At 34.8% G+C, this 116,833-nt stretch overlaps 17 protein-coding genes across 33 annotated transcripts; 10 read left to right on the forward strand and 7 right to left on the reverse strand.

Annotated features, from left to right (window-relative positions):
- Window positions 1-3,059: 3,059 nt before the first annotated feature.
- Window positions 3,060-5,627, forward strand: LOC114721545 (vacuolar protein sorting-associated protein 2 homolog 1-like). 2 transcript variants are annotated; one of them, XM_028907382.1, is made up of 6 exons: window positions 3,060-3,236; window positions 3,426-3,501; window positions 3,753-3,883; window positions 4,221-4,325; window positions 4,888-5,148; window positions 5,295-5,627. In XM_028907382.1, exons 2-6 carry the CDS (start codon window positions 3,465-3,467, stop codon window positions 5,433-5,435), a joined length of 675 nt encoding a protein of 224 aa, XP_028763215.1. In that variant the 5' UTR covers window positions 3,060-3,236; window positions 3,426-3,464; the 3' UTR covers window positions 5,436-5,627. The 2 variants fall into 2 exon arrangements, with proteins under 2 accessions (XP_028763215.1, XP_028763214.1); XM_028907381.1 differs by lacking the exon at window positions 3,426-3,501 and having other exon boundaries at window positions 3,062-3,236.
- Window positions 5,628-5,722: 95 nt separating this feature from the next.
- On the reverse strand, window positions 5,723-6,405 carry LOC114721547 (RING-H2 finger protein ATL11-like). Its single transcript, XM_028907383.1, has one exon. The coding sequence runs from the start codon at window positions 6,268-6,270 to the stop codon at window positions 5,773-5,775; it is 498 nt and encodes a 165-aa protein (XP_028763216.1). The 5' UTR covers window positions 6,271-6,405; the 3' UTR covers window positions 5,723-5,772.
- A 1,641-nt stretch (window positions 6,406-8,046) lies between these two features.
- On the reverse strand, window positions 8,047-16,512 carry LOC114721543 (uncharacterized). 6 transcript variants are annotated; one of them, XM_028907376.1, is made up of 10 exons: window positions 16,309-16,510; window positions 16,148-16,187; window positions 15,815-15,974; window positions 13,983-14,157; window positions 13,435-13,478; window positions 11,037-12,014; window positions 10,403-10,561; window positions 9,152-9,406; window positions 8,999-9,055; window positions 8,047-8,508 (listed from the first exon to the last, which is right to left on the reverse strand). In XM_028907376.1, exons 3-10 carry the CDS (start codon window positions 15,941-15,943, stop codon window positions 8,344-8,346), a joined length of 1,962 nt encoding a protein of 653 aa, XP_028763209.1. In that variant the 5' UTR covers window positions 15,944-15,974; window positions 16,148-16,187; window positions 16,309-16,510; the 3' UTR covers window positions 8,047-8,343. The 6 variants fall into 6 exon arrangements, with proteins under 6 accessions (XP_028763209.1, XP_028763210.1, XP_028763211.1 ...); XM_028907377.1 differs by lacking the exon at window positions 16,148-16,187 and having other exon boundaries at window positions 11,037-12,002; XM_028907378.1 differs by lacking the exon at window positions 16,148-16,187 and having other exon boundaries at window positions 10,403-10,540.
- Window positions 16,513-17,389: 877 nt separating this feature from the next.
- LOC114721549 (40S ribosomal protein S3-2-like) lies at window positions 17,390-19,717 on the reverse strand. Of its 9 annotated transcripts, none has more exons than XR_003738092.1 (5): window positions 19,529-19,707; window positions 19,281-19,373; window positions 18,396-18,520; window positions 18,034-18,249; window positions 17,390-17,902 (listed from the first exon to the last, which is right to left on the reverse strand). XR_003738092.1 is itself a non-coding variant. In XM_028907388.1 (5 exons), exons 1-4 carry the CDS (start codon window positions 19,556-19,558, stop codon window positions 18,132-18,134), a joined length of 336 nt encoding a protein of 111 aa, XP_028763221.1. In that variant the 5' UTR covers window positions 19,559-19,717; the 3' UTR covers window positions 17,390-17,902; window positions 18,034-18,131. The 9 variants fall into 9 exon arrangements, 4 of the variants coding, with proteins under 4 accessions (XP_028763221.1, XP_028763222.1, XP_028763220.1 ...); XR_003738089.1 differs by having other exon boundaries at window positions 18,368-18,520; window positions 19,529-19,702; XR_003738090.1 differs by having other exon boundaries at window positions 18,368-18,450; window positions 19,267-19,373; window positions 19,529-19,701.
- A 4,382-nt stretch (window positions 19,718-24,099) lies between these two features.
- Window positions 24,100-38,136, forward strand: LOC114721542 (uncharacterized). 3 transcript variants are annotated; one of them, XM_028907371.1, is made up of 17 exons: window positions 24,100-24,709; window positions 25,747-26,119; window positions 26,217-26,291; window positions 26,445-26,507; window positions 27,297-27,473; window positions 27,980-28,609; window positions 28,702-29,454; window positions 30,059-30,340; window positions 31,034-31,189; window positions 32,371-32,750; window positions 33,263-33,740; window positions 33,905-34,234; window positions 34,966-35,740; window positions 35,845-35,903; window positions 36,836-37,315; window positions 37,535-37,573; window positions 37,708-38,136. In XM_028907371.1, exons 1-17 carry the CDS (start codon window positions 24,348-24,350, stop codon window positions 37,891-37,893), a joined length of 5,598 nt encoding a protein of 1,865 aa, XP_028763204.1. In that variant the 5' UTR covers window positions 24,100-24,347; the 3' UTR covers window positions 37,894-38,136. The 3 variants fall into 3 exon arrangements, with proteins under 3 accessions (XP_028763204.1, XP_028763206.1, XP_028763205.1); XM_028907373.1 differs by lacking the exon at window positions 24,100-24,709 and having other exon boundaries at window positions 25,827-25,911; window positions 25,992-26,119; window positions 26,217-26,301; XM_028907372.1 differs by lacking the exon at window positions 24,100-24,709 and having other exon boundaries at window positions 25,827-25,911; window positions 25,992-26,119.
- A 1,768-nt stretch (window positions 38,137-39,904) lies between these two features.
- LOC114721544 (transcription initiation factor TFIID subunit 12b) lies at window positions 39,905-47,161 on the forward strand. Its single transcript, XM_028907380.1, is given in 10 exon segments — window positions 39,905-40,697; window positions 40,700-40,914; window positions 41,430-41,651; window positions 42,294-42,872; window positions 42,966-43,040; window positions 43,783-43,861; window positions 45,410-45,474; window positions 45,794-45,829; window positions 45,925-46,161; window positions 46,897-47,161. Coding segments are annotated over 9 exon segments (1,917 nt in total). The 5' UTR covers window positions 39,905-40,234; the 3' UTR covers window positions 46,108-46,161; window positions 46,897-47,161.
- A 1,808-nt stretch (window positions 47,162-48,969) lies between these two features.
- Window positions 48,970-50,762, forward strand: LOC114721548 (extensin). Its single transcript, XM_028907384.1, has one exon. It carries the CDS (start codon window positions 49,643-49,645, stop codon window positions 50,135-50,137), a length of 495 nt encoding a protein of 164 aa, XP_028763217.1. The 5' UTR covers window positions 48,970-49,642; the 3' UTR covers window positions 50,138-50,762.
- Window positions 50,763-54,667: 3,905 nt separating this feature from the next.
- Window positions 54,668-56,818, reverse strand: LOC114721515 (growth-regulating factor 5-like). The gene is made up of 4 exons (XM_028907340.1): window positions 56,231-56,818; window positions 55,659-56,136; window positions 55,223-55,572; window positions 54,668-55,007 (listed from the first exon to the last, which is right to left on the reverse strand). Exons 1-4 carry the CDS (start codon window positions 56,412-56,414, stop codon window positions 55,000-55,002), a joined length of 1,020 nt encoding a protein of 339 aa, XP_028763173.1. The 5' UTR covers window positions 56,415-56,818; the 3' UTR covers window positions 54,668-54,999.
- Window positions 56,819-62,041: 5,223 nt separating this feature from the next.
- On the forward strand, window positions 62,042-62,960 carry LOC114721516 (auxin-binding protein ABP19a-like). The gene has a single exon (XM_028907341.1). It carries the CDS (start codon window positions 62,097-62,099, stop codon window positions 62,724-62,726), a length of 630 nt encoding a protein of 209 aa, XP_028763174.1. The 5' UTR covers window positions 62,042-62,096; the 3' UTR covers window positions 62,727-62,960.
- Window positions 62,961-65,408: 2,448 nt separating this feature from the next.
- On the forward strand, window positions 65,409-68,102 carry LOC114721513 (nodulation-signaling pathway 1 protein). The gene has a single exon (XM_028907338.1). It carries the CDS (start codon window positions 65,875-65,877, stop codon window positions 67,558-67,560), a length of 1,686 nt encoding a protein of 561 aa, XP_028763171.1. The 5' UTR covers window positions 65,409-65,874; the 3' UTR covers window positions 67,561-68,102.
- Window positions 68,103-69,092: 990 nt separating this feature from the next.
- Window positions 69,093-73,086, reverse strand: LOC114721514 (E3 ubiquitin-protein ligase SPL2). Its single transcript, XM_028907339.1, has 6 exons — window positions 72,599-73,086; window positions 71,690-71,791; window positions 70,834-71,004; window positions 70,531-70,652; window positions 69,989-70,108; window positions 69,093-69,689 (listed from the first exon to the last, which is right to left on the reverse strand). Exons 1-6 carry the CDS (start codon window positions 72,959-72,961, stop codon window positions 69,401-69,403), a joined length of 1,167 nt encoding a protein of 388 aa, XP_028763172.1. The 5' UTR covers window positions 72,962-73,086; the 3' UTR covers window positions 69,093-69,400.
- Window positions 73,087-76,546: 3,460 nt separating this feature from the next.
- LOC114721530 (monoacylglycerol lipase ABHD6) lies at window positions 76,547-77,938 on the reverse strand. The gene is made up of 4 exons (XM_028907355.1): window positions 77,387-77,938; window positions 77,174-77,266; window positions 76,783-76,934; window positions 76,547-76,661 (listed from the first exon to the last, which is right to left on the reverse strand). Exons 1-4 carry the CDS (start codon window positions 77,936-77,938, stop codon window positions 76,547-76,549), a joined length of 912 nt encoding a protein of 303 aa, XP_028763188.1.
- A 2,484-nt stretch (window positions 77,939-80,422) lies between these two features.
- On the forward strand, window positions 80,423-81,110 carry LOC114721537 (uncharacterized). The gene has a single exon (XM_028907362.1). It carries the CDS (start codon window positions 80,527-80,529, stop codon window positions 80,887-80,889), a length of 363 nt encoding a protein of 120 aa, XP_028763195.1. The 5' UTR covers window positions 80,423-80,526; the 3' UTR covers window positions 80,890-81,110.
- A 1,459-nt stretch (window positions 81,111-82,569) lies between these two features.
- LOC114721517 (probable GTP diphosphokinase RSH3, chloroplastic) lies at window positions 82,570-86,911 on the reverse strand. The gene is made up of 6 exons (XM_028907342.1): window positions 85,676-86,911; window positions 85,405-85,590; window positions 84,354-84,814; window positions 83,782-83,940; window positions 83,344-83,695; window positions 82,570-83,079 (listed from the first exon to the last, which is right to left on the reverse strand). Exons 1-6 carry the CDS (start codon window positions 86,375-86,377, stop codon window positions 82,762-82,764), a joined length of 2,178 nt encoding a protein of 725 aa, XP_028763175.1. The 5' UTR covers window positions 86,378-86,911; the 3' UTR covers window positions 82,570-82,761.
- Window positions 86,912-90,383: 3,472 nt separating this feature from the next.
- Window positions 90,384-91,454, forward strand: LOC114721540 (uncharacterized). Its single transcript, XM_028907368.1, has 2 exons — window positions 90,384-90,517; window positions 90,640-91,454. The coding sequence occupies exon 2, from the start codon at window positions 90,657-90,659 to the stop codon at window positions 91,251-91,253; it is 597 nt and encodes a 198-aa protein (XP_028763201.1). The 5' UTR covers window positions 90,384-90,517; window positions 90,640-90,656; the 3' UTR covers window positions 91,254-91,454.
- A 1,768-nt stretch (window positions 91,455-93,222) lies between these two features.
- Window positions 93,223-94,843, forward strand: LOC114721531 (uncharacterized). The gene is made up of 6 exons (XM_028907356.1): window positions 93,223-93,742; window positions 93,837-93,998; window positions 94,089-94,238; window positions 94,350-94,493; window positions 94,591-94,739; window positions 94,811-94,843. The coding sequence occupies exons 1-6, from the start codon at window positions 93,223-93,225 to the stop codon at window positions 94,841-94,843; spliced, it is 1,158 nt and encodes a 385-aa protein (XP_028763189.1).
- Window positions 94,844-94,859: 16 nt separating this feature from the next.
- On the forward strand, window positions 94,860-96,237 carry LOC114721504 (uncharacterized). The gene is made up of 2 exons (XM_028907316.1): window positions 94,860-94,937; window positions 95,495-96,237. The coding sequence occupies exons 1-2, from the start codon at window positions 94,878-94,880 to the stop codon at window positions 96,137-96,139; spliced, it is 705 nt and encodes a 234-aa protein (XP_028763149.1). The 5' UTR covers window positions 94,860-94,877; the 3' UTR covers window positions 96,140-96,237.
- Window positions 96,238-116,833: the final 20,596 nt, after the last annotated feature.

Consider the following 116,833-nt stretch of genomic DNA (forward strand, 5'->3'; position numbering starts at 1 on the left):
AACGGTTTTGATTATTCTGATGATATGTCTCTGTACATCTCGGCCTGCCTTTCCGTTTTAGATTTCTTAGAGGAAAAGAATAACCCACAATGAACAATCATTGAGACTTGGTACCTTGCCTTTGCTCTTACTTTATACTACCTTCAAGAGTTTATTTGATTTTTATTTTGGTCATAAATATAAAGTCATAATTCACTATGTCTCTTATATTTATTTATTTTTTTAAGGAATCTTTGTAATAATGATTGTTCTAGCTAATATACTTGATTAGTAAGAATATTTTAGGAAAGACAATACATATCTAATATAAATAATTAACTTAACTAATTTTCTTAATATATTCAAATTAGTCAACCAGCTCTTATATTAAGGACTGCATTTAGTATATATATATATTATAACAGCTGGTTAATTAATTTGAATAAATTAATGAAATTTGTTAAGTTATTTATTTATAAGAAATATGAGTTGAATTTCCTAGAATACCATTATTAATTATGTGTATTAGCTAAAATTACCATTTGATGAAATTTTTAACAAGTACAACTATTACAAGAACTGCTTTAAAAAAAGATAAATATGAGAGAGAAAGTGAATTAAAGTATTATATTTAGAATCAAATTGAAAGTTAAACCAATTTTTATATTAAAGACCCGATATAATATATGGTTACAAAAAGTTTGTGGGTTAATTATGTTGTCAAGGCTAATTAAAGTGTATCTGTTTTGTTACATCAGTAGCAAGATTCACTTTTGTAGAATGAGTTAATTGCGTCGATATTTACCAATTGGGATCAATAATATTCTTTTATCTGACGGGGTTGTCTCCTTGTCTTTTATTTGAAGTCTGAACGTTTGAAATAATAATGATAAAAAAGTGAGCTTTGGACTTGGTGGCCAGAGTCGACTTTGGCTGTGAAAGTAATGGGTTACAGTATATATATGAACCAAATGGAGAAATTTATGCCACTTGAGAGAGACATAGCTTTATGAGGTTGACCTAACATGAGCCCCGCTGGCTAAGCTAGCTATGGCAAATTAAGGCATATATGATAAGTGATGATTAATAGCAGACATGAAATAGCGATATATAACTAAAAAATTAACTAACTATATGACCTGACCTTTATATTTCAGAAATGTCACAAATAATAGGCAATTCACTAGCTAGCTAGGGCATCACCAACACAACAATAAATATATACACAAACATAATACCGAAATACTCTTCCGGTCCTCAATATAAGACCCATTTAACTAATTTGATTAGATTAAGGAAGTTAGGTAAGTTAATTAATTATAAGAAAAGTGACACATTTTTCCTAAAATACCATGATCATCTTTCTTAATACCCCCTCTCCCTCTTCTATTTGATTATGGTTGAGGGAGTATCCATAGGAGTAATTTAGAGAAAATTGATAAATATGAGAAATGTGTCTTACATTTATGACCAAAACCAACTCAAGAATTGAGTCCTATATTAAGGACCGGAGGAGTATAACATTTAAAAAATGAGTTCCATGAAGTTGACTAGAAACGAATTAGTTATACTAATTCGTTAGAAAAGTTTAATTTTTTTTAAGCATAAGGGATAAGCTAATGTTTAAATGAGTTAAGCGAAAAGATCCCACAATATGTATGTTACAATTAATGATAAACTGCATGCTGCTAAGTTATAATGTCATTAGTAAAATTTGAACAAATTAAAATTTTTAATTCAAATGAAAAAAGAGACACAAAGGCTAATAAATAGAAAAAGTTTTGTAATAAAAAAACGTTTAGAATATTGGAATAATGATTTGGGAGAGAAATCAATGACTGTGGTGAGAATAATCAAAATTATATTTATGCCCACAGTGGCAATCTAGTCTACAGAGCATTTGAAAATGAAGTAAAACCCTTGGCTGCTTTGTCATTAGCAATTATAATCATCTCTCTTCTCTCCTATTAAATGTCCTCTATTATAGCTGTGACACTGACTGACAGAAAAAAAGTTTTCTACTTTGGATTCTAAAAGCAATTTTCTATCCAGTAACAGTTTTTCAAGCATGCTTTAAATTCAACCACACAATAAAACTACATTAACACACACACACGTACATATATATGTGTGTGTGTGTTAAAGCAAAAATCATTGTCATTTGGTGTAACTTAGTAGGCTTAAGTACTTTTATATAGATAATAACATAATTCAAAATAACTGTTGCCAATCTACAAATTGTTTGATAGAGCTCACCACAAGAAAAAAGTATCTTGCTTTCTAAAAATATAATACAAAATATTATTTTATTTTACTTTATTTTTTAAATAGAGGTCTTGAAAAATGGAAGAAATTAGTTAAAATTTTTCAATCCTGCTTGTAATTGTTAGTGCCTGCTCATGTATTTCAAAAAAAAAAAGATGCATTTAAGGGTTGCTTCTATATGCTTCTATCCAGTTTTTATAAACACTTCTACATAAATTTAAACAAAACTCCCTTATAACTATTTAAAATTATTTAAAAAAAAAGCTCTAATCATCATTCCAAACGTGCAGTTGATTGAGACAAAACCTAACATTGGAATTGGACCTTCTCTCTCTGCGCCAATTAATGTCTGGTTGGAGCAGGGACCTATTTTAGCTGGTAACATTGGATGAATTAATGAAACTTACTTTAGTAGTTGGATCCATGTCACACACTGTGCTTTGATAGGGTGTATAGTTGATGATTGCAGGTGGTAGTAGTTTGACTCGAATACTTTAGTGCGTATAATGAATAAATTTTAGCCACCGTTTCAAGCTCAGCTTTTACGCCTTATATATCGTCGGTGTGAATGTCGGCAAAGGTTTTGGGCCTTTATCACATGAAATGGCCTGCCAGCCCAATTTTTAAATTCCATTCTGGGCTTTAGTTCGAGGCCCAATTCTCATACAGCCCTAAACTCATAGATTAAGAGGCCGAAGTTGGCCCAACAAAAAAAGGCGGCAAAATCGACGAAGGAGGCAACTCTGGACATACAGACATAATTCAATAAATGGAAAGAAAAAAAATGTGTTTTCAAAAAGTAAAAACTACCCGTAACAAGTATTCAACAGAACCGAGCAGGTCTTTGTGTACCGGTTAGTAGGGAGGCAGCGAAGAAGGCAAAGTGAGGTAAGAGAAGAAAGGAATTCATCAGATAAACTGAAAGCTTCTGTGTTTTCCAGAATAGTCGAGGAAGATGAGTTTTCTTTTCGGCAGTAGAAAGACTCCCGCTGGTATTTCTTCTTCTTTTCCTTTACTGTTTTGGTTATAGTTCGCCGAATTTTAGATCAGCACGTTCTATCAGTGGTCTTTTACCATTCTGCACAGAGGAAAGATATGTAGTGGATTTCATTTTGCATTCTCATTGTCGTTATGTTGCATGGTTTCTTTGACTGGTTTTCTCGTAGTTTTCTGAATTTTAGCCTTGTGATCGAATTAATCAATGTGGGGAACTCTAATTAATGGTGTCTCTCAACTTGGATAAAGCACGGGATTGTGGTTAGTTGTGGTGTGCTTCGCTGGTTTTATTATAGTGCCGAATTTAAGCTGTTTGATTGAAGCAATCAACATGGGGTACATTTGTTAATGGTGTTTAATTATTTGGATAGAGAAAGGAACTGAGCCTTATTTCAAATTGCATACTTGCCGAAGTAATGCTTGATTTAAAAGGAGTTGCACATGAATATGTAGCCATAAATAATGGTAGGGTGATTTTATTAAGGACAAACAAAACTTCTTTCCTTTTGCAGAGCTTTTGAGGGAAAATAAGAGGATGTTGGACAAGTCGATTAGAGAACTAGAAAGGGAAAGGCAAGGTTTGCAAGCTCAAGAAAAGAAGTTGATTGTTGAGATCAAGAAGAATGCCAAACAAGGACAGATGGTACTTGCTTTTATAAATATATTTTTCAATGACAAAATTTAGACGCATTTTTCCCCAAATGTTCGCCATAATATTCCTAGTGTCTCATGATTGTGTCTGTAAAAAAGTTTTCTTCATGTGTCATATTTATATGGAGTATGTCAAATGTGAACTTGTCCCAAGTCTAATCCATTTTTTAATAACTAAATTGTTAGTTTGTGATGCTTGTGATCAGTGTATTGGGATGTTGTTCTTGAAGTACTGAGTTCATTTCTTTAGGAACACAAATTTGATTCCCTCTGTTTTGATCTGGTTCAAACAATTTGTGGGTTTGAATTGGTATAAATTTGTGGATCAGGGGGCAGTGAGAGTAATGGCAAAGGACCTTATCAGAACTCGCCATCAGATTGATAAGTTCTACAAGCTTAAATCACAACTTCAGGGTGTTGCTTTAAGAATTCAGGTATGCTTTGCTCATTCTTTTTGAATTTCTTTGGCGGTAACAGAAACTGGCAGTCCCTTTTACATGCTTGTATATAGTTTCGCAGTTAGTTGTGACAACCAAGTTCAATGGACCTTATCACAACTTATTGTTTATGTCCGGTCCAGTTATTCAAATTTCCAGAGGCCAAGTTGTTATACCGTACCGGATATCGTTGCATAACTAATGTTAGGGGATCGGATTCTGCATTTGGACGCAAATAATACTCATACAATGCTATACCTGCATAAGATTATTAATGTTCTTGTAAAAGGTAGCAGAGCCAGAACTAGGATAGAGTGTGATTGTGTGCATATTTTGTTCGGGATGCTGGCAATACTTAAATTTACATACAAATCGGGTTGGAAAGATCAGGTGCAAATTGAATATTCAATTTTTTATTTTTTATTTTGGCGTTTTTCTCTGAAAGTTTTGGCACCTGAGGTTGAGGCTAGTCTTCACTATTGACACTTAGGTTATGAATACCCATAAAACAATCACATCAATCAAAGCTTTTGAAATGACTCTTTAAGATCAATCTCAGACACTGAAATCAACTCAAGCAATGGGGGACGCCATGAAAGGAGTAACCAAAGCAATGGGCCGAATGAATAGGCAGATGAACCTGCCTTCCTTGCAGAGGATAATGCAGGAGTTTGAGAGGCAGAATGAGAAGATGGAGCTGACGACTGAAGTGATGGGAGACGCAATTGATGATGCCTTGGAAGGGGATGAAGAGGAGGAACAGACAGAAGAGCTTGTGAATCAGGTGCTTGATGAGATCGGAATTGATATCAACTCTGAGGTGGGTAATTACTCTCTTTTATAATTTACCATTCTTGTTGCCAACTAGAAGATGGCTTATTACCAATGAACAGAATTCATATTGAACTTGTTTTAATTGTAAAAACAAAAACGCTTATAATAATATCAATTTTGTTTAACATGCAGCTTGTTAATGCACCCTCATCAGCTTCTGTAATTGCTCCTGCTGCAAGGAATAGAGTTGCTCAAGCTGAATCAACAGGAAATGAAGACAGTGGAATTGATGATGATTTGCAGGCTAGGTTAGATAATCTTAGAAAGATGTAAAAGAAGGATGAGAAGATGATGCTCCAGAGAAGGATGGAAATCATATTCATATACAATTACGCTGTGTTCAAATCCAATATAAAATGTTTGAAGTAGAAGCCATGTATCTTCCTATATGCTTGATGCTGTTATTTCTAATTATCATGTAAATCATCTACAATTCACTGTTGATTGAACGAAGTTTAACATAAAGCCTTTGTCTCTTACAAAATTCATTCACATGTTAATTTCTTTATTCAAAAATCCTACAGTAAACATTAAACACTGAACAAAACTTCACTCAAGTTTGTCTGATTCTACACAGAGCTCTGATACTGTTAGCAGGTGATGACCGGATTCAGGAGCTGACAAGGAACAAGATCATCTGATTGTGGTCATTGTCCTCTGAAGCTACAGACCTTCTTGGAAGGGACACTTCCTCAATTGCATTTGGAGGTGGCACATGGTCTATCTGGGTTCTGCACAAAGGGCAGCCAGAATGAGAGGCAAGCCAAGTGTCGATGCAAATCGTATGAAAGATGTGTTTGCAGCTATGAAGCTGCCTCACACTGTCTTCTTCTTCAAAGGGTGCCAAACAGATGATGCATTCAGTCTGATCAGTGCCTTGTACAGTTTCTGCAGTTCTGTACTGGAATGTCTTAGAACGAGACTCTAAGCTTATGGTGAAGGATTGGAGCTTGTCATCAAGGGCTAAGTTTGTTGTTGTGGATGGAATGGATTGTATCAGATCAATACTTCTGCTGGTACACCAACCAAGCATGGCGAGGCTGAAAAATAAAAGTGCAGCTATTAGTGCTGCTACGATCAGGATTGAAGCATAATCAGGCAATCCCATATGTGGCAGAAGCACCAAAAGCAGGTATTGTTGAGGCAAACTTAAATACCCTTTCCAACATTGGTTGACAATTCCTATGAATACAACCCACCAACAATTTGGCGTAAACAATGTTGGGAGCAGATAAAAGGCGTTAGATTAGAATATTCATAAACCGCCTAAATATATAGAATATCATATTTATTTTTTATTTGATCAATTTTTTTAATTTTAAAATATTATTGCATCTTGCTAAATATGAAGCAAGGTAGAAAAAGCTATCAGGGATATAATAAGATGTGAATGGGATGATCACAAAGAAGCGACATGGGCATTTAGCCACGTATGAAGGATGAAGGATATTACAAGCGGCATCAGGACAAGAATGAATATAAAAGAGGAAAGCACATCGTCGAAGAGGAAGCAGAGTTTCGCCATCATTTTGTAAGTTGTGCAGAATTCAAGAGTTGTTTATCCAACAAACTCTAAACAAATAACAGCAGACAAATATGGGAGGGAGGTGCCTTATCGCTGCTGGCAGGTTAGGCGGATGTTTGGATGAAAGGTACCTTATCCTAGACCCTCTAAATGGTGATTTTGCAGTTACTCTTTCAACTGCTTCAGTTTCAAATGTTGACACTTAACCCACTTTCTTCGTGCTCAAGAAGGCAATATCCACGTTATTATCTTTGAATATCCTCTTGCATCGGTATTTTCATAGCATCCACTTTACCATTTGCTTATATTTGAATGTGAATCGTCGTCCGCCCTCAATGAAGCTCCAGTGAGATTTGAAGCAAATGAATTGACAATTGTCAGTATACTTTAATCGTTGACTGAGTTTTTTTTTTGGCCAACGTTGACTGAGTTTAATGTCTGGATTATTTAATTTAGATAATGAACATGATGGGAGATCATGGGAAATCATGGGTGGGTATATGGTTAACACCCACGTTAAATCCACTCCTCCAGCAACTGCCCATTCTGTAGAATAAAGTAAGATATATTCCGAAAGGGAGTGAACAACCTTTTTTTTTTTTTTGGCTAGACAGATACATTAGAGGTAATTATGTTTGAGACGTTTTCAGACGCTGGACACCTCTCCTGAAAGTTTTAATTTAATGGATTAATTTTATTATAAATTCTTGATTGGAATAAAATGAAATAGGACAGATGGCTCGCGACGTATAATGCAAGAACGCTGGGGTACACTTAAAGGTGGCAAACCAAATTGTGATGCTTCTCTTCGAACTTCTATTCTGCTTCTATTCTCCCTTTTGCTCCCATACTGATTCATAATTTTATTCATTTAATTATTGTGCTCAAGAACCTACGTTTAAACCAAATATTCGCCGAATACCTGTGAGAAGAAAGAGCTAAACTTAGTTTACAACCTTGCATAACTATTTTGTATATTTCCGTTCCGTTCATAGAAGAATCCACAATGTCACTTTCCTTCCAAGTCGTCCTCTAACCGCCTAAAATGACGCGACGACCGGCTTACATATCGTTATACGTTTGGAAACTCCAACTCGGGAAAACTGGCAAGCGGAAGAAACTGAAATTGAAAACTGGCATGTACATGTGAGTTTTGTGCGATAAGTCGTACCATTTAGGTTTTCTCGAGTGTTTACTTTGATTTGCACTACTGGTGTTTGTAATTGATTTTTTCATGACTAATAAAATTAACGTTGTTTGACCCAAAAAAAACGAAAACTGGTAGGAACTCGTGCTTGCTTTCTCTCTCGAAAGATGATCAACATTTAATCCAGCTACATTCTACTGGGGACACATCACTGGACCAATGCACGTATTTTCAAGATCAGAGATTTACAGAAAAGGATCGAAACAGTTACAGTGAAGAACCAACACAATGAAACAGATTTACAGAAAAAGATCGAAACAGTTACAGTGAAGAACTACCACAATGAAACTAACGAACGCGTCAGTACATTACACTTCTGGACAATTTCTTAACGCCTACAAGACTTGATGGATCCGAGCAACCGTCCAAGATACGATGGGTTTAGGGCAGTGCAAAAGTTAGCTTATTATTCTTATAGCCTGACAAGTAAACTGGTATTATTTACAAAGCTACAAGAACCCTGATCTATCATCATGAGCAACCCCAGCACAGGCTGTTAGTTGATTGCTTGAGCTGAAGCTTGTAGGTACTTGAGAATTCATCCCAGCAAGCTCTCTTACTCGTACCAAAATTGGTTCAGGAATAGGGACTGTACCATGCTTCCGTGAGTTCAGCTATCACGCAGGAGGAAAAGAAAACAAATTTTAATGTCAAAATAATCAAATTAGCTGAATTTACAAGCATCACATGCAGCTAACTGGGGCTTCCCTTGACCAGGTCAAATGCTGGAAAGTCAGTTATGAGGAAGTGAAAAAATTTATTTCCACAGAAAAATAACATTCTAGTCCTCAAAGGAGCTGTGATTCATGCGTGAGAATCACCCAGAAGGTAAAATTTCTTTTTTTTTTTTTTTTGGGGGGGGGGGGGTTAACATAGAAAGGGACTAAGAGTGGCAAAAAGTTACCATTATGGTAACAACCAGCTCTCAGTATGTTAAACCTATGAACAACAATGTAGAACGGCAAAAACTACTGTTGAACGGCAAAAACTACTGTCAAGGATATTTGACGACAGTTCCCAGCATGTACTGGCAGAGGACATGGGATAGCAAAAGCCAACTTGGCCGAACTCAATAAGATCAAAGTAAAATAAGTCAGAACTTACACCCTCATCTGAAGCTGCCTGCGCAAAGCTAGCTTTAAGCAAATTCCTCCACTTATCCTGCATTAGAAAATCAGCATTCAGCTGCCTGCTGCCCAACTATAAACATGACCAAACAATCATATGAGATAGGTTAAAAACCAAAACTAAAAATACCTTAAGATCAACAGACGTACGATATGAGTAGGAAGCAAAAGAAAGCCGTTTGATCTCAGACCATCTCCCTGCTCCACACCGTGATACACCTTCAACCAATTTCATCACCTCAACAAGGGTCCATGCTCTATGATGTTTCCTTCTCATTCCGCCTTTTGAAGTGGGGACAGTCACTATGTTGTCATCTAAACTATAGCTAGATAGCTCTGCCTTTCTCAGTCTCAATTCCTGTCGATCTTTCTGCTCAACAGTAAACTATGTCCAGCATACCCACACCCAAAAGATTGAAAATATCAGAAACAAGTTGTAATGTCAAGGAATTACATTGGAGAACAAAAAGAAACCAGTGCCTTTATAGAAATCAATTAACCCAAATGACAAGCTAGTATCTTAAAGAGAATTGGTAAAGAATTATATAACCTAGCGTGAATTACCTAGTTTCTTAAGTTAGTACTCTCATCTTTTGCAATGACCCTCGGATTTTCCCACATCTCAGAGATGCCCCAAGAAATACTAACCAGATGTTACCAGGGGACTCAGGAAGACTCAGGAAGACCATCCATAGATTAAGACTGACAAGACGTTTGTACATAATGATGATACTAACTAGATTTGTTCACAATAGATTATATCACTTCGAACCTCCACCTTGTTGTGAGGAGATGGGGGGTCAATGACAGGTAATGGCCCTTGGGGTTCATTTTTGATGCTGTAACCTCTATTAGTTGAGTTGAGTACTAGCCATTACTTTCTAACAAGAGTACGAAGGCTTATCCCACTAGCTGTTGTTTTCTATTTTGAAAAAAATACTATAGATGAAACATAAGGTTGAATTTCGTTTTTAATAACATGAAAAAGGTGAAATCCATTAATGGAATGAAGTTTTCAAGAACTTTCCAGAAGTGAAATTATTTTTCTCAAAACATGTAGCAGCCGCTTGAGCTTAGAGTGTGTCAATGAATTATTGATTAGTGATTGGTTGTTCTATGTACAAAATGCAAGTAGCTCAAATGAGGAATAGTACAAGAAATTCACATTAAGCCATTTCCATTTATTCTCCAATCTAGTTCTCTCCTGCCTGAAACACAAAGTAGTTTTTTTTTCCCACCATCGAGAATAACTATTTAGAGGGTAATTTTCACACAGGTAGACATTCTAAACTAAATTACTCATTCTGGAATCCAGTGTCTATAATATACCAAATCCATGATCATAATCAAGAAAGGGGGGTGGGGGACAACACACACTTACTTGCCGCTGAAACTTTGAAGGTGAGGATCTTGATTTTAAGACTTTGTCCCATCCCTCGTCTTCCTGAGAACCATGCTCTCCAAGGGCCTTATTGCTTAGGTTGGCAACCTCCACCATGCCATTACTTTGATGGAATTTCTGGGTGGAAATCATATCATTCTGCTTGTAAGAAAATTATAATTTATAGCACATAATTATTAAGGAGGCAGACAACGTTCACACTATAATAATGTTTTGTTGATAATAGGACAATGCATTCAAACTTGGTATGAGAGAAAAGTGATACACTTCTAAGGTCTTCCAATAAAAGGGGCAGATGAAAGCAATAGTAAATTACAATAATAAATTACAAAAGCAATAGTAAGAGAGAGAAAGATGATAGATGCTGTGATGTTCAAAAAACAAAACGTTTAAAAAAAAAATTACAGATTCACTCAAACGCAATACATACAAAATGCGCTAACTTGTTCCTTGCATTATGGTATGCATTTTATAACAGAACAAGATCATTTGCCATCATGCAGAAATAAGGACAACAATTAGCATGATATCGGAACATGAATAAATGCTTGAGAGGCAATTATCTAAAACCTCAAAAATGAAACATAATTCGAAATGAAACAGCAACACTCACCATAAGAGGCATGATATTTTTCCTTGGCCGACATCTTCGGATCCGGGAAACACAAGGAATGTAAATTCCAGAACCTCCCAGAGAGTCAAACCTAGTTACAACACTTCTCCCGTCTGAAAAGGCATTCCTAACAGGTCCATTGTATGAGTTTGGCGAGACATGTCCAAGTTCCATACTTCTGTGTGAACTCAACAACCTAGGATTCTGGTCCCTGGACTCATTTTCAGAAAGCTCTTCAATATATCTCCTAGTGGGCTTACGGATTCTTTTAGCAGCTCTTTGTTCTGTCTGGAGACTCTCACTACACAAATCATGTTCCACTTTATGACTTCTCAGTCTCTTTCCAGAAAAAACTTGATTATCTTCATTTCCAGTATCCTCAGCACATGATGAATCCTTATAGTTGATATCCTCTTCTCCACCTGTAGTATCCTTGAAGAGTACAGCGTCCACATTTCCATCACTACCTTCCTCACATTTTTTAACTAATTTGTTATCTTTAACTATGAAAGTTGTTGCTGAAACATCAAATGAGTTAGTTAAACTCATAGCAATCCTCCTCTTCAGCCACTGCTTGTCTTTCACAGTAGTTTCCCGACCAAAAGTCACTTTGAACAGTTCATGAAGTTCTCTGATTGATAACTTGTCCAAGCATATTTCTCCTTTTATCATTGAAAAATCAGGCTTCAAAGAAGAATAGACAGCAGAAGTAGGTGATCCACTCTCTGTCTGTCCTTCGGAAGGTCTAGAACACCCACCAACGTTTTGTGATTGATTACTATGGCTGTCATTTAAAGAAGGTGCTGCAGAAGGAATAATTTCCTGGAATGAAGCATCACACTGAAACATTCCATCCATGATAGGCAAATCAGCAGCAGAACACTGGCTGTCTACATTTACATAAGAAAGACCAGGTGATCCACAGGCCAAACGAAGCTTCTCTTCCTCCTTGACCTTTTGCAACATCTGCTCAATATACTACAAAAGATTATAGAAGTCAAGAAGGATCCTAGCATTACAGATGCTACAAAACCAGGACAGGCAGACATATGAGCAGAAAGACAACGGCCAAACATCAATGAAAGAAATTGACAGTAAGCTACTAGGAGTAAATGAGATCACCAGCCACTCTATGTAAGTTCACACAGTTTGTACATAAGTAAGAATTCCAAAGTTAAAAGAAAACTAATACAAAAAGCCCTGCGGGATAATCATAACAGATCACTCACGTATCAAGTCCAGGGAAGTGTCTAAATCAAACTCTGACAGGCAAGAACCCAAGCCTTGCATACCTATTTTTATTTTCATCTCAGCGTCAAGAAATGGGTAAATTGCACGTCAAGAAATGGAAAAATTGCAATTTACTGATGTAAACCAAGCATACCTATTTGACATGCTTCAGCTGAAATTAAGTGCATCCATTTTTTTTTTTAATGATTTCAATTAAATTAACCTGTGTCATTGTTCGCTAAAATAGCATATTTAAGCTATCCCTTGGAGCTCTACTTTATAAGTGCACTACTTATACAATGTAGGACACCATTGATTGTCCCTTTATCCAAGTGAAATGTCCCATTAGCATATAGTTAAAACATATTTATAGTTACAGCTTAATTTAAGCATTACAATCCTCAGCTCAAGTATACAATCTTATACCATGTTCTGCCACAGATTCCCTGTTCATTGGGTAAGTCAAGCAAAATATGTATCGAATATGAAATATAATTGGAGCATAATAATAGTCCAAAATGAAAGTAACTAACAACATAGAGATATCCCGAAAATAGACCCAATTCCAACCTCACCCCTCCTCCCCAAAATCTCTATCCTGCGTTAAAAATATTTAAAATGAAAATTTAAAAAAAAAAATCCTTTCATAGCAAGTACAGACATGGTCTGATGATCTTTCCTGATAGCATTGTGTGATTTCAGATTGTCACAATTTACAAAGAGGAAAAATCAATCTAGAAAGTAGGAACTCATCTTTTCCAAATCAGATTTCAGACATCCAAACTGCAAAAATAGAAGTTTTTTCGGTACACAAAAATCATATCAATAATGAATAGAGCTTAAAGGTTTTCCAAAAGAAATTAAAAATTCAAGCAAAAAATGAAAAAAAAAAAAAGGGGGTGAAATATGTTCCACATTTCATTTAATATGCACCAGCAACATTACAAGGATAGATAGAAGCATTAGGTACCAACAGTCCTACACTAAGTCATAACAATTTTTCAGCTTGGAAAAGGAACTACAATTGGATTAAAACAATTGACACATCAATAAAAAATAATTCAGAACTCAGGAAAAACACACAAAGAATCAGATAAGTGAAAGTGGTCCGATAGTGCGTGTCTATGTATGTAGGAGCAAGAGAATAAAAAATAAATTAACCCAATACCTGAAGTCGTGCATTTAATTTCCCTGGATCTGCCTCTGCAGTATCTGATCGTGACACACATGGAGTACAGACATAATAAGATATGAAAATTTACGTGATGGAAAGCAAAATATACAAGTAATTTACCCATTGAAATCATAAACAAGATGATGATTTCCCCGGAAAAAAGAAAGAAAGAATCATTGAGAGAACTGAAACATAAATAATGTGCAGCACAGCTCTTCCAGCTTTAACGAAACAAAAATGATCAATCAAACTCTTTTTTTTTTTTTTTTGGCTTAACAAAATCAATTTAAGTATCTCATTTATTCAAAATCATGTCTTAAAACTCTGATCCAAACAGGCAATTAATTAAAACAACAAATAATAATTTGGAAATTACAGTTTTGAAAAGATAATCCCACAATTGATAGACATAAGCAATGCTTCGATCACTGGCCTTTGAAAAACAATCTTCAGTTTGTATGTATAAATATTGTCATTGCTTCGACATTGCACTAAAACTTTTCAGATATAGTAGCTTATACAGCTAAAGAAAAGACACATACCTTCCAAGCACTCTAATTGAAGCTTCTCAGAGGAAGACCTTTCAATTGGTGAACATCCTTCATGAAGTCCAGTGTCCGCATCAACACCCATTTCAATCTGATCGTATTCAAGGAAATCCTCCACCTCAATTAATTCATCATCTGTTGCAGGAACCAACCTCCCATCACCTTCAACCTAATGATTACGCCAGACATTAACATTCAAGTAATTATTATCTTAGCAAAGTGACCAGACATGAAAATCAAATCAAAATGATCATTATTCAAGCAGGGTGAAAGCAACATGAAAGCTGGTGAAGGAACATGAACCAGCATAAAGCGAACTAGCCACTTGCAAATATCCTAGACTACCTAATCAACACACAGAAACTTCTAACAAACTGTCATCATCCATTTTCAACATTTTAATTCTGGAGATCAAAGATCTCTTTTGAACGCTCCTAATATGATTTATGGGTTGATTTATGGTTCTTCAACGTTGCCGGGTCTGATTTCTGGATTCTTCAATGGAATTTAATTTATTTGTTGATAGCCTTCAATAGTTTGTTTGTTTTCGGGTCTAACATATTCTGGGTCTGATTTATTTGTTCCTGTTCTTCCACAATTTTCTCTGGTATTCCCCAGGGGCTACAGTTCTCCGCTGGTTTCTTATCTGATTTCAATTCTAGTTCAGGTTTCAGCTGTTTCATGAAGGTGGGGGCTCGTTTGATTTCAATTTTAGTTTACAATGGAGAACAATGGTCGTTTCTGATTTCTGGTGGCCAAAAAGCCGCAACAGTGGCTCTGGTTTCGGGTCTGATTCCCCCCCCCCCATTTTGAAGGGTATTTTATTCTGTCAATTTTATAAATATGAATATCAAATCCAAAAATTTTATCTACTTTTTATTTTACATGCCAAACATATTTTTAAAACCCACTTCCCATGCCTTTTCCTCTTCCACTCAAAAGTTCATATTCTGACATCTCTTTAGCCCTCACTGACTCATTAAACCAGCAATTTTGTTCATTCTCTTTCTTCTGTAACTGTTAAATGAATGGCTTAATTTTCCTTGACTTGGATTTCAGGTTCAGAATGAGTATCTGCAAAAAGGTGTCTTGACGAGATTGGATTCACTGGACTGACCACAATTTAAAATCTCCGAGGATCTTTAACGAACCATGTTAGGTTACATTTATATTCATCAAAGTACAGTGAACCACTCAGCTCACAAGCATGATCGTACACATCTACATGCAGATACAGTTCTAATACCTTCAAGCTTTCCAACAACATAGGCAACAAAGACTCACAAATACCAACAGGTCAAAGGCGGTAGATGCCATTGTGTCACCATTTTTTTGGATTAAAAAAATTACCATAATGTTCATACGGGCTCCACAAAACTCGACGAAAATGTTTACAAAAGATTCTATGGGTTATAAGACAAAAGGTTACAATTCATTAACATGAATGCCTAAGCTCACTCAGCGTACAAGCATGTAGGCATACTGGAAACATGGTTCTAACGCAATAGTATCCATCACAGACAACCTCCCATGTGGTTCTCTTCAAGCATGTCAGATTTAACATTACATAACCTTTAAACCGACCTCTAAACCGCAATAGCACTAATTGAGACATTCTGTGCAGGAAGCACCAATTAACTTGCCTCCAGTTGCATTCAGTTCAATATTTAGCATATGATATCAATGACAGTCAACAAAACAATAAAGGCCGTTCCTAGCAGAAAATTTTTAATTTCAAATATTTTGTATATCTTGGTCAGAACAAACTCAAAAAGATGGTAGTTCAATTCTCATTAACAAATTTAGGATGAAATAGTTTAGTATACCCGCACGAGCTTGTACATAACTGGGTTGGAAATCTGCTTTGGTGAAGACAGAGCAGAGCTACTTCTATCAATACCACTGTCTTCAAGCTTCCCCTCGTCATTATCTTCAATTCCAACCAGTGTCTCCATGGAAAACTCACATGCACCTCCAGCATACGAACTGGAAAGTCCAGAAAGAACCCAAAAAAAGTTAAAGTTAACATTTTTCATTGAATAAACGGAACACGCATTTCTATACCACATGCAGCATAATTAAAATGACAATTGGAACAAGAACATGCGTAGAATCCAACAATTTTGCCACAATATGGAAACCCCACAATTCTAACGTACCACTAACACCACGAAACTTGAAACTTGCTCCACGTCCATACTACAAAACTCTTAATGTCAAATTACAAATGCTGACAAATTACCCGAGAAGAAATGCATTCGAAGCCTGACAATAACAAACAAAAACTGTGGCCAACGCGTGAATTGGAATTGGGACTCACCATAAAGGCAGATAGAGTGACTGATAAACGAGTCCGCCAAGTAGCTGCAACTGTAAAAGTGACCGATTAAGAGCAGTGTCTGTGAGTGATTGAAGAAGCAAGCTTTTTCGAGGGATGAATTTGGAAGAGAAACTTCTCACATAAGCAAAAGACTTCGAACACAAAAGATATACATATATATATATATATATATATTTTTCCTATCTGAAACCTTCTTTTGTATTTTTCTCAATTCTGTGGGGAATTGCGACGAAGTGCTTAGTTTGCTTTTTCTGTACGCTGTGTTTACTTCCCAACAGTTCCGGATTCGACGTTCGCTCTAAAATCTGGTTAATAGTGAGCGTGGATTCCAGTCGTACGCTCCTGTGAACTTTTTATTTTTTTTTTCTCGAGAAAAGCTGGAAGGGCCCTCAAGCCGAACGATATTTCCGTGAAAATAGAGACAAAAAATAGACGAAGGAAGATCAAATAGGGTGGTGGCTGAAGTGGCGAATTAAAAGTTCACGCCCCACAAATGTGGTGAATTAAATGGCCAAATAAGCCATAAACTATTTTACATATTATGAGTGAGATATGAGTAAGCTTTGAAGTTCAAATTTTTTTATCTCCGTAAAAATTTCATTATTCTTTTTATTAGGTCTCGCAATCGCACCAGCCATCACCGCAAGCCTCCTTTATATGCGAGATTTTATTTTAAAAGAGTTTAATCTTTTCATGGTAACACTAAAAAATGAACTAAACTGTTACTATTAGACAGCTAATATATATCAAGAAAATGATTATGGCAAAATTAAAAGAAATAACGCCTCATTTCTTTAAGACCTTGAAAATAATGTCTTTTTTACATGCCTACCATCTTTATAATTCTATTATCTTAGCTTATAGCCGAGTGCACAATTACAAATTATGGTCCTCTTATGAAACCTTTAACTTAAAATAAGTAAATAACTATAAATTTTGTTATAACTAAGATAAGACCGCCTAATATTCTTAAAAAACTAACATCAACAGTATAGAAGTCGAAGTCTGGGCCGTAAAAATTGAAATTACTGAATCATCTTCGAATGTGTTCAATCCTAACTTACAAAAGAATACTGCAAAGTTATAAATTATTATATGCCTATAAAAGTCATTACAAGCCATACTGATACAGAAAGTTATGCAACAAGTCAGCCAAGAAGTTTAAGGCAATCGATGGGTTGGAAGGCCTGCCGTCAATGAACATGCTCATCATGAAACACTGAGTCACAGTTGTACATATGAGAAGACCACAAAAAAGAGTTTTTTTAAGAGAAAAGAAAAGGAAAAGATAAAAAGAAAGAGAAGCGCATAGCATAGCGATCAACTTCAATGATTAAATCCCTGCCCATAAAAGTACAGCAACAAAACAAAAATGATAAAACAATGGTGGTGATTGTCTAAACCACAGCATTTCTATGTTGGCAGGCTGTAACAGAGGCCCGACAGCGTGATCTTCTTCCTCCTCTGGCAGACGGATTTGTAATTAAATCAGGAAGTGATTTAGTTGGCCCTTGCTTACCCTTAGGACCCCAACAAAGCATTATTTCCACCATTGCAGCTTAATGAGGTCACCCTGCAACCATTGCAGCTTAACGAGATCAAACAGAACATTCTGACGTAATGGTGTTTTAGTTAATGGGGCGGAAATCAGTTCTATGCTCCAATTAAAATCAGAATCAGAGCCAAAAGAAAATACAAGCCCACCTGTCTCAAAAGCAAATGCCTCTGTGTGTATCATGATGTACCTGGTTTGATATCAGGTTGGAAACCAGCTAAACCATGATTTTGGTGGAAGCAACTAATCACCCACTTCCACCAAGACTATGATTTTGGTGGTTTTCAACGTGTATCATGTACTTGTCCTTGAATTTCATAGATCTAGCACTCTGCTCTGACTCTGAGCATGTCGCTTGCAAAAATCTACAGAAGTTGTCATAAAGGCAAGTTATTCCAGAAATTAACATTGTCTTATTACACGTGGCAAAAAAGGTTTATAGTGACAAAATGAAATGAGAAGGAATATGCAGATTGTACAAACCCATCTTGGATCATATCAATATATTGACCTCACAACCTTTGGCACCACTTTCCATAACAAACCCCAAGTCACCATAGCAAGCCCTGAAACCAAAACAGATGATGTAATAACAAGTCGATTCATCCCACAAAGAATTTAACAGCAGCAGATATCCTACAGGAGTCATAAAAAAAATTCGAAAGATAAGTCAATTTCTAACAGTTTTTAACAAGCATAACAACGATTGCCGTCTGACATAGTTAAGAAACAATTAAAAAACAGAAAATAGAGAGCAATTATGCATGGTAAATGCAAAAATCATTGTTCAGGTTTTGTGCTGGGCTACTTTGGGGATGTTTGGGAAGCTTAAAAAGCACTTCCCCGTAAAATGAGACTATCTCCTCTATATATTTATTTCGTATAAGATAAAAATATTTCCAAAAGCACGGTTTGGTTTCCATTCAAACACCACCTTAGATCAGTGGAATATGATCAAATTTCAGTTCCAGCACATCCAGACGGTTTCATCAAATCATCAACAGCATCCACAAAGGAAGGGAAAGAGTGAGATGTAGGAGTTCCCGAACCCCAAGAACTAACACCAGTTCCCGAGAACTAACAAAACTCCCATTTAGTCCATATAAGCATTGATGGAAAATCCTCTTAACCCATAACATCTTGAGCAAGGGATAATAGACAATGCTAAAATTAGATTTAAACAGAAATTAGCACAAAATCCAAGTTGAAGCAAGATCTAACCCCAAAAAGATTATTTAAAAAAACACATAGAAAGCAAATAATTAAAAAAATTGACAGTTTTTCAGGGAAAAAAAATCGAGAGATTTTGGCTTCACAAAAATGTAACTCAATAAAATAATCGTTCTTTTTCAGCAAAAAGAATGAAATAAGCTATAAGACACCGATTACTGCATACCCAACATAGCTGCGTGTCGCCTTAATCATGATCTCCTTCCTCATCGGCGTAACCCTAACTTCGACCCCAGAATACCCATCATCTACGATCTCCCTGATCAGTAATAACCCAGTGAACTCCGGAAAGAAAACTCCATTCGCCGCAGCCTGAGTTGATAGGATTCGCATAAAAAACGGCTCCTCAAAAAAATTCGAAGAAATTTACAAAAGATTGAAATTCCAACTCAACAATGAGAAATCAGCACTCACCTTTCGCTTTCTGCCCATTTGGGTGGCCATGTTACGTTGCGATTGTGCGAAGACTGCAGATAGTTTTGCTTCCTCCCGGCTTTTAGCGTCTGGGAAATTCTAGAGAGAAAATTCCGGCTGCTTCACACAGTGAAATGAAGTGGAAACTGGAAGGGAGCAGGAATGAAAATGGAAGATGAAATGGAACATAGGATTCCTCGGCTAATATAACCAAAGAGGGTGTTTGGAAGTGTTTTTATGGTTTACAGATAAATATAAAAAAAAATTTTTCTCATTTTATGAAAAAATATTTTTAAAAAGTACGTTTAAGGATTATTAAACACCTCCTAATTAACCAGTATCCAAAATATTTTCTGCGTAAAAGAGTATTTATAGTGCATCATTTTTTTTAAGTATCTTAAAACTTTTTTTAATACATTCAACACTTCAAAATATTTTTGAAGTATGGCTAGTATTTATTAAAAATATTTTTAATACACCCAATATCAAGATAAAAAAATATTTTAAAGTAATAAATGTACCTAAAAAAATAAAATACATCATAGTGTATACCAAGAAAAATTTCCATCTTCTTAAATTAATATTTTTTAATTTTATTTCTATTTAATATATATAAATTTTAAATTATTTATTCATGCCAACAATTTAATTATGTGACTTCTAATAGACAAAAATAATTCTCTTCAACTTATAAACAGGAGCATAGGACAGTTTGGACCCATCTTTATCTCATTAATGTAATTTGATTATTTGTCATCAACTTAATTAGCAACGATAAAATTATTGGTAAAATTTAATCAGAATAAAATTACAAATAAATGACCTTCAAAGGAAATCAAAAATAAAGTTAACTTCTTTTTTTTTTACTAGCAAGGCAAGCAACTCTTGAATGAAAAAAAAAACATTACATCTGCTCAAAGGGATATTGGCATCGTTGAGATCCAGAGCAACTTGTGCCATACAGAAGTCTGGAGGCTGTTGAAGATAACCTAATTTCCTGCTAGACCCATTTGCTGACTTAGCAAGATAGCCTGCACATTTGAATGCTTCCCCATGGGTATGATAGATTTCAATGTGCCATGTAGAAAATAGGAGCAGCCTGGTCTCATTTATCGCATTACACAAAAGGTGCGTGTCTCCACTATCCCACATTAATCGTTGAACAGCTTCCAAAGAGTCTGTGGAAAAGCTTGATCTGTGAAAATTTCATGTCTCTGCACGCAACCAATCCTGCCTCAAATAGCCAATAACTCTGCAGCAGTGTACTGGTGATATTCCATCTCAACCATTCTTGCAAATTAAGATTAAACAAGACACAGTAGTAAGGGGGGTTAATAATGGACATCCACACACTATTTGCACTTACACAATCACAAAGAATATGTAGTGTTGACTCCTCTCTATTACACTCAAAAAGAACACTCAGCAGTATTTGAAACACCACATTATGCTTCAAGTGAATTCGTTGAGAGTCTCTCGGAAAAGCCTTGCCACATGGAGAATTTTGCTCTTTCAGGAATCACGAATATCCCACCGCCATATTTTCTTACTGTGGTGCTCTGTCCGATGATAAACCATGTGATCGGCAGATTTAATGTTAAAGTGTCCATCAGTAGATTTTCTCCAACAAAAGCAATCCCCACACCTATGTTTCTGACGTAGAATTTGCACCCATGGGAGGTTGGGCTTTGTTAGGAGACCCCAACATAATTTCATGACCTCCTCCTTCTGCAATGTCCAAGGCTTGATCTTGTGTTTCTATTCAAATTGCAAAATCCCCCCTCATTTGGTATCATTGTCTTCTTCTTCTTATGCGTTGTGTTTGAGCCCCGTTTCTGTCTACTCAACGTCAGGACCATTTTTGTTCGGAGAGCCATTGTCTTCTTTGCTGCAAAGCCAGCTACAGAGTTTCTTGATTCACCCAGAAGAACAGCCGGTAAGGACAGCAGGTAAAATCTAGTTCTTTAATATGGGAAAGAAAGGAGGCAAGTTAACAATAGGCTTAGTTCAGTGTTAAAGGTATTCACAGCATGCTTTTGATTTTGCATGTTTTATATTTGGGGTGCTTTGTTTGCTGTTGTCATAAAATTATGATAACGTTGGTTGTTGTCTTTGTATTTCTTCTCAATCTAATACAGATTTTACTTGATGAAGTCTCTCTCTGTTTTTTTTCCCCCAAATAATCCTCATGAAATATTGAATTTTGTGTAGATAATTTCTCCCAATTTTAAGTCATACGTAAATAAGTTATATATAATATTATATTATTACGGTAAAATAATAGATAATTTTTTTTTTTTACCAGAAACTGAAGGGAAAACCACTTAACGCAGGTGGTACCCAAATAGCCTAAACTTCCTACTTAATAGATAAATTAATATGAAGATGGTTATTTGCACGAATAAAAAAAGTTTATAAGACTTCTATTGTAAGATTTTAAGAGTCCGCATACAACCTGTACTGTATTTCTGAGGAAAACGCATCTAATCTCTTGGGAGAATATAAAAGCAAGCAGGCATAAAGATAGCCTGGGAATCAAAGATCTACCCTTGTCAAAATGTGGATGCGGCCTTCAAGAATCTGTTTGGATACACTATTGGATCCTGAATAAATAGCTTTCATCACCCTAAATATGCTTGGGCTCTTAGTTTTGTGTTTGGAGAAGTTTTTGGCTCACCTAACATATGAGTCAAAAGTTGGTTTCAATCCCGCTTTGAGAAGCTCCTCCCCCTCATGGCTTTTTGTGTAGTCGTGCTTGTGGTATTGTGGTATTCACAGCATGTTTGGATACACGATAAATGCCTTGAAAAGTGGTTTATTGAACCCATAAGCAGTTTTGAAATTAAATGCATGTTTGGATTAATTTTTGACCTATTTGACTTATGAATTAGAAGATAATATTTTAAGCACAATTGCAAAAACACTTGAACCTTCCTTATGGCTTATCCTGTTGTGCTTGTGAGTTGGGGCTTGTTTGGAACAGCTTATAAGTAGTTTTTTAATTGTGATTTACGGAATACGAGATAAGTATGTGAAGTGAGTTTTGTCTCAGTTTACATAAAACATGCTTGTAAGAGATTTTCACCGTTATCCCAAACAGGCCCTTAGTGAGGACAGTTGAAGACAAAAATATTACATACTACCTATTGTCTTTAATAATTAATTCAATAGCCAAACAGCTAATTTGTAGATAAGAAAATTAATTAGATTAGTTACTTGTAATAAATAAATGCTGTCTTTCTTAAAATATTTTTGTTAATCATGTGTATTAAACTACTCATTGATAAGAATCACTTAACATGTGCAATTATTATATAAGGATACTTGGAGATAAAATAAATAAATGTAAAAGACAGAGTGGTTTGAAATCTTATATTTATGACCAAATTGAATCTATAATTAGCTTTTATAGTAAGGATCGGAGTAGCATTATTTAATAAAATTTATGCCATTTTCAGTTATTTTACAATTAAACTTGTTCTTTTAATAATAATCCAAGCAACTCCTACCTTCATAATATTTATAATCCAAACACAAATCAAATTATTCATTCTTAAGTTTCCAAAAACCCAATTAAAAACAAGTCATTTTTTCAAAACAGCCTTCAGCATCCTAATCAATGACCTTGGCAATAGAGCCTTTCTTAAAAAATTTAGTATTCCTTGAGTCTCTTTTTATAAGCAATTTTGGATTTCATAACATAGATCAAAAAGTTAACCAAAAATGGTTAAAAACAATAAATATATAAAAATTAGAATTTTTTCCCCAAATACCCTTATTTATGGGAGAGAGAGTATAAGAGATAGGGTAAAAAATTATTATAATAAAGAGAATTATAAAAACGAGAGAATGTATGATGAAGAGAGATGATGATTTGGAAGATGAGATAACAAATATAGAATATTAAAATAAGTAATTAATGGGAATAAAATAAAAAATTTAGTTTTCTACAAAAATTTGAAATAACTTACAAATATTACTTATATTCAGAGACAAAAAGAAAATGATAGTTTTTGCTTGAGAAATGGAGGGAGTATTAGGTTTGTGCAGTTCACGACTTTACAGAGTATTAAAATAAGTAACTAATAAGGAGCAAAATAAAAAATTTGCTATAAAAATTTAAGATAATTTATAAATATGATTTATATTTAGAGATAAGAAAAACATAGATAGTTGTTACTTAAGTAATAGAGGAGGTTCGTGTAGTTAACAACTCTATTTCTTTTATTGACTTTGTTGCCTTGTCTCTTCCACATTAACCTCCGCGCTCCTATCATCTGCTCGGAAGATTGTCATAAAAATGGAATTCAATGGTTGAGATTCAATGTCTTATAAAATCGTTATTTTTCTATTTTTACATGGTTTACAAATTACAGGCGTCAACTGTCTAAATTGTATTTTAATAATTCAAATTTATTTATCTATCACAATAAAAAAATTTATAAATTATTAAATTTCTAGTCTGATAAGATGAAAGAGGTATTTGGATGACCAAACGCCCTTCTCCAAGAGGATGCAAACAATCCACGATGGTCTAGCAGGGACAGAGGGAGACCGCCCACAACGTTGAAAAGTGAAATAGTGAACACAAACTGCCCTAGTGGTTTTCTCGCGCGAATAAACGCAATCGTCGTCTCCTTCCCTCCGGCGCATCACTCTCTCGCTGAAACCAAACAGGCTCCGGTGGATGTAAAGTCACAAAAATTCCTGCGAAAGTGCTGCCGGCATTGCGTCGGAGCTGGCATTCCGTCTGCTGTTTCTTGTGCGGCAATAACATATTTTCTCATGAAATAAATATCTTTCCCGCGCTGATGTCTCCATGGACTCGGTTATTAATGCCTCACTTGAAGAAATTTGCTCGCAGCTTCAAAATGGACTCCAACTTGCTGCGCTTTGGCCGAGACTTCAACCGGTTCTTTCATCTTCGAACCTCGACCTCTCTTCTGGTGTCAAAAAAGCCATATGGACCAGCCTCTTGCGCATTCCGACGCTCCGGTTTGAGGTTCAGAATGAGGCTTGCAGTCCCGGCGACCCTTCAATTCAGTCCTTTGAAGATGCCGAGAAGCTTAATTTAAAGATTGTCTCTCAACGGAATCTCAGAGACAACTTTCTTGGTCTTTACGAATCAAATTCTCTGGTTCCAAATCAAATGCGCATCCTTGAGCTGCTTGCTAATGCCAGGTTCGTTACCCTTGAACGTCTTGACTTTCATATTAAGTAATTTTTGGTATTTTTTTCGTTGTTGGGCTTTGTGTGTGTCTGGGCTTGTACATTTGTTCAAGATGTCTGATTGCGCCTCAAGTTGGTTTTTCTTTGTGGTTAAAAAATGGTCATTAACGGGGGAAATATCAATACTTGCATGATCTGATCTTTCCTCGGTATCATGACGTATGAATAATTTTTACTCCTAAAATGGTGCTAACCCACAAAAACTGCTGGTCTGATATTCCTTTATTATATTTGAGAAGATCAAGTTGACATTTGATAGCTATTGCGCAATTCACCATTGATCAGAAGGTGGAATTTTGCATTCATGTGGAGTTCACTCACGGCAAGGGCTAGAGAGCAGTAAATGTGTTCTCAATAGTATTACGTAGGCCTTGTATTCATCATGGGTTAAAATTGTGTTTTTGGCTTTCCCTTGGTAGGTGTAGAGATTGGCAGTTCCTCCCTTGTCTTTCTTGATGAAGCTTCGCACCATTGCAGGAGAAAGGGGTAGGTAAAGTGATGGCCTTATAAGTTATGGGCCAAGCATGTGACTGATTTATGAGTTGTTGAGTTTGAGATGTGAAACTGAGAGAGGGATTGAGGTATACATTGTGGGTTTTGAGGTTAGTAGAATCAGGTAAGGGGCGTCTGAGTTTATTGGGTGAGTTAGCCCCTCAAATAGCTAGGAGTTTTCTCCATTTTCTTACCATTTTGTTTTCCTGAATTGTAGTCCTTTGGTTAGACTTACACTTTACTGGATTATTGTTAATTTGAATTTGAATGCCATTTGGAGTTGAGTTCCATCTGAAAAGAGGATTAAATTCCTAGAGGTGTATTTAAGAGTTTTGTCAATTGTGATTTGTCAGTTGTAATTTATTTCCAACGTCCCATTCTCTTTTTGGTACTCAATAGTGCTTTGTCACTATTGATCTTTTGCTTCTTTTTTCCTCATGTTTTATTTATGTATTATTTTCTGTAGAAATGAATATTTAGACACTGAAAACTTGCAGATCACATGGAATCACTCAAAGTCAACTTAGTAAGCAGCTGCGTATTGAAGGAAATAACTTACATTATGTATTAAGGAGTCTTGAGTGCCAAGGGTTGATTGTGAAGCAGTCTGCTCTTGAAAGAAAGAAAGAAACATGTGCTGATGGGGAGTTAAAAAATTTGCCGTGTGTATCTACCAATTTAGTATACTTACATCGCTACGCAAAACAACTTGGCTCTCATCAAAGATTTGAAATCACTACAGCAGGGCAGAAATTGAAGAACCTAGAGGGTGCTAATGGAAATTCTAGTGGAGAGATGGACATCCACATAAAGGACTATGCACCTCAAATGAAAGCTATCTGTGGCAAACTAGGAAAGGCCAATGGCAAGGTTGTTCTCAACTTTTTTTTTGGTTATAATGATTATCATCCAAAGAATCATATATAGATTTTGATGTTTTGGTTTGTTGATAATCTTTCTGTTGCAGGTGCTTGTTGTGTCTGATATTAAGAGGGATCTTGGTTATTGTGGATCTCCTTCGAAGCACAAGGCTTGGCGAGAAGTATATTCTAGTTATATCTACTCCAACTTTAGATTTTGTTTTGCTTTTAGACAGCAGTAAATTTTAATATGGATGCCTTATTGATGCCTTTTATTTTGTTTTTTTAGATAAATTTCACCACTAATTGCGTCATATTGCTTTTCTCGTAAGCAGATTTTGCACAGGTTGAAAGCAGATAATATTGTGGAGCAGTTTGATGCCAAAGTAAATGGCAAGGTTAGTTGTTGCAATATTATGATCAAATATTCCATTAGTAATACGTTCACAAATTTCTGTTAACTGGAGAAAGAATGAAACGGGGTAACGATGACTGATAGAAGAATGTTTATGAGAATTGTAGATTGGGTGAGCAGTGAGCTGCCTGGGAAATTAATCAGAAGATATTTAGTTATTGTAGGGTGCTGTTTATGGGATTATTGGGGAATCTGTTGGATCATTTCTTCTCTTAGATTAATTATAAACATGAGATTTAGGGACTGAGTTTTAATATTTTGAGCCTGACAGTTTTTGCTTCATTATTTTGTCTCTCCACGCTCTACCTGTATGTTAGCTCCCAGCCACAATTCTGTTCTCTCGATTAGTATAAATGAAAATGATCTATCTTGTGTACACAGTCAGGAAAGGAAACAGGGAGATTGTGACACTATCATTATTTACTATTTGTCTACATCTTTTTGTTTCTTTTGAATTTCCAAGTACCAATCGCAAGATGTATTCCCAACTGTCAGTTACCAAAAATAATCTAGTGGTTATGTGTTCTAGCAACATCATTCCAAATAACATGGAAGTAATTACAACTATACTAATACTCACTTAGATGGAATATTCATCGTATGGGTAGCCAAAGGCCTATTCAGTTCTGAAGGCTCCTATTTTAGTATTCTTATGTTAAGTAGTGATCTGTCTAGTACTTGATACTTTTCATGCTTTTGCCAGTATCTCTTTTTATAACTTGAATGGCTCTGTTGTGGTGGTGGTCTAACTGTAGGTGTTACTTGCTTCTAGGTTGAGGCATGCCTGCGGCTGCTTGATCCAAGAGCCACTGGATCTGAGAACGGAGACAAAAACTTGAACTCTGGGAAGAAATGCCAAGTCATGGAACAGTTTGTGGAGCTGCCTTTAGAGCATCAAATCTTTGACATTATTGATACTTCAGGATCAGATGGCATCAGTTTAAAAGAGGTATGCATTTGATTTTTGTTTTCTCTTTATTGGTAGGATATATCAAAAGATGCAGGGGCTGATGGCACGTACAAAAATTGTGCAAAAGCTTACTGAGACTATTTTTTTTTAAAGCTAAGAAAACTAAAGCCTACACCGTTTGAAGCATGGACATTATTGAATTAAAATGAAGATCAAATACAAACAAAAAAATTGAAGATCGCTGAGAACCTAATATATACATTTCCCCCTCTTCAATTGCATGTGTGTTAAATAGCAACATGGTAGGAGTAATAAAAGGGATTTAAAAGAAAAGTATCTATTTAAACTTACTGTTTCTTTTCTTTCTGTGACGGAACTGCCAGTTGTCATGTGTGAGTTTGTGAACTTCACAGTTGAGCAGCTGCTGTGTGATTCACCATTTTTTCCCTTTTATATATTCTCTCTTTGGATGAAGCCATATGCATCCCTACATGTGCAAAGTGCTGCCTTCCACTTTTAAGTTCTTTTGATATTTTTGTAAACAGATCAGTGAGAGGCTTGGAATTGACCTAAAGAAAAACCACAATCGACTTCTAAACATGTGCTATAGATTTGGAATGAAAGTGCAGGAGGAACAATGTCAAAAATCAAAGACAATTCGAGTTTGGACATCTAGGAATTTCAATCCTGAACCAGAAGCTATGCTTATTCACAAGCCTGATGAAAATGTAGCTTTGGTCCCAAATGTGGCCGACAGTTCTGCAATCGTAATTTCTGGAAATGCTGATCCAATACCCAATGGAGATCCAGGTGGCCCTGGACAATTGGAAGATTCAGGAACTAATGCCAAGCTTTCATGTAGATCTACTGGAAATATTGAACCTGATAATTTTGCCAGTCAGCAAGGGTTTGATCCAAAAGGTTCAGCTTCTAACGGCACACGTGATTTAGTCTGTGCTACAGCTGAAGGGAATGTAGCACCAGCAAGAGCTCCGCCTCCTGATGTTTCTAACAGCCTCTGTGATTTAGTCTGTGCTACAGCTGAGGGGGTTGTAGCATCAACAAGAACTTCACCTCCTGATGTTTCAAAATTATTTTTCTCTGGACCAAATCAAAGTTTTTCTTTCACTGTGAACAGCACTAAAAGGGCAAAAAGGATACTTGAAAGATTAGAGGTCCTTGTGATTTTCTACCTTACTAAATTCATTTGGGAGTTTGTTGCATCGGATTATTTACAAACATTGTTTTTTTTTTCCCCCCTTTGCAGCATGAAAAGTTCATTTTGAGACCTGAAATGCACAGGTGGCTCAATAGCCTTGAGAAGGACAAGTGTGCCAAAATGGATAGGAAGACTATTGATCGAATATTGAAGAAACTTCAGGAACATGGGCTTTGCAAATTGATCACAGTATGTGTCCCTGTTGTTACTAAATATTCTGGGCAAAAACAATGGGTAGTGGTTGTGCATCCATCCATAACTCTCTGTCCTGAATTATTTGATAAAATTCGAGATAGAGCGAGGTCATTTGATGGGTATATTCGCAGTCAAGGCACTTCTCAGAGAAAGGATGATGAATCTATACCTGTAATGGAGGATCTTCAGAAAAGTCAAAGTTCGATATTCCCAGATGGACGACCTGGTAAAGCAGAAGCCATGCGTGCTAATGGATTTGTGTTGGCAAAAATGGTTCGGGCAAAGTTGCTTCACTGTTTTCTATGGGATTATATAAGTAGGTCAGCAAGCCATAATGATGCTTCATCATCTGAAGAATGGGTCAATGAGCTAAATAATCCTCATGGAAGCTGCAAATTATTTTCTCTGGAAGCTGCAATTAATGAGATTCCACTTGAGCTATTCTTACAAGTGGCTGGGTCCACACGAAAATATGAAGAAATGATTGAGAAGTGTAAGATGAGTCTACGTCTTTGTGATCTTTCTGCTGAGGAGTACAAGAGTCTGATGGATACTCATGCAACTGGAAGGCTATCATTAGTTATTGACATTTTACGCCGGTTAAAGGTATTGGTTAGAAGTCATTTGAGGTTCAGTTATTGCTAAATGTGTTTTTCAAATATATTCCTTTAAGCTGCTGCCCCCATAATATGGTCATAGAGTATCAGCAGTGGAGCAATCAATAACATACTATGCTGACTCATTCCATATTCCTGTTCTTGGCATCTTGAAACTCATATTTAGTTAAGGTGTTCATAAATTTAGTGATTTGATTTCTTTTCTAATTCTTTTTTGGTTGCACTTTCATTAAGATGTTTGAATTTAATGTATGTTTACTGCAGTGGCGCAGGAGCTGTTATCTTGTTCTTTTATATTGATAATTATTATTTTTATACAAAAAGCTGCACTATTCATAGGATTTGAATGGGGCTGTGCACTCTTCTGACTTTGTACCATGCCCGGAAAAGCATGTCTAATTTTGTAAAATAAGGGAGTCCTCCCTTTCCCTTCTTATGAATTGAGAAGTCTGAAAAGGATGTTGCAAAAGAGAAACATAAAAAGAGGGAACTGTAAGAAAAATACAATAAGATAGAAGTTCAAATATGGAGCAGTAAGACTATAAAATTGTTAATTTGCTGAACTATGCCTGATAGAGGATCTATTTTTGTAGTTGATTCGGATTGCAACTGATTTACAATCTAGAGATGGGGTCATGACACCATGTGCCTTTACTCACATGATGGAGCTTAGGCCTTACATCGAGGAGCCCCTTTCAAATGATGCATCATCTCTCAGTTTCCTTTCTGTTGATCTTCGACCAAGAATCAGGCATGATTTTGTTTTGTCTAATAGAGATGCAGTTGATGAATATTGGCAAACATTGGAGTATTGCTATGCTGCTGCTGATCAGAAAGCTGCTTCATTTGCATTCCCTGGATCTGTGGTTCCTGAGGTAATCTCCAAGTCTCCAATGAACAATTGAGACTTATTAATAGTGAATTTATTCTTATGACGAAAAAATGGAACTTGAAGCTTGTTTACCTATTAATGATGGTATGATAGTTATTGTCACTCTTGCTGTCAAAATTTTTTTATTTATACTATCCCTGGTCCTTGATATAAGAGCTAGATAACTAATTTGGAGAGATTAAGGAAAATAGTTATGGTGGTTAATTATAACAAATGTGTGTTGATTTTCTTAAACTACTCTTTAATCATGTTCATTGGAACTACCTCTTGGTGGAAACCCCTTACAATCAATGGAAGATATTTTAGAGAAAAATTACAAATTTGGGAGACAAAGTCTATTGAGGTTTTATATTTAGGATCAAAGCCACCCCCAACTAGCTTTTATATTAAGGATTGGAGGTAGTATTATTTATTTATGAGTATATTTATATTCGTGGTCTAGTGTATATTTTTCCAGTCCTAAAATGGACAAAGCAAGTCTTTCATTTTCTTGTGAAATTTCTCTTGTTTTTTTAACAACTTAGCATTACATGATTGGCTTCTTTTATTGAACATATTTTCTGCTTTTTATTGACAAAATTGGTAGCCCACACATAAAGAACTTAGTCTGTTGCCTTGATGCAACTGATGGGCTGTTCAGATGATAGATGGTGAATTTTCTGTTTCCATTTGTTAGGTTTACCGCTTCCGTTCATGGGCCTCTACTCGCCTTATGACATCTGAACAACGTGGGGAGCTTTTGAAGTGTGTAATGAAGAATGATTCAAGTGGAAAAATTTCATACAAGGAATGTGAGAAGATTGCTAAGGATCTAAATCTTACCTTGGAACAGGTTAGTTTGTTTTAGGCAGATAACTTTGTAACATTTAAAACTTTATCCCTATTGTTTTCCCTCTTGACTTATAAAATGAATTTCTGGTCCTCCCTATATCTCCAAAGTCCAAAGGGTTTGCTTCATAAGACAAGGCCTTCGCTGCCCATGATGATGGCAACAAATTACACCCTTGATATACTCAAAAATTGCCTTCCTAATTTCTTAATTATGCTCTTGATCCTGATAAGCAAAATGTACTAATCACCGCAATGGTGTTCTGTAATCACATCAAAACTCAGGGATGACTTCAATTTCATTTATTAATTCTGAAATTTTTTTAATTTGAAATTCTGCTATCCTACAATAAATTGTGTTGCATAAACTTATCCTTCAAAAATTCCAACCTTACTCATATAGAAGCTGTTAACAACTGGCAATGGCTATTGCTCGCAATCAAAACAATATTGCAATATATTTTATCCTTCATACAAGTTGACGGAATCGATGAAAAAGTTCAGTTTCCAAATTGACTCTTCTGCATCCAATTATTGTGATAACATCAATGCTATAAGACCCCTTTTTGAAGGAAATGCACCAGATGTCAAATGGACCAACTGAAAATTAACTTTAACTGGTGGCCAAATATTGATCAAATTAATGCCTTAGTGTCTCATTTCTCATTTCTCATTTTTAAAAAAATGGCCCTTTATGAATCACTATTTCTGGGTGCTGTCAATGATTTGTCACCCTTTTCAAGATTCAGGAACTTTTTAGCCATGTTTCTGGGTAGTGTCAATGGTATCTATCTTTGTATTTGCTGTAAAAGCAATGGGCATTCAGTTTGTCCCCAATAACTAGTGACGAGGGACTTCCTACTTTATTCTACTATGTTGCTATTAGTTATGCCCGCATCATATCCTGATTTCAGGGAACACCCGAGAACCATGAAACATTCTAGAAGGGCAATCTGAGGAGCATATCTTATGCCCCATCTATGTACTTCTGTTATCTGACATAATATCATATTTATTAGAAAGTGAATTAAAATCTTTATATTACACTTTCATTGGTGCTCCCCCCCCCCTCAACCCCTTCCCTTTCCACCCCTCATTCAGTATGCTTGATACAATGTTTACTATTGTTTTTATATTCTTATTGATGTCTCTCTGCCTCTCTCTGTCTCTGAATGCCCCTTGCAGGTACTCAGTATGTACTCCAGCAAGCGTCGCTATGGTCTGAATCAGTCTAAAGACCAAGCAAATGAGGATATAGGGAGTGAGAATCTTTCACTAGGTCAAAAAGGTAGGTCATCTCGCCATCGGAAAAAAGGTTCTTCAGAGTCAAGGCTGGCAAAGCATGCACGTATAGATTCAGCAACTGATATTGGGGGGATTCACAGAGAAGAAGATGCAATGAGTATTGATTCAGGGGAGCATGCAACTCATATGCATGAGTTTAGGGAGGATGATCATCATGAAACTGACACTGAAGACTGTCATTCCCTTATTAACCAGTGTGTCTTGTCAAAAATGAAGCCAAGACGGCAAAGAAGATTCTTATGGTCTGATGAAACCGATAGGTAAGAATGATTTGGAAAGGCTGATGAATGGTAAGCCAAAAAAAAAAAAAAAATTATACTTCTGATACTGGTGTTACATTATGGGCTATTTGAAGATGGACAATTTGTATGTACATACCAACTTTGACCAACGAGTCATACAGCTGACTGTTTTAATTTGCCAGGCAATAATGAAAGTTCATGAGCATAATATTTGTTATTATGCTGGTAGATTTTTTTGTATCTATTAGATTGTTTTATTAAATGTTTTCTTTATTTTCAATATTTTCTGAATAAACATAGATTTTTTAGAAATTGAAGAATTTAAAGCTGATTGGAGTATGAGAAAGCTGCAAATCTGAAAATAAAAAGAAAGCTCAAAGTGGTGATAATAAAATCCCTATAAAGCCTAATGGTGTATAAGAGCCTCCTGCTCTATCAGCAACAGAATTCATTGTATTATATTTCTTTACTCCCTTGTGGCCGCTAATGTGGCCTTGTCTGACTATCTCATGCTTGATGTCTTATTTTAGGCGCTTGGTGATTCAATATGTTAAAAACCGTGCTGTTCTTGGTCCACACTATCATCGCACCTGTTGGGCTACACTTCCTGATCTTCCAGCACCTCCTAGAACCTGTCAGAAAAGAATGATTTTTTTGAATCGTAACTTAAGATTCAGGAAAGCCGTGATGAGACTTTGTAACTTGCTTGCTAAACGCTATGCAAAACACCTGGAAGAGACTCAGAACATGTCACTGAAGAATGATGATTGCAGACAGCTTGTGCGATGTCCATCTAAGGAGGTTGTTAATAATTTTAGCCATAGCATTGAAACTCAAGCAACTAGTTTAAATGGAGAAGCTTGGGATGACTTTGAGAACGGAAGCATCAAGATAGCCTTTGATGAGGTCCTTAGGTGCAAGAAGATTGCTGAGTTGGAAGCCTCCGCTGAGAAAGATAGATCTAAAAATGAAGGGTGGTCAGTTGCAAATGCGCATGCTGAAGGATATGTACATCTCTAACACTTCAGACAATAATAGAAAATGCTTCATTAAATTGACTTGGCATATTTCTTCTTTTCTGTTTTGTTTAATTAAATAAAGACTTCATTGAATGCTTTTTTACTTTCTAAATCTTATGCTATGTCTGACTATAGAAATCAATTTTGTGGCAGGATTTTCAGGAAAATGAAGCAACTCCGTCAGTCATTCCTGGTGAGCTTATCCAGAGCCATGATGGGAAGAACCGTGCATTTCCCCCCCAAAGATCACGTCGCCGTCGTCTTGATAAAAAATTAATTAAGTTTTTAAATCTTAGGGCCAATGTTAACCAACAAGTGCATGAATCATTGGCTGTTTCAAATGCAGTGGAGCTATTTAAGCTTGTTTTCTTAAGCACCTCAACAAACCCCCAGGCATCAAGCCTGCTGGCTGACATTCTCCGGCGTTATTCTGAGCATGATCTATTTGCTGCTTTCAACTACCTTAGGGAGAAGAAAATTATGGTAAAGGCTCAGATAGTCTTATTTGTCTTGTGATATGCTTATATGCTTGTGTTGAATTGATGATACATTAACAACAACAAAAGCCTTATCCCACTAGATTACAGTCAGTTATAATGACTACTACTTGTCTGAAAGAAATGGCAAGTATGGTAAAGTTACGTGAAGATTTGGAATTGAAAAAGAGGACAGTAATGCATCCTGTTTATCGTGCTCTTATTCCGTTGATGCCATGAGATATAAATATGGTGTGACAACGGTAACAGAAGACAGATCCATCATATCCTGCTCAATCAGCTAATTTGCGAAGAAATCCTTACTAATTCTAATTAGGAGATAAATAAGGAAATAACGAAGGACGGAAATAATTATAAACAATTGATGGTAGTAATAATTATATAACTAACATTAGACTTGGGACTCAGTTTACTAGGTCCTGGTTCTCATCTTGCACTGCTTACACCTCCCACCTATTTGAATTTTGTTCAAAAAACTAGTGTGACAACATGATTGGAGAAAGACATCCTGGGGCATCACAGTTCTTCCATAACTAATTGGCTGAAATGGAGTGTATAGTAGTTCTTAGGGTTACCACTAGTGAATCAGACTAATAATCATCAGAGTATTGTTTGGCTATTATTTATGTAAGACGTTTTCTTGACTACCTAGTTGACCCATTTATATTGTCGTTTGTCTTTTTCTTTCTGAACTCTATCTATTTTTTCATTTGACAGATTGGAGGAAATGGAACTCAGCCTTTTGAGCTATCACAACACTTTTTACATGGTATTTCCAAGTCGCCATTTCCTTTTAACACTGGAAGGAGGGCTGTTAAATTTTCTACTTGGCTCCATGAAAGAGTTAAAGACCTCACCAGTGTAGGGGCAAACCTTGCAGAAGACCTACAGTGTGGAGACATTTTTCATTTGTTTGCTTTAGTTTCATCAGGGGAACTTTCTATTTCACCATGCCTACCAGATAATGGTGTTGGAGAGGCTGAAGACTTGAGAAATTCAAAACGTAAGGCAGATGTTTGTGAGTCTTCGTCTGGTGATAAAGCTAAGAAACTGAAGTCCATATTTGGGGTAGAAGGTGAAGTTATTTCACGTCGGGAAAAGGGCTTCCCTGGTATTGTAATATCTGCACACTGTGCAACAATTTCAGGAGCAGATACTATAGAGTTGTTCAAGGATAAAGATACTCTAATCGGTCGACAGCCTTTTGAGGGGATTTTTCAACTAAACCAGGAACAAAGCTGTAATTATCCTCCTCCTGAACATATGCTGGAAAGTTTCAACTCATGTGACACTGTATCCATAGAAGAAAATGATAGTGAATCATCTTGGGATGCTATGGCTGGCTATGCAAGGCAATTGATGGTTCCCTCCAATCAAGAACAGAACAGTGTAATCTCTGCTGAGGTCTTCAGGGATATTTATGCTGCCATCCAGAAGGCTGGTGACCAAGGTTTGAGCATGGAAGAAGTTTCTCGAATTATAAATTTGCCAGGTATAGTTACTCTGGGATTTAACCAAGCCTATGTTCAACTCAAATTCCACGCAAAGAGAAAACTAGTTGAATTGCATTGAAATTGTTCTTGTTTTTCTTTTCAGGAGTAGATGTAGATGAAATCATTGTTGATTCTCTAGAAGCATTTGGACAAGCTTTTAAGGTTACCTCTACCTTCCCTAATGAATATTTTAATGGCCGGGGTATTTATTAATTTTATGAACTGCAAAGTTGTCAGTTTTTGCTAAAGTATACATTTGGTCATTTAATTTCACATAAGATTTTGGTGTGGTCCCTTAACTTTAAAAAGTATACCTTTTCTTTTAATCCTAAAATTGTTAACAAGAAATGATGATATGGAAATCTTGAATGTTGATAGAACGTTTTCATATTTTAACATATTAATTTTAATTTTCAAAACAATCATAATTGTTGCAAAAAATCTTCATTCAAGACTAATGGTTTTAGAGTTGAAGAACCGAAAATATATTGTTTAAAGTTAAGGGATCAAAGAAAGTACTTTAGCCTTTTTGAGAATAGTGCTAACATGTGCATTTATGGATTATATACGCGTTCACCCGTTTAGCGGCATACCTTTTGCCATTAACTTGTTTCTTCCAACTGCCCGTTTAGGAATCTTTGATCATTACTTGAATCCTGGTGTTTGTTGGTCTCCTCTATTTTTAATCACTACAATATTGTCTTGGACTTCTCTATTTCTGTTTTTTCATGATTTTAATCATCAATCCTAGAACTATGGGTCTGGATATTCAATTTTGTAAGTTGTAAATTCACTAGCTTGAGTTAACAAGGATTTTTGTGACGTGATTTGATTCTTCAACACAGCAACACTTTCTATGATTTTATAAATTTGCAGTTGTTGAGAGGGAATGGTCTCTTCCTCTCTCTTGCGTCAAATAGGTTAAGTAGATGAAAGATCCGGAAAGAGCAACGACAAATCCAAGAGCTCACTTGAATCTGATTTTGTATTCTTTTGTAGTTCCATACATTTTGAAGGAGGTTCTCCTGTTAACCTTGAGTATATGTCAATATTTTCACAGATGTGCTTTTATTGATATTGTCTCTTCTGGGCAGGTCAATGCTTATGCTTCTGTTCGAGTTGTTGATGTTTTATACCGCTGCAAGTACTCTCTGACCACTGTGTCTGGTTTTCATCCATCTGTTCAACTACCTTCTTCAATAAAGACCATTGAGAAAAGTGATGCTACACGCAAGCTTTACGAACCTGAGAAACAAGATGGTAGTCATGCTAATTTGCTGAGGAAGAGAAACAACAGCTCTGGTCAAGTGCACAAAGTGACGATTCTTAATCTTCCATGTGGGGATGCGGATTCTGAAAATCAGACTTGCCATAAGGATAAAGGCCTTATGCAAGACCAAGCTGTTTTGTCCAGAGCTGAGTATGAGAAAGGAACAGCTGAAATTTCTTCTGGTGGATCACGTGTGCCAATATTGCCATGGATAAATGGAGATGGGACAGTGAACCAAGTTGTCTTAAAGGGACTAAGACGTCGTGTGCTTGGAATTGTGATGCAAAATCCTGGGATATTGGAGGTAACAGTTAATTCTCTTTCCCGATGTCTTGAGTGAATTAAATGAGTGTTCATAATGAGGCTGCGAATGATAGTGGTTGCATCCTGAATTCAGTGAATGCATAACGGACTTATGTAGCTTAAGTTTGGGTGCACCCTGAAATTGCCATTAATGTGGATCAACCAAAAAAGGAAGAAATCTTGCAGATCTACTGACGTCTCTCTTTTTCTAATCTTTCAGGATGCAATTATACATCAAATGCAAGTGCTGAATCCACAGGTCCCCCCCCCCCCAACTTAAGTTTTTTCTTGAAATTTATTCTGATATTCTTAGCCAACAGTTTTTCATTCTTTATTTAGAAAGAGCAATTTTGATCTTTGAATTTGATATGTTTTTCGCTTGTGATATCTCAGAGCTGTAGATTTCTTCTGGACATTATGGTTCTGGATAGACACCTTATTGTAAGGAAGATCCAGGAAAGTAGACCCGATGGGCCCCCTTCCTTGCTTCAGAATCTGTTCGGAAGCAAATCCAGTCAAGAAAAGTTGATTTGCCGCGACCACTTCTTTGCCAATCCCATGAGTAGTTCCTTATTGTAGGCGAGCTCCGCCTTGGAACAATCAAAGCCAATGGGTTAAGCCAAATAGTATATACTGTACAGTATATTCTGTATATTTGTTTTTCCCTTTTTAAATATATACGAAACTTCTTTTAACTATGCTTTTCATATTTTTTGACAAGGCTATAGGTCAAAAGTCATTAATTAGCGTTTTTGGTGTTATTTATCAATGGCATATTAAAATTTATATACTTTTATCTGGTGGTAGCCCTTTTAACTTAAAGCCCGAGTTTTAAACTCCATAAAAATTAATTTGTCTTTTATGATCTCATTTAAATATCCTCAAATTATTCATACGCCTTCTTTCAATTAGATTTATTTTAATAATCTACATCCTCTAGCCATTATCTCACATTATATTAATTCATAAAATTCTTTTATCCTTCAACCATTTAAGGAAATTTTACTACCTTTTGTTTTAATTATAAGTTTTTGTTTATAGTCTACAAAAGAGGTTTTATAAATAGGATCAGAGATAGTATTTCTCAAGATCCTTCATTATCTTTTAAGGATCCCTTATTTTTCATTATCTATTGAAAAATTTTCATGCTAATTAGTTTATTCAAATAGTCTTCTTAAAATGTCTTACATTATTTGTAATAAATAAGTGTTGTTTTTCTTAAAATATTTTTGTTAATAATGTGTGTTAATTAGAACTATTACTTGATAAAAATCTTTAACATGCAACTACTAGGATTATCTTAAAAAAAAAAAATACGAGAGACAAGATAGATTGTGGTCTTGTATTTATAATAAATTAAAATTAAACTAACTTTATATTAAAATAGAGGTAGTATTATCCGTCCACTACAAGCTTATGAATTTTAATGTTGAATTAGGTTTGTTTAAGGAAAAGTTGAATTAATTTTGAGAAAACTTGTCCAATGTACTTAGTAGCAAATGACCAACACATTTCATTTACATCCAATTTTAATTTTCTTATATTATGCAATAACTGCACAGCAAGGCATGAATAGGAATAGGACAGGACCAGATTTCTGTCCCATGTTTCGTCCTGATTTCGTTCCTTTTTTATAAAAAAAATTGCAATTTTGGTATGAATTTTTTTTAATGTTTTAATATTTTTGTCATGTTTTTAAAAATAAAAACATTATTAAAGAAAATATTATGTAGAAAGTTCAATTATATAATATAAAAAAGATGTAAAAACAATACGGTAAAAAAATCATAAAAAAATATTATATCATGCTTTATGAATTTTTGATTAAAAAAAGAGATTTTGTTGAGATAACATTATAACTTAAAAAGCAGAAAGTCACTATAAAAATAATTATTATTAATAAGTGAATTAAATCATCTAATAATAATAATTAATAAATATTTTTTAAAAAAAAAACTTTGGGACAAAGGACGATTCAATCCTGTTTTAATTACTATTTTATCCCGTCTTATAGTTATTTCATCTCGAAACCTTTTTTGTCCTATCCCATCCTATCCCTAATTGATTGGAATGAGATCGTGGAACAAGACAATTGAACACCCCTAACATATGATATATGTAAATTTGAACAAAAGTAGGCTGTTTATCTTATTTATTAAGCAGGTTTAAAATGAAGTTTGGACTTGAAATACTTCTTTAAGTTGCATATATTTTGTATATTTGAGTTTTGATAAACTAGGACAATATAACTTGGTTAATGAACTTTACAAATTAAATCAATAAGTAGGAGAGAGAACTAAAATTTATACTTTTTCTTTAATAAATATTTGATTGCTGAGTTGATATATAAATTTTAAAATATGATGATGTGCCTCTTAAATTTCAAAATATAACACAATGTTGCATTGTCACTAGAGCGAAATCAAATAACTATAAATATTATATAGTTTTTTTCCAGAAAATATTATACTCCTATTTTTATAATTTATAGCCATTCTTAGTATTGATATTCGTTTATTTTTATTCTTTGATCCTCCAAATCCAACTCCTTCAGTCCTCCTCCTCAGTCTGCATATGGTCGAAAAATAAATAGGAGGGCAAAAGAGAATCCTTCTGTGAAACTGTGTTTCTCAATCCGGCGACGAAAGGCCGATAAACCGAAACTCCCTGCTGACGTGTACGATCCAGATTCAACCTCCTCTCAGGTTCTGAGCTCTCTCTCTTTCCCTCTTCGTCCTCTCCGTTTCGTTCCTCTCAAGCTCTTCCCTTTTCTCTGTCTCGCTGCTCAATTTCTATTCTTTATCCCCAATTTCGCCATGCCTGGAGAGGAATTGGGTTGACCTGCTTAGGAGACCACCCCGCTTGTCTCCTTCTTCTCAACCACAATTGGAGGGAAGAGACCGCCTCGAAAGCAATATTAATGGCAGAAAGTGCATCGTCATCATCCCCCAAACCCCTTCAATCCTCCTCAAACCCGATGGACCCAACTACTGTTGCTCAAAATCCTTCTTCAAACCCACAAATTCAATCACCTTCTAATCTTTCCCAATCTCCTTCAATCGACCACCTTCCTCAGATTTCTTCCCCTCCTCTTCCTCCCCTTTCCCAAATCTCTAACCCTCAGTCCCAACAACAACAGCAACAACCACAGCTGCTTCAGCAACAACAGCAGCTTAGTCCTGCTGCTTCTGGGTTAGATTATCAACAGAAATCCTTGCAGCAACAGCAACAACTTCAGCAGCAGCAGCAGCAGCAATCCCAACCACTGATGCAGCAATCTCAAAATGTGAATGCTAATCCAGTGTCAAATTATCAAATCCATCAAAGTCTTCAGAGATCACCTTCAATGTCTAGGTTGAATCAAATTCAACAGCAACAGCAGCAGCACAGTTTGGTGTCATGAGGCAGCCAGCGGGTTTGTATGGGCAGGTGAATTTTGGTGGTTCGGGTCCAACACAGCTCCAGAATCAGCAGCAGCAGCAGCAGCCGCAGCAACAAATAGGAGGTTCAAATTTGTCACGGTCAGCGTTAATAGGACAGAGCGGGCATCTGCCCATGTTGCCGGGTGCTGCTGCTGCGCAATTTAATTTACTGGGCTCGGTATGATGAATTCTTCATGTTAATTGATGCGTCTCTTTATATGAGTGGTTCTTGAAAAAATGGTGCAAACTGCTGCTATCTAATTTGCATCTTTCACTATTTTGGGAGGCAAAGTTTCATACTTAACTTTCGATGATTTATCTTGGAATACATGTTTAAGGTGGAAATCTTAAGCAAGATTTCAGTGAGTGACTGGTTATTCTTTTAGCGGTGTGAAAGCGAAATGACCGAGTAGTTAAATAACATCAGAGGCTTTTCTTGGCTGTAGTTCATGATTGGTCCCATCACTGGTTATGGAGTTATAGGCAGAAGACAACATGTGAAGTAGATGAAAGAAATATGAAAATGATGTAATTTGAAAAAATAAGGCACCCTACCTGGCTTAACATTTTCTTCAATTATGCTTTGTATTTTGTTTGCACGTGATAATTTAATTATTTTATATCTTTACATTTCTTGCCTTCTAATATAAATAGTTTTATTTCATTATAAAGTAAGTTTGAACTTGGTTGTAGCCGAGGCAGAAGAGTGGGGTGGTCCAAGGGTCACAATTTCATCCAGGTAATTCTGCTGGCCAACCTCTGCAAGGAATGCAAGCAATGGGGATGATGGGTTCACTTAGTCTCAGCTCACAATTAAGAGCCAACGGGGCCCTTGCTTATGCTCAGCAGCAGCGGATGAACCAGGGTCAAATTAGGCAGCAACTATCACAGCAAAATTCACTCAACACATCACAGGTATAATATAATATATTCTTACTTTGTGTACTTTATTGTAATTTTGCTATAGGAATATTTGTGTTTCCGCATTTTTGTTTCTATTTTTATTGAATCATAATGCCATATTCTTCTTAGTTGATTCGGCTTATAAATGTCCATGCAGTCAAAATTCCTATGCATATTTGACCTTTTAGGATTTAATATACTTTTTGCTTTTAATGTTCATGCTTTCAGAATGCAGCTACCTAACTGTGATCAACATCATCGGACAATTTAATTAATTTTTGTATCATCCTTACTCATGATGCTTTTGTATTTGTCAACCATAATTTTTAAGAAATAGTATATACGTTCAATTGAAAATGTTGTCTCTTTTCTTTTCCTATCCTTTTCCCTGTTAATTGGCGAGGGGGAAAACTGGGGTGTTTGTTGCAATTATTAGGCGCAATATATAAGAATATTGATATAGAAAGGGCATGTGTGTATTTCAAGAAAAAAGGGAAATAATTTCTTAATTCTATTTTGTATATTGAAAACATGATTTACGATAAGTTTAATATAGTTCAACTTTCAAAAAAGGTTTATATTATAATCTTTAATAATTTCTTAGTAATGCATATATAGATAACATTGGCAATGCTTATGAGTTGTTAACTACAGGTTCAAGGTTTATCCAGGACATCGTCCCTTGCATTTATGAATTCTCAATTACCTGGGTTGTCTCAGAATGGACAGCCAGGAATGATGCACAATTCTTTAACACAGCAACAGTGGTTGAAGCAAATGTCAGCGATGCCTGGCGCTGGTTCTCCTTCGTTGCGTCTTCAACATCAGAGACTATTGCAGCAGCAGCTGGCTTCATCAACTCAACTGCCACAAAACACTACGGGTTTGAATCCACAGCAATTATCCCACTTAGTGCAGCAGCAGCAACAACAACCAATGGGGCAGCATCAGCTGCACCAACAGCCCCAGCAGCCCCAGCAGCAGCACCAGCACCAGCAACTAATACAACAGCAGTCACAACAACAGTCTCCACTACAAACACCTATTCATCATCAGCAGCAGCATTCTCCGAGGATGCCAGGACCTGCAGGCCAAAAGACACTTAGTCTAACAGGATCACAGCCTGATGCTACAGCATCTGGCACAACTACACCAGGGGGCAGTTCAAGCCAAGGAACAGAAGCAACAAACCAACTGCTTGGGAAGAGAAAGATACAGGATTTAGTTGCGCAGGTCATCCTTGCTCCTTATCATTTTTCTGACAAGTTCTGTTTATTATTTATATATTCAATTGTAATTTAATATTAGTAGTCTATTCATCTGCAGGTGGATCCGCAGGGCAAGCTGGATCCTGAAGTTATAGATATTCTTTTAGAACTTGCTGATGAGTTCATTGATTCTGTAAGCATTCTAACATGTCTTTTTTCCTCCTTTCCCCTTGATTATTGATATAAAATTTCCACTATATTGAAATTGATAAGGAAGGACTTTATTAGTAGCTTGGTAACTGGAATGATTTGATAAAGGGATCAACTACTAAGTTCTATGCTTTTATACCTATTAATGTTTATCTGGTATCTGTTGTTACAAGATCATCACTATTCCCAGGAGCATAGCATAGTTTCAGAACCATAGTACTGGCTTCTATTTCTTTTTGGCATTGATATAGAGACTTTGGTGCCCATTTTTCAAATCGAGTCCTGGATAAATAGTTTTGATTATATTCTTTCTTTAAGTCGGTTTAAATCTAGCAGTAACATGCCAACTACAAGTTTTATTACTTTTATTCAATACTTTTGTCACTAGAGTTTTCATGATAGAAACACATTGACAATCTACTTGAAGGTAAAATTTGTTAAATTTGATTACTTTGGTGCTTGTGCTTCCCCGGGTGCTGGATGATCTTAGGTTCAGTATTCTTCTTTGTGAATGAACTGTGCTGAATATGTAGCAAAATTTGTAATTTCATTATTCATTGTTGTCCCCCGTTGGATTTCGTTATAGAATAAGTGGACAATTTTTTTTTGTTATTTAAAAACTTCTCATAGTAAGTTTCCATATTGCATTCTCTATTTGATACTGAAGTCTATGGCTGACGATTTGTCTGTCGTAATTAAGATTGTCCTGTTCTCCAAATTTTCAGGTGACAACACATGGCTGCATTTTAGCAAAGCATAGAAAATCATCAACTTTGGAGTCCAAGGACTTATTGCTACATCTAGGTCAGTTTTGACTGACTAGTTGTCATTTATTTTTGTGCCCTCACCTGCAAAGAAAAGCAGCCATTGCATGTTTTATATCTTGTTAATTCGATTTACTTGCACAAATTTTACCATCAGCGTGACTGATTAGTTTGAAAATATAAGTTTTAACATGATCTCAATCTTATAATTATATATTTTATGCATTGTTAAGTCTGCATTCTTGATTATTGACCCCAGAAAGGGGGAAAATAGGCTGCATTCTCGATGAAAAAGTCAGGTGTGAGGAGTTTTTCTCTGCCGCTTTTTTCTCCATTATTTTTCTTCATAAGATAGTGGTCTTTGAGATTTGTAGTGGCTTGACTTAGGGATGCTTGTCTTGTTATTAATTCTGTCTTTCTTCTTTTTTAAGCAATTTTTTGAGACGTTGGTTTGCATAGTTGGGATCAAGTTTTTGGTGTATCTGAAAACATTTAAAGGAAGATTGCCATAATTGCTTCTTTCTAATTTTGCTTTCTAATCATGTGAGGCTATACATTGTCTAAGCCTGCACTGTGATGTCTATGCTTGGGTTTACCTATTACTAGGCTGAATCTCTAGGTTTGTCTTACGGTTGCGTATTTGGTCAACCTATGGCTATTATGACTGATGAAGCAACTCGCTACTGTCTGCGGAGCTGGTAAGCTTAAACTTAACAGGTCTAAGCTTATCATGTCCTGGTCAGTCTTTTCTCATTAAAGGTAGAGTTAGAGAGGCTAGATGAACCTTTTTTTTTTTTTTTTCCTTCTTAAAAGTACCCCTTTGTTTCATTCCCACCTTGATTTTTAGAGATGCCTCATGAACTTCACTTCTACTTAATGTGCTAAAAAAATTGTTTTGACATGGATCTATCCCATGTTTGCCTTATCGAACCCATGTTATCGTCTTTCATCCATAGCATTGACATCGAACTGATGAGTACCAGAACCAGCATTTTCTATCATCAACTCTGCAGTACGTCCACCGTCTTGTGTAAATCCCGCAAAGAAAGGAAGGAAACAATCCTAGCTTCTCTTAAGCTTAGACCTCCACCATGATTCTCAAAATTTGCATGCTTCGCAGCCTTCCTTCTTCTTCTTCTTTTTCTCCCCCCTCCCCCCCAAAAAAAATTCCTAACTTCTTGAAGTCCTTCTTATCTGCCACGAGATATAATTGATTGTATGCCGCAGATGATAGATTAATCTCCAACTCTTCTCCTAATAGTTTTAATCTTCGCCTGGGGCATCGGTTTATGCATAGTTTTAGAGCTTAAGTGGTAAAGAGTTCAATCTTTGCCCCTCATTATTCCAATTAAAATTGAAGTTCAACACATGGAATGATGAGTTTTTGTTTTGCGCTCTTTTTTAAGTCCAAATTTTTGCTTGATAGAACATGTTAATATTCAATAAAATCATTCCCAAGCCTTCTACCAATAATTTTATCATTTTCTTGGCCTAAACAATTGTATCATTCAGAATCAAATGTTTTTTTAGAGCATTTTTTGATGTCAGAATTTTGTTGATTCACTTAGTTTCCCAAATTACTGTGCAGAGAAAAATTGGGATTTAACAATTCCGGGATATTCAAGTGAAGAAAAGAAGCATCAGAGCAAACCTGTAAGCAACAAATGATTTTCTTAAACACCCCCCTTCCCAACACGCACACGCACACTTTAGGGGAGGAAATAAAGGTTAACGTCAATTCCTGCAACTTTGATGCATAATTACTTTAAATGGATACTTGATTATTCTTCATGAATTTATAAAATAATTTAATTCAATATACCTGTTTCAAAGTTGTTAATTATTCTTAAAATACTCCTCCCCTCTTTGTTTTTGACTTAAGATGGGGGTATATTAGCCATTAGAAGCACCTCCTTTTCAAAATATTTTAATAGTAGCCTGAATTTTAATTTGCTGTTCTTCAATTTTACAGCTATTAAATGACCTTCACAAGAGGCGTCTAGATATGGTAAGTATAAGAAACCATGCATACAATTGATTTAGATGATTCTGTCGCTGAACACAAATAATTTTTTTGTTTGTCCTTGCCCAATATCTCATCAGGTACGTACACTGATGGAATCCTCACACCCTGAGCCAAGTATGAACAGTACTAAAGATGTGAGTAGACAGGGCCTTGCTAATCCTGTTGGCGCCCACCAAATGATGAGGCCTTCATTGAGTTCAGAGCAGTTAGTTTCTCAATCAACTAATTCCCAAATGCTACAGCAGATGACAAGATTTTAATTAATCCCCCAGTTCTTGCTCTCTGTGGCAGTTTGTTTAACTGCCTGGACACGGGTAATCTTCTTTTGCTTTAAATACTCTCATTCTCCTCCCTTTTTTTAATCAATATTCCAATTAATCAATCTGCTGCGGCCATGTATTTAATTATTTTAATCGGTATTCATGTCTACCAGACTTTCAATGCCTGATATTACCCTTTCCATTCTTCTTGATATTATTTTACACAGAGAACTTGAAATCCTATTTTTGTTTGGTTGTTAGAGTCAAGGTTTAAAGAATGAGAATGATCTCTCCATTTTAGCATAATGTATTGGTTGCACAATTATCTTATTATCATCCTTCCCTTGGGAAAGGCCAATACCACAAATGTGGGGCTGACCTCATGAATCATAACTACCAACCCCAAGAATTTTCATTTGAACTGAATTATCCCTGCTACCTCTTGAACGCTGTTGACCTATCTCCCCTTCCCATTTTAGTCACTTTATTTATCTTTTTCTTTTACATTCCATTCTCATCCATTCCAATAGCCAAAGAGCCTCTTATTTGCCAAACCTCAATCCTAACAGCATGGTCTTTCCTAGAAAGAGATGTTACAAAAGTAGAATTGATGACTGTACCTTCCTGAAAGAAAGTTTGTTAAAACCCTTGATGATCATTCTTATATTCTTTATCATTAATGAAATGGAATAGACCCTCTTCTATTTTCACAGTCCTTGTTGGACTATTCATCTATGTGAGCAGCTGGCTTGCTCTCATAGATCTTATCTAATAATTGCTGTTTCTCAGGTCTGGAAGCATTTGCGGTAACTGATTGGTTTACAAGGGAAGTGTAATTACTAATTACTTGTTCTTTAGACACGAAAATTAGGATTATAGTAATTGACATTATGCCGCTTATGTATATTTTTTGTTAATCAAATGTGGATTCGAAATATTCATTTGTTTTTGCTTTACGCCAGCACAGTGACATGAGTTTTGCCTAAATTTTGATTTGAAGTATTTGCTGTCGGGTTTATTGATAATATTATGATACACGAGTATACCAAGTATATGTTCGGGATAACTCTCTCTGGCCTCAAAAGTCAGTTGAGACGAAAAGGTTGGATGAAAAGATGATGATTTGGTGTTGTTTTGGGACAATTGAATTTTGCTTAAAAATTACTTTAATGTTGAAATAATTTCTTTATGGCTTTTGACTTTTTTTAAAAAAAATCAGATTTGAAGCTTTTGAAATTGACCTTTTAATAATTTTATCAAACTTTTTTTTTTTGTTTTGTAAAAACGTATTCAAGTATAACTCATATTATATTAATTAATTTGAATCGTAATTTCAGTTTGCATGTCATATTAACAATCCTGAGAAGTCAATGGAACCTGCTTTTGAGAGAGGAAAATGTCAGATATATTATTATTAAAAGAATATGATCAGCAAAAATGGGCATATCATCACTTCTTCCAATTCTGAATTGCTATTTGCTAGCTGTCATGATTAATATGATTTGTGAGGAACACAGTCCAACTAAACCATGGTGTTCACTGGCTTTTTCCTGAATCAGATCAATTTCGGACATTCGTAAATTCTGTCTGGAATATTTTCTTGGACATGGACTGTGGTTTACTACCTCCCATTCCGAGTTAGTTTGTGATATAAGTTATATTATAAATTAGTTCTTATATTTATGATCAGAAGTAATATTAGATATTAATATATTATTGAAGTTAATTATTGTTCGCCTAAAAAAGTTAATTTATTAATTGCAGAAAACTAAGCTATCAATTTTGGTCCTTAAGAAGACGTATAATGAAATGTTAATAATCGCTACATTAATACCACACGCGTAGTTAGGTAAAGCGTTGAGTATTCACAACATTCTCTGTCCAAGAAAATGTCTTTATTTTTACACTATTTTTTAAAAGTGGTTCTTTTCGAATCTTTAACAGAGGCATCATTGTGGACAACCAGGCCATGCGGTAACTTGAATATTGTAAAATCAATTAATCGCCACTAATATCTAAGATTATGAAAAATCGAATGACATAAGGATTTAAATTTCGAAAATGTTAAGAATTTTTCGTCTAGTACAAATGAATTCGTATACGATGATAGTATGATTGAAATCTAAATGTATATGTGGTTAAAATTTAAGAAATCTATTATTAAAATTGCTTATATATCTATAAGATTTATAAAAATTTTGAGAAGTCAATCAGTCATCTTTCTGTAAATAGTAAGTAGCATGATTTTTATCTCAAATTACGTTTAAGGAAAGAGTTGATCTGGTTCAAATCTCCGCTAAGAGAGACGTCTATATTTAGTATCCAATGTTTTGAATATAAATGTTTTGAATAAGAAAATATTTGTGCTTACTGTTTAGAAGAAAAAATAAATAAATCTTTTTATGTGAATATTGAATTTTTTTGCCAACCTAATTGTGTTTTTTTTTTGGACCAACTATGTCAAGATTGAATTTACTCTTAAAAGATCATAATTTTTCAGATTTCTTTTTTTGCCGACTAATTTTCAAGAGTTTAATTTAATATTTTATATAAATATTTATATTTCTATTCTCAAAGGATCCAATGTGCCCAACCCAAGGCCTTCCCCATCTCACACCCACCCAAGACCATTATACCAAAATGGGCCCCCACACAATCAAACAGCATCTCAGCGAGAATTGGGCCCACAATGGCTGCCACGTCATCACGTCCCTCTCCTCTCTCTCTCTCTCTTCCCCCCGTTTTCGCCGTCTGTGTAAAGTCTCATGAGTGAGTCCTGACAGGTCCTAAGATTCTCTGTTGCTAGCTCATCACTCGCCTAAATTAAGCCCAAACCGGTTCAATTCCCCGCAGACTTTCTATCTAACCCTTTTCCATCCCCACCCCCCCTCCCCCGGGTCACTGCATCTTCAATCATCTTCCATTTCCTGAGAAAGCTGCTATTTCCCACGCAAAATTCAATCCCGTTTGTCCTACCTGTCCCGCATCAATGCCTCCGTTATTATCCTACTTCATCTGTGGCTTCCTTTGGATTTTCATCATTCCCACTTTGACCGCATCACGTTTCTCATGAAGGACCTTAATTTCTGGTGGTTGAGTTGGAATTGATTCAACCTTGGACTGTTTCGCAGCCTGCTTCTTTGACTCGTTGCTCTGTTCTTCAGGTCCCTCATTGTTCTGGGGCGTCAGAACAAAACCCTAGCCGCTTGATTTCGAATCTTGGGGGTGTGGGTATGTTGCTCCGCCCCTTTGGAAGAGCAACTAAGAGGAGGTTTGAGGGCAAACCCATACGATCCAGTTCTTCGAATTCTTTATGCTGAGTAGGAAGCTGTCGCTGGGAATGTCCTGATTCGAAGCGATCGTATGCTCGGATTCTGTTTCAATAGCAGTTCTGTTGGGAGGTGGGGATCTTTCATTCAGAGCTAAATACGAAGAAGGGAGAAAGGTTCGATATAACTAGATGCGGAAATTCCCTGAAAACCCTGATTTTGATATTGATCATCCTTGAGAAGGGACATCTCTTTCTTGTTCTTCCATGGATTCCCCATTGTCGACCTTAGGTTTTGTAATTTTCGGCATCACCTTCAGTATTTATTCTGTTATTGCCGAGTCCCAGTCACCCTCTACATCAGTTTCGCGACCTTCTTCTCCTCCTTCTCGGCCGCAGCCATCGCCGCCGTCATCTCCCCATTATTCGCTGCCTGCGCCTTCATACGCCCACCCGCCATCCCCACCGCCACCGCCACCGCCACCGCCAACTCATCATTCCCATTCTTCATCGCAGCCACTCCATGGTTCCGCGCCCCTTAACCCTGCTCATGCGGTTCCCAGAAGATCACCGCGACACCCCGATCGCTCCTACCATGGCTCGCCCCCGCCGGCATCATCGCCCCGGATGAACTGGAGGAAGAAGGTCGGCCTTCTGTTTGCCGGTATTGCGGGAATCATGCAGATTGGTGTGGTTGGTTTCTTGGTTTTCAAGAGAAGGCAACTTTTAAGGACGAAGGATACCTTTGAAGCTAGGGGTTGAAATTTTCGGTGCGAATGTTCTGGCAATTCTTTTTATTTGGATTGGAATCCTCCAGAGTCCCGCAACATCATCATAGAAAGCAAGGATTGACATTTGAAAGAAACGAATGAAGGAACGAATGCTCGGACCTCGAGTTTTTCTGTATATGGGTATTTATAGTTGGCGTTTTCCATGCGTTGCTTCCTACATTTATACTTACTGTCCTTAGTTTCATTACACGGCTCATGATTTAAAGAAGCCCCTTCTTCCTCTTTGGTTCTATATTTTTATATTTTTGCTCTAACATGTTCAATGTACAATGATGCTAGGAAGGTTTGAAGAATTAGTTGGCAATGACAGAATCTGATTTTTCCCCCTCCCCGTTTTGATGTATTTGCTTCTAATTTTATGACTTCATTATACATAGTGATTAAAATTTGGTGTGATTGATTATTTGGTTGTTGATACTGCAGAACCTTTTTGCTGATATTTGAACTCACTGACTCTTGCATTGGTAATGAGCATGATGTTCTGAAGTTTTATTTTTGCTGAAATTGTAACGATTTACTATCAAGATTGTCGGAGTTCAATGAAATCTCCCAGACGGAGTATGATATCTAGCGATGATGCGCCATTTGCATTTTAAGATTGACTTTTGTGTTTTCTTTTGGCCATTGCTCTGTGTAATTTTCTTTCTGAATAGGAGATTTAAGAGAAGCTTATCAAGATGAAGTTGGAGAGCAGCTTAGTTTGTTTACCCGTAATGTCATAACTCATAATAGTTCTTCGGAAAGCAAGTCTTGATCGAATTGTTGTTCAGTGCTGAGACGATAATGCATATATGATTAACTTGTAAGGATCCAAACCTTCTTGGAATACAGCATTTCGAAACTTTCCTGAGCTACTACTTTTGAAATAAGAAACGAATTTTTTTTTTTTTTTTAAGGTTTGGGGGGGGGGTGTTCTCGGATGGTCCATTTTGTATCTTTATGTGGCTTTGAACTTGGAATGGAGTGTGAATGCCAAGGAAATGCACATTTGCAATGCCAATCTGTGACATGACTATTTCATGAAATTCTTCAGGCTTTGAAGAAGCTTTACCTTTTGCAAAATTGTGCTATGGTGGATGAATGTGTGGCTTGTGTTTGGAGTCAAATTAAAACGTGACTGGTGGACAATTGCGTCTTCTACAAGATATGCTGCTTTGATGGCCAAGCACAAGCGTGTTGTTTCCAACTGGCTTTTGGGTGTTGGATTGGCTGATTATTATTTTGGTAATGACTCAGTTCTAATTAATCTTGTGGAAGCTATCATGAAACAGAGATGTGGCATGCATGTGTTTTCTTGTACAAATTCAGATTTATGATGTTCTTGGTGATTTTGAGTTGAGTATGCATTGTTAGCTTGGGAACATGTGAGTGAACAGGACAATAGGAACATGTGAGTTTACTTTGGTTTAAGTAAGCTTTTGGCTCCTCTAGTTTCATGTAATAAGTTTCAATTTAGCCCCCCATAATTCAAAACCGGACGTTGTTGTATTTGAAACCAGCCTATTTTGTGCTTGCCACATAATATAGAAGAAAAATTAATCCCAAGCAAACGTAACGTTTGTTGAGTTAGATGTTAATTATTTGTTATCGGTTGTGAAAGGCAAAATATGACCAATTCTGGAGAATAGAAGGGCATCTTTCTGAACTGAAATCAAAGAAATGAAATTGAAACATCTTGAGACTTGAACCGAATATGCATCTAGTTTAGAAGCTTTTTACTTTATCCAGTTTGCTAGGAACATCAGAAGCCTATGGTATTCTTCGCCAAACACTGGTCCTTCAGTATCATTTTCCCATGCCTTCCATCTTTGATCATCATTGTGGTGGAGATACTGAAGCATAATGTTGGAAACTGTTACCTCTGAGCCCGAAGAATAGGTTGGAAAATAAGTCTTTGAGAAAGTAACTTGTTACCCCAAGATTGAAGAGTTGGGTTGTGTAAGCCTAATTCAAAAAGACTATAAGATGCCTGAGAGAAAATTAGGAGAAACGCAAGTGTTGTTGAATATTGGTGGGTTTGTGTTTTGTTGGTTGGGACCAGCGGTGGCCTTCGATTCTAGATTCAAAAACTCTGCCTTCTGAGAACTGAAAATATGCTGTGGAAGTCCCTTAAAGTTACTGTGACAGGGGCCTCGCACCGATAGGGCCTTTTTTTTTTTTTTTGACTAGCACACCGAATAGGGCCTTTCACGAGATATATGTGGAGTATGTATTTACATATATATATATATATATATTTATATTTTCTAATTTTTGAGTAGTAATTCTTTCATTTTCATCAATATAATAATGTTCAAATCTGTAAAAGCACAAGAGTATGTTTCCTGTGCGAAATTCGAGATAAACAGAATATTGTTTCATTTATATATACGCACTATCTGCAGTTTTAATTATAAGATTTTGTTTATACTATAAATAAAATCTTATAATTAAGATAAGAGGTAATATGTATATGTGTGAAGATAACAAGTTAATGTAATAAAATATTAAGATCCGTTTAGAATGGTTTATAAGTAACTTTTTAATTGTAATTTATGAAATACAAAGTAAATATGTAGAAATAATTTTATCTTTATTCCCGTGAAATGTGTTTATGGGTGTCTTTGAACACTATTCCAAGCAGATCTTTAATTGTTTCCTTTGGTACCTAATATGGCTAAGGCCCTAAAGAAGCAAAAAACTAAAGAAGGGGTGCGTTTAAACCCATATCTTTCTCTATCCGGCGAATCAGAATTTGAAATTCCCCTCTTTGCAAGAGCATTAGCAACTCTATAGCATTCCCTTGGGATACACTGTGTTTTAACTTCCCAACAATATTCTGTTTTTTTCTGGGTTACAAAAAAAATTAAGTTGGATCCAGGAATTTACCAGGGCCAACACAGAGCTCTTACTGTTAATTTTTTTTTTTAACCACACAGGACTTTGTTACTTTTTGAATAAGAGGTGGTGAGTTCGAACAGACCAACTCACTTAATCCAGTGGGTGAATTCCAATCCATTAGGCCATTTACACTAGAGCTGGTAATATGGGTTGAGCCCGCGGGCTCAACCCACCAACCCGCCAACAAGTGGCGGGTTGGGTTGATAAAAATTAAGACCGTTTTAAAATGGAAGTTTTGAGCCCATAACCGCCAAGCCCAAACTCGCGGCGGGCTAACCCGCAGGGTTGGCGGGCCAACCCGTTTAACCATTTTTTTTTTTTTTGTTGCAAATTTTTCCCTTTGCCTCTCAATCTCTACACTCTTGGCCTAGTCCACAGTGTAATAATGAGCAGTCCATGTCTAATAGTCTAACACGACAACACCAACACGGTCTCATTTTCACGTTTTGCTTGCGTGTTGCACTCCTCCCAGACTCCCAAGTCCCAACTCTCCCAGTCGCCCTTGGCCAATCCTAACTCCCAAGTCCCAAGCCCCAAGCTCTCTGCTCTCTGTCTTTGCTTTGCGCCTTTGCCCTAGCTCATGAGTGATGATTGAGCACTTGATAGTTGATACTTGATAGTGATTTGTGTAGTGACATTGTGTTTGTGACTTTGTGGTAGTGTTAATTTGGATTTATGTTTTAATTTGAGATGTTTGTTAAATTATTAAGGACATATCATGTTCATTTAATCATATGTTTAATATTTTGATATATTTGAAACTTGGAACTTGGAACTTTGGATGGGTTCCATGTTTTATTTATGATAATTTATATTTGCATGTTTTATTTTAGGTATTTAGGAATTTGGGACTTCGAGTAGGTTTTATTAAAAAAAAAGTAAAAACAAAAAAACAAAATTTGGCGGGTTGGCGGGCCTAACCCACCAACCCCCCCTCGCGGGCCGGGTTGAAAAAATTCCAGCCCGTCAAAAAGCGGTCCTAAAAAGCCCAACCCGCCAAGCTTCAAGCCCGCCATGGGCCAACCCATAATCGGCGGGTTGGCCCATATTACCGGCTCTAATTTACACATTTTGATGGCTCCGCCAAACGGAGGATCCAACTTCATCTTAAGCAACAGAATAATTGCTTCCAATTACATTTTAATAAATAGAAAACATTATACAAATATTATGGGTCAAAAAAGGAAAAAGTATAATTTATTGTCTAAAAGGCATTTTATTTTATTTTTAAAAAACGTAGGTTTGTTCATGAGAACAGATAATAAGAAATCTCTCTCTCTATATATATAGCTCAAATAATATAGAAGTTAGATAATATTTGTGAATAAGGCAAGAATTAATTATAATTTAAGAAAAATATAATGTTAGTTAATTTAGTTTACTCATTCAAAGGAACGGCCACTGAAAAGCACAATGCAAACTAGCAATGTTTGAAAGTGCAGCATCAGAACCTGTGAGATCTCAAGTTGTCCATAAGGAAGTGATGCAGAGAATTTCATGACAGAGGTACGACACACACACATTTTCAGAGCACATGTTGCGTTTGGGTCCATAAACTTTTATAGAATAAGCAAAAGCTACAGAGGCAATTTGAATTGGAAAGCAAAGTGCAGAACTTGACAACTACAAACTGAAGATGCTTCCTTCCTTTAATTTCCCTCCAGTCCACTCACTCTCAGTCAAACAAACCTCACCACACACACACAGTTGGCAAATATGAGACATGTTTTCTTCAGAGGGAAGCAAGAAAGTATATTTAGATATCAACCTAAAGTAAAGACACAAATCCATGTGTGGCCCCCCACATTCCTCCATAATAAACATCTCTGCTTTATCAAAGGTAAGCTCCCCTAGCCACCAGACCTTTCATCTTTATCACCATCTCTCTCTCTCTCGCGCGCGCGCTCTTTATCTCTCTCCTGGCCGTATCCACTATCACACATGACCAAAACGTCATTCATCTGCAAAGCAAGAAAAGAAAGAGGCTAAATAATACAATTAGTCCAGAAAAATCTTATCTTGATTTAATGAGTTTTATTTTTCAATGTATCTTTCAGGGGAAGGGTGATATTGGCGATATTACATGTGAAAAATAGTTTTTTTTTTTTTTTTGGTTCTATGGAACAGTTTAGAGGTGGGGCATCTAAAGAACTAGCACAGTAATAATGATCATCACCTGTGGGAATTCTGGAGTTGGAAGCAAGATCAAGCCAAGAATCCGTGTTCTTTTGAGTCCACTGATCCCCAAAGAAGTGGTGAAGTGGTCTCTGGGTAGTTTCAGTACCAGTGTCTTTCTCGCTTTTGCCTGGTCTGGGTGATTTGAAGTCAGTGCCTAGAATAAAACAATGTTGCTCTTCTTCTTGTTGCCTTGGATTACTGTCATTATCATTGAGGCTTTGAAACTGGTGAGAGTTTGAATAGGATTTATTGTAGGAGCCCATAGATAATTGGTGGTACGAGTCAGGGAAGCCTCTAGCTGACCCTGAAGCTTCTGGGAAAAATGCCCTTTCGTCCACATGAATATTTCTGCTTGAAAAAATAAGGTCAAAATAAAATTAAAAATAGAAGGTCACCGTCTAACAAAGTTGCCAACTTTTTTGTTCTGCACAAACCTGTAGTCTTTCTCGTCCTGGGAATAAGATCCAGAGTCCAAAAATAGCTGATGGGTAGTGTTGCTATGAGATGAGAAATCAGAATCAGGAGGTCTCGTAGAGGTTGAGTTGGTGTAAAAGAAGGGATTAAGAGAAGAATTTTGGTAAGGATACTGGGATGATGATTCAGAGAAAGGGAAAGAAGAAGAGATTGAGGGGGTGTTGTTGTTTGGGTTGTTGCTCATCATGGAAAGGCCTCTGTTAAGGCTATATGATGAGATTGCTTGCGAGGTGTTTGTGGTAATGCTGCTTGTTGATGAAGGAACTTCCACAGGCTTTCTTGAACGGTTTCTTCCTCTGTGCATGTGTTTTTCACAGTATTTTGAATCTGGGTATGCTTCCTTTGAGCATCTCCATTTCTTGCCGTCTGTTCTTCTGCACCTTCCTGGCTCTGGGTCAATTTTTCTCCCAAAACCCATCTCAAAACATCCCCATCCCACTGCAAAATAGGTATACAGAGAGCGATATATCAATAGAACGAACCATAAGCTTTGAAACAATAGAAATATGAACATGCTTCTTCATGCGCTTACCACCGGGATGGTGAGTAAAAAGCCTTGAAGATATTGATGAGTCTAGGCTTCTTTTGATGGAGTAAATGAGATCAGGTGGGATCGGTGTCCCTGAGACCATGTATTTGAAAACAAGAGCTTGTTGTTCAAGTTCTTGCCACTGAGAAGCTGTGAAAGGAGGCCTATTTCTTGCAGTATTCATCATTCTTGTGATTCAGACAAAAGAGAAGAATATAAGTTTCTCTTCTACACTCTGATAAATAAAGAACAAGAGCTCAACAGACTTCAAACAAAGACAGAAAAAGGGAGAGGATTGGTTCTATATGTTGGGGCTGATTGATAGTTTTTTCTTTTTTCTCCCAAAGGGCAGAATCTTCTTCTGTGCATGGATGATAGATAAGAGAGATGGATAAATAGATACTAATGGCTCTGATGATATCCTTGTTCTGGCTCGCACTGCCACCTCCTCTCTATTTCTCTATGTGCTGTGAATGAGTGAGTGAGTCTGTTCTTATTATTATGACTGCACCGCCTGCAGCTACTGCTTCTGTTTTTTCTTCTTTCCTTGCAGCTGCCTTTGTTGTCTCTGACATCTTTTGCAGAAATCTATAAACAAATGTACAAAGAAAAATAATAATAAAAAAAATATTTAATTTCGAGTGCAGGTTAGTCCATGCACCTTAGGTTCTGCTGCTGTATTGACATCACAGTCATGGAAAATAGTGCCTCTGATATTATCATATTATTTTGGAAATTATTTTATGGTAAAATTTGTGACACGTCTGACAAACTATTGTCCCTTGAAATAATAAAATTTGACCTTTAACATTATAGACTAAAATTCCCATCTAAATAATAATACCATGAAATTGTTAATTATTATTATTGTAAGAAGTGTAATGTAAGCTGCTGAACAACGCCAGCGGTCATAGCGATCTCTTTTGTAATCCGAGGGTATGGGTGGTAACTTTTTGAGCAAGAGACAGTCTCGTACGTGTCATTTTAGATCTTTTTTGGCTTCGTATGTGTGGCATGATCTCGTTGATGGATATTGAAAGCCATGGAGCTATTGCTGAACCTGCTTTTTTTTTTTTGGGGGTACGGATTTGATGCTTTTCGCTTTTTACTTTACTTTTTCTCACTTTCATCATCTATGTAGATATTGGGTTACAGTCAATTTGGCTTCTTTAGGTACCATCATCATAACCCTTTTCAATGTTTGCCCGTTTAATGATTACCATAGGAAGAAACTTGACACGTCACACTTCCTTTAGCCCTTCATATTATAATTAGCAGTTGAAGGTACTCATTGAAGGATGATTAAGCAAGATTCTCTTGGAAGTTTAAACTCCCATGTTGTGGTAACTAATCATGAAAACCATTGAATGCTTGATAATCTTTTCCAAAAGGAAGGAAGACAAGAACAAATAAACAAGACTTTCTTTCAAAAAGAACTTAAAAATTAGAATTAAGCTCACTTCATCATAAACTAGCCTGAGTTTATTATTATTATTCTCTTATTTTGCGTGAATAGTGGATGTAGAGAGACAGTGCAGGGAAAAGACTATTGGGTCGAGGGAGGTTCGGACTTGTTTGTTTGCAATTGAAAGCACTTGTCTTTCTCTCTGGCAAGTTGTCAGGAAAGTGCACTCTGAGGTTAAAACTGTTCACGCACACTGTTGCTCTGCCCCATAACACATGCTCTCCCTCCTTTACTAATGTGCCACACCTAACTCACCCCTTTCATTCATTTCCATTTTCCTTTGAGCACATCTCTTTCCCATTACTATTACTGTATGCTAGTCCCACTCATCACTTATCTTCCCTCTGAAGAAGCATTTGCTGCCTCACTGACTCTCTGCAGCTTCACAGCAGGAGCTCTATGCCTCACCTGGGATCTTTTTCCCCTTTATTTTTCTTTTTGGGTTTTGACTGGTTTCTGACTAGTCTATGCACTTCCTGACTTGTATGATTTGATTAACATAACTCATTATGAACTGGGTTTCATCAAAACCAGACTAGTCTATACTGGGTTTTTCTGTTTTGATACCTGCAAATTCAAAGAACAATTGTCACTGAATATATCTCATCTACTGGGATTTTCTTTTTTTACTGGACTCAGACTTGGAAAATTCATGTGCCCATGCGCTGGTCTATTTCCATGCAACCATCAAAGTTTAATCTCTTTGATATATAGTTTGATTCATACATGTGGAGTCTGACATTCACACACACAGTATAAACATGTAGCGTATCATTAGTAGACAAGAATTGGTCTTCTATAGTCTACACTTGTATGACGTTTTTAAACAAAACTTATTATGAAATAGGATTGATCACGATCAGACTTGTCGGTACTGTGGTGTTCTGATTTAAAGGAATATTCAGAGAAATATGAAGAGAGTGGGCATGGAAGTACTGAGACTGCAAATCTGCAATATTTGCGGGTTGATATGTCTCATTTAGACAATGATTTGTTTAGGTAAGTAATTACTATCATATCTGTAGAAAAGACTTAATAAATGTGTGATTCAGTAATGAAATGGTAGGTACTGTCTCTGAATCTTGTAAGACAAACTCATTTGTGTGAGTATAGTTCAAAAATGACACGGTAGGCACTAATCCAAAACGCCTTTTTGAGTAAAATGTAAGAGAAATTATTTCTGAAGTCAATAATAGAGGCAAATTCCATGAACATACAATAATGGCACGCGAGGGACATTACTACTACTGCGTATGAGAACAGTCAAGATTACTTCGCTCGTGATAGGAAATACTTAATACTACCTCCGGTTCTTAATATAAGATCTCGTTTGATTTTTATTTTGATCCTAAATATAAGACTCCAATCCACTTTGTCTCTTATATTTATACATTTTTTCCTAAGGTAGTCCTCCTAATAATTGTAGTTTTAGTCAACACACTTGATTAACAATGATATTTTAGAAAAGACAACACATATTTATTACAAATAACTAACTTAATTGCTTTCCTTAATCTCTTCAAATTAGTCAACTAATTCTTATAATTAAGACTGGAGGTAGTATTTATGTAGTTATGTATTTAATATAAATGATACCAAAAAAAAAAGAGAATATGATTGCGTCCAGACTTCACATACAATTTTTACATGTATCCTTTGAAAAAAAAAAAATACTTGTATCATCCCTTTTTTGTGTATCTTCTTTTGATTATACATTTATTTTTTATGAATGCCAGATTCTTTTAATATTGTTATCTCTTGTAAGTATACTATATTGTGTGGAATTTTGCACGGTCATCACATATAATCATTCATAAACTTTTTCGGCAAAACCATATCTATGGCTTTGAGATCCTGAGTTTTTATGAAGATAGAGGATGATGCCAGAAGCAGTATTAAGGCAAAGATGAACATCTTAAGCTAAACCCTCTGCAAACAGCCAATTTACATTATTATGTTTCCTCCAGTGCCTTGCTGTTTAATATTCTACACTTGATTTTATTATTTGTATTAATTTATGCTTTATTTTGGCTTAAAACGCCAAGCCATGGGAGGAAGCTTTCTGTCCTGATGCACAATTATTTGCAGCCTTTGAAGGAGACCTTCTCTGCCTATCTCCACCTATTGAGGACTGATTCTTTTGTTTGCTTCTCTAGGCTTGAAGGTGGCTCTTTGCATTTTTGGGTAAGCCTATACTGACCAAAATGACTTGATCTACAGGGGACCATATGGGAGTGAACCCTAAACCTGAAAGCCTCGACTGACTCAAGGAAGCCAGTCCAATTGCTTTAGAGGAATAAAGTTTTGAATTATCAACTAGGGTTTGATTCTTTTATATAACATCTGGGACGAGCTTCATATATACTCAGCCAACGTAAAAGTAACCCAGATTTTGTGCATTTCTTGCTTGATGTCATTATGTAGACTTTCTTTGGACCGTCAACATTTGATTTGTACACTTCAAATTTTATCATTATTATTTTTTAATCTAAATCATAATTTTTAGAGTTGATGATCTTTGAAGAACTGTTTTTTATTTTGCATCTTTCTTCTGTTCAGATAGAAAAATAATGATCCAAAAGCATCCGAATCAGATCAGTCCAAAAAAGATGTACCATTTGTGCTCCAAATTTATTCTCAGATGTAAAGGTACTCGGTGAGAGGATTAAGAATTGGACAAAGGCAAGGACCATTATACTAACAAGAAAAATATGAAAAAGAGAGAATTTTGTTCATATAATAGGGGAATATTGATGATGTATGGGTATATTTTTATTACTGTCCTCCATTTTTTTTGCAAGAACATCTGTACTTTGTTGTCTATATTAGGGTTTCACTGAAATACAACCTCAACTTCTATTTTTCTCTTTCCTTTTCACTTTTGAAAAAGAACTCAAGAAACAACATGGTGGTACGCACATTTGAAACTGTTTAAAACAGTGTAACCGCAGAATATGGAGGACAACAGCTAAAATGGGAGTGCAGAACAATCATTCATTTTACATCAGGGTCATTTTGACCAGTTATTGTCCAATAAATATAAATTCCAAAACAAAGGCTTCACTTGCTCATATGTGAAACATGTACTATTTTTATGATAAATAGCCTTGTTATCGTCTAGTCACCAGGGAATTCTTCACAAAATATCAAAAGATATAAATATGCAAAGGAAGGGAAACGATCTATTAGCAGTTTTAAACTTAATAACAGCATCACAATCCTGTAACCTTAAGAGAACTCACTGTTCAAATTCAAGCCATTTACTACCGCTAAAAGGAAAAGTGGACGATATTGACCTGCAATGTATTATATATATGCCTCTTTTCAATTACATTTCTTTATGTGTCCTTTAGTGATGAAATCTCCTGTTAGTCGGAGCGGGATGTCACTGCAATATATCTTAGCAGGATAAGCTTTCCTCTTATCCACACATTTGCATGGTTCCCTTTTGAGAGCACTTGAAGGCATTTAGCTGTCAAAATGTCTGCTTATGTGCTTCCTCTTCCTCTTCCCATGTGACACTGGACCACTTCCGAATGACTCTCCTGTTTTTGCCATCTGGCTGATATTGGCACTTCAAAAAATATCTTATTCTGCAACTGGCTGATATTGGCACTTCGAAAAATATCTTATTCTGCAAAACTAACTGGGAAAAAGCTTGCCTTTTTGTGGAAAGACGTTGATCATTTCTTGATTGAAAGAACAGTTTCATTTCTTGGGCATGGCCTTCACAATATGGAGATATAATCACCAGCGTTAACTTCCCAGCTGTGTCAATATGTACGCATTCCTCACGCAATTAATTAAACATCTCTAATCAGCAATCTGCTCAGACCATAATTTTATCATCCGATTAAGGCTTTCCTGTCTGAGGACCATAGTGGTAATCATTATTCATCTCTCGATTTCCTACTCCTGAAGAGGTTTTGGCAAATATTTTCAGGTAAATCCAGTCTGTAACAATTCTATTAAGCAGAATCTACTTTTGACATGCTTACAGATCCGTTCATGTTAGTATGATCTACCAATGACGTTGATAAAAGGTAAATAGGCCAAGCCAGTCATAAAAAGACATGGAACTATACTAGAAGTAAGCTCACTGAAAAATGTATGGAGCATGTTTATATGTCTTTTGTATGATTAACTTATTCTACTTACCTTAATATTCTTTTTGATGTTGCTTGAGGGGGGGACCCTATCAGCATTTAATGCCATAATAATTTGGGGGCATGGAACCTTTTTCCTCCTTGGCATTTGGCATCATACACTGCATGTGCATGGCCATATCTTTTTGCTCCAACTTGCAAGATCTGGTTCTTATATATACTATGATACCTTTCACATTCCCTTCGTACCAACGAAGTTCACACACATACACACACAAACTCATACACTCTGGTCAAGATGCTTCACATTCTCTTCCTCTTCTCTCTTATCCTATCATCATCATCCATATCCAATGCAGCAGACTTCTGTGTAGCTGACCTTATGGCTGCAGAAGGCCCAGCCGGCTTCCCCTGCAAGGCGGCTGCTAAGGTAACTGCAGATGACTTTGTGTACACTGCCTTAGCCAAATCTGGAAACACCACAAACATCATAAGTGCAGCAGTGAGCCCAGCCTTTGTGGCCCAATTCCCAGGTGTGAATGGGCTTGGAATTTCTATAGCCAGGCTAGACTTAGCCCCTGGTGGTGTCATCCCATTCCACACACACCCTGGCGCTTCTGAGCTTCTACTTTGTCTTCATGGTCACATCCTTGCTGGGTTTGTGTCCTCAGCTAACAAAGTTTATATCAAGAAGGTAGGTAAGGGGGAGATCATGGTTTTCCCACAAGGATTGCTGCACTTTCAGGTTAACGCTGGTAAAAACTCGGCTACTGCATTTGTTTCTTTCAGTAGCCCTGACCCTGGCCTTCAAATCCTCGACTATGCTTTGTTTGGTAATGACTTGCCATCTAAGTTGGTGGAAACAGTCACTTTCCTCGATGATGCTCAAGTCAAGAAGCTCAAGGGTGTTCTTGGAGGCACTGGCTAGGCTAGGCTAGGATAGGCTTAATCATCCGTTAATTGTCAATTGTTGTCCAGTATTAATTACTTGTTCATTTTTTTTCATTCCATTTTTCCACTGTTCTTCTGTTTCTTCCATTCTTACTTGTACGTGGTTCAAGTCAATCTCCTTGTCACTGAATCTTTCAGATTAATGATAGTAATAAATTTGTGTGCCAATTTCATCCTATCTTTCAATATATGGTTTGAGGCCTTGACGAACCTTATCCAGTGTCCCCTATATTTATAAATGAACTGTTGATATAATCAATACTTGTTCAGACTTCTGTTTATTTCCATTATTCATAGAATTAATTGTTCAGATTAATGTTGGTGACATAAAGTTGAGTTCGTTTGTTTGTTCTGATCTTTCAATGTATGGTTTGGAGGACCTTATCTAATATCTCATATGGGTGATAGTTATAATTGTGCATGTCAACGTTAAGCTGAGCTGCAAATTTTGTTTCTATTGTTTTTTCTTTTTAAAAGTTGGAATTTGTCTCTTGTTGGTCTTGCGTCATTTTAAATAGTCTCATCACTCAAAAAGAAAATGGTAGTCCCCACAAATGATTTTATGGAAAAATTTCATCTAAAGGACCAAAATTAAAATAAAGTTAAAATCAGATCAGATTGAAAAATAGGTACTGCAACTCATTCTCAGAAATTACGACATAATGTTCATGGTATTACAAAGATATTTTCATTGAAGAGTAATAATAAACATTATTGGTATATATATCTATCAAAAAAAGATTGTAACTTTAGCTTTGAGAAGTATTTCCGTAACTTCAACTTTAACTTTGAGAAGTACTCCTCTGATCCTAAATGTAAGACCCTTATACACACTAGTATAAGGGTCTTATATTTAGGACTGAAGGAATATTAATTTAGATTTATTTTAAACAGTTTATATTATATTCTCTTTATTTCTAGTTACAAGGTCCAATTTCGAGATTGACAAGCATTGGGGGGGGGGAGTTGTTAGAGTTGTTTGGTGTATATTCTGTTTTGCTTCTTTTCAATTCTACCTTTTAAATATATGATTTTCACAAGTCTAAATGAACTTTTATTATGATTTAATTATTTATGAGGGACGTATTTAAAAATATTTTCAAACTATTCCTAAAATTATGAAAAAAATTCTTATAAAAGGATGAATTATATTATTTTAAATAAGTGATTGTTCAATTTGATTTTGTCTTTCATACAAGAAAAAAGGAGCTAGTTATCTTTACTTGACTCAATCAAATAAAATGCTGGAATTATTTTAATTTAAGTAAAAGTCATCACAATCTTCGTCCAATAAACAAAAAGTATTTTTCCAAAAAAATTTTCTAATTCTATGAGAAAATAACCAATAAATTCGTGACACTCCTAAAATTTTTAGTAAATTTTTAGTCGAAATTGATAATGATTTCTTTAAAAACATACCTTTTTGCGATACATTTCCTCAAGAGTTTGCCATCTTATAATCCTCCGATCAAAAAATTAATAAATATTGACCAGCTTGGTGCCCACTGGCCGGTCCCATAATTAATCAATTTTAAATTTCTGTGCGAAAAACGTCACACTAATGAGAAAATTTCTTAATTTATTTAGCCACCTCAAATTTTCTTTATATTTATCCCCTTGACTTCCCAGCTCCAATACAGATTCTAACGCCCTTCAGTATTAATAATTTTTTGTCACATTTTTATGAAAAAAAAAAGGAGGGAAGTATAAGGTCAACTGGTTATAAACAATTTGGTACTGCAACAATCTCTCTACAATCATGTCAAATTAAATCATCCCTAACCACCATACTTAGGCGGACCCCAAAAAAAAAATTGTATACACATTTTAAAATTTAATTTTTAAGTTAAAATAATTTTAAAATGGAAATTAAGTTTTTTTTGGAGTACCAATTACAATTTTATTTTAAAAATTTAAAATACCAGTAGATTTTATGAAGCTATTTTTAATATGAAATCTTTACAATCACAAAAAGTAACCACCGTCTCTGTTTTAAACAGTTAGATAGTTACCATTTTTTTTTTTCCAGCTTTTCCATTCTTTAGATGCATAGGAAATTGACCATATTAACGAAAGGGCGTAAGTAATTCTAATATACTCCCATAGGCTTTTTTTTTTTTTTTTTGGGGGGGGGGACTTCGATTGCCCTTAAAATTTCGCAAAATGATTATTAATGGTCATGCTCTTTTCTTTCATGATCACTTTAAAATACAGGGTTGCATGATTATAAAAGAGTAAATTTAACATTTTTAAGATCCAGGTACTCATTTTTATCTCAAGTTTGCACGTACCTCAAGCAGATCAATTTACTGATTTAATCAAATACACATTTTAATCCCGTTGAACAAGTGAATTCGTAAGAAAAATTTTGACATTATTTCATTTATTAATTTATTAATATTAGTGCTCTGGCAGATTGTTCATACGACGATCAAGAGAGAAAAGGAAGGTTGAACAAATAAAAATTAAAACTCCAATTAGTATACATCAGCTTGGCAAACAAGAAATATATATATATATATATATATATATATCAGATGCAACTTCTCACATATTAATATACTAGGGAAGGAAAAATGAGTAAGGAGAACAAAAAGAATCCATTGGTTTCAACAACAAAACAGAGCACAAAGAGTTGAAATAGAGAAGCCTGACCAGACAAAAATAAGAATTTTTCAATTAGTCAAATATTGTCTGCCGTCTCAATGAGATTCAAAAAATTTAAAATAAAAATAAAGATCCCGTCACATCCCTCAACCTACATAGAAATTCCTCTATCCAATCCTAAAAGAATTAAGGTAGCCACCCAACACAAAGAAGAGACAGAGTTTCTTACTAACCTATGTAACCTAATCAAACCTTAATAAAACATCACATCCTCCAAATGAACAGCACACGAACAATTAGAAAATGCCCTGCCTTGTCTCTTTCATGAAACATCTCTGCCCCTTGCTACATTTTATAACTATTTTCCTTAAACATAATGAATAAAGAAATCAGCCATTAGCTTCTCATCTCTATCTTCTTCCTCTCGGGTCAATGATCCCACACACTATACTATTCCCTTCAAACTCTTCATTCCTTCAATCTCTCCATTTCCTGGATTCTGTCAGAAAAAAATTTCCATGGATCCAAACCCAGCATCAGATCACATTTTGGATTGGTTTCAAGGTTCTGTTTCTTACTATCCATCTTTCTTGGATGATCCGTATAACGCGGGTAGTATTCAAGACTATAGCTTGTGGGGTCAGGGACAAGACATTGGCCATGAATACCAGGTTGATGTTGGTCCTGGATCTCTCAATGCCGGCACCGGCACCACCGTGTTTGCCACCATTAATGGCAGTGAAACACCCACTGAGCCTTATATTTCAAAGAACCCGCCATCTTCTGATCTGTCAAAGAAAAGAAACGCTCCTGATGATTTATGTATCAAACCATCTCAGAATCACAAGTCCAAGAAAATTAAGAGCCGCGCAGCCAATGAAGCTGACAATGGAGATGCAGTTGTAGAGGGGCCAACGGTTAAGAAATCTGCAGGGAACAAGAAGGGATCTGCTAAGGCCAACGGGAATAACTGTAATAACGGTAACAACAAGGAAGGGAGGTGGGCAGAACAGTTGCTGAACCCTTGTGCTCAAGCCTTGGCTACAGGGAATCTGACCCGTGTCCAGCACCTCTTGTATGTTCTCCATGAGCTCGCCTCACCGTCCGGTGACGCCAACCACCGGCTTGCTGCTCATGGCCTCCGAGCACTGACGCAACATTTATCTTCTACTTCCTTTTCTTCCACCATTGCTTCTTCAGGGCCTCTGACGTTTGCTTCCACAGACCCAAGATTTTTTCAAAGATGTCTGCTCAAGTTCTATGAGGTTAGCCCTTGGTTTGCCTTTCCTAATAACATAGCGAATTCTTCCATTATGCAAATTCTTGCTGAAGAATCCAATAGTTCACAAACACTCCACATCATTGACATTGGGGTCTCTCATGGTTTTCAATGGCCAACATTTTTGGAAGCCCTGACTCGCCGGCCTGGAGGACCCCCTCCGCTGGTTCGCCTCACTGTCGTGACTGCACCAGTAGAAAATGACCAGAAAATGGAGACCCCATTTGCTACTGGCCCACCTGGGGACAACTTCTCTTCTAGACTCCTTGGTTTTGCCAAGTCTATAAACATCAATTTGCAGATAAATAGGCTGGATAATCATCCACTACAGAATCTAAATGCCCAAATTCTCAATGTCTCACCAGATGAAATATTTATTGTATGTGCACAATTTAGGCTGCACCACCTAAATCATAACACTCCTGATGAACGGAGCGAGTTTCTGAAGGTTTTGTGGAGCATGAAGCCCAAGGGGGTCATACTAAGCGAGAACAACATGGAATGTTGCTGCAACAATTGTGCGAATTTCGCCACTGGATTTGAGCGAAGAGTTGAGTTCTTATGGAAGTTTTTGGATTCCATAAGCTCAGCATTCAAGGGCCGGGAGAGTGAGGAGAGGAGACTGATGGAAGGAGAGGCTGCAAAAGCATTAACAAATCAGCGTGAGATGAATGAAGGGAAAGAGAAATGGTGCGACAGAATGAGAGAAGCAGGGTTTGTGGGGGAGAAATTCGGCGAGGACACCATCGATGGAGCTCGAGCTCTGTTGAGGAAGTATGATAATAATTGGGAGATGAAAATAGAAGAAAACCATACCAGTGTGGGACTATGGTGGAAAGGGCAACCTGTTTCTTTCTGTACCTTGTGGAAGCTAAGCAAGAACGATAATGGCGGATCAGCTTCATCATCGACAAGTCAGCTTTAGCCTTTAGGTGAGAAGCTTGGCTTCAGCAGAGAACCCTTCTGTACATCCAGATGTATCGCCTTGCTGAACTGAACTGGAATAGTTAGGATACGCATGCGAATTTCAGAGGCCAATAGTGGCATAAGAATTTTATTCTCCACACACCTCAAACCACTATCACCACAAAAACACTATGCCTGGTTGTTCAAGTGTAAGTCTAGATCATAATATTTACATTACTTGTATAAGATAGAGAGACTGCACATTCTTACTTCTGTTACTATTGTTTACGCTAAGTGGTTTTTTTTTCAGGGCAGATTGCCCTGCTTTAGAGTTTAACATTAGCGATGAGATATCTACAAAGCAGGACCCCATTTGAAAAGATATCGCACAACAAAAATCAGGTCTACCATTTCCGTTTTGTGATCTGCGTAAACATCGTAAACCAATTATTTCCAGAATGATACAAATATTGAACAGAAAATTCTGGGCCTCCTTTGAATTGAACATTCAAGCCTTGACCCGGACTGGCTTCTCAAAATCAAATTACCCAAAATAACATCATCCTTCGTTATTAACGGCTCTTCGTGCATCTAACAGCTAATGGAAACATAAATCTCGTCAAATGAAGCACTGTGGCTGCATCAAAGGTTGATAAATTAAGTAAATTCTTTCCTTTTTCAAGTGGGCATTTTACAACTGTACCGTTTGATTCATGAGGACATGCTAGATATACCTAAAAGTGGGACCGTTGAAAATATATTTCGAACGCAAGGGAAGAAATCCTAATTCAAAAACCCTAACGCTATGTTTGGTACGGGATTTTCAGAGGGGGAGGAGAGGGAAGTTGTTCCCCTCCCCTTGTTTGGCTAGTGTAATTTTTTAGGAGGGGAGGGGAGCTCGTTTGGTTAAGATGTTTTTTAAAAAGGAGAGGGGTTTTTCTTTCCTCCCCTTCTCTTCTAGCCTCCCCTCTAAAAGTGGGGTTTTTTTGGAGAGGAGGTGAGAGATAATATTTTAATTCCTTATATACCCTTTCAATTTGTTAACCTCTAATCAATTGTAAACATTTTTATATAAGATAGTCCTTTTAAGTATCTAACAAGAGGTTATTAAGATAATTGTCTCCAAAATTAATGAGCATTTGTAAACTTTTTTTTTCTCTTCTTCTAATTCCAAGAGGCTGCTGGTATTTTCTTTCACCTTTAGGGTCTTTTTTCTGATTGAAATCTATTACTTGTGACTTTTTATCTTAATATTCTATAAGTGTGTGACTGTGTCTTGTAAATCAAAATTGGTGAATTATATTATATATTTATAGTTATATCTTAACAAAATAAAAAAAAGAGAAAATTCATTTAAATTTTATGAGGTTAAAATAGTCAATTTTTTATTAGAACAAAATAAGGTAATATTAAAATTGCTCCCTCCCCTCCCCTCCAATCAATCCAAACAGGAGATCATTAAAATCCCCCCTCCCCTCCCCTCCCCTTCCCTTGATTAAAATCCCTCCCCTCTCCTTCCTTCCGTCGAGCCAAACATAACGTAAAGGGGCGATAGAGTTCTCTATATACACCGTAAACGGTGCCAACACTATACCTAACGGTTTCAAAACATATTTAGTTATCAACACAGAACTTTCCCAGAAAGGAGGGCCGGCTAAAACCAATCTATCAAAGTGATATTAAGAATATACAAATCATTCACTGGAATTCACAGGACCAATGAGGCAAGGAAGGATTCGGCATAATCTAGATCATCTAAACAGAAAAGGAAAATGCGACCCTTCTGCTAACCAAGATAGATGTGTTTCAGCAGGCATGCCAGGCTCGATGCAGGTAACCAAGTAGTAGCTACTGTCTGCTCATGATTCAAATATCCGCACTGAATTGCGAATTTCCTGCCTACAAACAGGACACTTAGGTGCCACTTCGCGCTCAACTGATATGGCACACCCTTGGCAACACACAAGATGCCCACAGGGAATAAACACAGAACGCCTTCTCCTCATCAGGCATATAACGCATAACTGTCCATCCGGAACCTCTTCCATCTCATTGTCTAAAATCTCAAATTCAGCATTATCATAGTTGGTTTGCCCTTGCTGCTGAGCCTGCCTCTGGTGCCTCCATTGTTTCCATCTGTTCCAGTTTCTGAAAACAATAGTACATCTTAATTGACTGAGCACCAACCCAACAAAATTATCATAATTTTTGCTCAAATTACAATTCTAATTTACTTATCGCGGGGAAAAAGACACCAAATGTCAAGTAGAAAAAAGCCTATCTCTACAAGCTGGTCAGAGCAAGCAAGGTTTACTATACCAAGCACAATGACTTGCTTTAGTCATCAACAATGATCCGAATGCATTCCAAACCCATTCAAATTTTACCCACGATAATAAAATAGAGTAAAATAAAACGGTAAAGCAACCAAAAAAAGAGAGGCATACCTCACGAAAGCATAACCAAGAATGCCCACTGACAGTGAACCCAGAATGATACCACTCCAAAAAAGTACCTTTGTTTTAAATTTAAGCTCCACAATCATCTGATCTTTGCTCATTTCAGACCTATAAAACACGTCAATCACTTCATATTATTTTTCAACAAGCAGCGTTGCCACAAGGATGAATAGCTTGCAATAACTTCTGGAGTTATGCGCATAACAAATCCCACTATGAATAAAGACAGTAGGCATTATTTAGTATCAAACTTATTTATGTAGCAAGAGAGAAGACTTGTTAAACGATTGCAGATGCAAAACATACATCCGGCACTTCGACAAAATATTACATGCTAGGACAACTGGAATGATACATTGCCATATTCCCAGTTCATACATTGGCATAATCACGATGACCCCAACAAAACCATGAATTATTCAGAACAGGCCACCCTAACCCTACAATGAGGACTAACTAAATAAAATAAAATATCACAATGCCAAAGGTTAAAATGTTTTTATCCAAGGGTTTAAAAAAAAAATTCTTACAGAAAATATGGCAGCTCTTTGCATGACTTAATTTCAGCAATTCCATTTCTAAAATAGCACATGCCAACAGCGCTGATATCCTTTCCCAAAGGCAGAATTTTCTCTTCATCCAGCAGCCCAACCTACAGAAAGGGCATGATGATTTTGATATATTATGTGCTAATGATATGTACAATTGCATTCGCAGAATTGAGTGAAAGCTCTAAAAAGTGTAATTCAGAGAGAGAATGACAAAAATATTGAACTTGAACACAACTCAACTTAACACTATGCATTAAAGAAGCATTTAAAATATTGACTCACTGGATACTCATGTCCAAAAAGTGCCTGTAAGAATGTGTAAGGAGAAGCATTTATCGGTTGCAATTTATGATAAACTGTAGTAAGAGGTAAGGGATGCCTTGAGCCTTCCAAATTGACAACAACATAATCACCATGAGGTCGCCGTCCACCATCAACGAGAACAAAGGGAACCTAAAAGGGAACCATGATATTTTAGTGGCTATAAGATTCATAAAACTAGAGAGATAAAGGATGAAGAAATTTAAACCATAGAAGACAACAGAGTCCTTTCAGCTAACCATAAAAAAGCAAGATCAATATCAGTGATCAAAATAAGAGATTCTTGAGGACCATCATAAGCCCAAACAGGCAATGATCTACAAGAACTATATTAGCATGTTCTCTTGGCTTTTCAGAGCCATCAGTCAGTCTATTAGACTATAATAATACAACCTTATCTGGGGTGTTATTCATCTTCTAGCCATTAAATCTGCCGGCTAGTCCTTTTCTACAAGTTTGGCTGTTTCTACTAAATCATATTACGCTGGAAACCGGAGACCAAACAATGGTTGTTTCATCAACAGGATATTCCCCCTTGACATGTTATTAACTCCACAAACTGATTGTGGAATAAAAGCGAAAAAAGAATATCTGAAACACTAATATCTTTATCTGCAATTCTTAGAATGGAAACTCCATTATTGCTTACTATGGTTTCTTTCATCCTAACTAGGATACTAAATTGTACAAGTAATATATGGTTTCAAGAAACTCAAATAACCAGTCAACTATTACATCCAAGCTATGTGATACTTTTAAATTGAAGAATTAGTTACACTAAATAAGAACCATCAAAGGCAACGAAGTTATGCTTTACCGTTCTTAAAGATGTAGATTCTTGCTGCCTCAAATTTCGAGCAAATAAGGCTCGGAGATCAGAAGTCCAACCGAAGAAGCCCTTCCATTCAGTATATATACACTTTATGACATGGAAATAAAACAAAAAGAAAGAAGAAGAGTTAATTTATCGCTGAATTGCAGGAAAAGATTCATAGAAATCAAGTTTACGCTCGCATAGTTGATGAGGCAATATCATTCGTCAATGAAATCAGGACTGTTTATCCTTATTCATCCAAACAAGTAAACAAATAGTTGAAGTAACACAACCTAGGGAAACAAACAGGCAGGCACATAGTCTAAAAGTTGACGTTAATCAGCACCAGGTAGCCGGCAACACATGGTATCACGACAATTTGGAATTTAATCACAAAAAAGTAGATCATCAAAACATTAAATATCAAATAAATTATATTCATTTGAAAAAATCATTATTAAAGTTTCAAGTTTCAACTTTCAAGGATACTTTCGTGACCAACCCCTTTGTCGGTCATTGACACTGTTACGTATGTGAAGTTTGCCCTGGGATTTATGAGAACCAAAACGAAATTGCAACAGGCATTACGAGCCACCATAGCACTGAGAAAAACATGGTCAAAGCATCACAAACCAACCCATCCGTGTGACCAAAGGGTAAATTCCACATTGACCTCGGCCTCTGCCTCATCAGCGAGATAACAATCTATAGATCACCAATCAATTCAACCAGACATGTATCACAACGTGGTGTCCACTAAGAACACAATTCAAGAAATGAGGAAGAATTCAAGCTCTCGGTGAATTTACCCCGACAGTGAATAGATTCTACAATGTTTAAGGCAATCAGCAATCTCCACCAAGTTGCCAAAAAAAAAGTTTTTATCCAGTAAACAGTGTAGAAGAACATTACCGTTTGAGTTCTCTGAATAACCACAGCGTTATCGCCAGACTCGCGAGAAACTAACACACTAGATCTTAAGCTTTTCCAGCCGCTCTCAACGGCAGACTTGGCCTCGACAGTGCCACGGACAATAACGAGTTTGTCGCAACCTTGGGAATCGCCGTCAGCGTCGGAACTGTCCAGAAGTGACCGGAGGTCAGAAACGGAGACAGTAGGGGCGACGCTGAGCTTGTCGAGCGCGGCGGAGTTAGCAGTAAGTTTGAGGACGGACCGAACAGCGGCATAGGCCAAGGCGAGACCCAAAATGGCGCCGTCGAAGGACAAGGCTAGCTGGGAAAAAAGGGATACTAGGGCTTGCTCGTGAGAGGACATAGTCGGAAATCGGCGTGAGCATCCCGATTCCCCGAAATTAGTGAATCCGATGATATCCCACCATACAGCACGGTTCGCCGGAGATGGAGAAAATGCAGGTGGCCCTCGACGACGTCGTTTGCGGAAAAACTGATATGGCCGCAGCTCAACCTGCAAAGATGAAGAATGAAAAGTTCTAGAGAAAGGCAAAAGAGTGACGTCACTAATTCTAAAGAAATATTTTTACATTTTTAAATTTGAGATTTTTTTTTTAGAATTTCTTCGTAACTCTTTGCCTGCTATACCGCCTTTGATAAAATTACCGCAAATTTTAATTAAGGTTAAAGGCGTACTTAGTATTTTAAAATATTTTTTTAGGTACATTTAGTATTTAAAATATTTTGTGATGCATCTAACATCTTGAAATATCATTTTAGGTACATCTTGAAGTATTTTTTAATATATCCAATACCTCAAAATATTTTTTAGGTGTATCTAATACTCAAAAATATTGTTTGGTCTATCCAAAACCAAGCCAAAAAAAATTACTTCACGATACTAGATGCACTTAAAAAATATTTTGTGGTGTTAAATGCACCACAATATATTTCGAGGTATTGAATGCATTTGAGAAAATATTTCAGAATGATAGACGCACTTTAATCCTTTAATTAATTTAAATATAATATATTAAAATTTTTATAAATATATTTTGCAAGAAATAATTTCAATGAGTTTTTTTTTTGCCAAAAACTTTCAATAAGTTCATTGTTTATTTTTAAACTATAAAGAGTAAAATAAACTTTACTCATTTTTTATGTTTAAAATTTTCCATTCTCTTGATTTCAATTACCTTTTTGCTGTTTAATTTTGTACATAAATATATCATCATCAACCCAAAAAAAAAGAAAAAAAATTATGCAAATAGAAACAATGGTAAGGAAAAACAGAATAGAGCTGGGAAAAAATCTCTTTAGCCAATAATTAGTGTAATTTTCGAGATATTTTTTATTATTTTTAAAATTATTATTTTATAATAACAAAGGGTTAGATAAACAATGAAGGATAAATCAATCAACTCGCGTTCACTTCAGTCTAAAAAAAAAAAAACTCGCGTTCACATTTTTTCACGTCCGCATTCCATACTCATCTTCTTGATGGACACACAGTACTCAACACTCAAGACATGGATGTTTTGGGTGCTGAGCAGTGTGGGGAGATCTTTTTTTTAACTGTTTTTTGCTACAAAAAATTCATATATATTAAAAATATTTTTTTATTAAGGTTTACCTAGCACTATGAAATAGGTTTTTAGGTGTATTTAGTATTTTAAAATATTTTATAATTCATATAATATTTAAAATATTCTTTCATATGTATCTAGTGTCTTAAAATAATTTTTTTATTTTTTCCTTTTTTCACTACAAAAAAATTATACGTATTAAAATTATTTTTACTTAAAGTTCATCTAACACTCTAAAATATTTTTCAGGTATTTTGAATACTTTAAAATATTTTATGATTCATCTAGTAACCTAAAATATTTTTTCATATGTATCTAGTGTTTTAAAGTATTTTTTATTTTGTGATATTGCATCACAAAATATTTTCAAATAGTAAAAAAAATATTTCAATATACTAAATAAATCACAACAGACTTTAGAATACTAGATCCTTAAATATTTTTTAAAGTGCGTCCAGTCACAAAATATTTTAAAATAATAAATGCATATGAAAAAATATTTTAAAATAGTGAATGAACCATAAAATACTGTAAAATATTAGATCCTTAAATATTTTTCTAAATGCATCATCACAAAATATTTTAGAAAACTGGACATACATCAAAAAACATTTTGAAAATATTTCAAAATACCATAAAATATTTTAAAATATTGAATGTACTTGAAAAAATATTTCAGAATAGTTGATTAACCTTAATTAAAAATAATTCTAATACATATAATTTTATTTGTAGTTGAAAAAAATAAAAACAAAAAAATAAAGGTACAGTGCTACTCAGCGCTCAAAATGTCCACATTTTCAATGCTAACTGAGCACTCCACGCTCATGAAGATGATGAGCACAAAATAGGACGCCATTTTTTCCCACTCTGAAAAAATCAATCAATTGACCCAAATTCACAATTCTTATATTTTTAAAAAATATATAATACCAATAAATACAGTTTTATTATGTTTTAATTTATCTTATCCTTGCATATTTGTTGCTCCATTATTTCCTGAAAAGGAATTGCCACCGTTCTTTAACGAAAAAATCACAGCAACTGTGCGCTATGCTATTTTTTTGAAAAGAAAATTGTTGACTTTCAAAAATTACTACTCGATCCTATTTATAGAATATTTCTAATATATTTTATACAGTCCAAGAAAAATCTTAAAGTCTTAAAATACATTGACTCCGCCTTAAAAATATTCTAACTTTTCAACTTTACACATATTTAATATAATATATACACTTTTTTAAAAAAAAAATCTATACTATAATAAATAAAAGATAAAATAGTATATTCACATTAAAAATAAGATCAAGAAAAACTTCACTTGCTCTCCCGGTGCCCTCATATACTAGGAAGTAAAATGAAGATCACCAGGCAGTTTCGAATAGCTTTCTAGTTTAGTAACATAAAAATTCTCATATAAACAGGAGATTGTAAATTCAATCCTGTGGTTAACCAAAAGATTTAAAGAGGCAGATTTGCCTTCATTTGGGGAAAAAAACAATTAAAGAGGCGTAAATTAATGTTTCGGATTTAAGTGAGTTGGGTCGAGCTCACAAAAATCATGCATGCCTTTAGATTTACAAAAGTTACTTATAAATTACCTACCAATAAAGTCCTCACATTAGTAAAGAAGGATTTAATTTCATAAACTTATGAGTTATGAACCAACTTTTTACCAACTAGACCACCATTTAATGGCATCATATTTATCTCAAATTTCAATTTGTTCCGGTAACTTGCTGCGATTATAACATGTCATTTCCCACCATGTGTATAGTTAAAATCACGACAAGCGTTCTTGTATCAGTTATACGAGTATTTTGGGAGGACGATAGTTGAATCCCAAAGTATCAATTTAGTAACAATACCTGATGAGGTATCTGACAAATAAAATACTACCTTCGATCCTAATTATTAATTATATGACCTCGTTATAAATAAGATCTCATAATTAGAACTGGAGCTAATATTTTGTAGATATGGATTCAACTAGTTACAAATAAGATGAGGCCACAAAACTAGAATAGATGTGATTGATGACAGAATGAAACAGTAAAATTTATATATACTGGTTCTAAATATAAGACCTCTTATATAGTGTATTTTACATTATAAAAAGGATTTTATATTTAAGACCGGAGGAAATACTAAAATATAATGAATCCAATTAATCCAGATGTTACAGCCTTCTCTTCATGTGCGCGATATCTACACGCACTGTTGTGTTGATACGATATCACAGAGATGAGGTACGTGCGTAGGAGTTTAATTAGCTTCCTTGTGCCCCTCACCATAGTTCTGTATGCTTCTTTGATTTCTTCAACCCAAATCCAGTTATTTACACAGTACACTATGGTTAATAATTATTGGTTTTGGAGGAATGAAATGATGGAGTTGTTCATGGCAAGAGGGGAATCAAAGTTGAGGGCATGGCCTGCGTCCTTCATGACCTGTACCTTGGCTCTTCCTTCCAGATGTCTGCGATATATTTACCAGTCTATTCATTATCAAATTAATTAATTAATACTACTATTAAACACTTCTACATATTCTCATTCATCACCTCATCATCTTCAAATTAAAACACACAAACACTTACCTTTGCAATTCGTAGGCTTGTTTTATGGGAAACATTCTGTCCTTGTCGCCCCAGATTATCAATGTTTCCTTCATACATACGTACATTAACAACGAGTCAAATCTTAACATAATACTAAATGCAACACATTTCAATACCACAATATACTCCCTCTGATCCAAACAAAGAGCACATGTTAGAATAAATTTTCAGGGTACACATTGGAGATGGAGGAAGAGAAGATAGATAAACAAATTTGAATAGGAATAAATTAAAATTAAGAAGTTCCTTTCAATTTAAACACACATTTAATGAGTTAATCATTTTTCCTGACTCTGATGAGATAGTTGAAAGTGACTTATATTTAGGACGTAAAAGTACATTAGTAAAAGATTTGGACTAAAAAAAATACCTGAATTAAAATTCCAGGCTTTGAATCTGCTTCTCTATTTAATAAGTAGTCTAGAATCTCACATTTCTCCTTCCGATTTTCCTTTAGCACCGCCTTAATTATAACAATTAACGATAAACCCCAAAACAATCAATCTCACAAAATTATATTAAATATTCCAACGCGTAACCACAAAATAAATTATTACGAATCTAATTGAAGTTTGAATTTTACCTCGATGGCCTCTCGCAGGATAAAATCTGGCAACCTTTGAAGCAAATCAAATCTGTGCAAACACAAGTTTAACAAACAACGAAGATCTTCAGGATTCTCTGGCACAAGCAATTCCAATGGACTCCTTCCAATCTTATTCAAATGCTCCGTCTTCTGTTCTTCCGTATAGCAAATCCCACTGCTCACAATCACAACCTTTTCCACTTCCTTAGGGCACATCTCAGCAATTTTATAAGTCACGTACCCTCCATAACTAATTCCGGCCACACTGAACCTATTCACACCCAGTTTCTTCATCCCTTGGACGACGCATTTGGCTTGGAAGACGTCGGACCGGTCGGATCTGCCGGAGTAGGAGTCGCCGAAGAACAAGAGGTCAGGCACGAAGAGGTTTACTTTCCGAGACAGGTGCCAGATTTGGCAGAAGAATTGCCACCTGGACGATCCGCCGAAGCCGTGAATTAGGATTAGGTTTGGCTTGTGGGGATTTATTGTCGTGGGCACCCAGAATTGCATGACGGTTTTGTTGTCGTCGTCGTCCGGCGAGATCATGCATGGGGACAAATTGGACAACCTGAAGTTAAGTACTAAGAGAAATTCAAAACCAGCGATCAGAACACGTACTAGGTTTGATGCTAAGCGGAGAAACAAATGTAGGAATAGTAATCGCAGTGTTGTGTTGTAGAGAGAGAGTGCTAGGGTTAGTATGTTTTTGCTGATAAATTGAAGAGAAGAGAGAGGAAAACACAAAAGCTTAAACCAAATTCTGGTTCTGATCTTCATTTTATGAATGTGGTGGAAAACTCAAGTCTTTAACCTCGGCTGAATCAAATTTGAATTTGACGAGCAGTGAAAGAGAAGAGAAGATCAGATCTGCAGGCACACTCCATTGAAGGAGAATTATCAGACTGATAATGTTTGATTAAATTTTTGTGATTAATTTGATTTAAAGAATATGGGGTTGGATTAAATCAAAGGTACGTAAGCACTTTTTTTGGCGAGATAATTAATTTTGTACGGGTCTTCAGATCACTTACACCTGACAGTGTAACTGACGAATTAGCTATTTACGTCCAGTATTAATGCTTTCAACTAATCAACCAACATACACACAAATTCTGATTATTTATTTGCTGAGGCTAAGATTTGATTTTAAACGTGTTTATTTTTTTGGTAGTAGGATAAACATGTTCATTTTAACATTTCTTTGTTTTAAAATACATGTGTTTTGATTCTGAAATAATACGACAGATACATACATATGTATGAATTATTTTACAATTCAGCATTATATATGTATGTACGTATTTGGGGAAAGAATGAAATACATACATATGTATGAATTATTTTACAATTCAGCATTATATATGTATGTACGTATTTGGGGAAAGAATGAAAGATCATATACATGTGTTACTTATACATTCATACACACAAAATTATTAATAATCAATCAAATGAATTATAAATCGATCGGCAAGTAGTTATATATATAAATATATTTAGAGATTATATATATATTTTGATCAAATTAATTAAAACGCCGTCATAAGATTGACCCCAGAAAAAAGAGATTTTATAATAATACTCCTCATGTTCTTGATGTAAGGCATAATTAACTAATTTAAGTTCATTAATGATAATAGTTAATTTGGTTAATATAATTTTTTTTCAAAACATTTTAAACATATTTCTTAATTCTCTATCTCTCTTTCTTACTTAATTATTGTAGAAGAATATCAATAGAGTTAATTTAAGAAAAAAATAATAAACATATAAAATAGGTCTTACATATAGAACTAATATTAACTCTTTAATTAGATTGCTGAAAGAATAACTTTTTTTTTTAATTCTATGTGAATTAGTTCCTATATTTAGAATAAAAGGATGGTAACTAATTTTATATTTAAAAAAGAAAAGAAAAGTGTGTACTTAACCAAGAAGCAGCCAAGATGACTCCGTGACAATGTTGCTGTTTGGGTTTCTGATGACACCGTGCGCCAAAAGCCCAAAAGTTTTATATAATACGCGTGAGTCTTTTTTCGGTCTGTATAATACGCGTGAGCCTGCTCCAACACGTACCAATAAAAAAGCCACTAATATAGTAGTACTACCTATTACCTAATCTTTAATATAAAATTTACTTAATCAATTTGTATAGATTAAGAAAATAATTAAATTTGTTATTTGTTAAAAATATGTATAGGTTTTCTTTAAAATACCTTTTTTAAATTATTTGAATTGAAATTATCATTTAATGCAAATTCCGTTAATATATACAACCATTAAGGTTAATTTGGATAAGTAACGAGAACAAAATAAATTAAAGTCTGATATTTAGAACTAAATTCAACTCTATACTAACTCTTATATTAGGTATAGAACGTAGTATTAATCAAGAAAATTTGTTATGAAATACCTCTATTTAAATTAGATATGTTGAATTAATAATAGTTAACGATGTACTCTCAACAATTTTTTTTTTTTACCAGCATTCAACAAATTATTATTAGATCAATACATATTAAATATTCTGATGAACACTAAAGGTGATTGTTTGTTTGAAGTGATATAATCATGCCTTTTCCACAAACTAAGCAATTGATGAGTATGGTTATAGTTATTTTACAGGTGTTTTCCAACGTCTTTAAAAAAAAAAAAAGGAAGAAAGGAAGAAAAATTGATGGCCATGGCCCAATAGCAGAAGAAGGCACCAATAAATATACAAAATATACCTTACTTGCATGCCACTGAATCTCCTTTTTTCAACTTTATATCAATTTTGTCAATTCTTCAATCCCCTTTGATTCAGCTTTTAACTTTTTGGACGGCTGTTTGTCTATCACTTGCCACCCCAGCTCCAACTGGATTCCTTAGTCCATTCCCTACCATAATCCTTCAATTTTAAATCACCACCAAATAAATAAGTTTTTTTTAATTATTTAATTTAAAACATAATGGTTCCAAAACAAATTAATCCATTGTCATGTCACAATATTTTTGGGGGGGGGGGAAGCTACCTATTCTTACGATAATTAAAGCTAACTCTTTTAAAATATAATTCTAACTCCTTTTCTCCATTATAAATGTCTTGCAAGTTACAATTTTGATTATAGAACTTCCCTCTTCAGAGCGCATCAATGGCTAGTACCTCCTATCACACATACTCAGGCCAGGGCTCTTCTCAGAGATCGTTGGCTATGGTGTTGGCTCTTGCATCAGCCGTGGTTTTGTCTCCATTGTATAACATGAAGCCAAAGAGTAGCGATGGGAGCTACTTCGAATCAAGATGGAGCTCTGGTTTTGTTCTGCCTATGGTTCTTGCTGGCCTCATCATCGCCATCAGGACCAGCTCTTCTTCATCTTCTTCCTTGCTTCCATCTCCAGAACCTTCTTGGGTCCTCAGAATTGGAGCCTCTTCTTGGGGCCTTGCTGGGGTTTTGATCATGCTCATCCTTGTTCTTTACTGGCAAGCCTCAGTTCAGGAGTTCTTCTGGAGATAGACATCAGAGTCTGAGATCCATTGCTGCTACTGGTATACTATCTCTCAAGTAGAAGGATCTGAGTTTGAGAATTATATCAGAGAGATCTATGTATGGCTCTGCCTTTTTTCCACTTCTCGTGCCATAGCTAGTAAGTTTTTAGTTGTGATGACTTGTAAGTTTTATGTAATAATATGAGAATTTAAGAGGTATATAGTTAGCAATTGAGGCTCTTGTTCTAATAATTCGGTGACAGAAAATGGAAGTTGACGAAGCTACAGAGTGTAGCTTAGCTCTGTTTCAGGTTCTAACAGCGGAATGTAGCCTAAACTGCTGAGTTGAGATATGATGTTGAATGTGTGATTACAGTGGCAGAACCAGGTCACCAACAGATAGAAAATAATACTGAGAATATAGAAAACGTTAGCCTGTCTATGCGAGATAGGAAGCAATTCCAGAGAAGAATAATTCCAAAAAGAAAAGCATAAATTAAATGGAATAATGAGTTCAGTCTAAAATGAGGGAAAAGTATGGAGGTCCATGTTTGATGGAGAGCAATGGGGCATTCTGCATTTCTGCTCTTCACAGAAAGTGCATAGGAGAACGAGACTTCAGAAGTTTGTCAGTAATTGCACACTTGAAACTATGCTGAGGACTTCTTGAATAACAATATTCCGTTATTAAACGCAATTCCAAACTACAAAATGAAGTTACTGATCTAAACTCTCCTAGAAGGGCTGTTTGGATGCTTCTTAGAATCATGGTTTTCTTTTAAAAAAAAAAATCATAGTTTTGAAGAGAAAACTATAATTTTAAGGAAAACCATGCAAATCACTAATTGATTAGTCATGCCAAGACTATTGTTTCAACTTTCAAGGCTAAAATCATGATTTTCTATTAAACCAATTTTTTTCTACTTTCTGAATGAAATACCATGATTTCATCAATATATATGTACACATATTAATTACTAATTAGTTATATAAATAATAAATTGGTTTTACGCACATATATATCATTTATTTATTATTTATATTTTTTCTGTAATTTAAAAGAATGATTCTTACAATATCCATTCAAACACTCATTTTATTGGGAGAGGAGTGTCTGCTTCCCTCTCTCTGCTGCCTCCCCCCTTTTTCCATCGTCTTCCTTCCTTCCCAAATTTTTTTTTGGTTTCTTTTGATTGCTATCTTTTGAAAAATCATAAAAAAAAATTTTTAAAAAAGCTTTATTTTTCATCCATAAGATATCAAAATGTCACTTGTTAAATATAGAATCTGGTAATTAAAAGAAATAAGAAAAAAAATATTTGAGAAGGAAGGGAAAATGATTGGGAAGCAGGGAGAAAGCAGCAGACACCCCCTCTCCCATTTTATTAAGATCACTTTTTTTTTTTTTTTTGCAAAATCTATTTTAAAAATAATTTTTTTATTACTTTTCTACTAAAACCATTCACTAAAAGCTAATCTAAACACCACAATCCTCCCTCAATCACAACCGGCGTCTTTATTTGTGCCAGGAAGATCTTAAATTTCAAGATTATCGTTATTGTTATTTTTTCAAAGTACATACACAAGTCATTTCATATCATAATTCTTTTTTTTTTTTCTTTTTTCAGCATTCCTTTACCAAATAACTCCCGGATGTCTGCTCAATAGTTGGAGAGCGATGTGATTAAAATTACGAGGAATAATCATGGAACCACGCAAACCTTAAAACCATATGGGCTGTGACAAATTTAAGAGGAACAATACATATTATCAATCATTCAGCAGCACATAGTCGGATCAAGTCAGTGAGTCCCTACCAAAAGACATTTACATCCATATTCACATACAACAATTGTCACAACACAACATGATGTACTGGCATACATGCAAACACCAAAGGTCAGCTTGTTGAGCCAGCCGTGCCACTTGCAGCAGCAGCAGCAGGCACTAAGCTTGATATTGTTAAGCCTCTGTCATACATACGCTGGATTTCTTCCCGATACTCTGTTAGCGACTTATCGGGTATGGCCGGAGAAAGCTCCACCACGTCTCCCATCTTCAACTTGCATGCTGGATCACTTACAGGCTCATGGTTCAGCCTTAGCCTCAATTCCTTCTTCAGTGAAACTCCATGTGGGGTCCATCTAGAGCTTCCACGCCCAGCTCTTTCCAACAAATCCATTACTGTTGAGTTTGCAGGGAACTCTTGGACAGACATCTGCACATCCACTAGACACAATTAATATTTCAGGAGTAAAAAAAATATTAAAGTAGCATGTCATTGTCTAATCTCCCAAGTAACGGGAAGTTTACATAAAGAAAACGAGCATGAGGTTTGCAAAGAAAATCTTTACCCCTACATTATTTTATATTGACATGCTTCCCCATACATTCACAAAGACTGAAAAATTAGCGCCGCCATTTATAGCAGTGAAAGAAAGACGAAACTTGAAGTTGAGAAGTATAGATTAGGGTCACGAACCTCATCATTCTCAATCATGATTACAAAAACAGGACCATCCTGACCAGAATGAGGTTTATAGCAATATGGACAACCATCCGCATGAAAAGGAAACTTGCATGCTGGCTTGATTGAATCAGCATATCCAGCAGATGAAGGACCTTTACTCATCGTCTCACAATGCCAAGTCACAACATATCGAGCCCACTCAACCATCTGAAGTACAAATGAAGAATGCTGGCAATCACCTTCCTTATATCTCCAATGTGCAGCAAATCCAAATTCTGCTTGCAAATGCATCTCTCTCGTCCTAATTTGTACTTCAATTGGAACTTTGCCATCACCCATCACTACAGTATGCAGAGATTGATACCTATAAATTACAGAATCAAAGTTAGATGAAAAATAGATAACAATACGTATAGAGCATGGACCACCAACATTCCTGAGATGACATACCCATTGAACTTGGGGTGACTTATGTAATCTTTCAGCTTTCCAGGCACCTCAGACCATAGATGCTGAACAACTCTTAAGGCTCTATAGCAGTCTTCCTCGTTGTCAACAATCAAGCGCAGCCCATAAATATCATGGATTTTATCCATGGTTAGCTTCTTTCTGATAATAGATAAATCAACAAAACATTAAGGGTCTTAACTGCACAAACAATATATAGTTCAGCATTTCTGCTATTAAGGATGCAATGTTTGTTCATTAGCAAATAGTAGTTTTATACATTTCTATGTGATAAAATAAGAAATAGCTTAATCTCTAACGATCCAAACAGCAGTTTGAATCTGTAAATGAGCGTTCACGTCAACAGCAATTATCTCCCATCTCAACCAAATGTGTAAAATTTGAGCCCCAAAAAACAAAAAAATTGTGTAGTTTATTCCTGTTTAAACAATCTTTCTTCACCTTCCAAAAAAATAACTCGTACCATCTTTGCACAATTTTCTAACATGCCAAATAGAAGACAATAAGCACAACTTATGCAGCTAAATAGATCCAGGGAAAGAGAGATGACGTACTTCAACATTTTGCAATAAGTACTATACAAGCTCTTGTGCCGCCCGGAAAGGACATGATAAGAAATGCCTTCATCCTGCAATGCTTTCTCTAATTTCTCTTTGGCAGAAGTGATCATAACATCATCAATTGACTCCACAAGCTTTGATGACAGCTCCTTGTATTGGTCTGGGTTGAGGTACTTAAAACACAAATTTCCTAACTGTTCCTTCCAACTAGATATTCCCAAGCGATTAGCCAAAGGTGCAAAAATCTCCAAGGTCTCTTTTGCAAACCTTTGTTGCTTTTCTAATGGCAATGCGTCTAGTGTCATCATATTATGCAACCGATCTGCCAATTTAATAAGGACAGCTCTTGCATCAGCCATGGCAAGGAACATAGTATGCAGTCGGTCTGCCTCAGCTGATTTGCTAGCAGTATCATTATCCCGTGCAAGCTTGCTTAAGTGGCTCAACTTAGAAACCTGAAGTGCCATAAAGATTAGTGAGGATCTTCAAAGGATAAAACTATCACAAATCCAAAAGTTCTAAGTAAAGACATTTTGGGGTATAAATTCCAAATTTCAAGACGCAAGATCACAATTCAAATAAAGTCAGTACATTAGATAACAAAAGCGTTATAAACATCCCTAAATGCTAGAAAGAAAGATAAAGAAATTCATCCCTAAACATATTGAAAGTTCTATTGCTACTACAACCATATAGAATCATTAAGTAAGCGCTTGAATCCTGCCATGTACTCCAATTAAGCTGAATCCCAGCTACTTTGGACAACTTATGCCATTTAAATAAAGGAATCTATACCAACTGAACCAACCTAGTGGGAAAACCTAGCTCAATCTTCATTAAGGCCCATCCATATTAAATTTGACCAAATCCTACCTATCAACTTACACAATCCATAAATGCATAGAAATATTAATACTGCAATAGACTTGACATCGAGTACAAAGGAGAGGTTAATCTAAGTGCTAATTTAGAACATACGGATTAAAAATGCACAATTGCAGTACATCTAATGTTATGGATATGAATCAGTAGACATTTTCCTCACCCCTTCAACTAAATCGGCAACCCCAGTACCAAACGTCCTCAATAAATAATCGTATGTCACAAAGGAATCATCAAGGGTGTCATGCAGAAGCCCTGCAGCAACAACTGTGGAATCGGCACCAATCAAGGCGAGAAGAACTGCTGTTTCCACACAATGGTGCAAATATGGATCACCAGAAGCTCGCATCTATAGAAAAGGATTCAAATAGTTAAACTCGCATCATTAAGACCGTGAAACATAGCATATTTGAATTGTAAAACTTCCAATTTACCTGCCCTCTGTGGGCTTGCTCGGCTTCATAAAAAGCCTTGATTACGACGTCTTCACAAAAGATTTTGTGCCTCAATTGGGCATCCCGTAGCAACTCTTTAGCGTATGGCTCAGATCTATCCCCCACAAAAACATCTTCAAAATTGAAGGTCAATTCATCCTCTAACGCAGATGAAGCCAAATCTAAGCCACCACGAGAAACCTCAACACTTGGCGAATCATGATCTAAGCAGATTCCTACTGCATTTCTCACAAACCCATCGAACATTTTAGATGTCCCACCTCGAATTGAGGTCTGGTAACTCATATTCCCACTGACAGCGCTACTGCTACTAGAAATTGGTCCTTGGAAGACCGAAACTGGACTCGGTTCCCTTTTCCAAGAAGAACCAGCAAACTTACTCGGAGAATACGAAAAGGAGCTGCTCAATTCTTCCACTCGGTCGTGCCTCAAAGTGCCCAGTTCTTCTCCTCCGCCAGATAAGCTCGATAACGGAGCATGCTTAACCGTCGGTGAAGAGAACAAGCAGGAAAGGCCACCCATTAATGACTTCTGAGACGTGGATGCCGTATTCGAAGACGACGAAGAAGATCGAGACCCCAATTCTAAGTCAGACGCATGCCCATTGATCTGGCAGGAGTGCGGTGTCGAACAAACACTGCTTGGAGGGCTGCCGTATAAAGCTATAGTCGAAACCGCCATGCTCGATAACTTGCAGCGTCTGCTTCTTCTACAGTTGGATTAGAGATTCCCAGCTCAAGGAATAAGAAATTTTTTTCAGATATACTCGAATAACCCCAACCAATTCTGCAGAATAACCTAATTATTTATAAGCTCTTTCAGAAAACAGGAAGCAATTTCTGGACAGCCCAATGATTTTCAGATACCCAAATCACTTTCCCCTTTTTCACCGACCTAGTTACTATTCACCGATACCAAGTTTCAGAAAAGTGACACAACCAGAAGAAAAGTATCTAACTTGTCTGTCTGTACAGAGAGGAAACGGAGGGAATTCAAAGATTCAAAATCAAAATCTGATTGGAATTTATAGTAAAGGAGGAGGAACTGAACTAGTGTATTTACATAATAATGTCTACAAAGATGGGAATATATAACAAACAATGAAGAAAGAGCCCTAAATAGAGGAGAATTTACAAGATATTAACCCTAAAGCTTTCAAGGAAAGAGAGTATGAAACGATGGGCAATGGAGAAAGGGAGAAAAGCTGCATCTTGTATGTTATTTTCAGTGGCTCCGCGGAACTTGCTTTCTCCAGGGGCAGGGGCCATGGAAAGCAAATGTGCAATTACTGAGTTGCCCCTCGACCGCAAGCATATTTCTTTTTGGTCCGAATGCCATGGATGGGATCGGATCTGGGTTTCTGCTCGATAAATCTAGACAAAACTTAAGGGTTAAAAAACTCTGATAAAAGAAAAAGAGTTAGAAAACGTAGATATGAGGTTGGCCAAAAAAAAAAAAAAACAAAGGGTATGAGAAATGAGAATATAATACAAGGGAATAAAGCGGTGCTCTTTTTTTGTAAAAAGAAAAAAATTAGGTGAGATCTCGAATCAAGATTAATTAATAATTTTAATAATAGCAGATGCTCTGCCTGCCTGATAAAATCGTCCAGTAAACTTTTTTTTAAAGAAAATTTAAAAAAAACTGTTGAATTTTAAAATTCCAAATCAGTATTAGTTACTATAATAGTAAAGAAAATGACTAAACTTAAAAAGTAAATAATAACATATTTTTGTAATAATTTCTGATTTGTCATTTTGAAATTCAACAATTATTTTTTTGAGATTTTTTTTATTGAGATTTTGGGATTTGATGTAATAAGACAAATAAATTGCAATTGTTTTATCTTTAGTTTATTTTTTACTCTAACTTAATTATAAATATAATTTCCTTATCAAAATAAGAAACTTTCTTACGGTAATCTAAGATATTGAAATTTTTTGCCAGCCATTCTAAAATATTACACCTCCATCCTCCTTAATTATATGTATTAGATAATTAGAATTATTTCTCAGTGGGAACCTTTATAATAAATAGAGATATTTTGGGGAAAAAATGAAGACAAAGTGATATAATTTTTAATGATTTGAATTTTCTTTTTACTAATTTAGTACTACCTTCAGTTTAGTTATAAGATTTTGTTTGTAGTCTATAAATAAGGTTTTATAATTGAAACTAGAAGTTGTATGTTATTGTTGCTTGTTGCTTGTCACTTTCTTGTGTAAAATTAAAATTCCCACTTGAACTGTGTATGTTATATTATATTCAATTAATTATAAAGGAATTAAGACCAACCATATTATTTTTATGTAATTGTAACCTATGGGGCAAAAGGATAGTGACAACAAAGCAAAGTATAAATGCAAACCTTCTGTTTCCCCTTCCAAAAGGAAGTGACCATTTGAAAGCTCAAATCAAAGAAGACATGAAACCTCTACGTAATACCACCCACCACTCACTTATATATGTGGCTAGACATAAGAGAAGAGAAATCCAGAAATGGAGGTAGGAGGCAAGAACTGTGCAAAGCAGTGTTGGGACAAAAATGGGATGAAGCTGCAGAGTTTTACAGAAGTCATCCACAGATTCAGGCTATGAAGATCACCAAATCCGAAGACACTGCACTGCACGTGGCGATCAGTCTGGGAGCACCAGAAGACAAGGTTGTAAACCTGGTTCTTGAGATTGAACACACCAACGTTAACAACCTCGAAGTTGCCATCAAGACCTTGGAAGCTACGAATGACCAACAAGATACTCCTCTGCATTATGCTGCCACACGAGGTTGTCCCTCTATATGTAGGCGAATATTCCAGCTCCATGAAACCTTGGCTTGTAAACCTAACAAGCTAGGTGAGACGCCTCTGTTCTTGGCCGCTCTCAATGGCCGTAAACGTACCTTTCTCTATCGTCATTCAGTTTGCAGGAAGATGCAGAACAGGAGCACAGAATTATTATGGCGTCCATGGTGGAGAAGGGCTAATGGAGACACTATACTTCACTGCACAATTCAAAGAGAATGCTTTGGTATGTGAGTTTTAAATCAGATGATCCCATTATTTCAGCTTAACCACAGAGAGCAAAACTAGGCATATATATTAATGATTCGTGCATGATCTGGGACAGATCTTGCACTTGAGATCATTCATCTGTAGCAAGACCAGAATATTGCCAGTGTTAGGAATAATGATGGAGTTACACCTCTTCATGTCCTCGCCTCCATTCCTTCTGCTTTCGAAAGCGGTACTCCCATGTCTTTGTTGGACAAAGTTCGTCACAGTTGTGAGTATCATTTGCTCTCAATCACAGTATAAGTTTATTATATTATCTACTTTCAGTCCTAAATATAAAAGTTAGTTAGAAATTCAATTTGATCCTAAATATAAGACCCTAATTCACGTTATCTCTTGTATCTATTTCATTTTTTTCTAAAGTAGTTCTAATGGTGATTGCACATGATAAAAGATTTTCATTCTAATACATATGAAGAATATTTTAATAATGTCAATACCTATTTATTATAAATAATTAATTTAACTAATTTTTTTAATGTTCATTAATTTATTATCTAGCTCGTATACACATACAATCGCTTGAGTTTGTGTTATTCATTTTTATTTCCGCTTATGTTTTTAATGAAAAGTACTGAAGTGAAGGCTTTCTTTGTGTAAAGACGTTGGTGTAGAAAAGCTGAGAATTGAGGCAAACATGGAGGCCTACGTTCTGGAGGTTGGAAATCCTGTCTGGTTGAAAGCTGATGATGATCCAACAATACGCCACCAGAGTCAAGGTTGATGCTTTAGTTTTTGAAGGAATCAAATGAATGGTTAATACAATCACTTGGCTGACTAATACTATATCAATTAACGACTCTTTGGTTTCATGTCTGGAAATTGAAGGTTCAATAAGGAGAATGAAAGAGAAACATGTATGGAGCGGGCAGATCATGGAGGAACTTCTGCAACGAACTTGTGAGTATGATTACAGCCAAGATGAGAGTCTTGGGATAAACAGAACCAGCAAGGTATAATAAAAGGCAATTCTTCAACTTATTCTAGTTTTATTTGATTGATTAAGAATATAGGGAAAATTGGGGATAAATCCCTCATTGAAAATTTAATTAGCAAATAGGACCTAAGGATTTTGTGTAATTTAACTTCCATCATGTGCAACTTAACTTTCTTCGTGTGCAATTTATCTTCCCTTGTGTGTAATGATTTTCCTTTAATTTGTGCATGTGCAACACAATTTTTCTTTGTGCAAATAAAATTCTTTTATATCTTTTATGTGCAAACGAATTCCTTATATCCAATAATTTTTTGTCCAAACTATCTTTCTTTTGTGCAACTTACCTTCTTTTGTAAGCAACTAATATTTTCTTGTGCAATTAATCATCCTAGGTCCCATTTACCAAATAAATTTTTAATGAGGGGTTTATCCCAATTTTTCCAAGAATATATATGAACCATTTGTATTTGATTGGCAGAAGCGGCGACAAAGAAGCACAAAAAATCGACAGCGTTGTTAGTGGCAACAAAGAATGGTTTGACAGAAGTGGTGAAGAGAATCCTTGAAGTTTATCCAGTGGCTATTTATGACAAAACTGACCCAAAGAAAAGAAACATAGTCCTTTTGGCTGTCCTAAAAAGACAAACCCACGTTTTCAAGTCATTGATTAATGCTCTTTGGCATTCACTCGTAGAAGCTGTGGACATCGACAGAAATAATGTACTGCACATGGCTTCCTTTCTTCTCCAACACATGCCTCGTCAAATTCATAGCTCTCTCATGCAAATGCAATATGAAGCCCTCTGGTTTAAGGTACAAAAAACTATAGATACTCCTCTTATCCTAATAATGTAGTTTAGGGGATTATTTTGGTTTACGTGTTTTGTTCTAGTTGTGATGATCACTAGTTCATGTTATAAATTTTTTCTTGTTAAAGTATGTGAAAGAAAACATGCCAGCTCACCTGAGTTCTCAGGAGAACAAAGATGGAGACACCCCAGATGAGATCTTCGCAGAACAGCACAAGGACCTTCTCAAGGAAAGCAACGAATGGATTAAGGACACTTCTGGTTCTTACGCTATAGTTGCAGCACTTATTGTCAGTGTCACCTACGCCACATCGTACACTGTCCCGGGAGGCACTGATGACGATGGAAGCCCTCACTTACGAGGCCGTCTTACATTCGACATCTTCGTTTTCTCCGTTCTGGTTTCCTTCTGTTCCTCCATAACTTCCTTGGCCGCCTTTGTGGCTGTCTTTAGTTCTCGAAAGAAACCCGTTGATTATCTTCGAAGTTTGCATCTGAAGCTTTGTTTTGGCTTAACTACGTTCTGTCTATCTGTTGTCTCAATGCTGGTATCTTTCTGCGCTGCGCATTTCTTTGAACTTGATCACAGAATCAAGCAAAAGATTAGCCTTTATGCTTTGGTGTTGATTCCACTGTGTCTGTACACTTATGAACAGATTCCACTGTACTGGAATCTTCTCAGAACCACTCTTGCCAAAGAGCCTCGGCCAAGATACGTAGGAGACAATGTTACTATGTAGCCTGATCGAGCCATGCATGATGTTTCTTCTTCTTCTGGTTCTGCAATATTTGTTTTTTGTGCTGTGTTTGATGATCTCTCTTCTCTATTGTGAGTTCCTGTATGTGAAATCTTTGAAGTTTTTAATTTTTAATTTGTTATAAAGTTTACTTTTTGGAAATGAAGCATTAATTTATAACATTAATCACTAAAAGTAAGAGTTTACTTTTATTCATCAAGATGGGACAAGGAGAGAGACGTTGAAGAATCTTCTATCATTTCTCTTACACCAAGAAAAGAATAATAAAAAAAAAAAGTGAAACAAAAGGGTGGTTACTAAAGTCACACACACATATATATCAAAATCATTACAGTCATATAAAAATAATATCTAAAGTCACATATGGAACGCTCTGAAACAAAAATAAAGTGTGGCAACTTGTAACCACCACTAGTTAAAAACTGTACTCATGGTTAATATAGAACCTAATTTGAGAGTCGATGTTAATCTTACTTATAAAAATTATTTCACATATTTATCAATTTTTTTAAATTAAACTCATTAATATTTCATCAACAATAATCAAGTAAAAGAAGAAATGAGGAAATTAAGAAAAATAGTTAAGGTGTTTTAAAAATATATATATCATATTAACTAATATAACTAGCATCATTAATCTACCCAAATTTGTCAATTAAGTCTTATATTAAGGACTGGAAGAATATTATTTTAAGAAAACCCTATATATTAGAATTAATGGTGTCACAGTTTTTATGAAAATGTTCATTAGTTTATTAGATAATCATACTCGTTGGCAAAAAAGAAAAACAAGAAGATAATCATACTCAAGGGGTTGTTTATGAATAGAGCTCAACATTACTCGTTTTATGGACATTCAAACTCAGTGCTTTTATTTTTTAGGAAAAGCATAAAAGATAAAGTCAGATTATCATTTTAATTTATATGTAAAAACTTTTGTTGTATCATATATAATGCAAACCGTATTCAAATTTTTTTCAGAAAATTTGCAATCAACTCAGTTCTCAGAAACTTGGAATATATGGAGGTAGATCATACGTTTATGCACACTTTAACGAAATGGCATAACGTTTTAATTTCCTTGATCTCTTCGTCTTTTATATTTCAAAACAAAATATTCATATAAATTTCATGATTAATTAAATTTCAGAAAAATCTCTCTTGAGTTGATATTTCCAGTTGAATTCTCTTGGTGGGGTCCAATTTTAGGAAAATATATGTTTAAAATATATAGATGTGAGTGATTTTACCTCAAAAAGTGCAAACGTTTCGCACGAGAAGGAAAAGAAACGTATTGTTCAATTTTCCTTTTCTTTTCAAAAGAAAGAAAATTAATTAACTTTCCCTTTTTAATGGAGGAATGATATGATAAATAATACCAAGGATTAGATTACAAGAAAGGGGTTCAAAAAAAAAAATTACAACAATAGAGAAACCATGGGGAAAAAATTAACTAATGCATCTTGATCCTATATTTAAGATCAAGTAGAGCTTCAAAACTTTGCTGTATAATTATATATATATATATATATATATCAGCATTATTTTGCGATTAACGTAGACTTTGAAAGGTTTAATTAATATCTTACATTATGTTAATTGCTGTGCTCACTCAATTCTTCTGGTCTGTCACCCATTGTGTTTCTGTTCAACGAAATGTCACAAGAAACAACAGTTAACTCTGCTTTCTTCTTTCTCCAAAGTAACATTCTATATATGGCTTGTACTATAAGAAAGCCAAGTTACCCGATCAGGAAGTAAAGACAATAATGCATGGCTTGTATTATAAGAAAGCAACTGGTTAACTTTCCTCGCTTAATTAGTATAAATAGACAAAGATAATTGGAGATTTGTATTTCAAACTAGCAATCGTACTTATTTCTCTCTGCTTCTAGCTACACACCAAAACAATCACTTCAAGCTCCACATCAATAGCAGTATGAGGGGACCAATGGCTTCTTCTCATATGGAAGAAAAGCATAATCTTTACAGAGACGTGTTGGGACGAAATTGGGATGAAGTGGTGGAGATAATGAGGCAGCATCCAGATGTTCATGCCGCTAAGATCACCAAATCAGAAGACAATGTACTGCACTTGGCTATCACTCTTGAGGCACCAGAGGCCATTGTTATGGAGCTCATTGATGATATTCGGAAGAACAACCCAGAAGTTGCCATGGAGATTATCACAGCTCAGAATAAGCAACAGGATACTCCTTTGCACTGTGCTGCCGCCCGAGGCTCAACCTCTATATGTGAACGAATACTACTCTTTGATGAAAGGCTTGCTCTTAAAAGTAACAAACAGGGAGAGACGCCTCTCTTCCTAGCTGCTCTTAACGGTCACAGAGATACTTTCCAGTATCTTCATTCTGTTTGTAGTAAGATCCCCACAACCAAGTTTTCAGAACTCTGGAGAAGGGACAATGGGGACACTATTCTTCATTGTACCATTCAAAGAGAATACTTTGGTATGTTAAGTTCATGATATATATAGTAAGTCTGAAACGTTTATGAATTAACTTCTGACATATAGTGTGTTTGTAAACTTGCTCTGGTGGCTAGGACTGGCATATCATATAATTTGCCTCTATGGTGATGATGATGAAAAGATCATCGTTAGCTATGAGAACAAAGAAGGAGTTACGCCTCTTCAAGTCCTTGCTTCTGTTCCATCAGCTTTCAGTGGTGCACACCTAACATGGTTCCAAGGACTCTTGTACAGGCGTAAGAATATGACATTTCGTCAAGTATTATTATAATTCCCAGTGTGCTTGATAATTTAATTAGTTATGTGATTGCTATGACTTGTCTCAGTATATTGTTTGTCAACTGAAGACTTAGATGTAGAGCAGCTGAAAACTGATAATCAAACTCAGAATAAAGATTTGGAGGTAGGAAAATCTGACTCTTTGAGGAAGATCCATGATGCCGCACCAGAACTGTGCCTGAAGATGACGAAGCTAGGTTCATGTAAATCCCTTCCTCAATAATAATCTTGATGCTTTAACCATTTTTTTTCTTTTCTGTGTTGTTGATGAATTTCTTTTTCTTTGGCTTTCATGTGTTTGACTAAAGGGTCAATAAAGAAGATAAAAGAGAAACATCTATGGGGTAGGCTAATCATGGACAAACTTTTAGAGCTAAATTCTGAGTATAAGTACAACGAAAATCAGATTGCATTCGGCCCAAGCAATGTTACGGATCTTACTAATGGGCAAGGTAAACCAGCCTATATGTGAAAGGGGATATTAGAACCTTTCGTTCAGATTTGGACTCGAATTTTCTGATGAGTTTGTTAATGAAACATCATTGGCAGGAAAGTCGTCGTCATCCTCGAAAAAAGACAATAAATCGACAGCATTGTTGGTGGCAACAAAGTACGGTCTGCTGGAGCTGGTGAAAAAAATCCTTGACAGACTTCCGGTGGCAATACATGACAAAACAGAACCAAAGAGGAGAAACGTTGTACATACGGCAGTACAGAAAAGGCAAACCCACGTGTTGAGGGAATTAATGAACCACCCACTTTGGGATAGCCTCATAGAAGATGTGGATGCCGATGGAAATAACGTGTTGCACATGGCAGCATTTCTACCGAAACACATGCCTTGGGAAGTATATGGCTCTGCACTCCAAATGCAATATGAAGCCAAGTGGTTCCAGGTAGAAACACCTAAACTTTAGTTATGTGACTGTAGCTGTTTGGAACTTCTTAAAATAATCACTTTTGACACTTTATGATACAAAAATTCCTTCACATATTTATGTAATATGGTGCAGAATTGTCTTTTTAAGCTAATCCAAGCAAGCACTAAGTGCATCTAGGAGCATGTTTGGCATAGTTTTTATACAGTGAAAAATCATGTTTAATTTGGATTTTGAAGCTGAAAAGTACATTTACTGCCAAAATACTAGTTTGATCAATGTTTAGACAAGATGAATTTTTTACCTCAAGGCCTTTGATATTAGATTCTTCTTAAAATTTGAATATTTTAAAACTGATCTTTCAACATATCATTCAAACAAGTTTCTGTCAAATTGGCTTCTTTATAAAAACCTATCCAAATAAATTACACTGCACCAATTGACTTTTACCTCCTCTACTTTAGTTTGCAGAAGTTAATTGGGATAAAAAAAAATCACTTTTGCAAAAACATTAGTCCAAAGGAAATAAGATAGATCCAACATTGACATTATAATATATCTGAATTGGATTGCAGTATATGAAAGAACACGTACCACCATATCTATACGCCATGGAAAACAAAGACGGTGACACTCCGGAGGAAATCTTCGTGGCAGAGCACAAGAAATTATTAAAGGAAAGTAACGAGTGGATGAAGGACACTTCAAGTTCTTACTCCATTGTTGCCGCACTTACTGCTGGAGTCACCTACGCAACATCGTACACTGTCCCAGGAGGCACAAATGATACTACTGGAAGACCGCCGTTGGAAGGCCAAAGTGCACTAAATGTTTTTCTGATCGCCATTTTCGTCTCGTTTTGCTTCTCTACCACTTCCTTGGCAGCCTTCTTGGCGGTTTACAGTTCGCGGAAGCAACCAGATGATTTTCGTAGGAACTTGCCGCTGAAACTATGTTTTGCGTTAACGTCATTTTATGTCGCTATCGTCTCAATGATAGTGTCTTTTGTTGCGGCCCATTCACTTGAAATTGACCCCAAAATGAAAGCTAAGCTTATCCCAATGTACAGTTTGATTTTCCTACCATTGTTGTTTTACACATTAGCTCAGATTCCACTCTACTGGGATCTGGTCAGAGCCTCTTTCAAGAAGGTGCCACAGCCAAGATACATGGGAGAGAGCTTAACGATCACCATTCCCAAAAAAAGAAGCAGAATGTAGGATATTGTTTCTTTTATTGACCGTACAATTTTCTTTTTCCATATTGCCATTGGATTGAATCGGATTCGAATATTGTTGTGTCTTAGCTCTTCTTAAAGTGTTTTTTTTTTTTTTCCCATTCATTCAGATTCAAATTCAATTGGTCATACCTTACTTTATGTAGTTACGTGCCTTTCAGTTAGATGAATACCCAGATTCCTATAACTAAGTATCGGTTGTGTTCGTAGACACTATCACATGTTCTATGCATTAATATGCATGTGAAGGACAAATATTCAAATAATGTCTCTTAATTTCTTCTTCCAATTACGTAAAAAAGGCAATATCATGGGCCCATGGGAGGAATATTACTTTCGTCTCATACGTCGGAAAGAACATATATAAATATATATATGTATATGTATGTATACATAGTAACCTTGAAAATCTTAATGGGGGCCACTTTTCATATATCTCAACTTGTCTGCAATTGTTTTGCTCATCAATGCTGCTTGAATATTAACAGAAACAAGATGCACACCGGTGTGGCTTTAATAATACTTATCAAAATTTCGCATACTTATTGTCTTCTAATTATTTATAAAACTTAGATTTATCACAAAAACATCAAAAGAAATTATACATATGCAGTTAAATAATCGGGGATGCTTATTTTGGTCGTTTTCTTCTCGTTTGTGTGCGTGTGTAGAGAGGGAGTCCAATGGTATTGGGTTTGCTTTTTGCATACAAGTCTGTTTAGGGTCTATTTGGATTAGTGATTGAAAAAGTAGTTTGCTGTCAGTTTAATTCTTAAAAAAGTTAGATTAGGTAAAAGTTAAATTGAGTAGTATCAATTGTGTTTGGATTGGATTTTATAGAAGTTAGTTTGTGAAAGTAAGTGGTTTGACTTATGATTAAATAAGTAATTTTAATTTGTAAAAATATCAAAATGAGTAAGACTTTTATTAAACAATGAAAAATAAAAAATGATCAATTTACATAATATAATAATTTTAAATTATTTATCAGCTCATGTTGATCTCATATATATATATATATATATATATATTTATCATTGATTATAAGGACATATTTGAAAACAAAAGTATATTTCTAACTTATTTATTACTTTCAACTAATTTTAATTGATTTTTTGTTTTCTGTAATTAGTTATCTAAAGCTTATAATAAGAACCAGAAGAGGTAGTAAATTTCTTAACTTTTTCTCTCTTCATATTTCAAGAGTCCTGAGTCATGAGTCATAAGTAGCTAATTTTTACCTATAAGTTATTGTAACTTTTTATGCAAAAGTCAGATTGCTCCATCGCCAACTCAAACATCACAAATCTTTCAAACTTGCTTCTGCTTGAAAAAAAAAGTAACTTATTGCCCTCCAAACGGTGAGCCAAACAGGCACTTAGTGTTTTTGCTATTTGTGGTTTCAATGAAATTGGAATGTCGATGACTAGAATAAAAAAACAAAAACCTTCTGTGGTTTACATGATAATTTGTTTTAGTAAGAAATTTTTGTAGCAAATAAAATTCAAATACTATCTCTTGTCTTTAATATAAGACATAGTCGACTAATTTGGAGAAATTAAAAAAATTAGTTAAATTAGTTATTTATAGTAATATAAGATATGATCATGCATGTATGTATATATTCAAACCAAAAAGGATATGTGCATATTTAACCTAGGACTCCTCTAGTGTGCCGCCAATGATCCCTGATGTGAATGTTATAATACTAACATGATCTTTAATATAAAAGCTAGTTGACTAATTTGAATAAATTAAGAAATTTTGTTAAGTTAGTTATTTATAATAAATATGTGTTGTTTTTTCTAAAATACCCTTACTAGTCATCTGTATTAGCTAGAACTATTATTTGATGAAGTATTTAATATGAGCAACTACTACAAAAACTACTTTTAAAAAATAAATAAATATAAAAGACAAAGTGGATTGGAGTCTTATATTTAAGACCAAATTAAAAATCAAACTAGCTCTTATATTAAAGATCAGAGGTAATACTACCTCCAGTCCTTAATTTAAAAAAAACTAGCCAACTAATTTGATTATATTATAAAAACTAATTAAGTTAGTTATTTGTAATAAATAGATACTGTCTTTTCAAAAATATTCTCACTAATTAAGTGTATTGGCTATAACTATCATTATTATAAGGATTATTTTGAAAAAAATGGTTAAATATGAGTTGGAATCTTATATTTATAATCAAAATAAAAGTTAAATAAAATCTTATATATTAAGAACAGGAGGAAGTAATTTCTATGCAATCATAGTGTCATAAGATTTGCAATGATTAACATTTTGTGGAGGATAATTTCAGGAAAAATTATTTAAAAAAAGTACTTGTTGAATTTCAAAATAATAAATAAGTGATTTTGATAGATTTTAACTTATCAAGACTATTACGATACATTACAAAGCTGTTAGCATAACCTATTTATCTTTTTGAAATTTAATATACTCTTTTGGTCCTATTTATAGGACAGAGAGAGAAAGTTTTTTTGATCCTATTTATAAGTCATTTTATTAAATTTTTGTCATGAATGTACTATATCGTTCTTCATTTATTATAGTGTAGGTAGTTATTTTTCTTCAAGGTATATATATTAAATAGGGGCAGAGTTGAAAAGTTGCTATATTTTAATGAAGAGTTAATGTAATTTAAAGTTTTTTTTGGTCTGTGTGAAACATGTTAGAAGTGTCTTATAAATGAGAGTATACTTTTTTTGTGTGGTTATTTTCCCACTATGTTATCGTCTTGATTCTCTGCCAATTTATAGTTGAACATACATGTCTTATGTAAAAGGCTAATGTATTCATTTGATCCCTTAACTTTATGTAATGTTTCAGTTTAGTCCCTTAACTTTAAAAAATATACTTTTAGTCCTTTAACTTTAAAATTGTTCATCTTAAATGATGATTTTTTTATAACAATTATGATTGTTTTGAAAATTAAACTTAATATGTTAGCATTTAGTAATATTCTATCAATATTTAAGAGTTCAATATCATTGCTTTGTGTTAACAGTTTCGGGATTAAAGGATTAAAAGTTTACTTTTTAAAGTTAAGATATCAAAATGAAACCTTATATAAAGTTAAATGAATAAAAGTACACCTTACCCTAAGTAAAATTACAAACCGAGTCGAGTCCTATTGTTTAAATTTTTGTTTCTTTAATTTGCCGGACCCTCTTTCTTTCCTTTTGGACAATATGATTTCACAAATTCACGTTCAATGTCAAGTAATACTTCCTCTAATTTTTTTAATAAGAAAGAATCTCTCTTATGATGATTTTTAAGTAATAAATTTTTTGTCTGAAATTTTAAATTAATATTTTCATTTTACCCTCATTAAATATATACACACACTTTACTTATTATCCCTCTGCAATAAATTACTCTCATTTATGCTTATTATCTCTTTATAATAAATATTAACTCATGAGTATCTCTGATCTCCTTTACTCTCTTCATTAGTAAGGGGAAACTTACTGTACATATCTTGCATATTTATTGTTTTTTAATTAAATTTAATTAATATTTCGAATCATACGATTTTGATAATTATTTGTTATAAAAGGAAACGGAATGAGTAATAGGATAAGTAATCAATAAAGTCCAGGATATGACAGGTGGATGGTTAGGTCCTTTGACGCCCTTGTTTGCTTTATTTTGTCTTACACCACGAAAAGAATAATTTAGCCAGAAGTGCAGAAAGGCAGCAGGCTTGTTTATGGAGCAACAAGAAATAAGGAAGCTATATATATGTGTGTGTGTGTATGTATATGTATACACACGCATATTCTGTAACTATTTATAAGTCATCTGTAAAAAAAAATTATTTTATAAATATAAGTAACTTGTAGAGTAATTAATAATTTTTTTTAATTTTATCCCTGTCAACTTTACAAATGTAGAGAGAAACATAAAACATAAGAATAATTACAATAAGATTCCAAAAAAGAAAATAAATACCAAAAAATTCCAATGACAAGTTAAAAAGTTGTTATTCCTTACTATAGAACTTATCATTATAAAGTACTCGGTTGTCATTAGAATTTTTTAGTAATTATATTTCTTAATTAAGACTTTATTACAATTCTTCCTAAAACATTGTTAATACCCTTTCTTTAATAAGGGAAAATTTTTTAAAAAAATTACCAATTTAATTAAATGGGACGTTGTTCCATTCAAGTTAATTATTTAATACGTTTTATATAATTCACAGATAAATCTGTCTGTGAAACTAAAAAAAATAAAAAGAGAAGAAAATCAAATCCGAAACGTGAAACACGAAAAAAGAAATGAAGGGATGATGATCCATGAAGAAGAAACTAATTGTCTTTCCCTTTCTCTGTTTTTTTTTTCTTTTAGAGAGGAATTATTTTTTGCCCACTTGTTCACTTGTCTTCAATGGACGATGCGATATAAGTGAAGAACATGGATGGATTACATTCCAACCAAGCGAGACAGACAAAAAGAAAAGTAGGAAGCATCTGATTCGTTTGGAATTTCTGTTAATCAAAATGGCACAATTAAAATTCAAATACAAATTAGCTAATTCTGCTTTCCTTTGGCTTTCAATTCCCTCATATATACACGAAAGTTTATAAATAATATATAAAGATTATATATTTCTAATACATATTTTCATATGCAATTGTACATTGGCCATTAGAATAGAAGATCAGGAAATATCACCAAATTTTATGTAATTATCTTTTTGTTTTTATATAATTGATCATTTGATCAAAGTATAATAATAATATAGTATGTGTTATGCACACGCACTTTATTTTCATTTAATCATATGACAAATTTTCAACGAAAAATGATAAAAAAATATTTGTTAAATTTCAAATGACAAATAAATAATTTTGATAGATTTTAATTTTTCAAAACTATTAGAATAATAGTTAAAACTATTACAAAATTGGTCAGCGTAACTTATTTATTTCTTTGAAATTTAATAGATTTTTTTTGTTATTTTCCCATTATTTTGTCGTCTTAATTCTCTCGTTAATTTGTGGTTGAGCATACGTGTCTTGTGTAAAATTACAAACTGAGTCGAATCCTATTATTATTTATGACATGCTATCTCCAGTCCTAATTATAAGAGCTAGTTGACTATTTTTAGAAAATTAAAGAAATAAGTTAAGTTAGTTATTTGTAATAAATATGTGTTGTCTTTCCTAAAATATCCTTACTAATCAAATGTATTGACTAAAACTACAATTATTACGATGACTATGTTAGGAAAAATTACATAAATATAAGAGAAAAAATGGATTGTGGTCTTATATATAGGACTAAAATAAAAATCAAACAAGATCTTATATTAAAAACTGAAAGTAGTATATAAATAATATAATATGGCTTAAGAAATATTTCATGTGCAGGGTCAACATTCTAATTGTGGTTTCTTTAATTTGCCGGACCCAGTCGGATGCAACCGGCTCTGGTTTTACAAATGCACGTACAGTAATGTCAAGTAATACCTCCTCAGCTCCTCTAATTTTTCCTTTTAGAGCAACAATCTCTCTCGTCGTGGTTTAACAGTAATAAATTTTTTGTCCAAAATTTTAAACTAATCTTGTCCTTTTATCCTCATGAAATATATATACACACACACTTCACTTATTATTCATTTGCAATAAATTATTCTTATTTATACTAAATGTTCCCTCATTATTTCTCATTTACTCTCTTCACAAGTAAGGGGAAAAATTACTTGCGTATTTGTTGTTTTTAATTAAATTTAATTAACATTTTGAATAGTATGATTTTAATAATTATTTCTCATAAAAAGAAACGAAATGAGCAATGAGATAGCTAATCAATAAAGTCCGGCATATGCTGGGTCCTTTACCGTTCTTGTTTGCTTTATTGTGTCTTACACCAAGAAAAGAATAATTTGGCCAGAAGTGTAGAAAGGGAGCAGACTTGCTTGGAGCAACAAGAAATAAGGAAGCCACGCATAGACACACACGTATTACTCTGTTAACTTTTCCTAAGTATAAATAACTTGTAGGGTAATTAATAATTTTTTTTTCGGTTTTGTACTAAACGTAGAGAGAGATAAGATAAATATATGGGAGAAATATAAAGCATAGGGATAATTACAATGAGATCTTAAGAAAAGAAAATAAATATGAAAAAATTTTAATGACAAGATAGAAGTTGTCGCTCTTTATTATAGAATTTATTATTACAGATTGCTCAATTTTCATTAGAATTTTTTAATAATTATATTTCTTTCTTGAGACTTTATTATAATTCTTCCTTAAACATACTATTGATACTTTTTTTTTTAATAAACGCCAATGTGGGAAAAAAAAATTATCAATTTAATATAGTGTTTGAATTACAGGTTTAAAATATAAATGACTTATAAATAGTAAGCAGGGTGATATATAAGAAACAGCAATAGTAGTGTGTATTAGATGGAGCCTATATATAGATCTCTTTTGTAGAGTTTTTGTTGAAGTGGGTGTGTGTGTGTCCGGCCGTCTATATACATCGGAGAGAGATGGGTTTAGTTGAGGAAATTAGGCAATTGCGGCTTAGGGTAAAGATGAGAGATTGGGAGGCTGTGCTGCGCACAATGATGGGCCGGCCACCATGTGCATCGTCAATGAGCTGTTCGAAGCAATGCCCGGAGGTGAAGGAGACGTCCTGAAGATTCTGTCAGCCAGAAATCAGTGGGGCAACACTCCTCTTCACTGCGCCGCCTATAGAAGCTCTCCCTTGTTGTGTCGCCGCATCCTTCATGGCCTTCCCGCCGATGAAGAGATAACCCGCGCCGTAATTAATTTAATCTCTTTTATTGATTACATGATGCACACGCATCTGCATGATGAGATTGGATTTTAACTATTCTGTTTTTAATTAAAAACATGCTCCTTGAATCCTTTGAAATAGTTTTTGACGATATTAATAGTCTGAACTAAAATATATATTTTCAAATTTGAGAGAAAATATGTGTCATTAAAGCAAAATAAAATAGTGGTTAGAATACTTCACTCTAATTATTAACGTTGCAGAGTGTAACTAGCATGCAGAGGGCCAAGGGGCAGCCATCCCTAGGGCTTCAACTTTTGACTTGTTTTTTCAACCTATTCATTATTAAATTTTACAAAAAGTAGGTGACGTTCTGATATCTAATGTTGCAGTTTTGACTTCTTCACAATTTCTATATATAAAAATATATATTAACTGTGCAGTGTTAGATATTTTTAAAAAAATCATTAAAAAAGGTTATGTTCATACAATTTTTGGTCCTTTAAATTTGTTTTTATTTGGGCTCTGGTCTCTCAATTTTCTTTTTATTTAAAATATTAGTCTCATTAATTCAATAAAAACTTATACCATATTGTCCATTGAAAGATCAAAACCTATAATTTGAAACTTGAAAGACCAAAATTAAAATGAGAACAAATTTGAATTACCCAAGATTATATTAACCCAAAAAATTTAAAGTTGCATTATTTCATAATATATATTGGGATGTCACTTATTTTATATAAAATTTAAAATTTATTGATGATGATGATGATATTGAATGTTGATTATTAAGGTTCTGAAATGTAACAAAGAGGGAGAGACGCCTGTGTTCTTGGCTGCTGTTGACCTTCTGCTTTCTCAGTGACTTTGTAGAACCTAGGCATACCACAACTCCCTACGTGAACCCAATGGGGATTCTGTACTTCATTTAACCATTCAGCGAAAGTATTTCGGTCAGTGATTTTACTTACTTTCAAAATAAGTTAGTTAATTAGTTCTTCTACTCCCTTCGCTTTAAAATGTAAGTTAATTTTTAGAAATTTTTTTTAATCCATAGTATAAATTATTTTGAGAATAATTAATACTTATTTGCTAATTTTATCCCTTTAATTAATGCTTAAAGATTACTCCTCATATTTTTCTCTCTTTCTTTCAAATCCTTAATATGGGTAAAAGGGGAGGGGAAATTTCAATCGAAGACGGGTTTGGTTACGAGTTAATTGTTTTTTCATGGTTCTAGTAATGATGATATGGTTTAAAAGGACTTATATATTTTGGACCAGAGGTATTGTTTATTTAGGACTGAATAGAATAATATTTTATTCAAAATTATATTCTATCATGGTTTAGTTAGTTAATGAAATCCTCTCCTTGATAAAAGGTATTAGAGTGTATACTACTTCTGATCCTTAATATAACAGTTAGTTAGAAATTTAATTAAATCATAAATATAAGACTCAAAACTATTTTTTTCTAAATATTTATTCATTTTGCCCTTAAAATAATGATTGCACGTGTTAAGGAGTTACTATTGTAATGCGAACACACGTGACCAAAAAAGTTATTTTAGAAAAAATAATATATACTTATTATAAATAATTAACTTAACTGGTTTTTATAATATTCATAAATTAGTTAGTTATCTAGCCTTTTATAGTAATATAATTGACTTGAATTGATCATTAATACAGAATTATCATTCCGAATAATGCGTCTCCTCCCCGACCTGGTTTCCATCATCAATGAAAAAGGGCAGACACCTCTGGACATCCTGAGCTTTATTCCTTCGGCGTTCAGGAGTGCCCCTCGCCTGAGGTGGTGGGAGAGGCTTTGGTACCCCTGTAAGTGATCTCAATTTAGTCATGTGACAAATTAAAGCTCTTATGTTTCAATTTATAAGCTCTCTTTTTTCTTTTTTCAAACACCGAAAATTACAGTTAAAAACCTAACCTTAACTTTTCAAAAAGATGTACTCCATCTAATCATATATAATACTGCATCTGGTGCTTAACTAGATGATTAAATTTTATCCTAAATATAAGATTTTAATTTTTTTTCCTAAATTTATAATATTTTATCTAAAATATCTCTATTGATTGTAAGAGGTTTCACCAAGAAATAATTCCAATGCACATTACTAAAGAAGGTAATTTAGGAAAAATTTATCACACATTTATTACAAATTGACCAACTTAATTAGTTTCTTTAATCTTCCCAAATTAGTTATATAATTCTTATATTAACAATTGAAAATACTGTTTGGAAGTAAGTTAAAGTATATTTTTAGTTTTTCAGCCATACATAAGGTTTCAGTTTGATTGCTTAACTTTAAAAAATATTTTTTTAATCCTTTAACTCTAAAATTGTTTATAAAGAATGATAATTGAGATCTTGGACGTTAATAACAAATTTTGAAATACAAATATATTATGTTTAATTTTCAAAACGACTATGGTTTATATAAAAAATTATCATTTAATACTAATAATTTTAGAGTTAAAAAGCTAAAAATATAATTTTTTTAAATTTAAGAGATCAAACTAAAATATTGTACTCCCTCCGTTCCTTATTATAAGAGACATTTGATGCTTATGGCATGTTCCTATATAAAGACACTTAAAAGTGTCTCTACTTTTTTGTGTTGATTTCCTATTTTACCCTATTTATTGTCTCCAACTCACACTCTTTCTTCCTCCCACTTCTCTTTCTTTTAATAATTTAATTGTTTTCTCTCATGCTCTCTCTCCTTATTAATGAGGGTATTTTTGAAAAAAAATTTATACTTTTTACACATTATTATTCTTAACTAATTTTAACTATTTTTTTATCAACGTATTTCGGTTATTTGTCTCTTATAATAAGGAACGGAGAGAGTATAAAATTAAAAGACCAAATGTGATTTTAACATTGAGATTATTATTATCGTTAGTGGTATCATTATGATAATATTATTACATGAATAGAGGATTAATTGAAATGACGTTGCTGACGTAATGATGATACCCCTATTTCCGAAGTCATCCCGGCTCGTCCCTGGCCTCTGCTTTGGGCGTTTTGGGCGCGTTCAGATTGGCATTATGCTGGACAGCGTGATCAGTTTCCCACGTGTGTAGCTCTTTTCGGATTCTCCATTTTAAGGAGTACCATAGGTAATTAGTTTATTAATTTTAATGCTTAATTAGATCTTTTTTTTAACCTGCACTGGCACGCCTCGAAGCATAAATAAATAATAATTCATTTACCAATATTCGACTCCTTATTATAAGTTGTCTATAGAAGAAATATTTTTAGTTCGAAACATAAGTTCATTTAGAGGGTTATTACTTATTAATAATTATTTTTTCAATCTTAACCTTATTTAATTATCACTGGGAAGAAAAAAAGAAAAAGAAGAAGATTCAGAGTTAATAATGATTTACATACAGGGAGAGAATTTTAATAAGAATAAAACTTGAAAAAGAAAATTAATCAATTTAAGACATATTCAATTTTAATTAAACTATCATCGTGTGATAAATGAAATCAGTTAAAAGGGATTTACATATGGTAAGTAAGGGTGTTTGTTTGTAATTACAATCATCATTAGCACTTTTAATCACGTTTCATATAAGTCATCGGAATAAAAAACTCTAGACACATGCTTATTTCATAAATCACAATTAAAAAGCTGTCTAAAAACTTAACATTCCTGTCTATGGTTGGCAGAAAAGAAAAGGAGACATGTAATTGGTTCGCGGATCATGAAACAACTGCTAGACAATGACGCTTTTTATGATAGTTTGATGGAGAGGGAACTGCTGGGGATGGACCAGGATCATCCGGTGAACTTACAAGAGCTACGTCCTTCATATAAAGGTACTTGGATCCTAAAAGTAAATTTAAAAAAAATGAATTTAATGAATTTTATTATTTTTGTGTACGTGTGGGTAATTGATAATAAGATATAAGTATGTATGCGCATGCAGCGTCACCATTATTAGGATGGACACCATTGTTGAGAGCAACAAAATATGGTGCAATCGAAATGGTGTGGGCAATCTTGGAAAAAAAGCCATTTGCAATTGAGGATGAAACTGATGAGAAGAAGAATGTGATGTTGGTGGCGGTGGAAGAGAGACAGTCCAACCTATTGATGCAATTCATGAGGAAGCCAAGCTTTCTCGTCATAGGAATGCACCTATGCCAGCCGTTCACATGCAATGGGAAGTTCACTGGTTTCAGGTATGATGAGTTTAGACGCCTTTTACACATTTCAAACCCTCAAGTTTCATTAACTTTATCTTGAAATTAAATTTAATAATTAACTCTTGGAGTTTACCTATACTCTATGTTTTGATGAATTGTTCTCATAAATAGTAAATCAACGGTGTAATCATGCATTCATGGAAAATAAAATAAAATTAAAATATACATTAGTGCTGTAAATTTATATAAGGTTTTAATTTGGTCTCTTAGCTTTGCAAAAATTCTAAAATCATCGGCCTAACTTATGATTTTTTGTAATAATCATAATTCTTTTAAAAATTAAATATATTATGTTAATATTTGGGAATGTTTTATCAATATTTAAGATCTTACTGTCTTTTTGGTTAGCAATTTTACAGTTAATAGATTAAAAAATATTTTTCAAAATTAAATGACCAATTGAATTTGTAAAGTTCAAAACTGGTATGTATTATGCACACACTTTATTTTTATTAACCGTAAATTAAATGACCAAATAAATTGGTATATATTATGCACACACTTTATTTTTATTTAATCATATCACAAATTTCCAGGAAAAAGGATAAAAAAATACTAGTTGAATTCCAAAATGATAAATAGCTAATTTTAATATATTTTAACTTGTCAAGACTATTACAATAGTAATCAAAACTTATAAAAATAGTCAGCATAACTTATTTATCTCTTTGAAATTCAATAGATATTTTTTTGTTATTTTCCCATTATTTTGTCATCTTAATTCTCTTGTTAATTTGTGGTTGAGCACACGTGTCTTATGTAAAATTACAAACTGATCGAGTCCTATTATTATTTATGATATATATATATAAATAATATGATATGGCTACTTTCTAAATGAGTAATATTTCATGTGGAAGGTCAACATTTAAATTTTGTTTCTTTAATTTGCCGGACCCTCTTTTTCTTTTCGGATAATAGGACCCAACCTCTTGGACTCAGTCGGATGTAACCGGTTATGGTTTCACAAATGCATGTGGTTTTGAATCTTCTCAGAGATGTCCACATTTAGTACCTGATAGTGTTTCGAATAGGATTGCTTCCAATAGGAGGATACTTATGCTTTAGTAAAAAATGCACGTGGTTTAAAGGTAATAAATTTTTTTTTTTGTCTGAAATTTTAAACTAATCTTTTCGTTTTACCCTCATTAATTTATATATATATAGATATACACACTTCACTTATTATTCATGTGCAATAAATTATTCTTATTTATACTAAATATTTACTCATTATCTCTCTTTTTGCCTTTTTATAAGTATGGGAAAAAATTACTTACATATTTGTCGCTTTTAATTAAATTTAACTAATATTTTGAATAGTTATGATTTTGATAGTATTCCTCATGAAAAGAAACGGAATGAGTAATGAGATGGGCAATCAAAAAGTCCAGCATAAGACAGATAGATGGCGGGGTTCTTTAACTTCCTTGTTTGCTTTATTCTGTCTTACACCAAGAAAAGAATAATTTGGCCAGAAGTGTAGAAAGGAAGCAGACTTGCTTGGAGCAACAAGAAGTAAGGATGCTATATACACACACATATTATTCTGTTACTACTTATAAGTTATTTGTAGGGAAAAAAGTTATTTTATAACTATAAGTAATTTGTAGGGTAATTAATAATTTTTTTTTAATTTTATCCCTATCAAATTTATAAATGTAGAGATAAATATAAAACATAGGAATAATTATAATGAGATCCTAAGAAAAGAAAATAAACAACAAAAAGTTTCAATAACAAGTTAAAAGTTGTCATTCCTTACTATAAAACTTATCATTATAAGTTGTTTGGTTGTTATTAGAATTTTTTTAGTAATTATATTTTTTCCTTGAGACTTTATTGCAATTCTTCCTAAAACATATTGTTAATAGCCTTTCTTTAATAAGGGCAATTTTTTTAAAAAAATTACCAATTTAATTAAATAGGACCATGTTCCATTCAAGTTAATTATTTAATACGTTTTATATAATTTACAGATAAATCTGTCTGTGAAATTTTAAAAAAAACACAAGAAGAAAATCAAATCCGAAACGTGAAACACGAAAAGAGAAATGAAGGGATGATGATCCAAAAAGAAGAAACTAATTGTCTTTCCCTTTTTCTGTTTTTTTTTGGATGAATTATTTTTGCCCACTTGTTGACTTGTCCTCAATGGATGCTGCGATAAAAGTGAAGAAACATGGATGGATTACATTCCAAGCAAGTGAGACACACAAACAAAAAGAAAAGTAGGAAGGATCTGATTCGTTTGGAATTTCTGTTAATCAAAATGGCACAATTAAAATTCAAATACAAATCAGCTAAGTCTGCTTTCCTTTGGCTTCCAATTCCCTCATGTATACACGAAAGTTTATAAATAATATATAAGGATTATATATTCCAATACATATTTTCATATGCAATTGTACATTGGCCATTAGAATAGAAGATCAGGAAATATCACCAAATTTTATTTAATTATCCTTTTTGTTTTAATATAATGGATCATTTGGTCAAAGTATAATAATAATATGGTATGTATTATGCACACACTTTATTTTTATTTAATCATATCACAAATTTCCAGGAAAAATGATTAAAAAAATACTAGTGGAATTTGAAAATGATAACACTACAAAAAAATAGACTTTAGGCGACGACTTTCGGCGGCGACAAAAAAAGTCGCCGCTGAAAGTCCACTTTCGGCGGCGACACAAAAAGTCGCCACTGAAACCAAGACTTTCAGCGGCGACAAAAGTGTCGCCGCCGAAAGTCGACTTTCGGCGGCGACTTTTCTAGTCGCCGCTGAAAGTTCGCCATTGAAACCAAGACTTTCAGCGGCGACAAAAGTGTCGCCGCTGAAAGTGGACCTTCAGCGGCGACTTTTTTGTCGCGCTGAAAGTGAAAGTATAATAATAATATATATTTATTTTACAATATTAATAAACAAATTTCCGAAAATGGACCTTCAGCGGCGACTTTTTTTGTGGCCGCCGAAAGTGGACCTTCAGCGGCGACTTTTTTGTCGCCGCCAAAAGTGGACTTTCAGCGGCGACTCTTTTGTCGCCGCTAAAAGTATAATATAATAATATATATTTTATTTTACAATATTAATAAACAAACTGCCGAAAATGGACCTTCAGCGGCGACTTTTTTTGTCGCCGCCGAAAGTGGACCTTCAGCGGCGACTTTTTTTTGTCGCCGCTGAAAGTATAATATAATAATATATATTTATTTTACAATATTAATAAACAAATTCAATCTGGCTCAGCGGCAAGAAGGTTGGACACGAAGGGAGGCGGGGGTCACGAGTTCGAACCTGGAAGAAGACACATTAAGGTGAAAATATTTAGACGATGACGTGGGGAGGAGGAGTGACGTGGAAATGACGTGGAGGTGGCTAGTGATGATGTGGCAGTCGGCGGCGGTGATGACGTGGCCGCCGATGGCGATGACGTGGAGGTCGACGGTGCTGACGTGGCGGCCGGAGACGATGACGTGGCATGGCGGGGTGTGTGACGTGGCATTGGTAAAGCCAATTCTTCTTAGGCATTACTTTCAGCAGCGACAAAAAAGTCGCGCCGCAGAAAAAACATTCGGCGGCGACATTGTCGCTGCTGCTGAACCTTTAAAAGTCGCCGCTGAAAGTATCTTTTAACGGCGACCTTTTTAGTCGCCACTGAAAGTTTTTAGCCACGGCTGCTACGGCAACGACTTTTTCAGCAGCAGCGACTTGTCGCCGCAAAAAACTTTCGGCGGCGACTTTGATACTTTCAGCGGCGACTTTTGTCGCCGCTGAAAGTCAATTTTTTGTAGTGTAAATAGGTAATTTTAATATATTTTAACTTGTCAAAACTATTACAATAGTAGTAAAAACTATTACAAAAATAATCAGCGTAACTTATTTATCTCTTTGAAATTCAATAGATTTTTGTTGTTGTTATTTTTCCATTATTTTGTCATCTTAATTCTCTCGTTAATTTGTGGTTGAGCACACGTGTCTTACGTAAAATTACAAACTGAGTCGAATCCTATTATTATTTATGATATATATAAATAATATGATATGGCTATTTTCTAAATGAGTAGTATTTCATGTGGAAGGTCAACATTTAAATTTTTGTTTCTTTAATTTGCCGGACCCCCTTTTTTCTTTTTGGATAATAGGACCCAACCTCTTGGACTCAGTGGGATGTAACTGGCTCACAAATGCACGTGGTTTAAAGGTAATAAATTGTTTTGTCTAAAATTTTAAACTAATCTTTTCGTTTCACCCTCATTAATTATATATATACACAGTTTACTTATTATTCATGTGCAATAAATTATTCTTATTTATACTAAATATTTACTCGTGATCTCTCTTTTACTCTCTTCATAAGTAAGGGAAAAAATTACTTACGTATTTGTTGCTTTTAATTAAAGTTAACTAATATTTTGAATAGTATGATTTTGATAATTATTCCTCATAAAAAGAAACGGAATGAGTAATGAGATTGGCAATCAATAAAGTCCGGCATAAGACTGATAGATGGCGGGGTCCTTTACCGTTCTTGTTTGCTTATTTGTCTTACACCAAGAAAAGAATAATTTGGCCAGAAGTGTAGAAAGGAAGCAGACTTGTTTGGAGCAACAAGAAATAAGAAAGCTACATATTGACACACGCGTGTTACTCTGTTACTATTTATAAGTTACTTGTAGGGAAAAAAAGTTATTTTGTAAATATAAGTAACTTGTAGGGTAATTAATGAATTTTTTATAGTTTCATCCTAAATGTAGAGAGAGATAAGATAAATATATGAGAGAAATATAAAGCATAAGGATAATTACAATAAGGTCTTTAGAAAAGAAAATAAATACCAAAAATATTTTGATAACAAGTTAGAAGTTGCCGTTCTTTGTTATAAAACTTATTATTATTACAAACTGCCCAATTGTCATAAAATCTTTTAGAAATTATATTTTTTTTGAGACGTTATTACAATTCTGCCTAAAGCATATTTTTTAGTGCTCTTTCTTTAACAAAGGCAACTGTAAAAAAAATTACCAATTTAATATAATTTTGGTATAAATAAATTATAAATAGGCGCGGAGTGATACATAAGAAACAGCAGTATAATAGTGGTGTGTGTTAGATGGAGCCTGTATATAGATCTCTTCTGTAGAGATCTTGTTGAAGTGTGCGGGTGTGTCTATACACATCGGAGAGAGATGAATTTAGTTGGGGATGTTGAGAAGAACGAGGCAATTAGGGACATGCGTCTTGGGGTAAAGATGGGAGATTGGGAGGCTGTGCTGCGCACTGTGGAGGACCTGCCACCATGTGGAGAGCTGTGGCTGGCCAAGATGAACAAATGGGCTGACACTGTACTGCACGCAGCTATCATTTATAGGGCACCAGTCGCCATCGCCTATGAGCTGTTCGAAGAAATGTGGAGAGGTGAAGCAGACGTCCTGGAGATTCTGTAAGCCAGGAATCAGTGGGGCAACACTCCTCTTCACTGCGCCGCCTCTAGGGGCTCTGTCTTCTTGTGTACCCGCATCCTTTTTGCCCTTCCCACCGATGAACAGAGAAGCCGGGCCGTAATTAATTTAATCTCTTTTATTGATCACATGATGCGCACGCAACCGCATGATGAGATTGAATCTTAATTGTTCTGTTTTTAATTAGAAACATGCTTCATGATTCTTTTTAAAATATTTTTTGACGATATTGATAGTCTGAATTAAAATATATATTTTCAAATTTGAGAGAAAATATGTGTAATTAAAGCAAAATAAAACAGTGGTTAGAATATTTCACTCTAATTATTAAAGTTGCAGAGTGTAACTAGCATAGAGAGGGACAAGGGGCATCCATCTCTAGTGCTTCAACTTTTGAAGTTTTTTTCTTTTTTCTTTACATATTCATTATTAGATTTTACAAAAAGTAGGTGACATTCTGATATCTAATGTTGCAGTTTTGAATTCTTCACAATTTCTATATATATATATAAATATATATTAACTATGCAGTTTTAGATTTTTTTTAAAAAATCATTAAAAAATTTAGGTTCATACAATTTTGGTCGTTTAAGTTATTTTTAGTTTGATTCTGGTCTCTTAAATTTCTTTTCATTTAAAATATTAGTCCCTATAATTTAATAAAAACTTAGACCATTTTGCTCGTTAAAAGACTAAAACCTATAGTTTGAAACTTGAGAAACTAAAATTAAAGTGAGAACAAATTTAAGTTACCAAATATTATATTAGCCCAACAAATTTAAAGTTGCATTATTTCATAATATATATTGGGATGTCACTTATTTTATATAAAATTTAAAATTTATTGATGATGATGATATTGAATGTTGATTAATAAGGTTCTAGAGCGTAACAAAGAGGGAGAGACACCTTTGTTCTTGGCTGCTGTTGATGGTCGCTGGGAGGCCTTCTTCTTTCTCTGTGATTTTGTAGAACCTCAGCATGCCACAACTCCCTACGTGAAGCCCAATGGGGATTCTGTACTTCACTTAACCATCCAGCGAAAATACTTCGGTCAGTGATTTTACTTGCTTTAAAAACAAGTTAGTTAATTAGGTCTTCTACTCCCTTCGTTTTAAAACATAAGTGACTTTTTAGGAAAAAAATTTAATCCATGATATAAATTATTTTGAGAATAATTAATATTTATTTGCTAATTTTATCCCTTTAATTAATGCTTAAATATGACTCCTCACATTTTTCTCTCTTTCTTTCAAATCCTGATATGGGTAAAAGGGAGGGGGGAATTTTCAATCGAAGACGGGTTTACTTGCAAGTAAATTGTTCTTTCGTAGTTCTAATAATGATGTTATGGTTAAAAAGGACTTATATATTATGCACTAGAGGTATTGTATGTTTTGGACCGAATGGAATAATACTTTATTCAAAATTATATTCTATGATGGTTTAGTTAATTAATGAAATCCTTTGCTTGATAAAAGGTATTAGAGTATATATTACTTCTGATCCTTGATATAAGAGTTAGCTAGAAATTTAATTGAGTCCTAAATGTAAAACTCAAATCTATTTTTTTCTAAATATTTATTCATATTTGCCCTTAAAATGGTGATTGCATGTGTTAAGGAGTTTATTATTGTAATGCAAACGTACGTGACTGATAAAGTTATTTTAAAAAAAATAATATATATTATTACAACTAATTAACTTAACTGATTTTCATAATATTTATAAATAGTTAGTTATCTAGCTTTTTACAGTAATATAATTGAATTGAATTGATCACTAATGCAGAATTTTCATACCTAATAATGCGTCGCTTCCCCGACCTGGCTTCCATCATCATGAAAAAGGGCAGGCGCCTCTGGACATCTGGCCTCTATTCCTTCGGCATTTAGGAGTGGCACTCACCTTAGCTGGTGGAGAGTCTTTTCTACCGCTGTAAGTGCGCCCACCTCCATCATCCATCTAGAATTTTAATTATTTTTTTATTTAGCGTTGCTCGTATTAAATAATTAATTATTATTTCTATTCATTAATATAAGAATTACTTAACTAATTTGAGTGAAACAAAAAATTTGATTTAGTTAGTTATTTGTAACAAATATGAGTTCATTTTCTTGAAGTATTCTTTTTAATATAATCATAACTATCTTTGAATGAAAATCCTTTAATATGTGTAATTAATATGGATACTTTAAAGAATAAATTATAAATTTGAGATGAAAAAGTGAATTGGGGTCAGGATTCCTTGCTGGGGGTCATAATTTTGGATCCCCACCTTCTCGATCTTCTCATGCGAAGTCATATCTGACGTGGCTGCTCATTCAGATTTTTTTTTTTGGCCAAGTTGGATACAGTAATGGATGATAAGGATATAATTTCTAAAAAGAGTTTTAAATTTTTTGAGTGGAAAAATTTATAAAAGAAATTAACATTACATTTTTAAGTCAGTTATATATTTGGGAATTGAATCGTATTGAGTGATAATTAAAGTATTGGTGATGACTGCCTTAAAAGTTAAAAGTTAAGGCAGCCAAGAAGATTAATTTTTCTTAATTAAGATGACGTTGCTGACGCAATGATCATTCTCCTGTTTCCGAAGTGATCCCGATTAGTCGCCTGCCTTGGCATTGGGAGCGTTCAGATTGGGATGATCCCGAACAGCCTGATCAGCTACCCGGCGATGCTCTTTCCGGATTCTCTTTTTTAAGGAGTATCATAGGTAATTAATTATTAATTTTAATGCTTAATTAGATCGTTTCATTTACCAATATTCGACTCCTTATTATAAGTTGCTTATAGAAGAAATATTTTTAGTTTGAAACATAAGTTCATTTAGAGGGTTATTACTCATTAATAATTATTTTTTCAATCTTACTCTTATTTAATTATCATTGGAAAGAAAAGAAAGAAAGAAGATTCAGAGTTAAAAATTATTTGTACATACAGGGAGAGAATTTTAATAAGAATTTAACTATCAATTTAAGACACATTTAGCCATAATTTAACTATCACTGCTTGATACGTGAAAATTAGTTAAAAGGGATTTACATATGGTAAGTAAGGGGGCTTGTTTGTAATCATGATCATTATTAGTACTTTTAATCACGTTTCACGTGTAAGTTATCGAAACGAAACTCTTGATACGTACTTATTCCGTATTTCATAAATCACGATTAAAAAACTGCCTAAAAACCTAACACGTCCGTCTGTGGTTGGCAGAGAAGAAAAGGAGACATGTATTTGGTTGGCGGATCATGAAACAACTGCTAGACAATGACGCTTTTTATGATAGTTTGATGGAGACGGACCTGTTGCGGATGGAGGACGATCATCCGGCGAACTTATTAATGCTAGATCCTTCATATAAAGGTATTTGGATCCTAAAAATAAATTTTAAAAAATGACTTTCTTTAATTAATTTTATTATTTTTGTTTACGTGTGGATAATTGATAATAAGTAAGATATAGGTATGTATGCGCATGCTGCATCGTCATTATTAGGATGGACACCATTGTTGAGAGCAACAAAATATGGTGCGATCGAAATGGTGTGGGCAATCTTGGAAAAGAAGCCATTTGCAGTTGAGGATGAAAGTGATGAGAAGAAGAATGTGATGTTGGTGGCGGTGGAAGAGAGACAGTCCACCCTATTGATGCAATTCAGGAAGAACCCATCCATCTGGAATCGGAATCTCCACCATGCAACCGACATCCATGGCAATACTGCCTTGCACTTGGTCGCAAAGCTTTCTCGTCATGGGAATGCACCTATGCCAGCCGTTCGCATGCAATGGGAAGTTCAGTGGTTTCAGGTATGATGACTTTAGGCACCTTTTACATATTTCAAAGCCTTAAGTCTCATTAACTTTATCTTCAAATTAAATTTAATAACTAACTCTTGGAGTTTACCTATTCTCTATATTTTGAGGAATTGCTCTCATAAATAATAAATCAACGGTGCAATCATGCATTCATGAAAAAAATTTAAAATTAAAATATACATTTAGTGCTTTAAGATTATATAAGGTTTTAATTTGGTCTCTTAGTTTTAATAAAAAAGCATACATTTTGTCCTTTAATTCTAAAATCATCAGTCTAGCTAAATGATGATTTTTTTATAACAATAATGGTTTTTTTAATAATTAAATATGATATTTTAACATTTGGGAATGTTTTATTAATATTT

The sequence above is a fragment of the Neltuma alba genome, unplaced genomic scaffold, assembly GCF_004799145.2.
Source record: "Neltuma alba isolate B1F8T4 unplaced genomic scaffold, ASM479914v2 tig00012044_pilon, whole genome shotgun sequence".
Taxonomy (NCBI): Eukaryota; Viridiplantae; Streptophyta; class Magnoliopsida; order Fabales; family Fabaceae; genus Neltuma; species Neltuma alba.

Coding starts and splice junctions, on each gene's coding strand:
- LOC114721515 (XM_028907340.1), bottom strand. CDS start 56,414: ATGATGAATACTGCAAGAAATAGGCCTCCTTTCACAGCTTCTCAGTGG. Junction 56,137..56,230: donor TTTTACTCACCATCCCGGTG/GTAAGCGCATGA, acceptor CCTATTTTGCAG/TGGGATGGGGATGTTTTGAG. Junction 55,573..55,658: donor CAGGACGAGAAAGACTACAG/GTTTGTGCAGAA, acceptor TTTTTCAAGCAG/AAATATTCATGTGGACGAAA.
- LOC114721545 (XM_028907382.1), top strand. CDS start 3,465: ATGGTGTCTCTCAACTTGGATAAAGCACGGGATTGTG. Junction 4,326..4,887: donor GTGTTGCTTTAAGAATTCAG/GTATGCTTTGCT, acceptor GATCAATCTCAG/ACACTGAAATCAACTCAAGC. Junction 5,149..5,294: donor GAATTGATATCAACTCTGAG/GTGGGTAATTAC, acceptor TTTAACATGCAG/CTTGTTAATGCACCCTCATC.
- LOC114721531 (XM_028907356.1), top strand. CDS start 93,223: ATGGCTTCTTCTCATATGGAAGAAAAGCATAATCTTTACAGAGACGTG. Junction 93,999..94,088: donor CCAAGGACTCTTGTACAGGC/GTAAGAATATGA, acceptor GACTTGTCTCAG/TATATTGTTTGTCAACTGAA. Junction 94,740..94,810: donor AACCAAAGAGGAGAAACGTT/GTACATACGGCA, acceptor ACTTTGGGATAG/CCTCATAGAAGATGTGGATG.
- LOC114721542 (XM_028907371.1), top strand. CDS start 24,348: ATGGACTCGGTTATTAATGCCTCACTTGAAGAAATTTGCTCGCAGCTT. Junction 26,508..27,296: donor ATGCCAAAGTAAATGGCAAG/GTTAGTTGTTGC, acceptor ACTTGCTTCTAG/GTTGAGGCATGCCTGCGGCT. Junction 27,474..27,979: donor ATGGCATCAGTTTAAAAGAG/GTATGCATTTGA, acceptor TTTTGTAAACAG/ATCAGTGAGAGGCTTGGAAT.
- LOC114721549 (XM_028907387.1), bottom strand. CDS start 19,447: ATGCGAATCCTATCAACTCAGGCTGCGGCGAATGGAGTTTTCTTTCCG. Junction 18,451..19,266: donor TGTTGGGTATGCAGTAATCG/GTGTCTTATAGC, acceptor TTTTGGTTTCAG/GGCTTGCTATGGTGACTTGG. Junction 18,250..18,395: donor GTGGTGCCAAAGGTTGTGAG/GTCAATATATTG, acceptor CAACTTCTGTAG/ATTTTTGCAAGCGACATGCT.
- LOC114721537 (XM_028907362.1), top strand. CDS start 80,527: ATGGCTAGTACCTCCTATCACACATACTCAGGCCAGGGCTCTTCTCAG.
- LOC114721540 (XM_028907368.1), top strand. CDS start 90,657: ATGCCAGCTCACCTGAGTTCTCAGGAGAACAAAGATGGAGACACCCCA.
- LOC114721543 (XM_028907374.1), bottom strand. CDS start 15,943: ATGGAGACACTGGTTGGAATTGAAGATAATGACGAGGGGAAGCTTGAA. Junction 14,158..15,814: donor TTATGTACAAGCTCGTGCGG/GTATACTAAACT, acceptor CGTAATCATTAG/GTTGAAGGTGATGGGAGGTT. Junction 12,015..13,434: donor AATTAAATGCACGACTTCAG/GTATTGGGTTAA, acceptor AATCTTTTGTAG/TATATTGAGCAGATGTTGCA.
- LOC114721547 (XM_028907383.1), bottom strand. CDS start 6,270: ATGGGATTGCCTGATTATGCTTCAATCCTGATCGTAGCAGCACTAATA.
- LOC114721516 (XM_028907341.1), top strand. CDS start 62,097: ATGCTTCACATTCTCTTCCTCTTCTCTCTTATCCTATCATCATCATCC.
- LOC114721504 (XM_028907316.1), top strand. CDS start 94,878: ATGCCTTGGGAAGTATATGGCTCTGCACTCCAAATGCAATATGAAGCC. Junction 94,938..95,494: donor ATGAAGCCAAGTGGTTCCAG/GTAGAAACACCT, acceptor ATTGGATTGCAG/TATATGAAAGAACACGTACC.
- LOC114721513 (XM_028907338.1), top strand. CDS start 65,875: ATGGATCCAAACCCAGCATCAGATCACATTTTGGATTGGTTTCAAGGT.
- LOC114721514 (XM_028907339.1), bottom strand. CDS start 72,961: ATGTCCTCTCACGAGCAAGCCCTAGTATCCCTTTTTTCCCAGCTAGCC. Junction 71,005..71,689: donor AATCTACATCTTTAAGAACG/GTAAAGCATAAC, acceptor GTTCCCTTTTAG/GTTCCCTTTGTTCTCGTTGA. Junction 70,653..70,833: donor TTTTTGGACATGAGTATCCA/GTGAGTCAATAT, acceptor CCCTTTCTGTAG/GTTGGGCTGCTGGATGAAGA.
- LOC114721517 (XM_028907342.1), bottom strand. CDS start 86,377: ATGGCGGTTTCGACTATAGCTTTATACGGCAGCCCTCCAAGCAGTGTT. Junction 84,815..85,404: donor TTGCCGATTTAGTTGAAGGG/GTGAGGAAAATG, acceptor ATGGCACTTCAG/GTTTCTAAGTTGAGCCACTT. Junction 83,941..84,353: donor ACTTATTGCAAAATGTTGAA/GTACGTCATCTC, acceptor ATCTATTATCAG/AAAGAAGCTAACCATGGATA.
- LOC114721548 (XM_028907384.1), top strand. CDS start 49,643: ATGGATTCCCCATTGTCGACCTTAGGTTTTGTAATTTTCGGCATCACC.
- LOC114721530 (XM_028907355.1), bottom strand. CDS start 77,938: ATGATCTCGCCGGACGACGACGACAACAAAACCGTCATGCAATTCTGG. Junction 77,267..77,386: donor TCCTGCGAGAGGCCATCGAG/GTAAAATTCAAA, acceptor GTTATAATTAAG/GCGGTGCTAAAGGAAAATCG. Junction 76,662..76,782: donor CAAGCCTACGAATTGCAAAG/GTAAGTGTTTGT, acceptor AATATATCGCAG/ACATCTGGAAGGAAGAGCCA.